At 34.0% G+C, this 129,032-nt stretch overlaps 5 protein-coding genes across 10 annotated transcripts; 2 read left to right on the top strand and 3 right to left on the bottom strand.

Moving 5' to 3' along the window:
- Positions 1-2,694: 2,694 nt before the first annotated feature.
- eIF2D (eukaryotic translation initiation factor 2D) lies at positions 2,695-31,089 on the bottom strand. 4 transcript variants are annotated; one of them, XR_012461460.1, is made up of 9 exons: positions 30,904-31,089; positions 14,518-14,605; positions 13,678-14,008; positions 10,752-11,467; positions 10,050-10,139; positions 9,756-9,957; positions 6,715-6,886; positions 3,664-3,765; positions 2,695-2,791 (listed from the first exon to the last, which is right to left on the bottom strand). XR_012461460.1 is itself a non-coding variant. In XM_074138384.1 (9 exons), exons 3-9 carry the CDS (start codon positions 14,571-14,573, stop codon positions 2,739-2,741), a joined length of 1,620 nt encoding a protein of 539 aa, XP_073994485.1. In that variant the 5' UTR covers positions 14,574-14,605; positions 28,275-28,506; positions 30,904-31,089; the 3' UTR covers positions 2,695-2,738. The 4 variants fall into 4 exon arrangements, 3 of the variants coding, with proteins under 3 accessions (XP_073994485.1, XP_073994484.1, XP_073994486.1); XM_074138384.1 differs by lacking the exon at positions 3,664-3,765 and adding an exon at positions 28,275-28,506; XM_074138383.1 differs by lacking the exon at positions 3,664-3,765.
- Positions 17,016-27,244, top strand: LOC141459368 (neuropeptides capa receptor-like). 2 transcript variants are annotated; one of them, XM_074138388.1, is made up of 6 exons: positions 17,016-17,100; positions 17,180-17,461; positions 19,959-20,049; positions 20,130-20,329; positions 21,439-21,675; positions 26,686-27,244. In XM_074138388.1, exons 2-6 carry the CDS (start codon positions 17,191-17,193, stop codon positions 27,042-27,044), a joined length of 1,158 nt encoding a protein of 385 aa, XP_073994489.1. In that variant the 5' UTR covers positions 17,016-17,100; positions 17,180-17,190; the 3' UTR covers positions 27,045-27,244. The 2 variants fall into 2 exon arrangements, with proteins under 2 accessions (XP_073994489.1, XP_073994487.1); XM_074138386.1 differs by having other exon boundaries at positions 17,034-17,461.
- Positions 31,090-31,182: 93 nt separating the features above from the next.
- RpS27 (ribosomal protein S27) lies at positions 31,183-38,120 on the top strand. Its single transcript, XM_074138389.1, has 4 exons — positions 31,183-31,339; positions 32,855-32,963; positions 35,766-35,876; positions 37,950-38,120. Exons 1-4 carry the CDS (start codon positions 31,334-31,336, stop codon positions 37,976-37,978), a joined length of 255 nt encoding a protein of 84 aa, XP_073994490.1. The 5' UTR covers positions 31,183-31,333; the 3' UTR covers positions 37,979-38,120.
- Positions 38,121-42,637: 4,517 nt separating this feature from the next.
- Positions 42,638-95,342, bottom strand: gpp (DOT1 like histone lysine methyltransferase grappa). 2 transcript variants are annotated; one of them, XM_074138382.1, is made up of 21 exons: positions 94,839-95,342; positions 92,413-92,453; positions 87,747-87,821; positions 77,654-77,717; positions 77,382-77,519; positions 75,747-75,932; positions 75,330-75,597; positions 74,941-75,047; positions 67,307-67,351; positions 63,867-64,194; positions 62,969-63,199; positions 55,809-56,035; positions 52,713-52,919; positions 52,292-52,510; positions 51,173-51,841; positions 49,680-49,847; positions 49,118-49,258; positions 48,919-49,040; positions 48,548-48,723; positions 45,199-45,567; positions 42,638-43,029 (listed from the first exon to the last, which is right to left on the bottom strand). In XM_074138382.1, the coding sequence occupies exons 1-21, from the start codon at positions 94,914-94,916 to the stop codon at positions 42,974-42,976; spliced, it is 3,915 nt and encodes a 1,304-aa protein (XP_073994483.1). In that variant the 5' UTR covers positions 94,917-95,342; the 3' UTR covers positions 42,638-42,973. The 2 variants fall into 2 exon arrangements, with proteins under 2 accessions (XP_073994483.1, XP_073994482.1); XM_074138381.1 differs by having other exon boundaries at positions 62,969-63,202.
- Positions 95,343-112,741: 17,399 nt separating this feature from the next.
- Positions 112,742-125,435, bottom strand: Ephrin (ephrin). The gene is made up of 6 exons (XM_074138625.1): positions 124,541-125,435; positions 120,585-120,726; positions 118,252-118,420; positions 116,112-116,222; positions 115,660-115,824; positions 112,742-112,974 (listed from the first exon to the last, which is right to left on the bottom strand). The coding sequence occupies exons 1-6, from the start codon at positions 124,729-124,731 to the stop codon at positions 112,838-112,840; spliced, it is 915 nt and encodes a 304-aa protein (XP_073994726.1). The 5' UTR covers positions 124,732-125,435; the 3' UTR covers positions 112,742-112,837.
- Positions 125,436-129,032: the final 3,597 nt, after the last annotated feature.

Here is a 129,032-nt window from a genome sequence, read left to right on the forward strand (position 1 = left end):
TACTTAATTAGTAGACAGTTTTTATTATATTCAGGTGCTAGTTTTGAAGAAATTGTACCTTGTAAGCAATGAACTCAACGTAATAATAGTTGTAATAATAAGCTGAAGATAGTGGTGTATTTCAAAATGAGTTGACGCTAATGATCAAAAAGGGGTTCAATTAAATTGGATTTTTGTATTTCGAAATTGGCTTATTTGTAGTATTGAGAAAATTATTGGCTTGGCATTTTGCTAAATCAATACGCTGATGCCTACTGTGACAAAACCATGTTTTGGTAATTTATTTGTTGGAACTTCTCTTCTGGTTGTTTGGTTCGACTGGCTTATTAACCGCCGTTAAATGTAAGCAAACTATTACTACCACTGAGTTTCAAGATCCCTCTGATAACTAAACTTATGCAGAGATGGTCGGGTAATTTAATGCGAATCCAGTCACTTTCCAAGTGAACTTAAGTGTCACGATTACCTATATTAAGTTAGCCCAAAAGTCAGTGACCACTTGCAATTTTTTCTAACTTATTGAATCCAATATTTTAGAAGTCAGATAGGAAAATATGAATACAAAATACTGTTATTGACTAGTGCATTTTCTGCAATTAGCGCTTATATTAACATAAAAAGTTGCATTGTTATAAAATAAGGGAAAGACAAAATTTAAAAATGATGCAAAAAAAAATCCAAAACCGTTCAAAATTTCACGGTTATATATATATAAAAACAGTGAAGTTGTATTACTTCCTTTTCCTCCTGATAATCTCTGATACAACACACCATTGAGTTCTCTCACAAGCGCTTTTACTCACTTCTGGTCCAGTTTAATTCCATTCCTTAACTATTTCTTAAGCTCTTTTTTGTTTCTAATTCTTCTTGCAATTACGGCCTACAAGTGAAGTATGGAAAGTATAGATCTATTGAAAAATAAATTAAGTCTAGAATCCAAGTTATCGGTCACTCACCATTTTATTTATCTCTTAAAATTATCAAGTGCACTTTCCATGTTAAATCAACAAAGACCTACCAACTAATATTCAAATTGTTTATTCATCCGAATAATAAAATGTTTTTTTTAAGGTGCTTTACAATCTTAATCAAATTTTCTGATTTTAATTTATCAATTATTTTTTCCAACACAAATCCATCCGTCAGATTCAAATAAATTCTGCGAAGGTTAGTCAAAACCCTATGCCATCACAATCCAGATGATCTACTGAAGCACCCACTAGTTAGAACAACCCTTCCCCCAGTCTGTAATTAGTCTTACGAATATAATGAAGGGCTTATGAGCAAAGAATGATTTTTCTTCCAAGAATCGAACTCTCAGCCATACAGCGCTTCGAAATTATGCAAATGTAAAACGCCATATCATCTTCTTCCTAACAGGGCCTTAACAGGATGTTCACTGTCAGGCCCATGCAATGCACGTATTTCTCAATCTACGATCAAACCGAATGGCCTCCCGGCCTTGCGTAATACTGCAGTGAGTTTGGGCGAGTGTCTGCAATATTCAGTTTTTTGATGGCCACACTGGCAAAGCAACTTGTGATGCCATAAAAGGGTTTGGTCCTTTGAAAACTGCACAAAACTCCTCTTCCTGGAACAAATGATCTGCCGCCTCATTGCTTCTATATCCCGAATGTCTGAAGACGCAGAAGAAAAAGACCGGCAACTAATTCTTTTTAGGAACTATAAGCAGTCCCATATAAGAACATAAGAATTCATGTAATTTAATGGTATGTAAGGCCGCCTGGCTATCCGAGAAGATAACGACTCTGGAAATAATTTCCCGTTTCGGCAGAAAATTCTCCGTTGTGTCTAGCTGCGCCAGCTTAACTAGGCTTATCGAAATACCAAATTTGAGTTTAGTTTCCTATATCACGGCTCTCACTCCTTCCTCTGTCAAGTAGTCGTCAGGGGACAACACAGAGTCGTCTGACACTGGCCATTCAAGTCTCCCTGACCTGTATAAGAACTTTGAAAGGCTTGCCAGAGCTGAATTTGGAACTTTCCTATCTGAGAGAACACCTAAAACCGAGCAATCCCAGACGGGCCAAGATGATCTACTTTGCCATTTGCTTAGGCTGAAGCTAAATTCAGAACAAGCTCTGTCCTGTAAGAAAGAACGATATTTTACCAATACCCAAGTACAGAATTGTAGGAAATTGGGTTTAGATTTGACGAACAATCTTGCTTCAAATTTGCTAAAATATATTGGTCTGCACGTAGACAAATAAAAGAAAGAATTGATTTTAAAACTACTTGTACAGATTTCCGATATTTATTAAAAACTTTTCAACTCACGGGGTTTTATACTTCCATTGTGAAAAGTAAAAAACAATGTCGTCTAGAATGTAATACTTTCACTTTAATTACTTTATTATTATTGTATTTAATTTACGGAACGTCAACAGATGAGGATACTGGCTCTCAGAACTTTTTTCAAGGCACCGCCGGCTTCCGGCCAGTGTTCTCTTCTTTAAGAAGAGTACATACATCCTTACCCCTTCGAAGAGAAGATCTAAGGGCAGATAGCTGGATTCGTACACGGGATTTCCGCATTAGTACACGAACTACTGAGATAACCCCACCCCTCAATATTATTGCAATATTTTTTATGAAATTAGAACTCAGGTACATGTGTATATCATGAAATATACCTCAGTACATGAAATTTTTTGATAAATGAACAATACTGAATGACTGTATTTAAAATGTATGTGCCATTTATTATTTACAATTATTCACTGTTTGAAATCGGTGTCGCTGATATATTTGACAGGAATGCAGTATTTTCCTGAAAAAAAAAATATATATAAATATAAATTATTGCAAAAAATATATATGACTGCAGGTTTTAAATTGTACTTACTGAATAAATAAAAGAAAATCATGCTCAAGTCCAAAACCATAAAAACTGGTTAATGTGCATTAGTTAGCTGAAAGTTATTTAGTGAACTCTGGAGTAAAGTAATATGGTCTCATGTTTTGTGGACTAGAATTGGCACATGTACATAATCTGGGACAACCTTAGTAATAAATAGTGTAGTCCAGTTCTGTTGAATGTGTTCCCCAAGAAGATCTTCTTTTCTGAGTAGATCACACTAATAATTTTGCCCTCCGGAGAGACGACGTGTAGCAATTTTTCTTTTTTTTTTTAATTGTAACAAGAGGAATCACTTTATTAGTCTGTCAGAAAAACGGAGGAAAATTATTGGCGTGATCTGGTCGCACAGTAAAATAATGTTTCTCCCTGAGGATAGTTCATAAATAAGTAATTGGCATACCCCAGAAAACCATATTAGCTGAATCAAGATGATGTCTCTTAAAAGAAAAAAACAACCTGCTTCTGGTACATAAATTAAAAATGGAATGATAAAAGATAATTATTAAATTGTATAAACGCTTTGGTTAAGACGTTTAATATAGCTGCTTAGAAGAGGGTCATTTTCCTAGTAGAATGGAATGTTAAGAGTTGCGGCTACTGGTAAAAGGTCAATTTACGACAAAAAATCATAAATCACCATCATAAATGGAAAGTTTCATGACCCAAAATTTTATTTAATACTTTATACTATATGAAAGTAAATGAGTGCCAGGCTAGCCTCTTCGCTACCACTTTAACACACTTGTTAACCTGTTAACTGTTAGAAGAGAGTTAGTACATACCCCGGGATGGCTACCGTCATATGTCCTCACCGAATAAGCCTCCGGCAAGCTCAGGAAGAGCAGATTAAGCAGTTACAGCCAGCCAATATTAAAGCACAGTATCTATTTACAATGATTGTACAAAAATATTTACAATAACGTATATACAGAAATATTTACAATAACAAATAATTCACAGAAAAGAATATGTACAAACATTAGGTCCTTAATAAAGCGAAAGCAAGAGTAATTCAGGATAGATGCAGGTAGTGAAACTAAGAAGAGAAAAACTATCCACAGTAAATCAAAGATAAAATAACAAAAAGGAAAGCGTTTAAGCTAAGAAGACAGGAATCATAAACAAAATTAAAATTTGAAGCACATGCTCTAGTTAAGAGAAAGCAGGTAATAATAGTTTTTGTCATGCTTCTTTAGAAGCGCTAGCAGTCCCTACCAGTTCTGCCAACCTACACGGTTATACTTCCCCTCCTTTGGAAGCGTGAGACCTCTCACGTTGATCTCGACAGCTTCAGCTGTCCTGGATGTCAGGTGCCGACGTCGTTGCTATCTCCGTCCTGTAGCTGGAAGGCGTTGCAGGTTTCCCGCAAGAAATCCTGAAGGTTCCCTCATATTTAGGTGCCGGTTTAGCCGCGAAGCCTCCTGCTTCTGAGGAGAGATGACATGCTCGTCTGAGCACTAAGTCGCCTTCCTTGAAATGAGGGGCTCTCCCACACAGGTTATAATAGTGGCCCTACTTGGTACTCGTCTTCCTCAGGTTCTTTTCTGCCATGTAACCGGAATTCTTTTAACTCTTCCAGGTAACCAGAACAGAAAGCGGTAGTCGAAGAGTTTAAACTACCGTCTTCCTATAATGAGTATTAGGGGCCTCTCATTCTCGTCCGAAATTTAAATAGGTGGTACATTCTAAAGAAGAGTGCCAGGAAGTATTGAAGGCAAACACAAATTCGGGTACATAACATTTTAAAACTAAAATATTTGCAGTTTCTGGTTGGTGAACACCAGAATATAATTTTCTATGAACTAAGAAAGCTTTTCTTTAATATCAGAAATGCTTTACTAAGATTACATTCAAAATTTACCTTCTTTTCTCTTTACCCAGTAAGTGCAGTCAAATTTAACCATGCACCAGTCGTTAAATGTTGCAATAAAAAAAACTTCTTGCATCTAGATAGCAAGCTTCCTGTAATATAATGCAAGCAAGCATTCATGCACCAATTATTTCGTAACAAGCCACAAATTCATGCCTGGCCTAAAACAGAGAGTGCATTAGAAGGCAAGAAAAAGTGAATCACTGTTCTTTTTAACGTACAGGCTATTTTCATATTCATATATTCATCAATGTACATGTAGATCAAATAAGTTTATCAAATAAAAAAATAATTAATAAACAAATAATAATAATACCAACATGTACATAATGTTCCAGCTTTCTCGCCAAGCTCTGCAAGATACAATTCCTGCTCGGACGGCCCGCTTGGTGCCAAACATGTCCCAAAATTTTATTTAATTCTTATCCTCCTCGCCAGCATTTAACACTTGTTAAATGTTAGAAGAGAAAGTCAGTACATGCTCCGGAATGGTTATCGTCGTATGTACTGGGTGCTCACCAAATAAGCTTAAGGCAAGCTCTGGTAAGAAGGACGGGCCCATGCAGTAACAGCCAGCCAATATTAAAGCATAGTGTCCATTTACAGTGATTATACAGAAATATTTATAATAACACATATTTAGAAAAGAATATGCACAAACATAGGCTTACAAGAAAGCAGAAGCAAGGGTAGAAATGCAGGAGAGATACAGTTGGTGAAACAAAAAAGTAAAAAACTATCCACGCAAATCAAATATTAACTAATAATAAAATAAAAAGTAAAGCGTTTAAGCTAGGAATAGGAATCATTTAAAAAAAAAATTAAGCACATGCTCTAGAGAAGAGAGAGAAGGTAATTATAGTTTTCGTCAGGGTATGCTTAGCAGTACCCACCGACTTCGCCAATCTACACGGTTCCAGTTAATTCCAAAAAAAGTGCATGCCATCCATGAAAGTATGTATCTATGCAGTATGCTGATACATAGATCATTCATCTGCCAAAGAAGCTATTCAGCTTTAATTGATTCAATCAAGGGTAATAAAAATATGTAGTGCTAGATTAGTAGACATGGACAGAGCATTTGATAACCTTTGACGGCACAACTTGTAAGTTATGTCAGCCATGGCAGATTTGAAGGTGAGATCAAACGAAAACGTTGTTTACGAAAATTAAAACATGTGGGGATGTCAACAGGGCTCGATTTCGGGTCTTCAGTTTCGAAAACTAGTCTTTGATGATTTACTTACGAATTATATGACTGGGGTGAGTATTAAAGTTGTCTAGGCGGATGATTTGGTCCGGTTAGGACGGCGGGTAGAAGTTCAGAATTGGAATCTAATTGTTCATGTGCTCTGGAGGGATTTGTAAGATGGTGTGCAGCAAATAATCTTTAAGTGCCACTAGATAAGGTCTTAACTATCATTTTCAAGAGAAAGCTTGCACAACACGTCAACCTTTTTGTTCTGGAAATATACCTCGTTTAGATTAAACGAGATTGATTTAGAAAGTTCAAACAGCTCTGAATTACAGTAATATGGTCACATGTTTTGAATTCAGGGAATGTTCCTTTAACTGTTTCGAGTTTATTTTAGTAAGCTCGCGCTATTCTGGGGTTATTTAATATCATGTTATGTTTTTTGTTAGAGAATTGAGGTACGTTCACAATTTACTACAGTTGTTGCCCTACTCTGGCAATTTTTCTCAATTGGATAGATTTTATTAGTTAGCTAAGATGTATTTAGTGAGCTCTCAGTTCTGAAGTAAAATAATAAGGTCCCATGTTGTGAGGGACAATTGACACACGTACACAAACTGTGGATATCTTAAAAATATATGCAGTCCTATTCACGTAATGTTCTTTAAGAGATTCCTTAAGAGAGTTTATAAGTTAGCTGAAATTTATTTAGTGAGCTACATGTTCTGGGCTGCAGTAGACACACGCTTGTTTGCTATTGAAGTTTACCTGTTAAAAGTTTTTTGATGTAGTCTACGTGACTTCCTTGTATTTGAAACTGAATGCCTTTTTTACTGGGAACTTGAAGTAGAGTTGTGCTAGTAGCAAGAGCGTGTTGGCACTCTCTAGAAATTTCTTGTAGATCAACACCGTAAATCTCAAGATTGTCAATTATGGTCACCTGGAATGGAGAAGAGAATTAATGTAGAGTTTAAAAAATATATATGGCAATTTTTCTAATCTGAAGGATCCATAAATTCGTACTAATAAACGAATGTCTTATGTTTTTGAATTGTCATTTTACTTTCTCTTATCGCCCCGTTTACAAAAAAAGAAAATAAATTAAAATAGAAAGGAAAATTACAAAAAAAAAAAAAAATAGACGATAATTATCATAAGGCCGAGAAGAATGTGATACGGCGGCGTCCAGAACTTTAGACGCCTTCTCTGACCAATATTATTAAAAGCTTTACTTACCAGTTACTGACTATTTAGATTACTTATGAAATGGCTGGGAAACTGACTAAGCAGTTTCCCTTGATCTTTCGACTAACTTTTTCCTGTCCTTATTACTAGTTATAATACAAGTGTTTATTATGAACTATGTACTATTAGGTTTACATTGAAAACCACAGAATTTAAAGAAAGGCAGAGCCAAATAAATTTTAATGCTTTGTTAACTACACCAAGCACTAGTACACAGTGAAAAAATCTAGGAACTTCGACTAAACTTCAATTTAAAAATAATTTCCTCTAGAAAAAAAAGAGAAAAAATAAGTAAATAAAAGTGATGCTAGTAAGAAAATGAACAAATTAAATAAATTACTATAAAGATGTTTCAACTTGTTTCACTATTGTAAGGTTGGTTCCTATTTTTATTGCCTTTTGTTTCTCACAACCATCGTGGATTTTATTATGACGTATTTTATTTTTTCCTCTATTAATGGGGCCTATTCACCACCACAGACACAAATAAGCCCACTAAGTTGGTGCTCCATTTTAAACTCACAATAAAACGACGGAATCCTCCTTAAAAGGTGCTATAATTTTTTTTTCTTTCTGAAGCTTTCCTTCCGCCTGGTGGTTTCCACTTCTATACTGGATCCTGCTTACAATCCCACGAACAGGTTTTAGTGTATTCCCTACCAAAACTGTTAACCTTCTCACATACCTCTAGAGCATCTATTTCCTAAACTTACTTATATTTTGTACATCAAAAATTAAAACTAATTTAAAATTAACGCTTAAATTAACCTATTTATTATTATTGTGGTGTAACCTATAGTCTAATCTAAACCTAGCCACAAACGCTCACACGTAACTGCTTGCTAATTCTCACCTCACTTAGCAGGCAGCAAACCAGCCCACTAAGAATTTACAGGGTGGGGCGCATAAAAATCTACATCTTTTCCTGTACCAAATATATATTTTTATAAAGTGGTCTTGGAGTTGGTATTACTAAAAGGCATCTATTTGAAGCTATTGGAAATGTTAAGAAGTCTAATCAACAAAGAAAGACAGATAAAACTTGCAATATACAGCGAAGATAGTGAAAATTTAACATGGAAAACAAATGTATGTTTTAAGCTAGATAGCTTAAATGTGATATTTTGCTTGAATCAAAGGTGCTTACTGGGAATGCCACAACAAGATTATGGCCATAAACGATCTCCGGAAGTGTTACTTAACTGAAGAAAACGGCTTCTACGATTTTTAATGTTTGTTGCACTGTATTGTACAAACGAATAATTTTTCTAGTTTCTCACAGTATCACCACCACAAATTGGTCCTCTTAACAAGAAATTGTCAACTCTTAATATTATTAAAATCATTAAAAACAATGAAAGAAGAGTGGGTTGGTGAGGCACCCTGCCCTTTTTTATACCAAACATTCAACAAAAACATTTAACAAGCCATTTTAATATTCTGGGGTGGCGTTCCTAGTGTGATTGTGTGAAATATTATCCTATTCTGGAGCCTTTCTGCCTATTCTGGTAGCACACATAAAAGTTCTTCCATGTTGAAAGGTTCATCCGTTTTAACATTTTGGACGAGTGGACTAGCGTACTGAATTCTGTCTATAGGAACTTGTACAAATTAAAACTCAAATTTTTGAAATGGAAGTTTTTTGTAAAGGAGGTAGAATATTATAGGATAAGACTTAATTAGTTTAAAATTAGTTTATGATGAGCGTGGTAAGTTCCCTTCCAATCAAGTTCGGATTTTACTGTTATTCTAGATACTTTCAACAGTCTAATTGGTGTGCTGTTAATAAAAGAATAATTAAAAATGTAAAGAAATACGTTTTAGAAGTTATACTCCGCAAAAAGTGTCACTTTCAAAATGAAAGCTGTTTGAACTGAACACACTATAAAATTGTGGAAAAACCAAAATGACGTTTGCCAATGTTTTATATTTTTTTTATGAAATTCCATGGGTTAGTTTCGGAATCTCTTATACTATCTCTCACAGATTTCCATGTAGAAACACCCCTAAAAATTCCATTAAGATGGGTTCAGAGTCTTAGAGCAGTAGTTGTATTGTGAAAGCCTTTTTTACAAATCTGCCTATATAAAAAATTTATTCCAGCAAAAATTGGAACGAAATTGTAGGGAACGTGAGCCTCCCATCGTAGGAACAGTGAGCACAAAATAAAATTAATTCATATAGCAATTTAAATTACGTAGTACATCAACGTTAAAATAATTTAACAATTATCCAACTTGCAAAAAATATAATTTAATCATACACATACATAGGCTGATTATGAACTTATTGGACCGAACCTCCAACAAAGTATGTGTAAACCAGAAGTATTCTTTACGAATACTAATCTTGTTTAGAATATTCATAAATCAAATAACTGTGGTTTAATAAAAAAGAAAATTCTCCAACAAATAATTAACGCCAGGCATATAAGGTAACGTCAAATGCCCTTAATAATGGGAGATATTTATTTCTAGTTTCCGCTGGCCTAGATTATGAATCAATCTAAAACTTCAAATCATTACTGGCTGAGGTAAGAAATCAATTTGAGAAAAGAACAATACCTTTTTATTGCTACTCCTAAGACGGGTGACTATATCTACACTTGGAATTCGTCCTCTTCCCGTACTAACTAAAATGTCACATTTCCGAACTTCATAATTATTGCCCATCAAGCTTAAAATTTTCTCAATAAGCGTCTTCCAGTTTAGTTTCTTAGTTTTAGACTGTGTGATCTTAGACAATACTGGATCTAACATCACCAACCTAGAAGGAAATAAATCACCATGTATACCCACAAAAAAAAACTATGTATGTACTTATATAAAGAACAGAAATATACAATCTGTGAAAGTTACTCTTTATTTGTCGAATCTTGGAGATTTTCAGATTTTACATATTCCTTAACCATCTTCCTAATCTCTTGAACTGTAAGGGTATCATTTTTTCTAAAATACAAATAAAAAAATTAAACAATTCAGTTTTGCAAACATTAAAGAAATAAAAATCAAATCAAGTCGTCTGGAGCAAGTTTGCATTAACAGGACACAATTCATCGCCGACATATTATGCAGGTTCTACTAGCGTTAATTGCCCACAATACACTAGTCAGATGCCCACAACATGATGTGTATCAATTGGTTAAGGTGATTAAAGGACAAGCTCTACTATGTTTATTGCAGATACAACACTAGATTTATATCCACAGCATAAACATTTATCATCTGGAAGTAAATGTAGGACACACCTCACTGCAATCTTAGTGTCGAGGCTGTAATTAATTGTGTTAGTGGTAGAGTGAATACTAAATTAATATCCACTTATCCAAGTTCAACCCGTGTTTTAGGCAGTACAACTATTCTCATGGATGAATATACTTAGACATATACTTTATCTTTCATAAGTCAGTACGCTACAATATTTAAGCTTCATCCTTACGGAAAGGTATGTGCGTGAGCTCATTCATTACTAAAGCACCCTTAATTGGTTACAAAATAAAAATAAATAAAAAAGCGATGAAATATTTGACTATCATTTAAATCTCCATTAAGCTTACTTACTTAAGTCCAAACTTGTTGAAAAATGTCAGCACCGCAAAATTGACAACATAATTTTCACAAACTTCTATACGCCCTATTGGTAACTCTTCTACAGTCGTATCTGCAACAGTTACTTTTTTAAATTTGCTCCTATATTCTTTTATTTTTTCATGTTCTGAATTTATTTCAATTAATGACTGCACATTCTGGACTGTTTGCAATTTGATGACATTATCTTTTTCCATTTGGGCGAGAAATGTGGATAATTTTTTATTTTTTGTCTTTTTAATATCGAATTCCATATTTGAAGGAAGATTATTCAACATGTAATTTTTGTAGAATAAGTTAGTTAATATTGGTAAAGTAGGTTTACTATGTGTCAATGCTGTCAAAAATAGATTCATCAAGATTTCATCTGGTGTCAGTTCTTGTTGGGATTCTTGAACTTGTTCAATTTCTCCGGTTGTATTCTTTATCTGATCACCTGGTTGTTCTGACAATTCCAATTCTTCTACACTATCGATAACTTTTTCTGATAGTTCATTAATTGATATCAAAGGGATCTGTAACTTTTCAGTAACCATTTTACAAATAAAATCCCCATAGATGTGTAGAATTTCTACGCCACGACCTCGACCATGTGTAGACATAAGTTGGCTGCTCATTAGACAATTTCCCACGGCAATTGCTGCTTTGTTGTCCAGTGGGTGTATGCTTGCCAATTCATTGCATTCTACCTGTAAAATAATAAAAAAAACTTCATGACTTGATACAATTACTTTATTTTCTCTAAATTTACAATTATTAGGGTGTAAAAAAAGTTTGTTCTTTTGTTATTTTATTTAGTCAAATGACCGTTAATATAAACAACGTTAAAATTTTACTTTCGAAACTTAATATTGATTACTCACAGAATTTTAACTGCATGAGTTTATTTTACCGTAGAAGAGGTGAAAGCAGGTGGTATAAAATTATTTGCCTCCAAAGAACCAAGGGTTCAGTAACACAAAGGTGAGTTGATGTGATTTAAAATAATGGATTAAGCTTTAAATAATAAACTGTAAATCTAAGATTTTTTATAGCTATTAAAAAAAAAGCATCTAAAAAACAGACTTTTGTTACACCCCAATATTAATAAAGTGACCAAGAGCAACGCTGTAAACCCCAAAAAAAACAAAAAAAAAATGTCTCCTAAGAGCCCCTCTCCAAACCCAGCCTATCTGCCAGCAATATCCTTCAGTTCCAAACTCTCAAAGTTTTCCATTGGGAATAAACCAAAGATCTAACCCACTATAGCTCTCCTGATCAAACTATGCCCAGTGTTAGCAAAAAAGGCACACTTGCCTAGATAGTAATGAACAGGTTATTCCAACTACCTCAACATAATTATAACTTACTTGCCTTCCTTTTTGTTCACATGGCTGACCACTCACCCGTAGGTGAAAGTGAATTAGCTAGTCCTTCTGATATGTAGAATGAATCTCAGGCTTACAAAGTAAACAACACTCAACAACACTGGTACAACAATAAGCTCACAGTGCTTGCAGCGTTGATGATGTGTGCAACTATTAGGCTTTTTTAAACTTGTTGCCTTGTGCAGATATGACAGTTGTTCCTTACTTGTCTCTCCTCATAAAGATAATCGTGAGAGTTATTGATCTTGGTACCTTTCAGATTTCCAGTTAGTTTTAGCATCTCCAACTTCGATAAGCAATTAACTTGACTAAACTAGGTCTTGATGCCTGCTTTGGCCCGATTTTTCTGATGAAATTTATATCATGCAAATCATCATTAGCGTTTAACGCATTCTGAAGGAAAATCATCACCTTATGTTATAAACAATAGTATCTGGAACGTTGTAGAGTATTAAATTATTAGCCTCATTTTCTCTCCGTAATCCTCAAAGACATGTTTTGAAGTATTTTGAATTCACTATTCATATTTTTATTTTCGGGTCTCCGTACATACCATCCATTATGTAGACAAACACTTTTATTTGCTCTGGAAAACACTGACTTTCAAATCTAAAGTATGTATTTGCTTATTCATATCATTCTTTATTTTCTCTAACATGTTTATAATATCTTTAAAACCTTCTGCCATTTTTAATTAAAAATATTATGAATTATTTTTTAAAAAGTTGGTTAGGTCCTCAGTGCTGGACAATATCTTTGATTTTATCTCTAGTAGTATGCATATTTATTGTGTCCCTACCGGTTTATAAAAAGTACTTTGTATTTTCTTATTATTATAGTAAACAATTATAAATAAAATTATCCCAATTACTTCTACAAAGATATTTTGGCCGTAGTCTAAAGGGAATGTCTGGGCAAGAGAGACAGAGATATATGTTTCCCACTTCCGCACAGATTGTGAGCGCACCTATTCTGTTGTACAGATGATGAATGAAAAATTATATATATGTTTACCAATTCTTTGTCACATAATCCCCTCCAGTTTGAAAATCTTGAGTAATTATTCTAACACAATTATCGTCAAAACTGTTCGAATAAAATCGACAAAATTTCACGATATGCAGAATTGCCCCTTAATAATAAAATAATAACCATCTACGACTTCTAAAACACATAAAAAAAAACCATTTTTATTTGTATAGAAAGGCAATCCTAAGCCATCCAAAAGTTTTCTAGAGCTTGTTAGGGGATCATATTCTGTAGCTTCTGTTAAAAAAATACGGAGTAAGTGAAATCGGATGAACAGTACTGCCTGCAAGGGTGGTATGAGAGGAATATAAAATTATGGCTCACAGATAGGCTCAAGTTATAGAAAATGATACACTATATTCCCTCCAGCTTAATAATGAAAAACCAACCATTTTTTCGTTGTAACACGTAAAATACATAAATTTTGTGTCACAATAGTACAATCCATGTTTATATGCGGTATACATATTAAGTAAATGTATTATTAATGCTAAAAAGATTACCTGACCATATGGAGCAGCACCACTATCATTCTTAAGTATGCCAGGGACCATCAGATCAGCACCTTGAGCCAACTTTTCGATCACAAAATATGATACCTTAAATCCATGGAGTAAATTTGGAAAGTACCAAAGAAAATAGATAGTAGGTACGATTCTGTTATTTACGTCTAAAATTAATGGTAATCCATTGCATAAATAGACATAAATACTTTCACCTTGAGTAGTGTGAATTTTGGCCTGATTTATTGACTCTTTGTGGGGTAATACAGTCTGTAATTCTGTGTCGCTTAGTTGGACGAATGATTTCAAAATCGTAGCATACAAGCGCTTTCTATAAAATGCAAAGAAAAATCCATTAATATAGTTGAATTTTTGAATATAGATATATAGTGAATGGCCACATTGCTCTAGCTACATATTTTGTGTGAAACCACATTCAGAGACGGTGACAGCCCTTTGAATTGTTTATTCATCTCATAAAATGTTCCTTAATGTGGTTTGAGTTTATCAGTTACTGGAGATTTAGTTTGTGGTTGTAGTCCAGTGTTCTGGACTACAATATATAATTATGATTTGTATGAAAACTGAAACAAAATTCACCAAGTCTGAGGCAACCCTTAAAAATGGTTATTAAAATAGGCTATTAAAATTTTCTACGAATTCGTTTGAGTTTATTTTTTAATGAGATTTAGTTTGAGGGTTCACAGTACTCTGGGGCTTACCGTATCACATGAACTTCATAAGTGGTAGCGTATCAGCGATAAATCGTATAATTTAATTAATAAAAATTAATAACGTTATCAATGTGACTGATGAGGCAAGCTCAAAACGACTACTTACCTGTCACTACTCTTCAGCTGGCAATTGCTTTTAATCTTAAATTCCCTTCGAAACATGGTTTATTCAGCAACAGCACTAATGCATAGGTCTAGAAAATACAATATTTCAATATTAGGCACAAAAAATATAATAACTAAGCACTATTATCCATTAACCCAAGACAATCTCAGGGTACGCATTGCAACAAGTACGCAATACACTCGCTACTATGTGTATTGCCCACTAAGTTTGTGCTATCTACCACCGTTATACACTTCAATACTAAGTGTATTATCCATTGCATTACCTCTACATACCATTAATAGAGCTAAGCCTGGACCGTCTTACATATGATTGTAGCGGGGTATTTCCTTATCCACTTCATAACGATACTTATTTTTGTTTTATCTACCGTTAATTTAACTTTTACTAAAGCCTGTTCCGGTGAGAAGGCCTTTTGGCTAATTAATGAAATTATAAGCTTGGTTTCTCTTAACATATATCAGTGACCATATGTGGCCTTGTCACAACTAACCAAGATACACTATTAGTGTGGCATTAGCTACAGAACTACAGGATACTTTTTCTGCATTCTTTACGTTTAACTGTTCTCTATTATCTTTACTCCTGGCTCTAGGTTTTCTTTCCAGTTATATTTTTATGTTACCATGCCTATCCAAACGCAGCGGATTCTGCTCAGCCACCAGATATGCGTTCAGCTGCGAAATAAGCAGGTATAGCTTGCCGAAACAAAGTTCTGGTCAGGGGAAGTGAATCTTTGGAACCTTGGTTGGCAGCCACTTAGGGGATTTGTAACCCTGTCATAAAACCTTGGCCCTCCAAATCAGAGGTTGGGATAGAGGCTAATCTTCTTACTCTTCAAAAACTTTCTGGTTACAAAACCTTTAATAAAAAAGAATAACCGAAATTGCTTCTTACAGCTCACTGTCCGGTGATAGTGTTATCTACAACGAGAGAACACTGCCAAAGGCCGGCAGTGCACTAAAAATAGCTGCGGGCGCCAATGACCTCAGATGTTGGAGCGCCTTCAATCATAAAATAAAATGAAAAATTACCAAAATGATTCAAATGGAAATAGACCAAGAAGCGGAATTCAGGAATTTTCATCCTGCCGCAAGTATGAATTTGGGGCAAGAATTATTACAGTACGAAACTGATTTTTTTAGTTTCGCAGAAATAAGATGGAGAAAAACTGAAATAGTTCTGTTAACCAATTATTCGGTTATTCAATAGTGACATTGCGGCAAATATACTTTCATATAAGCGAAAAAATTAAGACAGTATTACTAAGTTTTTTTCGGTAAATCTATCGGCAGAGTTATGGAGATGTTTGTCAATGGAACTACGGTAAGTTTTCTTGCGCCAAACGGAAGATGCAAACCCTATGTTCAAGAATATTTTAGGAAATTAGATTCTTTACAACAGAAGTTTTGGTAATACCCCAGAACGTTTAACTGATGCCGGTGACCATCGGTCTTAGGCAAGGTAATCCATTATTACCAGATATTTTCAATAAGATACTGGAATTTGCTGTTCGCTGCAAACCCTCATTCTCAAACCCTGTGGGTTACATATATAATCGCACTACCCAATGCTTTGTCTAGGTAGACGATTGCTGCAATTTATAAGTCAACACCTGCTGAAGAAAGTTAAATAAAATTAGAGCGGAAGCTGCCAGATACAGGTAACAGGTAAAAGCAGTAAAATACAAGTTCAAGGTCGAGGATGTGATTTGACTATCTTTTGGAGGAGAAGTACTATTATAAAGCGAAAGATAGGTTTAAATACTTAAGGTCGTTTATGGTAATGAGCAACGATGTCAGCGATAAAATTCGAAACAGGCTTGCGGCCGGAAATAGTTGTTACGTTGCCTTAAGACCAACGACCTCAGAAAGAAGAACATCTCTCGAGATACCAAATTAACCGCACATAAAACAAATCTCCAACCTGTAGTTATACATGGAGCAGAGATTTAGTTTCTCACTGTAGACATCTGAGCACCGTCTGAATTGTTGGGAGAGACGTGTACTAAATCATTGGTCAAATAGTGAAAAGAGAGGTGTACTGTGCAAAGAGATACTCGGAACTAAAAGAGCTCTTTGTAGAGGAGAATCTTGTGAAAAGATCTAAACTTTTTAGGTTAAGGTGGTTAGGACACTTGTACCTTATGGAGAGAGATCATGGTCCGAAGAAGGGCATCTAGGAAAATACCCCAAGCCCGACTGCGCCTTCTATGGCTCAAAGATTGGGGAAAGAGTTGGGACGAATAGAAAAGCAAAAGGGAATGAGAAAGACTTTAAACAACCAGTAAGAGCTTTCATTAAAGGAGGCCAAGGTCCGAAATATAATTGAAACTGCATGGACCGTAGCGTACAGAAAGAAAGATATGCTCTTTGTTATTAATTTTTCCCCTCATTTTTGAAAGTAAAGTTATCTTTTATATCTTAAAGTGGTTTTTAAGATAAGAAACAATATAATTTTTAATGTGCGTTTTGTGAATCCATCTCGGCAAATTTCGAGTCAATTCGCTGTCAGTAAGATAAGATACAGAAGGCAACAGTATATATATTTTGTACACAAAAAGTGAATGAAATATTTAAGATCCTAGACTAGTTTTGCAGTGTATTTATTTATTTTAATATTTTTTAATTTAACTTTACAGGACTGTTAATAATGAATAGCTTTGATATAATTGAAACTGTCACAAATAGCACACCAGTCAATGTATCTTTAGAAGAATATTTGATTATAGTGCGAGGTCCTAAGTTTCTGCCACTAAAAATTTTATTACCGATTACATTTACCTACGGTATATTATTCATTTCTGGACTATTTGGTAATTTAGCTGTATGCATTGTCATCGCATATAATAAATCTATGCATAATGCAACTAATTATTATCTATTTAGTCTAGCAATGTCAGATTTAGTGTTATTACTGTTAGGTAAGTCAATTTCATTATTTCTTGTTTTAATAATGGGATATAAGAAAAGCAAAAGCCGGAGTTTGTACTCAAACGACAATATTTCACTACTATTCTCCCTTGAGATACGAGTAGAACCTTTTCTATCTCATATATTTTTCAAACTAGATATGTTAATTAATGTTAATTGGTTTCAATATACACACGAAGTTTCAATTTAAGGACACAGTGCTCTGAAAGGAAGCGAGTCGTTTCCAGCTTCACAGAATATCCCTTAAAATCTATTTTCATGAAAATAATGTTTAAAAAAGTTAAGTTTTTCAGTAGAGGTATACTGAAAAATTAAAAAAAAATCTGGCATGATCACTTATATAACTTTCTTTCACTAATAAAGTATGACAAAAGTCTGCGTTTCTTCATTCATTTAGTTGAATAAAATTTTGATATAAAGACAGCGTTGATATAGTAATATGTGCGTATTATGTTTGAAACTGATTATTTCACATTCATTCTTCAGGGTGAAACAGTATTAAGTCATAATTTTTTTACCCTATAAATTAATTTATTATAAAGTAAGTGAAATAGATTTTTGAATTGGGGCGATTTTATAACATTATTAAAAATGTTTTACACAATAACAGCAGCTCAAGTAATTTTAAAGTTATATAAAGTTGAGGGGGCCAATGCTTTGTAAATTCGTGCCGACCGTTACGGTTAACTAATTTCAGAGAAATATAAGCTTTGAAAGAGAGGCAATATCGGACGTCTACAGCCCTTTACCCAAGTTTTAAGAGAAGCTTGAACAAGCACTACAAATCTTGCAGGGCGTCTCGCTCTACTACAAATAGGCACTTTTATGACATTTCTTACCTCCAAAAAGAAGGGAAAAATCTGCCTCAATTACTGCAACTTCTAGGAACACGTATAGTACCAAAAAAAAGGCAGATTGACTTAAAAAAAAATAAATATGTTTTTAATAAAAAAATGCTTTTATTATAAGGGAGTTTGTGTATCGGAACTGGAAAGTAGAAAACTTAAAGACTGAAATTACAAGTTATGTTTTCTGTACAAAGTTCATAACAAATATCGTTGATTAAATCCGTCGTAGCGCGCACGTTTCTTATTTCTGACCGGATTCGGATTACCATCCACCATCAGAGATTTGATTCATAAGTTAGAATTTGACTTCTACTATGTTTCTGTCATACACTAAACTTGCTAATTGAACGAGAGAGGTAACATGGTGTGTATGGGTGTTACTTTAAATGTTAATTAATAAACAGTGAAAAACAGAAAAGTAAAAAAAATCCATTGACATCACTAAATTTTTACATAGGAGTGGTGTATTTCGAGATGTTTACTGTTGGGCGAACCTTTTGCACGTGAACACATAAACTCTTCAGTACAATGGATAAAGGTCCATGATTTTCTGGCCGAAAATTATTCCTCTTCAGTCATCATAAAAACATTCTTTTACAGCGTAATAATGCAATACCTCACTTCACCTGAAAAATTAATGAGCTCGAATTTGAACTTCATCCTCACTCGGCTCAGCCCCACCACCCCTTCGGACTACTACTTTTTCCGATCCATGGCCCACTTTACTAAACATTTTACTAAAGTAAAAGCAGACTGTATTGAATTCTTTATCTACAAAGAACCTTCGTGGTACCAAAGAGATATTGAATTACTGGCACTAAGATAGTTGAAGTAATTAATATTTACAATTACTCAATGGATTATATATAGTTTATATCCTACAATATATCTTATACTTCGCAGAATAATTCTAGTAATTCTTATTTTTTTTAATACTTCAAGTAAAAAAGTCAAAAACGCCGAGTCAAAAAGTAAGGCCCACAAATTCAAGCGGGCTTTATCTTTAACTTTCAATAAGCTGGAGTGAAAGGAGACGAATTTCATACTTTACGACAATTTTCATGTACTACTAAATATAATTATAGGCTGAAACCGGGAATCAAATCCAGCACCACAATACATAATAGCTTTGAGATCTTCGCCTCAAATCGCTTGGCTATTATGGCACCTTAGTATTTAACTCAATTAAAATGCAAATCAAGACAAATCGGAATCCATTTTATTTGACATAGTTATCTGTGAACAATGTATGCTCAAATTTGGAACGCGTAACCATATCGGGCTCTCTCACACCTCTGTATTCTAAAACAGTAAAGGTACATCCATAATAAAACATACAATAAGAACACTAGACACAATCCTTATCTCAACTAAGTATGAAATCCGCAATTTCGAATAAACCTCAACTATCAACGCTGCAAATGTGATGAAATTAATTTAATTTTATTTTTTTAAATTATAAAGTAATTTGTATATCAATCTGAGCTACACTTCTTACGTTACTGCTTTGACCCAATAGCTAGCGGAAAATCCCTTACAACGGCTAATAACCATCGATTACACTTCTGATATTAATATCAAAAAATATATAAAAAGATAAGCAATTTATCTCATGTGAGATTTTATTCCTACATTACAGGATTGCCGAATGATTTGAGCGTTTTCTGGCAACAATACCCATGGATTCTGGGCTTACTAGTTTGTAAACTTAGGGCTCTAGTCTCAGAAATGTAAGTATTCTGAAAAAAAGTGGGCAAGGTGGCCGTAATGAATAGGTTTTTAAAACATTCATGTACTTGATGTGTTGTAGGTCATCCTACGTCTCTGTGTTGACAATTGTTGCATTTTCCGTCGAAAGGTATACAGCTATATGTTATCCATTGAAATCTTACACTACTGATAAATTGAATCGTGTGATAAAAGTGATAGGCACACTTTGGTTGATATCATTAGGTTTTGCAGCACCATTCGCAATTTATACTACTATTGACTATGTGGACTTTCCACCAGGTGAGTGAGTGTTATGTGTGTGCTCTATAATTTTGAGAGCTTTGTAATTAAGCAGAGCAGAGGAAGTCAAAAACAAATTATTGCCTTAACACTGAAGAGGGACCCAAATTCTCAGCGCATTCTACAATAGGTTTACCTAACCTATCATTGCAGTGCCTAATAAAAGACATAATGCCATTTTTCTGTACTAAATCTGATCCTTTTTTTTTATATATATAAACGTTTTGGAAACTATTGCGAAGTTATAAGATTTCATATTATACAGTCATAGGTAACAAGCAATTGAATTCTCCACCATTCCATGCGATACGACCACTTGTGTTTAGGTCAGTGAGACTGAAAATCTTTGATTCAATTCCACATCAGTATTTTAATTTTTGACAACCTCGTCTGAAACACTCGGTTTCAATTCATGTTAGACGATGGAAGGGGCATTTAATACAGGATATAAAAAGTTTTATTGCTATAGTTTCTATGAGCTAAGTGTACATGCGGCTCATAGATGCAAAAACAAAACTCATTCCTTTATTCTCAGCAGCAAGCGATACATGTTATAAAAATGACATAACCTTTATCACCTTTATGAATTTGATTATACATAAAATACCTCAAAATTAAAAACTGGCCTTATGGAATGTTAAAAGTTCGTACCAATCAGAAACATACAATCGATAAATAAAACGAAAGGGCGAAGACAATTCTCAAAGAAATTCTTTTATAGATGCCCGCTGATTCTCTACAAATGTGAAGACCGCGAATTACTAAAATAATGTCTAGGTTAACCAAACGTTCTGGATCCACAACAAACAGACTAACACAAAAAAAAAAGTATTTCTTTTTTGTGACTATCAATAATTAAATTTTATTGATTACTAGAAGCGGTAAAATCATAGCTCAATTTTTTTGCCTAACTTTCAACTAATGTGTTATTTACTTCAGAGCTGGATTTGTATATATGTATTATGTTAGTATAACATTACAACAGCCATTAAATAAATATTACGACATTCATTTTTTAAGGATTAATATCACACCATGCAATTAATTAATAACTAGACATCAGTATTTACTAACTAAAAATGTCAACATAAAAATTTTCTATTTTACAGGATCTGGTAAAGCTGTAATCGAATCAGCATTTTGCGCCATGTTGAAGCAGAATGTGCCCGCAGATGTACCACTGTACGAACTATCCTGTACACTGTTCTTTATTTGCCCAGCAGTAATTTTGATTTTTTTATACGTGCGAATTGGGCTTACCATTAAGAATAATACGAAATTGCGTGGAAACGTACATGGAGAGCTCCAAAGTATTCAGTCAAAAAAGTCCATCGTTTCAATGTTAAGTAAGAGAAATAGTTTACCTATCCACATTACCTATCTTTCGGAATTTGCGTTGTGGATTGTTCATTATTGTAATTAATTAATTAGAAGGTGCCACGATAGCCGAGCGATTAATTGACTGCATAGCTAAGCTGTGTTATAGATAACTAGACTAAGCTGGGTTATAATCGCGGTCTTGGTTTTGGATTTTATTTAATAGTTTGAAAAAACGAAAAATTTGCAGCAATGTATGTTAGCCATCCGCTTCCATTATCAGCACTGATAGGTAGTTTGACGTAAAGCCCACCTGAAATAATAGGCATTACTTTACTTATATTTAATTGGGAAGAAGAAAGAAATGCGACCACTTGTGACTCCAGAATTTCCTTGATGAGAACTTTTTTGGCGAAAAATCTACATCTCCCAAATCGTTGGGCCAATGGAGCCCGTCAAACGTAAAAAATGGAGGGGATATGTAGTTGATTAATTCTATGTGCATACGCTATGATGAAAAAAACAGCATGACTTTATGCATCAATCTGACTGTTACTATTTTCTGTTCAATATAAAAAACATGTTACTTTACATACATTCTCATTTGGCTTCTAACACTACTTTCATTCTCCTTGGTACCGAAGATTAGATTAGATGGGATTAGACTCAGGGCAAGTTCAGTTTTCCAGGCACTGCAGCCAAAAGATGACATCAGCAAAGAAACACTTCCTTTTTATAAGGTCTCGTGTATTCACAACAATAATTTTTGCGTATTTTTTCCTCTGGATTGGTTACCATGGGTCAGAGATGTCATGGCCACTCAATCTGATGGGATATAAGAGAAACTTTTATTTTAACCCGTCTCAGTTTGTGCAGGAGAGCTGGACCTCCCGCTGAGAGACACCTTGTAGAGATGTCTGTTGAGCTCAACTTCCTAAAATCTTAGCAAAAGATTTTCGCAGAGAGATGAAAAAGTATGGTTCCATTTAACTCCCTTTCTCTCAGAGATTGTTAAGAATTGACGATTCTTCAACGAAACCAGCTCCTGATTGTTTAAAATGTGCAATCAGTGCTTCAAATTTGTTTACAGCAGGTGAAACTATTACTAATAAACCTTGCTAGTGTGAAGTGTTAAAAGCCTTAGGGATATAGTAGTTTTCTGTTACAGGAAACATACAAAAAAATAATTAAATAAAAATATATTATATATACTGAAGATTCAAACAAAATCAATGACTATACAAAATCAAATGAGACCAAATATATAAGCACATAATCAAATCCAATCAACAGGTCGAGATTGTTTTACCTGTCTGTAGTCTCGATAGAGAACCACAGCTTAGTTTATTAGTTATACTATCTAGTTGAGGCTGCTAGAACGTCAAGTTGCTGAAACACCCAGCGTATCAATCAGTCGGAATGATACTGATAGAATATAAGTAAATAATGTATAAAGGGAAGAAAGAATATTGCCAATTCTAGTCACAATTTTTTATTTTTGGCCAAGCTTTCAATTTAGGGATCCTCCTAAGGGGGAAGAAGATCGGTTCCACCAAAAAGGGGAAGCAACGCAGGCAATCTAAAATGCCCATTGTTCCCCGCCCACCCCTCATCTCATGAGAGATACCGGGGCTTTAAAACAACAAATCTGGCTAAAGTTTGCCAGATGCCAATACAATAAACTAATAAAGTAGTAACGGGACACTAGGGAGCATGGCAACTCAATCGCCCAGTGAACAGAATAAACCTAGAAAGTTCGTTAAGATTACCAGATGCTACAATCACCAAGAGGGAAACATTGAACCTCTCGAAGACAAGGAATCTAGTTTTAGAATAAACGGGACACTCCTTTACAAAGTGCCGTGCAGTCTCATTCGCCTCACCACAGTCAGTACAAACTGGGGACTGGGCAAGGCCACATTTAAAAAGATGATACGTTAAATTCGCATGTCCACTCAACAACTGAACCAACTGGCGGATTCAGGACCTGCTGAAGTCAACAACACCCGTCTTAGACAGGCCAATAATTTCCTTAGCCTGTCGGCAATCAGATCGGGATCTCCACCGTTTCCGGTGTTCCTTCAAAATCCACTGCTCCACCTCCGTTCGACAACGGCGATAGGATACAGGGATAATAGGCTGAGGACTTGTAATCAACGCAGCTCCTTCCTTAGCTGTTTCATCAGCAAGTTCGTTACTCGGAATCCCAGAGTGACCGGGGGCCCAAGCAACCGAAACAGTGTTAAAAGCTCCCAGTAAATTGAGAGCAATATGGCAAGAATGAACCGAAATTTGGTTCTTACTAGGCGAGGCCAGAGCTTTAATGCAGCAGACTTTTAGCAGCAGCCTGGCCATCCGTGAAGAACCCAATATCAGTACCGACGAATCCCTTCCAGCGAAGTAAGGTAGCTGGCCAACTCCGCTTGAAAAACAGATGCATAATTACTAATATCAAGGCTGGTGCGTTCCCATCTGAACCCGAACAAGGGTCCCCAGATGCAGAGGCCAGCACCAGCCCTATCCATCAACCAAACATCCGAAAAAACAGAAATGCCTTTTATTAACTCGACCGAATTGCAAGCTTCCTCCCTTGCTTGTATCCTAACCCCGTAATTCCAACGAAAGTCCAGAGTCGCAGGGAAGAAGTCCCTCGGCATGGAGAGCATCGCAATATGTTTTTTATTTTCCCGGACCAGGTCAAAATGATTAGAATGCCTGCCTTTCCGACCGAGAAAGTTCTTAAATGCCCACGAGCCATCAGAGCCTCCCCCAAAGAAAAATATCCAAAGGGAGGAAGCCGTAAAATAAATTCCAGGGTGGCAGTAGGAGTACTCTGCAATCCCTGGTAATCAATAAACCGTTGGAAGCGTAGTAAAACATTTCAAAACGTCTTTTGCCGAGTAGCATTCAACCACACAATACAACCATAGGCTAAAAAAGGGCGCACTACGGCCGTATACATCCAATACATAAGTTTAGGGGAAATTCCCCATCTCTTGCCAACCACCCTACGACACTGCATAAGGGCCTTATCCGCACGTTCCTTGATATGCGGAGTCCAAGATAAACTAGAATTCAGGAATTTCTCAAGATATTTTACTCTTGAGCAAAACTGGGTTTCCTCTCCATAAAGCGTAAGACGCTGCGGTCGTTTTCTGTTCCAGGTGAATAATACCACCTGAATCTTAGACACACTGAATCTCAGCCTATCGCTCCGCAAAGTAAGATATCCGCATACGCTCGAGCATATCCCGGACGACTGGCTAGACCGCTGAGAAGGCCATTCATTACAAGATTCCATAAAAAGGGGGATAAAATCCCACCTTGAGGACACTCTCTTGAACAACCTTCGTTCTTGGACCACACCAAGGCACTTGACAGTCATCAACCTACCGAACACCATATGGCATATCCAGTTCACCGCCGCAGCTGTAGCGCCAGAATTAAGCAAAGCATCTCTGTTGGACACCAATGATACATTATCAAATGATCCCTCTCTATCCAAAAAGAGAGCATATTCACCAATAATGACGGTCTTTTCTAGCCTGGTCAACAAATCATTTCTAGCACTTTCCTTTTTTGTGCGTTTGTCTCTGATTTCAGTATTTTTTATTTGGGAAATAGAAAGTGTGATGCATTTTCTGAGCTATGTAAGGAAAGTGCTGTGGTGTTCTTTTTTAGTTTCGTGTCATACGAGTGTCAGTAGTCTTTTTTAAATACTGGGATGTTTCAATAAATTTTTTTTACAGTCTGCATTCTGTTTCGTAATTAGATTTGTTTGCCCTATACATATAGTAAAAAAAATATTAAAATGTAATGTAATATTAAAAAAATTATAATTGGTTATAACTTAAGATAAATAATTTTTTGAACTTTTTTTAAATATTAAATTGATATACATAAATTTGAATTAATTAAATTTATATTTATATTAAATTAATGTACGTTACAATATAAAATACGTTCCACAGCTCTGAAGATGACCTAGTCTCTAGAACAGAAGCTTGGCAAAAAATAAAAAAATTATGACTGGAATTGGCAATATTCTATTTTCTTTCTTCCTTTAGGACTAATAAATCATTTACCAATAACGATGAACAATACTCAACAATAAATAAATATATACATGTATGTTTAATCGAAGATAATAAGATGCTTTAACGTAGCGTAAACAAGTTGTCTCATTACAGTTATTAGCACAGCTTTAAAGTGGATGGAACTAGGGACGTATAATCAGCCATGTAAGAGGCTAACGATCCTCAGTGAGTCTTCAATTATGGCCTCCGCAAATATGACCTAGTTTTTCGTGTCAATAACCATTTCACAGAAGAAAGCTATAACCATTCTTGGAATGGTACCCGTATAACCAAATCAAGACTTCCACCTAAAACTCCCTCCTCCTAAACTGCTCCTGGAATTCCTCCTGGTACAAGGAATACATTTATTACATGTAGATTTCGAAGTGTAGTTTTGAGGCTTGGTAATTTCATATTAGGGTAGGGTCGACTATCAGCGCTCCCTTGGATCCCTTTTCAACTACTCAATTGCTTCTACTGAACAACATTCGTACCCTCAACCGTTTAGAAGCTCTATCAGATTTTACTTAACACAATGATAACGCCAAGGAATGAAGATCCTGTTATTTGGACAATTTCCGTGCACAAGAGCTGGTGTTTCAAACTCTTTGTTTATTTAATTTTTTTTTTTTTTTTATCTTACCTGGACATCTTTCAGAACTGCATCTGTAAGTCGTGTAGGAATACAGCTCGGCAGGCCTTTGACACACCCTCTCTGACTACTTTGAAACGATATTTGATGCCTCAGTTAGCTGTCCAAAACCTTTTTAATAATTAGCCTAAGTTTGGAATATATTGAGATGGGCCTCATGATGTGTTATCCAAAATGCTCCTTTGCCTTTGTATATAAGGCTACCTCTAGACATTGCCAAACATCCGGATCATATCAAAACAATTCCAGAATGTAATCACAATGCTCCTACTTGCGACTCCTCGCATGTAATTTGGTTTGTCTTTTTTCAGTGGCTGTGGTAGTCGCATTCTTCATATGCTGGGCTCCGTTCCACATGCAACGCCTTATCTATGTCTATATGAGTGATTACCCTTGGTATGGCATAGTGAACGTCTGGTTGTATTACATCTCAGGAATATTCTACTATTTTTCAGCCACAATTAATCCAATACTCTATAACCTAATGTCATTAAAATATAGAAAAGCTTTTAAACAAACACTATGGTGTAGAAAATATAATAGGATTATTAAAACTCCTGGTCTCCGTGAAACTAATTCAACAAGTGGACAAGTGAATAAAAGTATCAAATCAATGAACATGCAACATAACCAATCATTATTAGCTAATAACATAGAAGATATTACCTAAACTTTTTTTTTCTATTTTATAAACTTTTATTGTACGCTTTAAAATGACCAGATTTTCTGAACTTAAATCCGGAACGCTGTTGGACCTAAGAAAACTTTGTTAGATCAAGTGGTACTATCACCTCCTCTGTACGGAAGTAATATAACGACATACGTTCATTTAGTTTATAAGAATTAAATAGAAAACTCTGGTGTGTAAGCTAACATGACTTTCTTTTACTATTTCCAATTCTACGTATACATGATCCTTAAAGTTCTAATTATATTTTTTCATTTATTTTATTTATCATAGGAGCATGTTTTTTCATACAGTCACTTTTCGAACGTTCATTCTTCATCAGATGTTCATTTATCAGTATTGACAAATCAATCTCCTTAAAAAAAACTTACAGTTCAAAAAGTTAAGTATAAGGGTTGATTAAACGACGAAAGGTATACAAATCAGCAACCCAACATTTCATTCACACTCTTAATTTCAGCCTGTTAGAAACGTTCGGAAAAGGTTGTGTTGTAATTAAATTTGTCTTCAATTATCCCCATTATTTTTCACTTCTTTCTTTTACTACTTTTGGGGCTTTCTAGCTTCGCCTTTTAACAATTTTTACAGAAGATATTACAGAAACATAAAATGTACTTTTTGGGAATTTTATAACAATTTAAGTAATTTTACTGCATTAAATTTTCACTCATAGTTTTGGAACTTATTAGGTGTCACGACACCTAATATTGCATGACTTTTGTTAAAATAATAATAAAATGTATTCATCTTCATTAACAGTAATAAAAAAGCGTTTTATTTCAACTCTTTTCCGAATTAATCTTTTGATTTATCTTTTTATTCTTAATTATCATAACACAACCGCAAATTTAAATAGAAAAAGAGAAAGTTAGAGCTGGTCTATCAATATCGTAAATTGAATCACGGAGTTAAAACGAAATTTCAGACATGATTTCGTTTTATAGAAGAATACGATAGCTCAATTACACACAGTTAATAAAAAATATATTACTACCTGTAATAATAATTCATTCCTAAATTATTATCAAATGCTATAATAAAAATATGTATATCTTTATCTATTTTATAATACACACATACATTATTGTGGGGAGAAGAAATAAAGGAAACATGCAAGGAAAGCATTAAGGATAAAATGAACGATAATATCCAACACTTCGGACCCAACCACATTTTCAATACATATATTTTGTTCGCAAGTAGTCTACATACCGACCAAATAGATACATTAAGCCTCAAAATGGGGTGAGATCACTCTCACCAGCTCCCCAGATGATGACACGACTCACCCACGTACTCTAGGGAAGTTTTTGGAAAGCGTGGGAAGCCGGTAGATAAGGATAACCACTCCCCTGTTGCCAAACAAAGAAAACCCTCTCTTAGATGTCTTCCCAACATATTCTGAGGAAGACTATCTCCAAATGTGAACCTGTTCTTCTGCTACCTAAAAAATCGATCCGGAAATCTTAATACTCAAGAAGCGAATTTTACGTCGAAATATTACTCCAGAGAGAGAGAGAGAAACTTTTATTTTGTCCTGGGACAATATCCCTTAAGGACAACAAACAAAATTTAAATTACAAAATTAATCACAATAAGTTCTCTATAAGTAAAAGCAATATAAAAGTAAAATTATTATAACAAAAATTACATTGAAGTACACTTAATTAATAGATATAAAACTAAATAATAAACTCTCTAATGAGAAGCGTCTTCTATGAAAGACCGCATTAAGAAATCATACAATGCATTTTTAAATGAAGCTATTGTACTTTTATGAATTAATGTAAGAGGTAAAGAATTCCAGAAAAGAGAAGATTGTACAAGAAATGAATTTTTATAGGTAACTGTTCGATATGGAGAAATATAAAATTTGGAATTAGCAGTTCTGGTATTTTTTAAATCTAATTGGGCCTTCCTAATAAACAGATTAAATAAATATTCAGGACGTTTATTTTTTAGAAGCATAAACAGAAACCTTCCCAATAAGTACTTCCTTCTATACTTGACATTCAGCCAATTAAGAAAAATAAAATGAGGAGTAATATGCTCATCTCTTCTTACATTTAGAATAAAACGAACACAGGAATTTATTGACCTTTGTAATTTTATGTTCAATTCAGTTGTTAAATCATTGTACACTAGCGAACAGTAATCTAAATGCGGAAATATAAGTGTAGTAATCAGCTGTTTTCTTAGCGAAATAGGCAGAATATTCCTATTGTATTTAAGCTGACACAAAGTTTTAGAAATTTTGTTAGATATGTCACCAACATGATTATTCCATGATAGAGTACTAGTAATAGTGACACCCAAACATTTAGCAGAATCGACATAAGGAATAGAAGCCTGATCTATTGTTATTTTTGTAATAAAATTCATATCAATATCGTTGATATATCTGGCACTTCCAACAATCATGGCTTTGGTTTTGGAAACATTAAACTCAACACAATTTTGTTTCACCCATTCATTAATTGAATAAACATCGGAATTGACTTGGGCTATACCCTGTTCTAATTCAGACAATGGGCAATGAAGGTATATCTGTAAATCATCTGCATATAGACTATATTTGCAATGCTTGATAGATGATGAGATATCGTTGATATACAGAGAGAACAGAAGAGGACCTAGAACAGAACCTTGGGGTACACCCGAATAAACTGGTTCCCATGATGAATAATCTCCATGCCCAGAGACAACGGACTGTTTTCTATTACACAAATATGATTGAAACCATCTAAGAGTTGCATCAGAAAATTCCAATAATTTTAATTTTTTTAGAAGAAGAGTGTGACTAACTGATTCAAAAGCCTTTGTAAAATCAAACATCGTCTGAAACTTTTAGTAACACACTCTGTGTACTGTAACACTCACGATAACCGGATTGTAACGGATCCATGAGATTATTATTTTCCAAGTATTCCTTAAGCTGATGGCATACCATTCTTTCCAAAGGCTTAGAAACAGCAGACAGCAATGAAATAGGACGCAGATCTTTTAGTGAGGATGGATGTTTAGTTTTAGGGAAGGCTCGGATCAAGGAATGTTTCCATAAACATTGTGAGAGAGAGAGCGCTTACCGTGTATGGCTAGTATATGCAAGTTAACAGAAAAATAATTTTGGTGCACTATTACGCCAAGCTACTTGGAGAGTTTGGAAAACTGAGCAGACGCCACAAATACAGAACAGACCTTCCTTTTGAAGTTTTTCTTCAAATTACTCCAAATTACTAATTACTAATCGCGAAAGGTTCTCTGTGTGTCTATCAAATGCCTGCTTTCCATTACTCGACTGATTGAATCTCAGGTTCCGTGGGGACTAATATAATTTTACTTAATTTTCTTCTATCTATTATTTAAGTCTTTAGAAACAGAATACGGAGAAGCGTATTAAAATTAACTTATGAGCGCAAATTAAAGGTTTTTTTTTGTGTTGTTCACTTCAAAATATATTTTTTTTTTTTTAAATTTGTAATGTTCAGTTTGTAGGGAGCAATCGTTCTTTTTCAATGAAGGCCTGCTCTTTCTCTCTTCGAAGACTTGAAACAGGAGTTGAGGGCTATTAGCCACGATAAGGAAAAAAATATCAAATATGAATATCTCTGTGGGACACCTAGTCTTAAGCAACTGACAAGCCTCAAGGACTAAACAATTTTTAAGGGCTGCCACTGATTTAGTAAATGTGGCAAACCATGTACCACAATACTGAGTAGGGTGAATTCACTAAATCTCCACTGACCAAATTAGCACACGAGTTTCTTTCAATTGATCATTCCTTTGAGTAATCCTTTTAGAATGTAAGCGAATATAAGATATGGTTCAAAAACAAACTTACCAACAAATATCTTTAGATAAACTTTTTATAGTCTTCTTTCGAAAAATTGAACACTAAAATAATTTCTCTATAAAATCAATTTGAAACTTAGTTGCAATCAATTTAGTTAAAAGTCAAACATAGTTTTTAACAAAGTACATAATTACATTTAAAATATCAAGACAAATATAACCTAAATATAGCCTACCATAAATAGTTTTGATTACAAATGTTGCTTCAAGGAAAAATATTTTATAATTAATTTAATCATTGTTATTTAATTTAAATTAATTTATTTCAGCAATAAATAAATTTAAAAAAAAATAAAATAAAATTATAACTTACCATATACACATGGCATTTGTGGTACATGCAGTCCATTACAATTGAGGTTCTCTTTTAAGCACGGAATAAAACTTCGTGTATCTGTTAGAAACTGATTGTTGTCATCATGCCTGTAAGTTAATTTTGAATTTAAAAATAATTTTTCAGAATTATCAGGGTGATTGATTTTACATTTCTTTTTATTTTTATAATATTTTGCATTAGTTATTTTAAAGTAGAAACTGTCGGTTTTCTTTTAACCCTACAATACTTTGAAGTCACATGTTGCACTGTGATGTTACTAGGGAAAAAATTATTATATAATATTTTGTTTTAGATTTATTACATTATTCATGTTTTTAAGAGTGATTGTATTCTGCGGAGCTAAAAATTAATTAAATTGGCAGATAATGTTATTGAGTAGGTATTTATTTGGCAGATCAAAATGTACGATTCGGGAACTAAGAAATTATTATTTGATAACCGGGTTTTAAACATTCAAATATTTTTCTTAACATATAATTTATGTGGGGATCACCCTTATTTATTATTATGAACTAAGATTTTTCGTACCAAAGAAAGTTCATGATGCTTTAAAACCTATACACCTGATGTTTACATAAACCATCTTCAGACTTTTAAAATGTTTCTGTTCACATTACTTCTGAATTCAAATTGTAAGCAGTGTACAGCTGGTGGAGCTTCACTATTCTTTATGTTAAATTCAAAGGTTAAGGTCTCTCTCTTGCCCAGTGTACTTCCACAAATTGGTTTTATAAACATTTGATTGTAGCAATAGGATTTTAGAAAGAAAGACAGGTTTATAGCAGCCTGTCATGTGCTTTGTTCAGGTTTTTTTTTTTCGTATCAAATGCTAAGTATTTGTGGTGTACTTGCTGCAGAACTGACATTGTGAGGAATGGTGAGATGGGCATCACAATGCTCAGGGAAAGGTAAAAAGGTGATGTAAAATAGTGGCGCGGGAACTAAACCTCAACAAGCTGCTACTACGAATGTATGAATTTCAGGGAAAGAGATGTGAGTATTCTCGTACTATGCATACCTGCCAACTTCTCTTAAATTTTAGCATAGGTTGAAATAAAGTTGCTACAGAACTGGCAATGTCTTAAGTTGCCCTAGATGAGCGACTAATTGTTCGAGAAATGTCTTAATGTGTAGGGTTGTAACAATTGTCTGTGCATTTTTGCCGGTTTCACTTTTTAAGGGTATTGAACAGTAACCGTGCGAGTACATATGCATGGTTATATGTATGGTATCCGTTTGCAAGTGCTTTTTCGAAATTCATTCTCTCTCTCTTAAAACAGTTATGTCAAGGAACCTAAGACTCCCGACTTTATCTTACCTCAAGGCTCACATCTCTTTCCCTGAAATTCTGACACAAATACTTTGTAGCAAGGAATTGGTATAGCACTATTCTCAGATGACAGTTTGTTTCTTGCTGTCAGCCGATGGGACACTGATTTGTCCGGATCAGCAGGATTATCCCACTACTCCATTTTCCTTCCTACATCTGCAACTTCCAAAGCTGATTTCTTTATGAAAGAAAATTAAAGTAGATAGGCTTACACTAAGTTCTTTTATAGTCTTCTGTACTCCAGGTTTAAAATATATCCCATTTATGTTTCAGTTGGCTAAAGATTTGCTGCATCCTTCTCCATTAGAAGAAAAGAGGAAGCACAAGTTAAAGCGCTTAGTACAACATCCCAATTCATACTTTATGGATGTAAAGTGCCCGGGTAAAGTTGCAATCAACAATTGATTTTTGAAGTCTAATAATCTTTAGTTGTAAAACTTTCTAAATATTTAGTTGTTTTCGATATTGCACATTTTTTCATTTTGACAAAATGCTTAAGTCCTTTAAATATTACTGAGTTCACATCTGTAAGGGAACTCGTGTTCTAAAATACTTAGTTGATCTTAATGCTTAATTGCTTTCAATATTCCAAGGTTCTCTTCTTCACAGCAACAGTCGGATGGACAATATTTAGTTCCTTCAAGATTATAAAATTCACCTCAATACAGCAAATTCGTTGCTGGAACAATGGAACACTCAGTTCCATTAAATATATTGCAAGGTTCACTTTATATTGTCCCTTGTTTTGATAGGGTATTGAGTAAATCTAAACGCTTATTTTTTTTAATGCATAGGCTTAGAATATTAGTTGCTTCAATATTGCGTATTTTGCTTTAATACAGCGGTACTTGATTTGACAAAATCTTATTTGCTTTAAGTAGACCCGTCTGTGCCTACAGTAAGAAAACTAGTGAAGTGACACTTCAGTAATGTTAAGAAATATTAGGAGCAAATTCAATTGTTAACTTCATGTACGCGTAGTGTTATAGAATGACGGTTAGAGAATTGGCCGTATCACCATTCTCCCAGAGCTCTCATAAAATGGCTTTTCCGAAGAATTTTTTTAAAATACGGTGATTGCTTATAGTTAATGTAGTGTCATAACAAATGGTTATTTTGAGCAGATTGCATCCGGCTTAGCGAATGGTTCGTAAGTAGTTGTTATACGACTAGGGGAAATCATCTGTCATTGTGCTTTCTAGACAGATTTTATTTAAGCTTAATTATCCCATATATATCTTACATTCTGCCTTATTTCCAAATGTCCAGGTCAGATCATCTATTTAAATACAAACTGCAGTAGTTGGTTGGGGCCAAAAACAATTTTTTTAACGTTTCGAACACCATGTGTTAAAAGAAGAAAGGCTGATTAAAGATTATAGCAGGTCTGAGATGAGCCTAGTTAAACTTTTAACCGCTTTTGGTGGTTAACCACCCAACCTCTTATCTGCAACATTCTTTATATTTGGTGACCAGTGCACCCTAATTCTTGTAACTTCTTTACCAACTGGAACCTCCAACTCACACTGCCACTTTTCAACTTTTTTGGATCACTTGTGGACTTGAATATTATCAAGATTTCCTTCTAGAAGGGAGTGTCGCAGTAGTTGTAATTATCGTGTAAATTTATTGGGAAATACATGTATTTTAGAATCCCTGAATTCGAAATATTTTTTTAATAGCAAGGTCCGAATGTGTGTGTGAAATGTTAAAAACGAATTTGTGCGGAAAGCCTTAACTTCCGATTTGTTGCTGTACGCGCATCTGATACTTGGGTTTCGGCCGAAACATTTGCGATTTTTCAGTTTTTCTCGATTTACGTTAAACTTCGTGTACTATTTCTTTTTTTAAATGGTTATCACTTGTATCTTTAACATTTTTGCCCAGGAATATTGTCCTTAGTTGGAGACATGTTATTTTCCTTTAAAGTGCCTCTTTAAAACCAGTTACTGTTAAGTGAATTTCGTTGTATCACGTAAAGTAATGCCTATTTTTACAGATGGCTTTACGTCCAGTTTCTGATTAGGTACCAAGTAATAGTAGCATTACTCGAATTTCGAATTAGAGGAAAAATTAATTGGCCGGTAGTGCGATTTCGCAGTATATTTTCATAAGTTCTTTGGACTTTTCTCGAAATTGTATTCTCGTATGGTGCACTTATTAACTGCTTGTAATCAGAATGTCACTTTCATTATACATCCCCTCTTTCCCCGTAAAAATTGTTACGAGTATAGTTCTGAGAGGGAAATTAATTACTCCTAAAAAAAGTAAAAACAACACACAAGCTGAGTCTAAGACAAAAGTCTAGACCTGGATTTGAGCCGACTAAAAAGTATATCTTTTTCCACAAATCAAACAACTTCCTTATGGAGAAACAGCCTAAGCTCTTTCTCCGTCAACTTTTCGACTAAAGTTCATGAATCTAACCGAATTCACACCTAATCAATCCCCATAAGATAAATGAGTGGAAGTTTCTTTCTCTACCTTACAACCTCCTACTTTTTTTGTGGTTTGATCTGCGTTTTGTAGAGAGGACTCTTTAAACCACATTGCTAAGAGTAGTTGTAGCTAAGTAGCAGCTAAGTCTGACCCTACTACAATATCTCCTTACAATATCAGCCCTGGACGGACTTAGAAGCAACATCTTAGTTTGTAGGCTATCCTCCGAGTTCATTTATAAAGATGAGTGGTATGCGAGGCTGTCTACGCCTGAAAGCTCGACATACATATGCCAAACGACACGCTAACAATTGTCTTTTAGGACCGATAAAGGTGATTTGGGCCGATTTTGCCAGTTCGTCCATTTTCTCGTTCCTTGAGTTCTCCATATGACCTGTCTCTCAGTTACAAGAACAACCTTAATTGAAAGATCGCTCTTCCAGTGTCACATTGTGACATTTCAGTACTAATTTGAGTTAAAAGAACAACAATTTGGTCCTGACTGTCTTGACTGATACAAATCCCTATTTGAGGAGATGAGAGACCTCACATTCGAAATTCAACGAATAGATAAACTTATGAAATAAATTTCAGCCTGGAACTTAGGTTAAGAAGAGAGTAATGCATTTAAATCCATCAAAGTTCATGGTTAAATGAAAGCTTTGCCAGTTAAATTAATATTGTATTTGTTAGTGGAAACTGGGTGTGTTCGCACCAAATCATTAACCGTATTTTTCTCTCACAGGATGCTACAAAATTACCACAGTTTTTTCCCACGCCCAGAGTGTGGTGGTGTGCGCTGGTTGCTCCACGATACTGTGTCAACCCACAGGTGGCCGCGCGAGGTTAACGGAAGGTATATATTTTCCTTATCTATTATGTTTTTTTTTCAGGCGAGCTTATAACGTACAACTTCAATTTAGGCCTCCTTAAGTCCTGCCAAATGTTTTGCCACATGCTTCACTGAAAATAATGCCCCTTATTTGCTATTAATGACGCCTTACTAATCCAGTGGATTTACTTCTTTAAAGCTTTCTAGTGGTGGATCACCTAGATCATAAATTCTATTAAAAATGTCCCAAAAAAAAGTGTCAAAAAACATAAACATTCCGGGACTTTTTTTAAAAATTAGTAGAGTATCCGATCTTTTCCCGACATCTTAAATTTTTTCATTTCCTTAAAATACTATTTCCAATTCACGCACACTAAAAGGCATCCAGTTTTAGTTCAGTTTAGTTGTTTTAGTAAACTTTTTTTATCTGTATTCATTCAATTTTGTTGCCCTGTAAATTTGTAGATGTATTGACTTACAGTCATTGTATTTTGACAGCTTTTAAACAATCTTTTTGGAAATTTTGCTCTTTTTACCAATTTTATTCTAACTAATGTTATTAGTAATAAATCGTCACATTTGTGGCGTACTCCACGACTCCAGTCCTTTAATGGTCCTTTACTAGCATAAATAGAATTATTGCTCTTTATAAAAAAGAAGGCAGTAAAAATTACTGACTGATAATAAAAATTATCATTTATCGTCATTATTTAAATTTTTTACAAAAGTCATTAAAAACTTGAGTAAAAACAATATTGGATTGAAAGACATTATTTGGATTTGGTACTAGATATGTAATAACCATTCAGTTAAATAGGCCTAAGCAATCCGTCTTCAGGAATGTAGGCACACCTTTAGATTAGGTCTTTGAATCACTCTTTGACCGTAGGCGTCAAGCGATTGAAAGTAAACTGAATGATTCCAGTTTTCTTGATTTCTCCAAGTCGTTTGACACTACATCACTGATCTGTTAATTAATAACTTATTCTCCAATGTAGAAAAAAACTTGCTCTGAAATTATTTAAATCACTCCTCACTAGAGTGAGTCAAAAAATTATTGTTATCGGCCAAAAACTCAATAAAATGTAAGCAACAAATGGAGTTCCGCAAACTTGACTATGGGCCTCTGCTTTTCGTGATCCATGTAACTGACGTACCTTGCATCGATAATTTAGAGATAGTAAAATGTGCATGCCTTGGCGAGAATCTTCTGTAGTAAAAAAAGTACTAAGAATTCGTCATTAAACCCAGGTAGTCGAATGTAGTAATGACATCGTTTAAAATGAACGAGTTTGAAAAACAGGACTTGTTTTCTCTCTAAAAGAAGTTATGTTCTTTTAGATATCTATATGACTGGATACTAAATTAAAATTAATTATTAATTGAAAACATAAAAATCAAGAAATTAAGTAGACAGTTATTTGAGAGAGAACTTAAGACAACCTACTTCACACTTCCTTTCAGTCATAACCTACGGTCTGACGTGGGGAGTAAATGCGCAACAAGCTAGGTGGCGTATTCAAGTCACAGGATAAGATGGAAGAATAACATGAGAAAGAATACAAAATCCCGCAACTTTTTTCCGTAGTTTCTCGCACTACACTGCTGTAACGTTTATTAATGCGCCGCATTTGTGCAAGAAAATCCCCATACGTTTAGGTGTAGAAAAAGAGATATCTGTGCGCTGCACTTACAATCAAATTAGAAAGAAACCTTTTCAAATCTAATCAGAAATCTATAAGTGTTTACCTGAAACTTTGCTTAACTTAGGCCCAACCCAAAAAGTTAAAATTTTAGTTTAATTTTTGCTGGCCAAAAATTACTGATCCGTAGAAAAGTACTTTACGATAAAATGATAATAGCTTTTAATATAATCTGAACCAGGTGCTTATGATTAAAGTTCTTAGTATCTGTCTAACCTATCATTATTGTTCCTAACTTATCAGTTTTGTTTAATTTTTAACCTTCAATTTAAAGGACTGTTTTAACGTTTACTTTTTTGGATTTAAAAAATATTCTGTTTTTCAAAAATAAAGTGATGCACAAAGTGATTTGTGATCCAGTATTTAATTCTTAAATATTTCTGATTTGTTACAGGATGTTCGTTTAGAAGAAAACAGCAGTGACGAGTTAAATACGCACGACCTTCTTCAACAATGAATGTCAAAATACAAAAAAAAAACATAAAAAAATAAATAATACATTTGTAATAAAGAAATTATACTAAAAAAAAAATCAATAAAAAAATTTTAAAATTTTTTTAAAATATATTCTTTAATTTAATATATTTCTTGTAAATCTTCTTAAAAATTTCAATTAATTTTATTTTTCCAGCATCCGGAGGAAGATTGAGCTGGAGAATAACTTATGCTTAAAAATGGTATCAATTTTTAGAAAATTCATCTGTCTTTCTAACCGTTTCATCAGAATCGAATTCGGACTAAAACTTTCTGATTAATATCATTTTTATTGGAAAAAAGTAATGATTTTAGAAAAAAAAAATTAAAGTGACTTCACTCAAGAACAGTGGAAAATATGAAGTTGGCCAATACGTCATTGAACTCCACTTTAGATGTATACAACACACAGTAGGTCTATGGACGGACATTACTTACTGGTTCACCCTGCATATACAATATTGTAAGAAGAACTTCTAGAATAAGAATGTCGTTGAAGCATACTATATTATTTAATATTAACTAAGGTGAATTATTACCTATTATTTTTAATGCTTGACCACTACATTAAGTAAAGTAACAATCAATTTAATCGAAGAATGAACCTAAACCGACTATTTCATTTAAAAAATAAAATTAATTAAAAGAAGAAAATCATTGTTGGTGTAAGCATTTTTTTAAAAAGTTAATCTATTTTTTAGACTTATAATTTTTTATAACGTATTTTTTTTAACCTGTGATTAATAGTTTGATTATTATAGATTATTAGATATTACAGTCAATCTAAGTTAAAAGCGTGCTTCTTGAACAAATATTTTGTCGATGAAAATGGCCCGCAAAGGGTCTTGACATCTAGTAAATTAAAAAAAAAAATTAATGAAAAGTTAATGCAGTAAAATTACTTAAATGATATCAATGAAGAATAATGAAATAATGGGTACTAGCTGATTTGTGTACCTTTTGGCTTCTAATCAACCCTTATACTTGACTTTTTTTTTTTAGGCGCACGCTAGCCGAACGGTTAGAGGCGAGACCTGCGAAACTAATATTTATTGTGGTACTGGGTTCGATTCCCGGTCTTAGGCTTGGATTTTATTTAATGGTTAATAAAAGAAATTTACAGTAAAACATGTTTGCTAGTCGCCTTCGTCCAGGACACCTAATTGGTAGTTGGACGTAAAGCCTGCCTGAAAAAAATAGGCAATTACTTAACTACTTACTTATACTTAACTTTTTTAACTGTAAGTTTTTGTTAAGGAGATTTTTGTACCTTTTGAATAATTTTTATTTTGTTTGTTCTGCAAAGTTACATATCTGCTTTACCGATATTCTTAACATTTCAAATAAGCAATACTTCCGTTATAACCTGATATGGTATTCAGTTGGAACCGTAACGTACCACTGGAGAGGTCTTTTAAAAGGATGCTTAGAGTTCGGTCTCCAAAGAATTCACAAAAAAAATTACTTGGGAAATCGTTTTGAATAAAATAAGAAGATATTTGTACTGTAAATAACAAAATTAAACTGCTATTACAGTACTTCCTTTTAAGAGGAGTAAGAAAAATTAAGGGACGTTTACAGTACTTCTCCATAAAATGCAAATATAAATTAAACTTCAAGTACGCACGATTGCAATACTTCTCTTTAGTAGCTGTAAGAATAGGATGGCACTTTATTGCCGCACAGTAAATCTGGAACCACTACTTCCTGCCAAATTTTAACAAAATTCGTCGAAGGTTATGATCATTAAAAGGGGCCTAACCTAATGTGGGGCGAACTCCGATTCTAATATTGTAGATGTCGAGATCCAAAAAAGCTATATCCGCATAAAATTTCGAATCGAATGACAATTCATTGACGTTCAGGCATCGATAATTTGAACGATTGCAGTACTTCCTCTTAGTAGATGTAAGAGCATAATATCACTTTAAAATCTCGAAGGAGTGCTTTAACCACTTCTTCGAGCTAAATTTTTTAAAATTGGACTAAGCGTTATAGAAATATTAGTAATAGTAGTTTTAGAGAGGGCTTACTTGCGTAGGGCAGACTCCCCTCCTTAAGTTCCAATGCTGTAAAACCCATGTATTCATTCTGATATTTATTAATAGCGTTTGTATCTTACTTGGGGTGTCTCTATCAACTTTAAATTGTCAGTCTTGACGTGGAGCGTCATTAGAAAGAAAACAACCTTGACTGCGTCTAAATCCGTTGCATCAAGAATCCAAGGGACAAGTACTTGTCGTCAATAGTAGATCTAAAAACAAGATTTGCTGGCCACCTCCAGAATTTTGGAAAGGTGATGTATGATAGTGGCGCATGATCTTAAATCTCATAGGTCTCCACTGCAATGCATACTTGCCAACTTGTCTTAGGCACCGTTCCAAGCAGTAAAAGGATTAAATAGAGATAGGGCTGACCTATATGTTAAATCTAATTGATTAGCTTTTTTCATTTACATTTTTTTTTAAGTTATTCGAATTTTTGCTAGGATTTACCTTACAGTTCTGCTGTGTGAATTTTGCATTGCAGCCTACTCTAAAAAGATAATTGGTGAAAATTATGGGATAGGCAAGTATAGTATTAGTATTTGACGGAGCGTTGTGTTTTGTCGGTCCTGTGAGAAAGAGAGATAGGGTAGTCAGTGACTTTTCTTTACCTATTTTCTGTTGAATTTTGGTAGTTTGTGATGGCTCTACTGTCAAGGAAATTTAATCAGTGCACCTGCAGTATTTACTAACTTTAGAACTTGCTGATCTATGTGTTGTTTCATCTACTTTTCGAATACTATACGCTCCAAAATAAGTTTATCCCCAACATCAAATCTGAATGAGTTAGTTTTATCTTCCTTAACACCTTCAAAAATGTGCCTTTTACAATCGATTTTATCGAACCCTGATATTCATCAACTACAACCCTGTTCTAACTATAATAAGCTGTAAAGACACTTATTTTCATAATATGCATTTCTGATCTCTCCAATGAAATTGATACCCTTAAGTCTGACAGTACAAAGATGAAGCAAGCTACTGACGTTAAGTCACTCAGATTTGTTATTGAGGATGAACTTCTTTTGGAGCGAATAGAATTAGAAAATAAGATTACGTATTTAAGAAAGAAATAATCTACAGTTAAACGAGATAAAAATTTACGCCAGATTTCTTGCTGATTCCGTAGGCCCATCAGATTTCACCCGGCAGAATAAACATAAAAGTCTCAACTTGATGTATCAAGAACAACGCTTAATAGTGGGCCCGATTTATGTTTTTAGCTCTTGAGAAAATTTACGTATGTAATACATTAAAAAAACTGATTTTTGAGAATGGAAGTAATACTTTCAAAAGCATTATCGAATTTGTTTGTATTTAGTCAAATGATGAGTAAAATTATTCGGTGTTTTACGGTTTATTTTTAGAATTTAATGGTTTTAATTTAAACGCTTTGACTGTAATACTCTTCCTAATTTATTTCAGAGATTTCATTCTTTGTAATAATTGTGCTCTTAACGAATATCTTTAAATCAGTTGAATCTTTAATAAAATGATGTGTGTTGAAAGGGTGTTTTATTTCTTAAAATTTCATAGATTTAATTGAAATTTCGTTTCTTTGGTCAATAATTATCGTACTCTTTCTCTTTCCTTAATTTTGTAGATTATTTTTACCATGATAAATTAGATAGCTCTTTTATTTCAACTTTTATACTTCATTTATTTTTGAGTTCGAACTGAACATCTAACTGTACCAGACTCATAACAAACAAGTGGCAGTAAAGTATATGTCTAATTACAGCCAATACTTATTGCATCAAGAACGTCAAGTTGTTAAAAAATTGTAATTGTAATTTTTAATACTGTGCAACACGAAGTCGTGAAGCATTGTTCTCAACTTTAAAATGTTCTCGATCTTTAGTTATTTTTTAAAATGCTTCAATACCACCCGAATTCAAAAAATGTTTTCAATTTTTTATATCAACTCTTATGGTCAAAACTCGACGAAATACTGTCATAAAAATGTGATAATTCAGTTAAATTAAAGAGGTAAACGCGGTCTTTTGTTACACCCCACGATGTGAGGCTTCTGCCACTTAACTAATTTAGTTACACTTGGTAGTGTAACTGTGTAGTGGAAGTAGGACAAGTTGCTAGGTTTATGTTTAACTAACAGCTGTGTTTATTTTTGAAATGATTATTTATTTATTATTTTGTCATTAGAGTTGGCACTTGCTGGAGTTCAGACTAAGTTTGACAGTTTTTAGAAAAACCTAGTTTTCCTCGCACTGACCTGCGAGTTTTCTTGTCCGCCCATGCGGCGTATGTATGTTTGTTCATATATTCAATAATTTATTAAGTAAATGTATTCAGATTAATTGTAGATTAAAAAGCGTTACTGTAGCTTCATTCAAATAGTTTATTGTCCTCTGTGAGTGTGTATATATACATGAATTCATTATGTTCATTTCTACAAGTACTTACTTCTCTCTGTAGAAGTGGTAAGAATTTGGAAGATTCGGCGGCTGGCCCACATTAGCCATGACTAAATTTGGGCTAAAACAGGAATGTGATGGAGAAGTGGGAAATGGTTTAAAATATTTTTTTTAATTTAATAAAAAGATGCAAATCATGTTTATTTTAATTATTTCTTACTGTAAAGAGATAAGTTTCTTCCCACATCCCAAATATAATGCTTACATTTAAAATAAATTAAAACATTCTTACACAAATAAGTTTATCAAGTGTTACTGTATTTTTTTTATCAATAGAGAAACACCCTTTACACACATTATATCTAATAACAGAAAACATCTTCATATTTTTATAATAAATTCTTGATATGGAATCTATTCAAAAATCTCCATAAGTTTTTTTTTTTTTTTTTTTTTTTAAGATTATTAATATACAAATCCTTGAGTGATTGTGAAGATATTGACGGGGATAAAACATTGTCTGGTCACAGCCTTGTCCAAATTGTCACCTCCTTCCTAGCAGAGTAGCAAGGCTCCGGCTCTATCGAGCAAATGCACGGGTCAGCAAAACAACAACAAATGAAACATAAAAACATCTTTATACTTTTTCCACAGAGTATTGAAAAGTAAAAAAAATGTAGGACCAACTTCGTGGCTTCAAAAGTTGGACGTCAATAGGACTTATACATACGACTTCCTCATACGGCAGTTTAGATATTTTCTTTAATCTTACGATTTCAACTAACATATAGTTATTCAATAAATATAACATTGATTTGGATATCATATAATTTTGGTAAGTTTATTATGGCATGCGAAAATATTGGACTAACATTATTTTTGGACGATTCATCTCAACGATCTTTTTAAAGAGGAAAGAACTCTTCTTCGGCTTTTTGTGTTTTTATCCATACCTGCGTTTTTTGCTGCTTTCTCCATCTAAGCATATAGCAGTAATGATAAATCGGACTTTAAATTTTTTTGAACATTTATTTTAGGCCATTAAAACGGCCATTAAAAATTAAAGTGACGGTACCACGAGCTGATTGTCTAGTATGTATCCCTCCTGAACCTAGTGTTAGTAAAACTGGCACACTGGCCTAAGTAGTGATACACCATTTTCACAACTCTCTCATCACAACATTCTGGCGAGCCAAGCGCGGACACAGCAAATCCACATCGAAACTTTGTACTGCGAAAGTAGAAACTTTGTTCTCTCGGCAAACTTCCTTTTGATAAATGCGAGTTACCGTTCCATATACCTTATCGCTTCTTTAAATCTCTAATCTTTAATTTCCCTGTTTCTTGACATCAACCACAGGCTCAAGCTCCGCTGAACGATGTTAAGGACCCATCGCCAACTGGTCCGCACTCTAACTACCTCTATCCCGGCATGTCCGAGTCACCCTACAGAGCTTCAAGTTACTCTTATGAGCAAGGTTACTGAATTATATTAAGCTGGTAAATTTCCCGGTGATTGATAACTTAAAAATTAGAGTAAACTGCCTAATCAAGGATAATATAATGCTGCCAGGAAGAATGACGCAATATTAGTTCAAGGATGACAGATGTTACTATCTCATATAGTCCCATCATATCTCACAATTACCATACAATAATTATCTTTGACAAATTAACTTAACCTTCACATTAATATTTTTTAAACATAGTTTAAGATGTCTTTGTACTGGACAATCAAAAAGAAAACTTTTTTTTATACAAATAAGAATATTTCATTTTATACTTTTTTTAAGTTAACCGTTTTAGTTTTTTGTATTTAATATTTGGCAGTGTAATACATGTAAAATTTCATAATATTTACAAAAATAATTATAATAAATGAAAAAATAAAATAAAATTTATCGTTAAGACTAAATGCAGTAGTTGGTAACTTGCACAGACACCTTTAAGTATTTAGAAATGTCTTGCCAATTTAGTTAATTTGCAATATACACACAAAAATTATTTATCAGATAATCTAATTAAATAAAATATTATTATTATTATTATTATATCTGGCGTGAAACACTCGCGAAATACCCACTTGCTGCGGTTGTTCTAGGAGCTAACAACAGGCATAGCATATGATCACTAGTGTTAAATAATTGTGACCACAGTCACATAATCAAACAGCTCATAAAAGAGTTTTATTCTAGCTTTCACAATGTTTTCTAACCGAGCTGAAGAAGTTAGTGGAAATTAGATTAGCGAGCAAACGTAGCTCTGGAAGTGAATTGAGTCTGTGACTGCTTTTAAAACTGGAGTCCAGCTCAGGCAATGTGGCTCAAACTGGTTGGTTTTATTTATTGCGCTACATTTAGTAAATGAACTCAAACCTGGCTGCAGGAAGAGTAACTCCGTATGAGTGTCTCACTTACTAATACCAGATATTTTTTTAATTTCTTTTGAGAACACATTGTAGACAGCACTAGAGTCTATTTGGCAGTTCTGTGTTTACGTCTAAGTGATTTTTACAACCTAAAATAAAGTGTGTGTGTGTGTGTGAGTATGAAATCAATTGAAATACTCTGATAGAAGCAATTGTTTAAGTATTAGCATTTTGTAAAGTTGTCGTAAGCTAAAACGTTTAAGATGCAGTAGCTTTGAACTTTGAGAAATGAATCAGTTTAGTTTAGATAAAAAGCAAAGTCGCTCCTGCGTGGTTGAAAATAAGTTCAGGACCATGACTGTGGCCAACCAAAATGTTTACCTTTAGGTCGATATTTGGCCTTGTGGTGGAAAAATTTCTTCTTGAAATGGTGATGTGTGGGTGGCGATGTTGCCGGTGGGTAAGGTCCGTCCAACGGAAGTAAAGGTGGCGGAGGTGAACAACTTGGCGAAGGGGTTCTTGGCGGGCCGGCCAACACAGGTGGTGATTCACTTCCGGTGCCCCAGACACAAACCGGTGACATACTACCGGTAGCCTTTTTCCGTTCGCAATGCCCAATACCAGAATCAGGACTCGTATTGCATGATACACCTCCGTCTGTGCTACGCCGCCTTTTGTCCAACTCTGTCGAGGCAAACGCCACCAACCTATCAAATCCTGAGCTGATCTTGTCCTGCCATTTTTCTAAGCCTGTCAAGAAATAAATGACATTATTATTTTTATTATTTTGAAAGTGGAGCAAAAAAAAAACTGTTTTGGAAAACAAACAAAATCCAAACCAAGCAAAACACAGGTATCCCTCATCTTATGACGTTCAAGATCCATTACGTCCGTTTGACTAAGAACATAAATAAATAATTAAGTACGATAGCCTTTTCCAAAATTTAGAAGCGAGAATATAAAACCAATAAAAACTAAGGAAATCACATAGAAATAACATAACGATCCTTAAAAATAAATAAAAACTTGCCGCACTCACATTATTTGCGCTTATCGCAATTCATGTAATGACTTTTCAATAAATTTAAATTTTCATGTAAAAGTATTTAACATATTATTACCGATAATGAAGCAGTAAATTACACTAGAATGCCACTTTAGAAAGAAGTTCAACCCCATCCCCCCCATCGCTGTCCTAAAAAGTATTTTTCTGAGGGTGATGTACGATAAATAAAATTTACCGCTCAACATGAGTGCAAGAAGGGTGAGAAGTTAAATAGATATCTAACAAACCTTTGTCAAGTAAATCTCAAATACTGAAAAATCTTATTAGTGGGGTGATATAATAATACTTGGTAGTTCTTTCAGTAGTTCACAACCCAGCGGCACGGGGTTACAATATCCAATTTAATCGTACCGAGAGTTTCCTTTTATGTCGAACACATACACAAACAAATACACAACTGACTAATTTGTAAAATCGACATTCCGTAATTAAGTCGAAAATCAGTACGATACAATATCTACAGGGATAAAGAAAAAGTAAAAATTAATTTAGTAATTCATATGTATACACACATAAAACTACACTAGCATTTTTTTGAAACTTTGAATTAGTGCTCAAAATAAATTTGGAAGTTGAAAAATGTAATGTCACACTCGACCAAATCCACACATTACTCTTTGAAAAAAAAGTTTCGCATCAAGCAGATTGAAAGACCAAACAAACCCAAAGGAAAGATAGCCGGCAACTAAGAAGATTTACAGAGACACAAATCGACTATCGACTAGAGACAAAAATTGTGTTCTTTTTTAGAAACAATGCAGGCAGAAAATAAATAAGAGCAAAAGGTTAAGGACAAAATAAAATGTATACTTCAAATTATCTTTGTTTTAAATTATATGCGTACAAGCTCAACTGTTGATTGGGTAATTAAAACTTAGATGTTTTAATTTTTGATTTTGTTTTTTGCTGAATTCGCATTTAAGGACGGAACTCCATTTATTTTCTTTTAAATAATTTTTTAATTTCTCTTTTTTAGACTCTTACTTTTAACCCTATACCTTATATTTTCTGTTGGCGAACATGTCAGCGGATAATGGAGAACCTGGGCCCCCGCCTGCAAATACTAATGCAGATAAGTTGTATGGTGATGGAAATATCAATCGTAGCAATCATGGAGATACCAGATTGTAGCACCTGGCCACAAAATGAGGGCTAATTACTGGTCCAATTTAATGAGAACTCTCAAATCTTCAATGTTACCCTTACCATAAGAGCTTCAAATGTTCCTACGACAACGTTGAAGGCCTTAATTTGGTACATGCCATTAATATAGAGAACCTTTATATACTAAAAGACGGAACTCCAACATTAAAACATGACAGGCGTTCTTCTGCGGTTGGATTTATCTGTTTGCTCTTATGAATTGTTGCTAGGATTGATTTGGAGATATGGATGAACTGTTTGGATCGGATCACAAAGGCATCCTAATCTTTGTGGATGAACAGACTCAGTCTGCTCAGAATCGTCCTTATTGCATTAAAAAATGTAACCTAAAAATAGCCCAATGGACAGGTTATAACCACTTATCAAATCAGTAGCTTTCCGAACGATCTAATCTTCAAGATCCGTACAATAATTATCTACACTTCGTGCAGTTATTGACGCTACCGAAGATGCCATTCCTCAGTACAAGCCACATCTAGAGCATAAGCCCGTTTATCCCCCTAAACCTTGGGAGGTTGAGGACTGCCACAGGGCCAGAAAACGCAATATAGAGATGTTTAAAAAATTCAAATTACCTCCCAATTTATCTAATTTTATAAATTGTAAACGAGCCTCTGCTGCAAGTGAAAGAATATATAGAAAAAAAGGAGAAAAAAATGGACCCAGTTTTGCAACTCATTCAATAGAAAATAATATAAAAAAAAAATATGGAGAGGGATAAATGGCTCTCAGACATGGGCCCGTGGCCGCAGAAGCTGCACTGACACCTGAATCCTGAAGTCCTAAATTCCTAAACCACGGTAATAGACCCAAATAATTCCCGATACATCCCATTCCCCAACAAGTTAAATGATCCATTTTCCTTTTAAAAAAAACTCCTGTTCGCTCTCAACACTGATTCGAATACACTCCTGGTGAAGACGATATCCACTATCTTATGCTTACTAATCTCTCAGATTATGGAACAAATATGTTAAATAAAGGAGGGTTTAGCACAAAAAAGGAAGAAACCATTGATCTAGAATATTCTGACGAGAACGTAGAGGCTAAAACAGCCTAGTCAGCCTAGTCTAGGTTGTTAAGTTCTTAACGAGCAATAGAGAACTAAAGAACTGTTGTGAAGTAATTGTAGTGTGATTAACGTATTATTTTTTTCTTTTTTGTTTACATATTAATTTAATGCTGAAAACTGCCTTTTAATCATTTAAACCAGCAAGCACACTGAAACTGACCGAAGATCGGTCTGAAGAGAAATATTTCCATCTTTCTAATCCCTTAAAAACAATATTAGATCTATATCTGCAAATGACTTGAAGGAGTTAAAGGCAATTTTACAGCTCCTCTTCAATATTATAAAGGCAATAGATATGTAAATCGAACTAACTTTAAGCAGTCCAAAACATTATTGAAGTTCCCTTTAATATAACATAGGATGTAGACCTATACACTATAATGAATAAGATTGAGATGACTAAAGAGTTCTTTAACCCCTAAGCTTACCTGGATCATGCTGTGGCGATGGAAACGCCTGTGGGTCCATGTGAGGTTTTTTGCCTTGCACCACACTCTGCGGACTGGTCCGCTTTACACCCTGGCCGGGCTCTGTCTTCACTTCAGGTTCCTCTGTTTTCACCTCATCACCGGATAGGATTCGGGCGTGCAATGTTGCAGCCAAACTGTACAACCAGTAAAATAATTGTGTTTAAATTAGGGAGGACAACTGTCTGAGCTCATTTAGTGGAAGTGTCTTCAAAACTATTCCCAGATATGTTCTTATCAAGTGTGTTAACCTTATGAAGCACTTGTTCCTAAAGTACAGTGTATGTATATTTGACCCTTAACAGTTTGAGAAGAATATTCTTCAGTCTTACCCTTCTACAGGTTCTTCTCTAGAGTACTGTTTGACGTCAGCGAAAAATGACTCGTGGTAGGGTTTCAGCTCGGCTCTAGGCAGTTGAACTGGGCCATATCGACAACCGTTGGAGCCGGATATCTGGAACAGAAAATTTAGCTGAATTCTGGAAAGATTATTGTGAGAGCCCTAAAAACCGCGTTATTCAAGACACTTACTGGCACAGAGGACGGAGAAGGATGTGGATGCCTGTAAGTGGGTCCGGCCGAAGGAGATACTCTGTCCGACCTTGCAGGCTGGTGCATGTTCAGCACTGTACCGGAAGTTGTGCTCATGTCTACGGCAGCGTTGATGATGCTCTGCAAAAAATGTAGTGTCATGACTTTCTATAATTATAACTTCAAGGTTAGGTCTAGAGGAACACCTATAAAGTGGTGAATTACTAAAAAAAAAAATTTTAAAAATATTTTCACAGATTATTGACTTGGCGCAGGGGGGGGCTTTTTTAAACGCGTTAAAAAAGACAAATCGCATCCGTTAACTTTCTCTTCCAGATGTTGGATTTCAGTCAAAATTTAGGAATGTATGTGAAAATAATACCAAAACTTGGCAGTATCAAATTTTAGTTTTGGAGATTTTTCTTGTTTTCGAGAAATTCTTTTCTTGTCCTTAAGTTTTCTTACACAAGGATCTCAAAAAGCATAAAAACTAAATTTCGAAAATTTGACCTGATTCAAAATGTCCACTTTTTAAAGTAAGGAAGATTAAAAAAGTATTTACCTGGTTCGAGATCTCTAAGGTCCTTTCAATCTCACCGCTAACCAAATCGCCAATCGTGCGAGTGCCTACAATTCCTCCGCTGATAATGGCAGATCCAATACCTTGTTGGGTAGCAGCAAGCTTCTCCTGAGATAAATGCCTTCGTAAAGCTAATTTCGCTGGTGATACCTGAAAAAGAACACAATATTTTTTTTTATGCCATTCGTAAGTCATTATATACAAGGAATTTTTTCTGGAAAAAATTTCCCGAATAATATAAATGATAGACCAACCCTCTGTGTACATATGTGTACCTGTGCTCCTCACTTAACCTAGTGCTGATGATTCGATAAAACTTATGTAGCAATCGAATCCATTTACAACTGACACCAAAGTTACAATTTTTGCCGCAACCAATTGTGATCATTGGTATCAAATGTTTTGGTAAAAATCAATGAAACATGAGATAATTAATAAACACAAAAGTCACATACACACATGACATTTTATAAAAATATTTCTTCTATGATTCAGGCTACCTCAAAACGGATATTTCGAAAATTAGAAATGATCGTAATACTTCCTTTACCAAGCAACATAAAGTAAAGACTATTATGTTTGTGAGTATTTAAAATGCTTCCGCCGATCAAAAATAGCGCCGACTTGAAATACGCGCTGTAATTTTCTTAGAGGTAAGATCTGAAAGCGGCTAAATTCATCGTGAGATCAGTGAAGTTTATAAAGAAAACATTATGAGCAGTGGAATGGAACGGAAATGGGTTAGAGCTTTTAAAGATGGCAGCACAAATGTTCATCATGAACAGATTGGGCCCACCTTCAGTCATTATTAAGAAAGCGTTAACTGAATCAGAGTGTATAGAATATTTAAGTGGTCGTGACTGGGATAAGTTATATAATTATTATATTAGAGCATGGAAGTACAGAAGCTTAAAAGGTATTTATTAGAATATAACTGAAATTATGCGATAAGTTCTGGCTGCCATTGTAAATTGTAAATTTTTAAATTGAATTTGAATAGGTCAAGCAGATGGACTGCTGTCCATGCTTTGTATAAATATGATTTTCTGGTTAAAAGATTATGTATATATTAATTAAAAATAAAACACTTAATTATTATTGTTATTCAATCAGTATTGAAGATGTGGTGCGGAAAGTTACGAAAAAGAAAAAAAGAACAGACTATCCAATGAGTTTCCTCAAGTGTCAAGTGTTCTCTATGAAACTGATTGGACGCTTAAATTATCAAAAGTTGTGTTCACGCTGGCTCCGAAAATGTTAACTGAGGTGCACAAAAACTAACGTTTAAAGGCGATGATTGTTTAAGCCAAATTGTCACAGGCGTCGAAACATGGATGGCATATGTTACACCGGAATCGAAGCAGTAATCTATGGGACGGTGACATTCAACATCATGAATTTCAAACTAACAATACGTTAGAAAGTTTGTTTGAGATATTTGACCTGTTTTGAGATATTCAGAAAGGCTGACTTACCTGAGTATAGTCAGGCTGATGCATACTTGGTGCATGATTCGCCGCATGTAGTGGTGGTGGTGGTGGTGGTGGGGGCGGTCCTAGTGGAGCCATTAGCTGCTGCAACTGCGCATGATGACGTCTGCTCGACTGCGCATGACCGCCAAGATGCTGTTGTCCGTAATGCTGTAGCTGATTGTTCTGCTGCATATTAGCTTTGTACTGGGTCCTAGCATGTTGGTCCTCATTCAGTACAGTCGTTATAATACTTTTCAAGCGATCTTCAAAATTGGCGATCCTCGGCGGTTCTTGTGCACGATTTGACGAAAAACTAGTAACATTAGAGCAGCGCTCTAAACCATTGTTGCCAGGACGGGAACCAGTTCTGGAATTGATACTGACAGCTGCTTGTTGAGCTTGTAGTCTACTAGAAATATCCTTCCGAGCCGTTTCTCTCATCTTGCCAGCTTCAATCTGTCGTCCAGTCTCCAATATTTTCTGGGCCAATATTTCTGGATTCACTTCCTCAATTTTACCCACATCAGGTATATCTGGCCAGTCTTGAGATCTCAGCCGATGGTCGCGTGCTTTACGAGAAGATTTCACAGATTTCTCAGTCATTTCTGACAGAACACCGTTCCCGTTCACTGCAGTCCCATTCACTGCGCCTGAAGATTGTTTTGTCATTCCCTGAAATTATAAAAATAATAAAAATCTGATGTAACATATTCACACAAGTTCTCTTAATGCAATATTAAAGAAATCTGCATTTTTTCGTGGCATGATGGTAAAGTAACTTACCTATAATTCGTCCCCCCACACATTCACCACTTTATCATACAAACAAATTTGTAAAACCACTTTTTTACAGTAAAAACCTCAAAACAAGTACTTCTGGTGAAAACTTAAATTCGAAAATCTGTACGATCACAGCAATTGCTCTTACGGGAGGTTGAGAGAAAATTTTTAAAAAATGATAAAACGATGGCAATAAGACAACTTTTACAACCACCTAAGACTAAACTCTATCCAACGGTAATTGGTTACTTTAGGGCAAGTTATATTTTTTTAAAAAATTTAATAACCAATTAATCTTGAAATCCCAAGTGCATCAGTTTTATTTTACTTTTTGTCTCTCACCTGTTGATGTGCAATCTTCTGCTGCAACACGCTTACTTCTGATTCCAGTCGGCTCACATGGGAATGTAATTTCTTGCGATGGCTCATCGTGGCCATTATCTCCTGCAGCAGGTGTTCCTGGGTAAGGGGAGTACTGATGCCGATTTGTCTAGCTGCAACAGCCATTTCGGCTTGTCGTTCCATCACCAGCCGACTTTGTTCCTCTTCCATACAAGCAACCTACACAAAAAGTAGCTATATGAACATCAGTAGCCATCCAATTAGTGGAGCCTTTGCTTAGTGAGCTCACAATGCTTTGGTGAACATAATATTGTCATAGTTTTGTGAGAAAACTGATACCACATTCAGTCAGGGAGACCCCAGTAATAATTGTTTAATTTAGCATCTTATTGTTTCTCAGCTAGCTTTGCTTTTCCCTTACCGTGTGCTGAAGTTTAGTAGCCTGAGCTTGAAGTTCCTTGTGTCTCATAACTATCTCTTTGGCTTTGGATAATAGATCTGATGGGCACGAAGCGTTAATGCCCAATTCGTTCATGCGTGCTTTCAGCAAAGCCACGCTGTCATCAATCAGTACTTTTATCTGCTTTTCAAGCTGTGCAGCTCGACACATCAATTTCTGATTGCGTTCCTGTAATGCAGTAAAATAATTGAATTTCAATACAAATAATAAAATAGTAAAATCTAACATTAAATATAATCAAGAGTAGATAACCTCCTACATTTGTATTCACATCGAATACAACATAGACTATATTATAATATTTTATTTAATTCAATATCTACTTTCATTAATAATAATAATTCGTTTTTTTTTTGTTTTTTTTAGACTAATTACACATGCAATTTAACGATATATTTTTTAATTTTTATTAAATTTGCTTTTGGTAGTAATGATAAGTTTTGCATTGTAGATGGAAAACTTGACCAGTGGTGGGATTAAAAGATGCACTTTTAAACCAGAAAAAAGACGCAGTCAATTGCATTTTGGATGCTCTAGAAACAGAGGGAGAATTAAGTTTTCTATATAGATTGTCTTAGTACAGGACAGAGAGCAACAATCTGCCTACTTTAGGGCCACGGTTAACACAAACTTAAAACCTTGTAGTTACTGCGTATTTATTATTTACGATTTTTTAAATTTATATCAATAAAAGTTTAAAACTTGATTGATTAACTACATTAACATTTGTTTAAAGTAATTTACATTTCTCGACCAATTTTGATACTTTTCTTTTGACACTTTTTCGGAGATTTTGAGTATGTAACGTGTGACATCAAAATTGTTGAATTTAGAACAAAGACAGCGGCGAATGGAAGTTGCTCAGGAGTCGCTAAATCAAATCAATAACAATGCAAAACTTCTAAAACGTGTCATTTAAGGTGACGAAACATGACTTTACGGATATGACGTCGAAGCTAAGGCTCAATTGTCAAAAAAATTATTTTGTAGATGAAAAAAGGCCAGCATGAGGCTCTGTGACATTAATAAATCATAAAAAGTATTATCGAAAAGTTAATGGAGTAAAATTACTTAAATGATATTAATAAAGAATGAATGAAATGTTGGGTACCTGCTGATTTGTGTACTTTTTGTCATTTAATCAACTCTTATGCTTAACTTTTTAAACTGTACGATTTTGATAAGGAGATTTTTGTATCTTTTGGATAGAATTTTCTTTTTGTTTATTGGTTAGTACAAGTTTATATAGGTAGTGATTTTTTTAATATTCGGATATCGACAACAATTATGCTGATTTACGCTAGATATGGAGGTTAAGTTTTCATTAATGCCTAGTCTAATCCTACACACATTTGATATCAATTTAATAGATAAATACTTAATATTTATGTAATATATAAATATTTCTTTGACTATCTTAATAACTTCAAAAATAATGGATAATACCACTTTCCAAAATATTCCTTTAAATACCTTTAAAAGTCTATACTGTAAAGTTTCTTTTCTGGTTTGTAGGTTTCTTAACATTTGTGATAAGCAATACTTTTATACTTCGTATTTTATTATTAGATACCAAGTTAGTGGAAGGTAGTTGTAGAATGAAAAACTGTCAGGTCAGTGAGAAGATGAAGACTGAAAGAAAAGTTAGGAGGGAGTGTTACCAAGTGGTGGAAAGGAGATTCAGAATGTGAGAAACGTTATGGGGGACTGGTAACAAGTTAGTAGGGAAGAAGATGGAGAGCGAGAGGAATGTGGGAAAAGTGATGAATAATTACATCCCATTAAAAGGAATAATTGAAAGATAAGATAGAATAGGATGACATTACTTCCTCTAATGGATTGTAAGAGAAATTAAGCTGTGATCACAACTTTTTCTAAAGAGAGGAAAGAAAAATGATCTGCAATTACAGTTCTCACTAAAGGAGCAAAGATAATTTAAGCTGTGAATATGGCATGATTGCAATATTTCCCCTGAGTAGGTTGAGAGCAGGATGGCACTTAAATGTGACGCACTCAATTCTTTTTTTTTTGCCAATTTTTTTTTCTAAATCGGGCGAAGATTTAGTGTTATTAATAATAGTTTAATAGGGGGCGTTATTTACGTGGGGCAAACTCCCGTCCTTAAGTATATTAAACGTCGAGACCCTCAAAAATCATTCCTAAATTAAATTTCGAATGGAATGACACGCCATTCATAAAAATCAGTCCGCGCGTTAAGGTGCTACGTTGTTTACAAAAAAGGTAAGAAGACGAAGAAGATCACCAACAAGAACGTTCTCGAAATCTATCAAATCTGGGTTGTTGCAAAAAATTACAGTTATGAAGGAGGATTTGCTCTATATTATTAAGAAAAATTAGAAATTTTATCTTTAATATAAAAAAAAAAAATTGTCAAATTTAGGTGTTTTTCAACGTTACGCTTTCCGAGCACTTTTTGATGATCAATTCTTATACAACTTTCCTACCAGACAGTTTTAATACAGCTAGACCGCAAAGGTGTCAGTCTCCCACGAAATTTCGCAACCAGTGACTATTTCCGTGTAATTATAATTATAGTGCATTTTGTATATTTTTAAATTTAATTTACTTTAAATAATGTAATTTATTATATTTGGGTAAAAAAATAAAATTTTTAAAAAACGATTTTTCTTTACACGAAACTTAGTAACTGGCTCTGGGGGTTAAATTAAAGTGTCCTCGATTAATAAGCTGTCACTGTATTGTGCTCTACTTCCCACAACAAGATAAAAAAAAGGAGAGAAATAGCTAATCTTTTGTTTGAACTTTTACCTACATTGTTATGCCGCGCGGTCTGTCCCACAACCACTCTGATTTGTAAAATAAAAAAAAAGAAGATATTTAGGGTATAATGTTCTACATGTTATTCGCCTTCCAGGAGTTGATTTTGAAAAACCCTTATAAACGTTCCAACATTTTTTCATATTTTCCAGACCGCTACAATTACACTAAGGTGGGCTTTGGGACATTGGCGATGAAGCTGCTACGTGAAAGGCCTTTTATGTCATTTTTCTACAGGTAGCGGGGACACCAGCTAACCTTCTCGAAAGCGATCTGGGCATTGACGTTGCTCTTGTAATGTGGGTTCTTGAAAGCATCCAGAGCGGCCATCATCTGATCCCGGTAAAGGTCAAGCAACACCTGTAGCGCATAGGGAGTATGTGCAGGCGCGGGCGGAATATCCAGCTCCTCGTGCACTGGTCTGGTCAAGGAGGTTAACTGTTGATCCACGCAACCGGGAGCCGGAGGCAATTTCTTTCCAATAGCTGCAAAAAAAAAATATATATACACTAATTAATGAGGGAAATTACACAGACATTAAAACACACATAGGTCTGATGTTTGTCAACACTACACCATTTCCAACAGCATAGAGATGCATTATGAGAATCTGGTGTTACACTTACTAGAATGCACATCGTGTCTCTGTGTATTTATTAGTTTGGTGGTTTAATTTTTTTTTTAAGCAGATTTTGAGATAATGGTGTCTGTGATAATAAACAAAGTTTGAACAATTTCTATCGCGCGATTTCAGAGGTATTAATCAAAAACATTTTTCATCAATAATTGCAAGTTTGGTGCATGTTCAGTTCTGCTTGATGACGATTTAGAAATTTAGAAACGTAGACGTAGCAGTCGGGGAGTGGGGAATTCTGTATTACATCACAGTGACGTCAGGAAATTATCTCAATCTAACTGATAACTGTTTGTCCTGTTTATCCTAACCGTACGAGCTGGGATTAGGATTTCACAAAACTCTTTTAGTTTTTGAAAAATGTGCTGGTTGGAGATTTCAACGCTCGAATCGGAAACTTGCAAATAGTTTCAAAACATTGTTTAGACTTAAACAGCCGGTGTTCTGTCATGTCATCTGCAGTGATATGTCATGGTGTTAGTAATGAATGTATTAAATTTATCGATCACAAATCTTTTCTGATCTCATGTTATCAATTATTTCTTATGTAGTTCGTGAATGTTTTTATTTTAAATTTAACATTCTGCCCCTACTGCCAAAACTGGATTGATCCAAACAGAATGTTCTTGAGTAAAAAAATAAATAAATAAATAAAATAAACTTTTCTTTTAAAATTTGTAGCTTGTGAAACCAATGGCATGGAGGGAGTAATTTATCTGAGTGATATAATTAATAGTTCGGCTGTAGGTAACGAAATTTTTAGATCCCAACGATTTGGAGAAAACCTTAGTTTGATAAAGACTGTAATAAGATGAGAATTGATTGTTTTATACAGTTCAGGTTATTCAGGAAATCAAACAATGATGGTGATAAAATGTTGTATTTAGAATTTAATAATAAATATAAGAGCTTATGTATGAGAAAGAAAAAAGAATACTATATAAACTGGGCGAAAAACTTATGCCGCACAAAACATAGTAAAGAATTTTGGAGATTGGTAAAGGTGCTTGAGGGTAGTAAATCCTGGGCTGGGGGCAATATTACTTCTCAGGATTGGTTTGAGTATTTTAAAAATTTACGTAACTCTTGCCACATTTTTTCAAGGATGTTGCAGTACCGTACTATATTAATGATTCTCTAGACAGACTCTTCAATTTGAAGAAATTACAAACTGTTTTAAATAACTAAAGATAACAAAGCTCCTGGAGGGGATATATATATATATATTTTTTTTTTTTAAAAGAAAAGCTATAGGGCATTTCGTTTATTAATTCTTTTAATAATTGCTTTTATTTACACCATTAAACTCCATCTTATACTCAATAGGAGTTCGAGTGGAGCTGTGTTGGAGTAAACATCTCAGAGTAGTATATGTTTAAAATAATAAGAAAAGTGTGGTTACTGTAGGTTTTTTTCAAATAAAATTAAGTGCGATTTCAGTGCAAAATTTTAAGTTTAAGTTGGCGAAGTTTGACAAAAAACTATTGAATAATTATTGAGAAATTTAAGGAAGAAATTATTCAATTTTAATAAAATTAACGCAGCGATCAGCGGGATTATAGGCGTGACAGGAGTGGGGTTTAAGTTACAGTACTCCACCTACCTACCTCTTCTGAGTATCAAGGTCAGTCCATCAGAATACTATCGTTTATTTACGTTAGAAACACTAGCGTAGGTCAAACTACATTTAACTGTAACATTCATTCTGATTGAAAATGAATATTATATTATGGATGAATCAAGATTACTGCAATTATTAACAGAATTTAAAGATGAAATTAAGAAAGAATTAGAAGTTAAGATAGATCAAATTAAAGATAAATTAAAAGAAAATTGGAATAAAACTATTGAAAAAATTGAAACCTGTGAAAGTAAAAATGTAGTTTAGGAGAGAGAAATCAGGAGGAATAATTTAGTAGTGCATGTTCTTGAGGAAGTAAAGAATGATACTTACTTCGAATTAGAAAAATAGATTTTAAACTTAGTGAAAGAAGAAGTTAAGGTGGACATAAAGGAAGAGGAAATAGATTTTGTAAGGAGAATAGGAAAAAGAGCTGAGGGCAAAATAAGGCTGATTTTATTCGCTCTAACGACATATAGAAAAAGGTTATTATTTTAAAAAATTAAAACAAGTTGAAAGTTAAAGACTTTTATATTTCAGATTATCCTAAAGAGATTATTGAAAAGAGAAAAGAGTTAAAAGAGCAGATGTTGGAGGAAAGGAAGAAGGGAAATTTGCTATTAATGTGTATGATAAACTAATAGTAAGAGAGTATGGCGGAAAGAAAAAGAGACGAGCTTCAAGTGGTACACCTCAAAAAGAGAGGGGAGGAAAACAGAGTGCAGAAAAAATTAAAGTAAAGAGAGTGAAAGACAAGGAGGCTAGAGATTCAAATGATTTAGGATTTTTTTTTCAGAGATCGTACGAATTTGGAAAGCAGTTCAAGTTCTGTTTATTCCTCTAAAAATACGAAAACAGAAACTAAATAGGAAATAGAAGGAATTCGGCTCCCACGACTTCTCGACATTGGCAATATAGGACATGAATCGAACGAAACTTTATTAACAACCTCCCACAAAAGGTTTGTCACCGAGGGAGAGTCAGACCATATCCTCCCAAAAATGTAAGTACAAATCACATGTTAAATCATCTATTAATAATTAAATTATTAACATTTAATGTTAGGACTTTGCTTGCAGAGGATCGTTTAGTTGAGTATACATTATTGAAAACAGATCTAGACATTCTTGGTATATCAGAAATAAGAAGAAATGAAGAAAATATTATTATTAGAGAATGTGGATACATTTTTTATCATTATGGCACTAAGAAGGGCATAAATGGAGTTGGTTTCCTAATTAAGGCAAATTTAAAGAAAAATATTAAATATTTTAAACCAATCTCGAATAGAAAAGCAGTTCTGGGAATGAATTTAGGCAGCAGGAAATTACTAAACATAATCCAGGTTTACGCACCAACATCCACTGAACAGGAAGATGAAGTAGAACTTTTCTACAACGAGTTAGAAGAAACTATTAGGAATATTAAAAAGAAATCACAACGTAGATTATTAGTAATAGGAAACCTTAATAGCCAAATAGGTATGGGTAAGAAAGAGGAAAATCAGGTAGCAGGGATTTATGGTCTAGGGAGACGAAATAAAAGAGGTCAACAACACCAGTTGAGAATAGTAAATACTTTTTTTAAGAAAAGGAGAGGAAGAAGATAGACGTGGCAGTCGCCAGACTGTCAATATAAGAACGAAATCGACTTTATCCTCACAAACAGTTAAGATACTATGAAAAATTACGAGGTTTTGACTAATTTTGAGATTACCGGAGATCTGGTAATCTCAACGAACTTTCTAGGTTTATTCAGTGCACTGGGCGATAGAGTCGCCATGTCCCTAGTGTCCTGTTATTACTTCATTAGTTTATTGTATTGGCATCTGGCAAACTTTGGCCGGATTTGTTGTTTTAAAGCCCCGGTATCTCTGATGAGATGAGAGATGGGCAGGGAACAATGGCCCTTTTAATAAAATCTACAAATCTTATCCTCACAAACAGTAAAGATATTGTGAAAAATTACGAGGTTTGGACTAATTTTGAGTTCTACTCGAACCATAGACCAGTTGTCTGCAAGATAGAATTAGATAAAATTATACCAGTACCTATAAAAAATACTCTACAAATTCAAAAAACTCTTGAAGAAGTAAACTTTAATTTAAATTTAGCGAACTGTTTCGATCAGAAAGATTTTATTGCGGATGTGGATTTATTATATGATGAAATAGAAAATGGAATCAAATTAACAATTAATAATCAACCTGAAACCAAGAAGGTGAAGATTACAAAGCTCTCCGATGAAACAAAAGAATTAATTAGAAGAAGACAACAAATGAGAAACAATAAGAATAAAAATAAAAAAGAGAAAATTGAGACTAATCAACTTTGTAAATTAACAAGAGTTCATATAAGACAGGATATTCAGAAGTGGAATAATGCTATGGTACAGAGGATTTTAGAAAGCTACAATTCAATCAAAAAAGTTAATAAGGTCCTATTTACAGATAAAAATGGATAACAAGTTTAAAAAATAAAAACGAAAATACTTTACAAGAAAGAAATGATATAATAAATGAAGCTATTTCTTTCTTTAGGGAAGTATATTCTGAAAAAGAACCTAATGCAACATCGGAAAATTGGACCTTCCTTGAAGAGGATGAAATGGTGGTGGACAAATTTTTGGAAGAAGAAATTCGGTTCTGTATCCGGAAGCTGAAGAAAGATAAGACCCCAGGAAAAGATAGTATAACTAATGAAGTAATTCAATTAAGTGCACCGATTCTTCTTAAACTTTTGACACTATTATTTAATAGAAATAATGGAAACGGAAATGACACCAAAACAATGGGACAAATCAAACATTATATTGATTGCAAAGAAGGGAAATACGCAAGATTTAAATAATTTCAGACCAATAAGTTTGCTTTGAAATTTTTATAAATTATTTATGATGGCTTTGAAAAACAGGATAATAGTGTTGTTAAATGAAAACCAATCGATAGAGCAAGCTGGTTTTCGTAGCGGGTTCTCTACTATAGATCATTTGCAAGCAATAAACCAGATACTGGAAAAAGTGAGAGAATAAAGAATTATAATATGTATGGCATTAATAGATTTTCAAAAAGCTTTGACAGTGTACGTCACACTGGATTAGAATTCGAAATGGGAAGAGAAGTAAGGCAAGGGGATCCCTTATCTCCCAATATTTTTAATGCAGTACTAGAACAAGTATTTAGAGAGCTAAATTGGGAGAATTTAGGTGTAAAAATCAATGGCAGAAAACTGAATAATCTACTGTTTGCAGACGATGTAGTTCTGTTTGCTGCTTCTACAGAGGAATCATCAAATATGATCGAGGACCTCCTTAAGCAGGCGTCAAAGCAGGTTTAGGTATAAATGCCCAAAAAAATAACCTACTGAAAAACAGACCAGAATCGGCCATAACAATAAATGGAGAAGAAATCAAGTGGGTGTCCGAAAATATATACTTAGGACAAACTATTTCATTTAAAAATAGAACCACGCAATTAATCTTGTTATTTAAATTTATAACAGTGAAATTTTTGTATGTAATTGGTTTATTTATTTTGGAATTAATAAGGCTATTTTTATTTTTTTATTATTTATTTATTTATACTTAATATTTTTTAAACTCAAAATTCTCGAGATTATAGATATCCAAAAATCTTGGTCAGGGAAATAAAAGAAATTTAATCTGGTTTAAAGAAATTAAAAAATACGCAGCAATGTTAGATTTAAATGTAAATCTGAACTTAGTTAACTCTAATGATACTGATCTACGGAGAAATATTTTTATTATGCTAATTAACGAGCTTAGAAAATATTTTAAAGAGCATGCTTTGCAAAAATCTATAGAGATACGTATGTTCTCTCCGCTTTACAATGAACTCCTGGTCGATTTGGGCAACAATCCTTACTTGAAAATGAACTTCAGCTTTATCAGGGAAGAGGATTTTTAAAGCAAGGTCAGATGTTATACTGCTCAAATATAAACATTTTAAGAATTCCGATACGATTGTTTGTTGTGTAACCGAGACGTAGTTGTAAGAGCAATAATAATGGTCTTCACCAATCTCTATTATGCGCACTAAATTCAGTCTTTATCAATAACTGTTTTTATTTTTCAATCGTTATAAATTCAAATGTCTGAATAGAAACCATTTTAAATGAGTATATATTTTTCCATTTTTCTTTATATTTTCTAAGTATTAATAAGAATCTTGCACAGATTCCACATTGACTCATGGACCAACCATGTGTTTTATCTAATCATGTCATACTGGTATTTTTTGGAAAGATTGTGGGAAAGAAATGTGGGGACTCAGTCTTGTTCAACCTCTCTATCCAGAACGTTTACTATTCATCACAAGTTACAATTCTCTTCAAACATAGTTAGGCCCGTTTCAAAAATGCGATGACTCTGATGACTAGGCTTCTAAAACAAAATCATTCGCAGCTTCCTTTCAACGTTGTACATATTACGTTATATTATTCTATTTGTACAAGAAAATTTTAATGAATTTTATAAATTTTAAAAAAAGATAAAAAACAAAAAGTTAATGTGTTATGAGAATATGGCATAATATTTTGGTAATAAAAACTTTTCTTCTTTTTCTTATAGAGATGCACTGTTGTTCCTCGGCCTACCTACAGGACAGTTTTAAGTCAATTAAGCGCCCAAGACCATCTCTTTCTTGGGTGTTCCTATGTTTCACAGGTACATACGGTCAAAAATATATATATTTATATGTTATGTACATAAATATATTTATAAATGGAAATACTATAAGTATTATATATATGATAGAAAGAGGTTTAGATAAGACTGGAAAAGAAGAAGGGCACTGTAAACCAGACACTGCGCCTGAAAGACACTTATTGTGTTGTTCCACCATATCATCTCCTCTGACTTTAGGGCTACAAATCGCGAACTATTGATTGTTCTCAATCAAAAGGGAACCGTCTCTTTCACTTCAGGCTATCTGTAAAGGGGATCTAACTTGATTTATGTCACCCGGGGGAGATGTTTTCTGAACTACTCACCTTTTAAAAAATGAAATAGCAAGATCGGCTCAGCAATAGCACTCTCCGCTTAATCAGAGATCCGGGCCGAGATTAGCGACCAGCTACAAGGGAACCACTGGGAAAATTTAATAACTGCAGCGTGGTCTCAGCTACATCTTATTAGTTAACTTACCCTGTGGAGATGTGCTGAGCAGTGTTTGGTCGTGCAAGAGATCCAGTCCAGTGATTTTGAGCACTTTCTTGGGTTTTCCCTTCTTAGTGCGCGCCTTACTTCGTTTCGGGCCATTAACTGGCCGCTGCGCGGACACTGAATCTGAACAGCTCACAGTACCATTTGGCTTGCCAGTTCTAGGCAACTTCCGGCGTAACTTCTTCTTGCTTCCTTTACTGTTCCTTCCTTTTTCTGCTAAAATAAATGGATTACATTTAGCCCCTAGGAATAAATGTCTCCAAAACTGAGGAAATCTCAGAGTTAATCACAAATAAACCATTAACAGAACACTTGCATATTCGCGCCGAGTTGTGTCGTGATTACCTAAATCAGGCATTACACTATGTAATGACTATGAACGTGTGTTTTTTATACCATTAACACAACTATATGCTCGGAACACTCATCTTTTTCAGAATGGTTGTAATCAATAAACCGTGATTAATCAGGCAACATACTTCATTATTCTACGTGTTATCCATAAACTAAACTATAAGCTGGGAACACTCTTGTCTGAGTCTGGATGGTAATCAGGCTAAGCACTTCATGGGTGTTGGCCAGTGCATCCCCCCAAAATAATAACAGAACTACAGCCTGTACACTTATATGACTGTAACGAGATGTAAGCTATCTCAGGCAGATCAATGTAAGCAACACAAGCTGTCCAGGCAGGTGTAGTCTTTATTCTGGGACCTATACCGTCCTAAGCAGTCCGAGCTCATTAGATATTAAACTAATTACTTAAACCGTCCGTGGCACAACAAAGCTAACAAAATAAAGTTTAGAGATCTAAGCGCATATTGGAACCCTTAAAGTTATTACTGTACTGGAGGAAGTATTTCGACTACCTATTACTTACTGTTATTATTGTCATCATCACTTTGTGAAGAACGACCCTTAGTACAGTAGTCGGACCAGGCTCGCCGCGTTGTGACCCGGGGAGCAGTCTCACTAGAATCAGTGGTATTCTCGCCATCGGAACTCCAGTCTAGACCATGTCTCGGACCAACCACTCCAGCGTTCAGTGAGCTCAAAGCACCAATCTTCTCACGACGACTTCGCCTCGTCTGCGTCTTAGATTGTTGATTGTTCGGCACGGTGTTCTGACCATCCGAGCTGCCTTCGGCAGACTCCGAGCCACCACACGACGACGTCACACCACCGGAAGTATTATTCCCGTTGATGCACTAAAAATTACCAAGTTTTGTAAAACGTCAGTAAAAAAAGTTAATTAATGCATTTTTTCAGGCAGGCTTCACGTCCAACTAACAATAAAAGTGACGTGGACGGAGGTGACTAGAAATCGTACTTTACTATAAATTTCTCATATTAACCATTGAATAAAAACCAAGGCCAAGAACAGGAATCAAACCTCCTACTACAATACATTCTAACATTGCGGGCCTCGCATCTAACCGTCCAGCTGGTAAAAAATAAATTAATTAATTTTAGCAAAGAACTCTACATGTGTAATCTTTTTTCGTATACCAACACTCACCCCACTATTTCTGAAAAGAGCCATGTTTTTAAACCCAACCTACTGTGGAATGCACTAGGAGTAAGAGCTCATATTAAATTGTAACCCAAAATTCTAATTTAGGTTAAAACTTCTTTAAACGAAAAGCTCAATGTGGCATAAAAAATAAATGTTATAAACGTGAAAGTAGTTACAAGTTCCTAAGTCTGAGGCTTATAACTGGGTGCTACAGTGTTTAAGGTAACGGCTTTTCCCCAATTTTATGTTAATTTGTTTATCAAATCAACAATCTAAAGAGAGTTTAAATTAAAATCAACCATCCAAACGTGCGAAACTAACCAATTAACCATATAAACTATGTAACCAACTAACCTCACCAATAAATTCCCCTATTCAAAATAATCTAATCAACCATTCAAAACAACTAACTTGCCACTCTTATGTTCAACTTATAGCTATTCACTTTTTATTCACTTTATTTTAACGATAGAAAACCTTAGGTACAGAGTTTTCATCGATCAAATCATTTTACAGTTTGCCACTGGTTACCTCTTTAATTAAGAAGTCGGCAGAGAATTCCTGAAACAGCGTAATTTTATCAAAGCACTTACAGTGTCTTTCATCTAGCACGGTTATCCCCCTCTCACATTGCATTCTTTCAAATATTTCAGTCTTTCCCAATCTTTAACATGCACACATCGCTAAAGGTTAAGTTGAATGTTCGTAATCATGTCATACTGGTATTTTTTGGAAAGATTGTGGGAAAGAAATGTGGGGACTCAGTCTTGTTCAACCTCTCTATCCAGAACGTTTACTATTGTCGTAATCCCTTACAAAGTGGGTCCCCCCACTTTTCATCACAAGTTACAATTCTATTCAAACATAGTTAGGCCTGTTTCAAAAATGCGGTGACTCTGATGACTAGGCTTCTAAAACAAAATTATTCGCAGCTTTCTTTTAATGTACCCTTTTTATATGCTTCCGAGATATGTGCTCCGCCTCATATGGATTAACTTGTTCAGGCTCATCTAACTTTTTTAAAATCCATTTTTCCAAAATACTTCAAATTATTTAATCAGATTTGTAACTACACAAGTATATGTTAAATATAAAATCTTTAAAAGGATGCAACATATCAATTATTTGCAACTATCAAAAATGGGCTCCCAGAGATTCTAAATCTCTTATCTGAGACAAAGGGAACTACTGGATGAGAACTGGCCATGATACTGGACATGCCTTATACGTGCCTACTGTTCGAGTTTATCTGTCATGCTAAGACTTGAGGATATCTGGGACTCAAATAGCTAGAAGAACATAGTGAGAAAAACCTCTAATTTGCGAAGAAGTGGAGATACTGAAGAGATATTCAGAACCTTCAATACAATCTACAGAAACTACAGTGGTTAGGCTTCATACAATATACGTATTTAAAAAACAAACAAAATGTATTTCCTGAAAAAGATGTAAAAAAAAATTAATTAAATTCTTAAATAAGTCATTTACGAAGAACCTTATAAATAAATTAAAATAGTATCCCACATACACCTGGCAAATCCACAAGCCGTTTCAACAATTTACCTATATGATTGACAGTGTTTATGTAAGTAATAAAGTAATTATACATGTCTTTTACATAATTTACAATTAAAATCAATTAAAAATCGTATAAAAAAGGTTTTTCATGGATAGTAGAGATGCCCTTATAAAATAAGTTAAAAAATATTGACTTAACTTACCTCTTCCTATTATCCAAGTTTGCAAAATATAAACATTTAAATATAAATTTTAGATTATTAAAAAGAAAAATCTAATATGAACTGTCACACGACTTTCTCTTACAATTTTCAAGGTTTTAACTTATAGGTTTTCTTATAACTCCGATTTTCAAAACATATAATTGTTAGTAAAAATTATACCAGCTATCATAAATTTCACTAAAATGACACTTTGGAGTGAATTCTACTCTTATCCCTCCTCAAATCCCCTTAAAAAATTATGGCAAAAGTTAAACATATACTCATATTTGTCTAAGTATGCTGAGTTTAAAGAAACCTTTAGGAATCTCAAAAAAGTGGAAAGCACAAATAGTAATGTGGTTCTTATTTATTAATTAAAACTGTCCGGTAAGGTCAGTTGTATAGGGATTGATCGTCAAAAACTGCACGAAAAAGCGTAACTTAGGAAAAATAACCTAACTTTGACAATTTTGTTTCTCTTTTCCTATATCAGATAAAAGATAAGAATGAGGGAAGAAGTATCTACGAAGGATTCATCCTGCAGCCTCTTTACTTACCTCTCCGCCACACTCTGGTCAGCCAGAACCTTCTTGTAATTCATCGACAATACTATTCTAGAAGTCCTTACAAGTGATCAAACTTTTACATGTATTTAGATACTTTTGGTGACATTCTTCCAATTCAGTAAATACATACTTTCGCGAATTTAATATGGCTTTTGCTAGGATTAACAGAGATTATCTGTTTTTTATAGCTGCAATTTTATCACTGCCTTATCAGTTAGCACTGAGCTTCCTCATGCTTTTTGATTTGCCCAGTGAATTCATATTGAACTTGCATAGTTTAAAGGAATATTCATTTAAGAATAATCTACTACAATTACTTTTTTTATACCACAATAGAAACTTTCTATTTTTTTATTTAATTTCGAGACGGAGAGTGTAGTTAACCCCTGACACCCTCCTAGGTGGTGAACCATTGTCCCTGACCCAGCTTACATCCCATTCATAAGACTCCACCTTGTTACACCCTAACAAAATTTTAAATTCAAATTTTAAAAAATAATAAATTTAACCCACTTACCTTGGCAGCATTTGGATTTTTAAGCCGTTGGAAGTACCTCTCCAGCTGAAAGTTTGAAATAGACATTTAATTAGTCAAGTAAATTCTTATTGTTTTTTTTTTTCATTGTTCCTTTTTTAGCGAAATATCTCTTCAAATTCAATAAAAAGAGAAATTTAAGACTATTCGGTTAGTTAATAGTGTGGCAGTGAACTCCAATGTTTTTCGAGCTTTATTCCTAAGATCGATAACCGTGCTCCTGATGGTCAGCAAGCAATATTTGTGAGCTAGCCCTTATTAAACTAAATAATCTTGTGTAATTAGTTTAATTTCTACTGTGTTAAAATTTTTAATGTTAGCGTATCAGATGTTTGTAACGCTGTAAACTGCTCGAATAGTAAAAAGAAAAAGTCTAAAAAGCGGCGTAAAATCTCAATGTATAATATTTATTTTGATATTATTGCTTGACTATTGCCACTTGATTACTATGGCTCAGGTATTTCTTTTTTTTCTGCCTTCTAGGATGACCTATTTGGGCGGTGTCTATTAATCACGGGCAAGCTACATCTCTTCTTAATCCATATATTATCTAGGACTTCTTTCAGAAGCAGCCTCGAAATGATTCCATATTGTAACAGGAAAAAATATAATCTTGCAATTCTACCGATGAAGGGTGATAACATGTTCAGTTATTAATGTCATTTAGGCTTTCGTATGCCAGCCGGACAGGGTTTGTTTATGAAATTCATCTTATAGTTACTTGCTTTCTTCTCCTATTTATTATTACGCAACTGTTTTACATTAAATTTATTGATGTGTTTTTAGTTATTTTATTTTTTCGTTTATACTTCAAAATTAAAATTATTTACATTAATAATTATTTAAGTTGTAAAAAAAAATCTCTTTAACAATGGAAAAAATGGATACTTCCCAATTAGTGTCTCTAATAAAAGAAGCCATGTCCGGTCTGTTGGATGATAAATTGGCCCCTCTCGCTACTAAGGTCGAATTTTCGGCTCTTAGAGACGATATAATTTCACTTAAAGAGGAATACGCTCAGTTAAAAGCTGAATTGGAGGCCATTAAATCAATGAATATTTTAACAGAATCTCGTGTTGAAGGAGTTGAAATTGCATCTCGTCGTAATAATTTGATTTTCAAAGGAATTAAATACTCTTCGGCAGACGATTTGAGTGTGATAATCTCTGACTTCTGTCATGAAGTACTAAAGTTGGATATTTCTGTTGAGCATCTTTATGTGTTTCCTCTAGGCTCCAAAGACAAAGTGAATAACCCTATTTTAGGGTACGTTCACAACGGAGCTGTGAGCATAGATGATAGCGGAGATGATAACTGATAGAGTAAAATATAATCGCTGATTAGTGTGCACAACGGAGCTGTGATACATGCAACATGTCGAGTAGTGAAGAAGAGTTTTTATTGTTCACCAGCAACGAAATGGTATATTTAAAAAAAAAAAGATGTAGAAAATATCATGTACATACCATAAATAAAAAAACGAAGTACTTTGGGCGAATTTCACTATTTATATAAGGAACTTAGAAATTATCCGGATCGTTTTTTTGAATATGTGAGGATGGGTCCAACCACATTTGACTAAATTTTAGAAAAAATAAGGTCAAAATTAAGAAAACATAGGAAAAATTGTCATGGAAATCCTATAACTATAGAAGAAAAACTAGTGATAACTCTGAGGTAAGGTTATATTGAGGAAAAACAAATAAATACACATAAAAATAAATGTAAGCACGATTTAAAAAACAAAATATTGTTTAAAAGTAAATAATAAAATAATAACCAAAAATAATGAGTAAAGACAGCACTAATTAATTTTTCTACCTCCATTTTGAAGCTCCGATACTGGAGTTCAGCTAGCAGAAAAATGAAAAATTCAATTCTATCATCTATGCTCGTTTATACCAGCGAGTATGAGTCACTAGTCGAAGCTTCGTTGTGCACGCTCACATAAGAATGTACTAGGTTATTCTATAAGCGCTGATGCATCACTGCTATCATCTCAGCTATCATCTATGCTCACAGCTCCGTTGTGAACGTACCCTTAGTGTCATTCTCTTGTATCCAACATAAGTTAATGGTTCTTAATTCTGCAAAGATTCTAAGAGGTACAGGCTTTGTTATTCATGAGGATCTCCCGGAAGTATCTAGGAAGAAGAAAACTAAATTGTTGTTACTCAGGAGAGAAATTCTGCGATTGAATAGAGACATCAAAGTGAAGGTGCGCTCTGACTGTCTGATGGTGGAGGGATGTAAGTTCGTGTGGTCCTCTCGGGACGGCCTGTGTTGTGCTGGCCAGGATGGAGTCCGGAAGCTCAATGAATTAATTGGAGGAAATCTTTCTGATTTTGTGTCTGCTCTCCGATCTGATAGCTTATCGAAGGACTACTTCGCTCGTGTTGCTCATCAGGCCAGTAAGGTAACCCCGGATCTATCTTCGTCAGTTCGTCGCGGGACGTCTTGAGATTTTCCGGCTGTCTGTCAGAGGAATGCATCCATTGTTGTTACGTCTATTTCCTTAATATGTTACAACATTTCTGGTTTGCGGTCTAAAATTGTAAATTTTTCAGCTTCTTTTTTATGTTTATTGAGAAAATATGATATTTTTTTTTCTTTTGGAAACTTTTGTTTTAGAGGATTCTTATAATTTTTTTAACAATTATTTTCCAGATCATAATTTAATGTGGGTTTCAGCTAGGAGAACCTCCAAGCATGGGCGGGCTAGTGGTGGAATGCTATGTAGAATAAAACGTTCTAAGAATAACTTTTACTACTCTACATTGGGAGGACGTACTGTGGTTTGTATCAGGCAAAAAGGTGAACTGATATTTGTAATTCCGGTATACCTAAACTGTAATGACTGGGATAATGACTTCACTAACCTTTGTGAGTCTATAGAGTTGTGTCCATCTGGAAAATTAATCTTGCTGGGTGATTTTAACGTTAGGATTGGATTGTCCCAGACTCTCCCAGACGACTTACTTCTCAACAATCCTAAATGTTCTCCTGTCAGGTCATCTAAAGATACTGTTTTAAATAAGGTCGGTTCACGATTTCCAGTGTTTTGTGATAATAATGATCTGATAATTCTGAATGGCCGTTTTGAAAATGATAGGGAGGGTGCATTCACTTTCATTGGTTCTATGGGCTGCTCGGTGAATGACTAAGGCTGTGTATCATTCGACTGTCTACCGTTTATTGATCATTTTGCCGTTCTTAGTGAAACTTACTTGGACCACTTGCCTTTATCGCTCTCTATACGTTTAGAACAGGTAATAAGCAATGATACGTTGCCACTTCTTCCTCAGCTTATCTGGAGAGGAAAAGATAGAGATATTTATAGGCAGAATTTAGATAATGAAATAAATGAAGTTTCTCATTTTCCTGCTGCTCCTCAACAATATGCCGACATTTTGACGGTCTGCATCAAGCACTCATGTCCTTCTCCTGCTTCTTTATCCTCATATCTTAATTCCTACCAGAAGAATCCTTGGTTTGACTATAGTTGCCTCCAAGCAAGAAAAAGGGCCTTGAGGCTCTTGAACCTATTTCGGAAAACTAACTCTATCTTAGTGAAAAACGTTTATCGTGAAGAAAATAAAAAGTATTGTAACGAAGTTGACCTGGGCAGAGAAGAAAGGCCTAGATTGTTCTAGGGGTTGAGCGACCAAAGTCGGTAACAGGCCACCACTGTGTGAACAAAAGGGCGGTCTCTACCTGAGGAGAAAAGAAAGGCCTAGATTGTTCTAGGGGTTAAGCGACCAAAGCCGGTAACAGGCCACCACTGTGTAGACAAAAGGGCCGGTCTCTACCTGAACTAGAAAGGAAAGGGCTAGATTGTTCAAGGAGTTAGTGACCTGTGTAAAAGCCAGCCAAGAGAAAGGCCTCAGTTGGGGTGGTGGCATATGTGTTTCCCAGCCAGTGACTGACAGGTGAGAGTGAGACAGACGGAGTTGGAGAGAGACAGAGAATGGGAGGAGGCGGCTCACAGCTGAGGTGGTGGCAGTATGTTTTCTCCAGCCAATGAACGTCAGGAGGGCGTGGAAACTTATGCTCAGAGAGAGGAGGGCAGTCCCAGTTGGAGGGAGGCACGCAATTAAAAGGAGGCAGACACAGCTGGAGAAGTCAGTTTTTAAGGAGTTCTTAATGAGTTGTTAATCAGTTTTAATCAGTTAGTTTTGAGTGAGTCTTGGAGAGACGTTAGTTTGGAGAGACACTTTGGAAGTGACAGTTTGAGAGAGTCAGTGTTGCGGAGTGCTTCAGTGGTAGCTAGTCAGGCGGTTAGTCAGTTAGTGAGTAGAGCTTTGTTTGTGTAGCAGAGACTAGTGCAATTCGGTGCAGTGCGGACCAGTGGTCAGTCGGGGAACAGTTTTGTGGCGTTACGTAGTGAGTAAGTAACAGAAAACTGTTGTGACTGTTGTAAATGGTAACTTTAATGAATAGCGTTAGTTGCTAGTAAATGTTAATGTGAGTAAAGGTAATGTGTTAATAAATCAGGTTATTACTTACAACTTTAGCGAGTTTTATTATTTATCAAACCCACATATTATTCAATAACTAGTGGCAGGCATTAGTTGTGTAAGTAAAGTTCTTTCTTAGTAAAAGGACAAGAAAAACTTTACAGTATCTTTTGCTCTGTACCAGCCTTAAAAGAAAATATTACTCCTCCTTATGCGATAAACTTAAAGCTGCTTTCGACTCTAAACAGTTTTGGTATTTAGTGAATAGTTTCCGTCGAAAGCATTTTATCTGTAGTAACAATATCTCTATGGACACTCTCGTGTCTCATTTTAAAACTTTACTCAATCCTCCTTTAGTTTCCTCAATTTCTTATGCAGATCCATTTATTGTTTCGCATGAACTGGATTCTCCTTTTTCACTTGATGAGCTTCTTCATGTTCTCTCTCTCCTTAAAAACAATAAAGCACCAGGGCCTGATGGCATAACTTATGAATTTTACAAAAATGCAACTTCTACCTTTATTGACATCTCTTAGCCTTTTTTAATTACATTTATGAAAGCGGCAATCCTCCTTTATCATTTAGTAAATCTATATTTCCTCTCTATAAACAAGGAAATATCAATGAGGTTTCCAACTACAGGGGCATTTCATGTTTAAACTCTCTAGCTAAAATATTTACATCTTTGTTGCTCCGTAGGTTGGAACATTTTGTGTTACAAAATAATTTGTTGAGCGAATGCCAGGCCGGGTTTAGGCGCGGTTATTCCGCTGTCGATAATATTTTCATTTTAACTGGTTTAATAAACCTTAAACTTTCTGAAAGAGGCAAGAAAGTTTATTGTTTCTTTGTAGATTTGAAGTCGGCCTTCGATACCGTAGATCATTCTTCTCTTTTTTTAAAATTGTTCAACCTGGGTATTTCCTCTAAATTTCTGATCTGTTTAAAGAAATTATATTTCTCAGCCTTATCCTCAGTCCGTGGTAGAGATGGAATCTCTGAATATTTCCGGGTGGGTTCAGGAGTTAGACAGGGATGTCTTTTAAGCCCTATTCTCTTTTCTCTGTTTGTAGACGACCTTCCGTCTATCCTAGAAGGTGGCGTTATAATAGGAGGCACTAAGATCAAAATATTGCTTTACGCGGATGATCTTGTTCTCATATCCGATAACCCAGTCAGTCTCCAAAGAAATATTAATATTTTAGCAAATTATTGTGACCAATGGAATTTACAAGTAAATCTTAAGAAGTCAAAGATAATGATTTTTCGTAAGGGAGGCAGATTTGCGGCCTCTGAGAAGTGGTTTTACAAAGGCGAAAGAATTGAGATTGTAAACCGGTACAAGTACCTGGGTGTAACGTTAACTCCCCGCCTTTCCTTTATCCCCCATCTTGAAGAGAGAGTCTCCTCGGCTAAACTTGGTCTAAACAGGGTCTGGTCCAAATTTATTACAAATAACAACATCCCATTAAATGCTAAAATACAAGTTTTTAAGAGTGTCTCACGCGCAGTAGTCTGCTATGGTTCCCAAGTTTGGGGTTTTCAATCTTATGAAATCTTAGAAAAATTTCAAAGATTTTTTATAAAGAAGTTGTATATGGTTTACCATTAGTAGCACCTTCATACATGTTAGCCATAGAGACTGAGTTGCCTCCTTTTGAATCCCATATCCTTCATTTGCACATAAAATATTTAATTAAAGTTCTTTCTTTGCCTGATCACCGCCTATCTAAAATTGTTGCCCTCCAGATTATTAATAATAAAGTCTATTGGTTTAAACATTGGCTCACTCTCTCCAGGTGTTACCAATATGATTTTCATTGCTCTTTGGTTGACCCTTCTGATTGTCCTAAACAACTTCTGCAACTTCCAGATGCTATTAATAAGTCTCGTCTGGTGGAGTCTGTAAATCGTGCAGTAGCATCCGACCGGTTTTTTTTGTATAGAGTCTTGATTTCGGACCATCGGGAAAAGGTTACGGTCTCCTTCTCCGAGAATCTAAGCCACTCTGAACTTCGCTGGCTATTTAAGCTGAGGGGAGAGTTACTATATTTAAATGGTAGACCTTGGCTTGAGAGAGATTCCGACCTTGAAATGTGTTCTCTTTGTAACTTCAATACCCGCGAAGAGATATATCATTTTCTAGGTGTGTGTCCTCTATTGGCGGAATTTCGAGTTCTTTATTTCAATAAGCAAACTCTTGCAAGGGATGAAATTATTGCTTATTTATCCGGCCAAGTAAATCCTCGCCCATTGATCCGCTATGCTCGTCATGCTTGGAGAGTTCGGTATATCTGGATTGTGGATTCTTATTAGAATTTATTTTCATATACATTTCATTTATTTTTTTGTATTATTTATTTTGAACTTTTTTCGTTTTTGTACTTTCTTATTTAATTTGTTATAAAAGTTGTTTTCTTCTTTTTGTTTTGTAGCAGTTCACTATTATTATTTTATGTTTATACTTTTTATTTATTTATTTATTTTATTCATTTTTATTTTTAATCTTTTTAGGTCTAGCTTTCTTTGTTTTATTGAGAAAGAATTTTTTTTTTCATTTAAACAATAGTAAACTCTGGCAGACGGCTGCATGTAGCCATGCCTATTATACTTTTGTACCAAAAATTTAATGTACTTAAATACTTTTAAAAATAAAGTATTATTATTATTATTAATGTCATTTACTTCATTAAACTGGCGAGACAATTGGCAAGAAGGTTTCGCTACAAAAATTCAAATGCCTTGCGCAATATATAGCAGAAGATACAAAAGGACCCTACATAAAAGAGAGACAGTGCAAAATTACCAGAAACTCATTAAGAGCAGGAATAATCTTTATTCTGTACATAAGATACCAGCAGTGATTAAAAATATTTTCCAAAAACAGAGATAAAAGTGCTCTGATTGAGGATATATTTTTTCATGCACTCTAATTATTTCATGTTCAGATCTTTCATGGAAGCATATAATTTAGCATTAGATTATCTGTATATTCAGTAAATTAAAGATAAAAAACAATTGCTCTTCTAACAGACATAATAACCATCAGAGTATACGTCTGCCGCAATATGTGTATATTGTATTTTTGTTTTTTAAATGATGACAAAGATGATCATTATAATTAGATTCTAACTAGCTACTTTAAACTATGTAATTTACCTTAGTTCTGTCTATGACATGAAGGTAATATGAAACTGGCTTCCCAGTCCACGATACGGACCCACGCAGAGGCTGCATCTCCGAAACATGCATTATTGTACCAATGTCTGAAGAAAAGAAAACAACAAACATATAGCACATGTAATAAAAGTACAGAAAGACGACAGCTTTGACTAACTTAGAGGTTTATCTTAGCAAAAATCTGGAGTGGCCAGCTGAAGAAGCTGAGTGCTCTGTTTGCGTACAGTTGAAGCAGACTGCGACACATACTTCTCTAACTTTCATCAATATTCAACAGATTAAGTAGCCCAGGGCAAATTACTAGAGCACTAGATATCCTGCATAGAAGCTTACATCCTAGCATTACCTAGTGGAAAGAAAGCACTTACCAGACAGATTTCTGTCGGTAATCCTAAAATTGAGCGGACAGAATGACTTCGAAGACACAATCCTTGCACCATCTTTCAGATCAGCAAATCGTTCCTTTAACATGTGATCAACTGTGGGACCGAAGGCAAAATTATTGACGAATACAATCGTAGAGGAAACGATCTTCTCGCGATGTTCCTCCGTCAGGAAATCGCCCTTGATGAGCTGATATTCTCCGTATCTCTTACCATACCATCCCATCCATTTCCTGAAGTTGATGTTCATTCCCTGCAGAAAGTCAGAAAAACAGGGGTGTAATAACAATTTTTAGGTTTACTTGGGTTACAAAATCGGTTCTCAGTGCATTGACAGTGTGCTCTACTACACCAGTCGGCTGTAAAGGCATAATCTAAGACCAAAATAAACATTCAGCCTACCTCTGCATACTTCGAAGGAACCTCAGCTTTTTCAACACCTAAACAAATTTTACAGGGAGTCGCCGCGGCCATCTGTAGAACTACCTGTCCAACACCAGAACCAAGATCAACAAAGATGTCATCCTTAGTGATATTGATTTGGTCGATCATTTGGCATACTAGATCGAATGATGTTTCCCCATAAACCTGCAATATTTAACTAGCTTTAGTATAATTAAAGTAGTCTGGTCATATAAAATATAAACGTTTATGTTATCACCTACTGCAGTCATAAAAACTAACACAAACTTCAGTCAATGCTGAGTAGGGTTTATTGGATGTGGGGTATTAGTTAATGCAAATCAAATTGATAAAATCAAACAGATCTGGTCTATAAATTGTGGTCACATGATTTGTTTGAGAATTGAGATCACAACCCACACCCGAATCGTTTTTTTCTGGGTGTTCAAAGGAAATTTTAAATTTCAAATCGTGGACGGGAGGTGGAAGCACATAATTTGCTATTTAAACTGCCCGGTTAGACAGTTGTAAAAGGGTTGATCGTCAAAAAGTGTACGAAACAGCGTAACGTTGAAAAACTCCCAACTTTGACAATTAATGGTTTCAATTTTTTCTCTTTTTCTATAAAAGATAAAATTCCCAAATTTTCTTTAAATTACAGGGCAAATCCTCCTTTGTATCTACAATTTTTTTTTTTTTTTTTAGCAATCCAAATCTAATAGATTTCGAGAAAAAAGTTGATGAAAATGAAAAACGGCATTTTCAAAAATTGTTACTTTTTTTGTAAACAACGTAGCGCCTAAATGCGCGGACTGATTTTCATGAATGAGGTGTTATTCGATTCGGAATTTTGAATTTTAGTCGTGCCCCTGAAGGAGGAAAGTTTGCCCCACGCCAGTAAGGCCTTCTCTAAAACTATTACTCCTAATATTTCTATAATGGTTAGTCCAATTTTGATAACTTTAACAAGAAGAAGAAGAAGAAGTTTAAGCTTCCCTACGTGACTTTAAAGTGATATCATGCTCTTACATCTACTAAGAGGAAGTATTGCAAGCGTTCAAATTATTGACGCGTGAACCGATTCACGTCATTAAATTGTCATTCGATTCGAAATTTCATGTGGATACAGCTTTTGTGGATCTCGACGCAACAACCTTAGACACGGATTTTGCCCCTTTTAAATAAGGCCCCTCTTATAATTAATTTTTGCTTGAAGAAGTGGTTCGAGTTTTACTGCGTGACATTAAAGTGACATCCTACTCTTACAGCTACGGAAGGGAAGTATTCCAATCGTGCGTATTTGATGTGCGCATTTTAGTGAACAATTCTGGAAGGAAGTACTGTAATTGCTATTTACGTACGAATACCTTTTTATTTTATTCAAAACGTTTTCTCAAGTGTTCATAAGAATCAGGTCCAAACACATTGTACTGAAATGGTACTCTAGAAGAAAGCCTTTAATGTGTGAACACTAAGTGTGTGTGCCAGCCTTTTATACGAGCAGATGTGTAGTTCAGCTCAATTTCACGAATTAGAAACGTTTTTTAGTTAGCATAAAACTAGAAAGTTTACTACTTAAGACCACAATTAACGAACATTTTTCTTGATAAACTTACTAAACCATTTTATACTCACTTCTGGAGAGAAAGGTTCATACTGATTGAGTTTCTCAGGATCATTGACCGCCTGATTGTAGACCTGTTGCAGGATGTGCCTCAGAAGACCTCTAGACGGATTTTTGCTCATGCGTTGGCTTAACGAAGTGCCTTTGCTCTGGAAAAGATATTCAAATTTTGAATGCAAAATTCAAATCTCTAAAAAATTGATACATTTGTGATACATCCACTCATCGAAGTAATTAATATGTTTTATTGCAGATAAAAATATTATAATTATTTATGACTCACCAGCGCCACCATGCTGTCGATGGCTCTATTAAATCGATCACATAAGCACTTCATGCTCTCGTAACTGTAAAAATAAAATAAGGAGTGAAACTCTCACACGAATTTCTCTTACTGTAATTATTATAACAGTAAGTTAAGAGCGTCTGGAAAAATTCTGCTAGGTATAGAAACACAGGAAGTTTATAAATACCAGCCCATTAAGCCAATAAGATCCAGACACCCTACGAGCATAAACTTCACGGCACAAAATGTCATGTGCAAATAATAATATATTCGCCTTGCTGCAGCTGATACAGAAGAATAGCTGCAGGAACAAGAATTTAATGCATACAGCTTGTTAAAATTTGTAAAAGGCATAACGCACAGTTCAAATACAGAAAACTAAAAAGGAAGAAATACTTCATTGTACTTCGTCTGCGCCTTTTTAATTTTACCAGTATCATTGCGGGTCTTTACTGGAACTTAAATCAGAAAGAATCAGAGCAGTGATCCCCAACATGAATAGTAGTGAACTATTTTTAAATTACCTACTAACTTTGTATTTATTACTCACAAAAATACATTTTAACTTTCAAAAAACATTTTTTAAAAACAATTTACAGCGTTTCAAGAGTATACTTAAGACTTAAACGAGTTCAAGAAATTTACGAGAAACTTACCATTCACCTTCCTCTGTAGTTGTTTAAATTTTGAATAAAAAATTTATGACTCCGATCTGAACAAAATTTTCATCTGTGAGTGTATTGGCGTATGCAATATTTTTTTTTAACCGCAATCTTCTTTACAGCATAAATAAATATAAAACTTATTGTCGCAAGTAAAAGCTGGAATAACATCGGCAGTGATACAATACACATCATGTTTGTACTCTCAGATATGATATATTTTTTTTAATTTTAAAAATTATCTTTTCCATCTTTTAAATGGTTCTTTAAGTGGAATAATTTTATTAAGATTTTCTTTCACAGTACAGCCGTAAAATATCGTTTTTACAAATATTTCAAACCGTGATGTACCAAATTGGTGGATTCATCAAGCTGCAGTGAAAAATATCTTTTTTTTCAAAAATCACCTTTAAACTGGTAATAAAAACCAATAAACATTATTTCAATTCTGCTCTTAACAATACTGGTTGTAGGGATTATTTAATTGCAGATAATATTGTTTTTGACATTATATTTAATGCATCTGTAGTTCCTAAAAAGCTTCTATCATTTTTCATTTTTTCCTACTACATAAGAAATGTTTCTTTTTACCAATGTATCTGAGTAACATGGCACCATACAAAAGTGATAACCCTACTTTTATCAGACCTTTCTTAAGAAACATTAAATCGTAACATATTTTTTAATCCCTAACCTTCTTTTCTACAACGCTATATGGATAACGACTTTTTCTCGGAAACTAAGATAGCTAGAAAAAAACTAAAAAATACGTGTTCCCTTAGTTTTTTGTTAGGAATCTAAATTTACTTTGTAAATTTTTTTCGGTGCTTCCAGAAGCGAGATACAGGCACCAACTTCATTTTCAAATGGGAAGGTACGGTTTTTATTTCAGAAATAGATTCCTCTATTTTTTTTTAAAAAAAATTTACTTGAACGGTTTTTTTCTGTGAGCGATATTTTAGAAGTTATGAATGAAAACATGATTCTTATAAGAAATGCCAAAACGATAATATTATAACGGTTTTTTGATTGAATAAGAAGATAAGTACTATTTTATCATAAATTTTACTCCTCATTAATATTGCAGATCATGCTCGAAATGGCCTCCACCATTAGAGATGCATAGACATGCACTTTCCTGCCAATTGCCCCTTACTGCCAAAGAAGTACATTCGGCTTTAACCGAGTTACAGGCATCTATTATTCTCTGCTTTAGTTCATCTACAGATGCAATCCCGGCTTGATTCTGATACACCTAGATTTAGAAATGCTTTTAGATAAGCAGAAATAAGGAAAGAAAGAAAAAAGTTATGAATAATCACCTTGTTTTTCAGGTATCCCCAAAGGAAATAGTCCATAGGTGTCAAATCCGGTGAACGAGGTGGCCACTGAATAGCCCCCGTGATGGATATAACACCATCAGGCATGTAAAGAGATATCTCGATAGGCAATTTGATGGGCGTGTTATATCGACACGGGGGGAATTCAGTGACACCTCGTTCTGAATTTGACACCTATGGACTATTTCCTCTGGGGATACCTGAAAAACAAGGTGATTATTCATAACTTTTTTCTTTCTTTTCTTATTCCTGCTTATCTAAAAGCATTTCTAAATCTAGGTGTATCAGAATCAAGCCGGAATTGCATCTGTAGATGAACTAAAGCAGAGAATAATAGATCCCCAAAGGGATTGCCTGTAAGTCGGTTAAAGCTGAATCTATTTCTTTGGCAGTAAGGGGCAATTGGCGGGAAAGAGCATGTCTATGCATCTCTAATGGTGGAGGCCATTTCGAGCATGATCTATAATATTAATGAGGAGTAAAATTTTAATAAAATAGTACTTTTCTTCTTATTCTATCAAAAAACCGTTATAATATTATCATTTTGAAATTTCTTATAAGAATCATGTTTTCATTCATAACTTCTAAAATATCGCTCACAGAAAAAAAACGTTCAAGTAAATTTTTCTTTAAAAAAATAGAGGAATCTGTTTCTGAAATAAAAACCGCACCTTCCCATTTGGAAAAATGAAGTTGGTTCCTGTATCTCGCTTCTGGAAGCACCGAAAAAAATTTACAAAGTAAATTTGGATTCCTAACAAAAAACTAAGGGACACGTATTTTTTAGTTTTTTTCTAGCTATCTTAGTTTCCGAGAAAAAGTCGTTATCCATATAGCTTGGGACACCCTGTATATATTGCTTATTATGTATATATATTTATTTAATATATATTTGGTGTACTTGCAAATAAAGAATTTCAGTTTTTGTTAGTAAAAGAATTTGTATTAGCTTTTAGTGACCGTAAAATATTGATATTAAAGATTCAATTTAGCGTGGAATCAGTCCAGAACAAAAAACGCAAAAACGCCAACGCAAAAAACGGAGTTGTTTTTTGTTCTGGACCGATTTTTCGCTAAATTGAATCCTTACTATGTTAGGAAAAAAAATAGTTTTATTTCTAACTGAGGAAGTAAACTTGTAATAAAATATATTAAAATTGGAGTTAACTACCTCAGTTAGGTACAAAAAAAAATATTTCTTTTACTCACAGAAACTAAAATTAGTAAATTCGTATTATTTTTAATCAATATACGTATGTCCATTATCAATGTAGCCAATTATTAGCCAACAATGTAAGCTTAACACAAAGTATTTAAATTTAAGCAATATGTTAATTTGTTACATATCCAGCGAAACCACTGGGATGAAATTACCCTACCAGGAGGTAAAGGGATGAGAAGGATTCAAAGTTGTTAATAAGAAACAATGATGTATGGAACATCTTTTCCCAAAGAAAATTCTAAACCTAACCATAAATTAATCGCAAATAAATAGATTAATAAAGAAATATTTATCGATCAGAATAATGTAACTACGAGTATTACGTTTTAAAATATTATATTGAAATTCTACAAAAAGAATAAACTTTAGGCTTAATATTAATTAACCCATTGGCTGAAGCTGACTTATCTTATTATCTACATACTACGACACTTTAATTCCCGCATAGGCCTTCTTAATAGTACGGAGGATGATGTATTTGCAAATCTACACATAAAAGGATATAGAAGCTCTCAGGATGGATGTTTGACGAAAAGAGGCTCTCTTCTGGTTGATCTTATGGAAAATTCTGGGATGTTTGTTTGTAATGGCCGAGTAAATGGGGATGAATGTGGAAAATTTACCTATGTGGGTACTCAAGGCTGTAGCGTTATTGATCTTGTTTGGGCTAATATTGGTCTAACTCCCTTTATTCAAAATTTTACTGTAATGAATAATTCTTTGTTTACTGATCATAATCTTTGTGTTTTAACTATAATCTCACCCTTATCCAGTATAAAAAGTTCAAAAAATCTCGATTCTGTTTGTCAAATTACTTGTATTAATAGAAACAATGCTATCTTGGATGAATTTAAGTCATTGCTTAATGACGCCAATATTTCTGATAATTGCTTTGAAGATATAAATTTAAGTTACGACCAATTCAAATTAAACATGCATGAATTTATGTTAAAATCCGGTATTCTGTCCAGTAAGAAATTTAATTGTAATCAATCTAAAAAAGGCATAGATCGTAAACCATGGTTTAATCGTGAATGTTTACTTGCAAAAAAGTCTGTTAAATCTCAACTGAAAAAATGCAAAAGAAGTAATTTTAGTGAGACTACACTGTTACAATACAGCGAACTTAAAAAAAATTATCGTGCAATAATTAGTATTAGTAAAAAAATGTATTTTGATAATCTGAGATTGTGCCTTCGTAATGTTAATAATCCTACAGAATTCTGGTCTGCTATCAATAAATCTAGATTTAAACCCCCTGAACCTAAACAAATTAGTTGTCGAGATTGGGAACAGTTTTACAACTCAATTTTGCCACCTAAATTTAATAATGATTTTAAATTTTTTGGACCATTTGACCTATCTTTGGATGTAGATATAACTTTAGATGAGGTGTTGTTAAGTATCAACAATAGCAAACTTAATAAAGCTACAGGAGTGGACTTCATACCTAATGAAGTGTTCAAATGTCTTAATTCATCTTGGTTGGAATATTTGTTGCGCTTATTTAATCAGATTTTGCGTGCTGAAATTACACCTAGAGCCTGGTCACTAATAAGAATGAAGTTAATTCACAAAAAGGGTGATATATCTGACCCATATAACTATAGAGGCATTGCCATTTTTAATAGTATTGTTAAAATTTTTACAAATATTCTTTATAATAGATTATATAATTGGGTTGAATCTAGGGAATTAATTCCAGAGGAACAAATGGGGTTCCGGAAAGGGCGAGGATGTCGTGACTGTGTTTTTACGGTGGCTGCAGCTATAAATATCTCTCTCAGATTAAAAAGACGTAAAGTTTTTGCCGTTTTCGTCGATTACAAAAGAGCCTTTGACTCTATTAATCATAATAAATTATGGTTTAAATTATATAATTTGGGTTTGAGTAAAAATTTTTTACATTTACTAATGCATTTGTATGGTAATGCTGCAATGGTAATTTCTGATGGTTTAATCACAAGTAATGAGATTTCTATAACTGAGGGAGTTTTACTAGGAGAAATTTTGAGTCCCCTCCTCTTCTCTTTGTACGTGTCTGATATTGTGGAATTCTTTACTAGCCGCAATTCTATCGGCCTCGCTATAACTGATGTAAAGATCTACATATGATATTGTATGCAGACGATATGGTGCTACTCTCACCTACCTGGATAGGGGCCCAAAGAAATCTTAATATACTTCACGATTATTGTACTGAAAATAGCTTAACCGTGAACATAAATAAAACTTTTGCAATGATGTTTACTAAAGGAGGTAATTCTTCTAACATTAAACGTTTAATGTATAACCTACAACCAATTGAATTTTGTAGTCAGTTCACCTACTTAGATGTCCCGTTTTTTCGTTCTGCTAAATTTATTAGAGCAAGTGAACACTTTCTAGCTAGAAATAGTACTGCTACAGCTGTAGTTCGATCCTTGTTGCAATCATCTAAATGTGATGATTGGATAGCCAGAATCCATCTGTATGACGCCATCTCTGAGAGCGTGTTATTATATCTGTCGGAAATTTGGGGTCCTTGTTATTCTCATGTTTTGGAGAGAGGCCAATTAAGATTTTTAAAATTATTATTACACCTTTCAAGATCCACTCCTGACTCATATGTAACGGGGCACTGGAACTAGTTGCTATGCTTATGGTTACAGCTGGGTATTTTATTTGAAAAAAAAAGGATTTTATTTATTTTTGATTCATTCTGAGTTGGGACTTGCTGGAAGTAAGACAAGGACAAAACTGTTTGGAAAACCCTGTGTTACCTCTTGTTGACCTGCGAGTCTTCTCGTCTACGGCCCTGCCGTAATTGATGTTATTAAATAATTTATCAAAGAATTTATCCTGTGAATCTATTCTGCTCAATGGTAAGATTGGCTATCGTTACTTTAGCTTATGTCAAATAGTTTATTGGTCATATCTCTCTGTGAGTGTGTGTGCGTAAGTGTGTGTGAATGTGTGTGTGTGTGTGTGTGTGTGTGTGTGCGCATAGAATCATTGCTCAAGTAAGTGAGAATAAGGAAGAGTCAGCGGCTGGCCTACATTGGTGTCAGGTGTGGGGTATCGTTGGAAACCCGTACCGAGCTGTTTGCGGTAGCAATAATAGCGTCGCGTACTCTTATTAATAGTACCTCTGAAGTATGGGTGACGTAAAGGCTCTAAAGGAGGAGGTAGACCTGCTGAAAGAGGAAGTTCGCAGGATGAGCTCCCAAAAGGAAGCAGCAAGCTTATCCTCCGATGAAGGGGGGGTTAAACGAGACCTTTCCCTACAATCGCTAATCATGCCTTGGGGTGGGGACATATCAGATAGGCCTATTGATCAGTTTTTGCAGAATTTTGCATTAGTGGCCGAAAGAGGCGGGTGGTCAGAGGCGGATAAACTTATGGTATGTCGCCTTAAACTAAAAGGGGCTGCAGCGGATTGTGTGGCTTGTCGACCGGAGTTATTGCTGCCCACGGCGACGTTTACTGACCTGGTTGAGGTGATTAGAACTCGCTTTGCGAGAGAGGCCACGCCTGAGCAAAGGCTATTGGAACTTAACTCTCTTGAACAGCTGTCGGGGGAAGATGCGCGTCAGTTTGCAGATAGGTGTCGGCATGTTGGTGGAAAAACATTGCCTGTCAAGGCGTCAGTGGAGGAAGCGGGTTGGGCTAGAGCTCAGCTCGAAAGAATCCTTATGGCTGCCTATATAAAAGGGCTAAAAGGGGAGCCAAGTCGGCAGCTACAATACGACCCCCCGAAAACGTTTCAGGAAGCGGTGGCTCGGGCTTCGCGTATTGAGCAAGTGAAAGTGCCGTCAATTTCTCCAGGGGAAATGACCGGGTCATTTTGCGAAATCATGTGGTCGGAGAGGAAGAAGAAGCTTTGGGTGGAGTAATCCACGCATTGAGGCTGGGCCCTCAAAAAAGGAGACCGTCTGTTTTGTCTGTGGCCAATTCGGACACTACGCACGGGATTGTGCTCGACGAGCTACCTTAACAAAAGGCAGAACTTGTTCTACGGAGGAAAACTGGCACCCAAAAGCGGAGGGCTCGACCGATGGCCCAACGTCGAACGCCCGTTAGAAACAAGGGCCCCTGTCCTGGTGCCAAGTGTGGCAACGGGGAAGTCTAAGGGAGTAACAATACCTGTGTTCACAGGAAAGCGCCGGTTGGAATTACTTGTTGACAGCGGTTCAGAAATTTCCATTTTAAAACAAGCGATTCCGGAATTGGTAGTCAAGCAGTCCCGTATAATGTAGGCCAGCCGCTGACTCTTCCTTATTCTCACTTACTTGAGCAATGATTCTATGCGCACACACACACACACACACACATTCACACACACTTACGCACACACACTCACAGAGAGATATGACCAATAAACTATTTGACATAAGCTAAAGTAACGATAGCCAATCTTACCATTAAGCAGAATAGATTCACAGGATAAATTCTTTGATAAATTATTTAATAACATCAATTACGGCAGGGCCGTAGACGAGAAGACTCGCAGGTCAACAAGAGGTAACACAGGGTTTTCCAAACAGTTTTGTCCTTGTCTTACTTCCAGCAAGTCCCAACTCAGAATGAATCAAAAATAAATAAAATCCTTTTTTTTTCAAATAAAATACCCAGCTGTAACCATAAGCATAGCAACTAGTTCCAGTGCCCCGTTACATTATCCCCCCCTTTGAAGAAAAGTGGACTCCACTTTTCAAGCCTCGGGGAGGTTGTCGACTCTGCCGCTCCTACCGCGTGCCGGTCCACTCCTGATTCCACTCCGCATGGCAGTACGTTAGACTGGAAACTGGTAGATGTCACACACAGTTTAAAATTTTTAAACGCATGTTAAATTGGTGGCAATCTTTACTTGCTATGCCAAATTCTCGATTGCCTAAAATATGCTATTCTAGACTGCTAGAACTGTGTAATTTCACCGTGCCATATAATTGGGCGGCAGAAATGAGAAGATATTTAATTTCTATAGGATCAGATAATATTTGGCAGTCTCAAGATTTCCAATTAGTTCATGATAACTACAATAATTTGTTAGTCTCCTTCAAAAATAATTTGTTCAGTAAAGATATAGATCTTGTTTTAAACAGTCGTTATAGTACCATTTACAGATTTTTTTGTAACTTCTCTTACTCTTGCGAACTCTATCTTACTTTCAATACTCACATTAACAAATTGAGGCTAATCGCACAACTACATTTATCTCATAAAAAATGTTTTAATATTTATATAAATAAAGAGAAATTTCGCTTTGATACCACTCAATTCTGTATATTTTGTAATCTGAACCAGCCTGATGATTTAGTACATAACTTTATAGTCTGTCCAGCTTTTGATTCTATAAGAAACAAATTTATAATTAAACATTTTCTGCCTTCCATTAGTAATGAGCAACAATTAATAAATTTATTGACCTTTTTGGAGCCAGGGCATTTGTCTAAATTAAATGACATTTTCTTCTTTTTTATTAACTTATTAAAATATAGAAAACTGCTTATTTAGTTTAATTAATCACTACGATATTACTGACAAGTTATTATTTTTGTTTGTACATATATTTGCACATTTATTTTATTGACTTTTTTTCCCCTTTGTACAATGATTATTAATATTAATTTTTTGGTTAGTAGATTATGTTTATTTGTAAACTGCTCTATGATCTGTTATTGTCAGTATTTCTATTATTTTTCTTTTCTTATACATTTTGTATTATAATTTTTATTTTTATTATTATTTTTCTGTATCTTTATTATTTTTATTTCTTTGAAGTGTTCACTTTTAATTTAGAAAATTTTCTATTTACTTGATATAGGTAAGCTAATTTGTAAATATTATGTCTGATTCTTATTTGATGGATAATTATTTTTATTTAATATTATTACTCCTTAGTTTACTTTTTATTTACTTTCTTTTCATTGTAACTCTTTTAGGATACTTTATGTTTATATCATTTACAAATTTTTTTTATAACACATTTATAATTTTTAACTGGGCCAACCCCTTCTGTATGTCTGACTGTAACGGAATAAAATAAATAAATAAATAAATAATACATACTACAACACTTGCAAAGTAAAAGTAATAGGGATGGCGACTGGCCACATAGATCTTGACTGTTTACTGTGAGACCTAGTATTAAGGAGAAACCGGGAAAATAAGTGGCCAAATTTTCCGTTCCATGGAACGATACAGCTAGATTACCCTGATCTAATTACTGTTTTTGTGTGTACATGCACAGCTCGGAAACCTGCGGCCTTCTCCGTTTGGTGTTTTTGAAGAACGGTTTTTCGCAGACTTTCTAGTGAGCAATAATGTGTTTTTGGAAAGCATACCAAACGGCTCGGGTTTATAGTAGAGTGGGACCCGCCCAATTCATTTAAACTTTTTCATCTAAGCGCTGGTGCTGGTGCTCCTTAAGAGGACCCGCTTCTACAGTTGGGGGTCAGAAGTGCTGAATCTAGGCTACGTAAAAGTTTACTTTACCCATTCATATCAATCGCTTTATGCACATTGTACCAGATCTAAGTGACTAGATCTGGAAACTTTCTGGAAGAGGCTCTCTCATTAATTCATTCAGTTTTGAAGCTAAGTTTGCGTTTTTTTAACAGGAACCATCAAACCGCCCGAATTTCTAGATTCAATTACGATTTTTTTTCATCTTTAATATATGATAGAAGCATGTCCTAAAAATAAACAGCGATCGCTCTTATGATACTTATGTATTGAATTTCTGCCGAAATCTTCTAGAAAATTTGGAGGTAAGATAGCGACAATTTCTCTTTACTTGAAGTAAGAGAAAGTAAAACCTATCTCAAACGTTTCTAGACGTGTGGCAATTCTATACCTCGTTCTGTACACTAATGCATCCATACCTTTTTGTGTCGAAGTCACTCAAGATGTTATTCTCTAAAGGCAGTTTTAGTTCAGGGAAATCTTCACAGACCCATCTGGAAACAAGAAAAAAACAGAAATGTATTAGATGTGAAACAAATTATAATTATGGAGTCGCGAATTAAACAATGAGGCTTTTATGTATATATATGGCCGTTGTTTGTTTTTCAGACACATATCCCCTCCCTTCGCACAATCAGTTCCAATAAGATTTTTTTTTTTGTATAGAAAACATTATTGTGACTTAAAAGGCACACTCTGGGGCCCACATAGCCTGACGAATTATGATAAAGCTATAACTTACTTTAAATTTCTTGTTTGTTGTATTTAGCACCAACGAAGAAAGCACCTACCTCCACAAACTCTAGGTTTCTTTTGTTTTGTTATGGAAATGAGGGAAAAGAAACATGAGACAATAAACTCTTACAAGTTGAATCCGTCCCCGTAGAGAACTGTTTACATGTCTCATGCAAAGCTTTTCTAGGAAATCTCTGTGGATTTCCACAAGGAGATCCCGGGGTCGGGTCCAGTTGACACAAATCCGCACCAATTCACCTTAATTTGTTATGATTTTTGTATTTTATATATTTATTTTTTAGTGACTATGTTTAGTCTCCATTTTTATTAATTGGAAAAATTCGAGTTCTCATTTTAAATATATATAATTGGTAAAACAGTACAATGTATCATTTATCCGGTAGGGATGATTACATAATTTTCGCATTTAGTTTCTTTCAATACGATATCTTTCCTAATTTAGAATTTTTCCATAATTCGAAAAATTATTTTCTACTTTTTTTCTCTGCTATAATTATTTTATTGTTATAAATTTATATAATTGTAATGCTCTTGTACAAGGCACGCCTCTGAAAAACAATCAACGGAGTTCACAGAAGGGTTAAGGAAGCTGTGTTTGCTTGTACAAGGAGAAGTGTCCTACTATCAGACCTCTGAGATCTCCTCATTAAGCACTGAACCAAGCGACTAAACTTGCCTATTAGGCTAGAGCAATAAAGGATTTTGATAAAATGAAATAGTATTTTTCAGTGCAGAATGAGAAGTATAGCCCCAATAAGTTCTCCTTGAATATTCTCACAGCTTTCTTCAAATCTTCTTCTATAGTCTATTTCTCACCTAACTCCATAAACCTCACAAAGGAGTTGGGAGTATCTTATAGCAATTAAAAAGCGGCCTCCAAGCTTCTTCAGCTCATAACAATCTTGATTGTCGTTCGTTATTCTCCCCACTATGCGTGATCCATGATTCTGCTGCTACTTTCTGTCTTCCTATAGCGATGCAAAATCATCAGTACCGTCCTGGGGCTGCAAAGTGACAAGCTCCCCATTATTCTACATTTAGAGAAAATTCTGCCACATTATTTTTCGCCAAAGAAAACAATAAGCCAAGAAATAAACTAGATCATGTCTGATGTAAATACGTTTTCTACTGGGGATGAATTCAAATTGTAAGAGTTTATTTCCTCAGTTTACTCGATTAGACAAAATTTTTATTAATCAGGGTGACATTCTTTTGTTATACCAGGACAAAGCGTGCCTTTAAAATATGTCTGTTAGGTATGCCAGACTCTTCTTACGCAAAAACAAAAATCAGTGAAATACCAATGCTGATTCACGAAAAACAAGATATTCAACCTGAGAATGATCCTGGAAAGGGCAGAGATTACCTACCTATGACAGCATTATCAGGGCCTAATTGTATTAGGCCCCTTAAACTAAGTGATTAGTGAAAGATTCGAGTGTTCCACACGCTTTCAAAAGGGTAGACACTATCCTCAATCTTACCTCAACAAGGGTCTAAGTCAGAGACTCACTTATCAAGTTCACGCTCTTAACTTAGACCTCGAAAAAGTGTTGTGGAACTCGAATATTGAGTCAGAAGTGTAGTGCTAGACAGAAACATAAGTGAAGTCAAAATCTCTACGCCACACGGATTAATCATCCTCTGATGATGGATGAAAGTTCAAAAAAGGTCAGAGATCCAATAAACTTGTGTGCAATGACGGATAAAATAAAAATATGGGATACTTTCTTTTAAAACATGCCTACAAAATTCTACAGTTGTTTAGTTTGCATAAACATCTCTTGTTGCATAAGGCTATCATGAGAACAGTTATATTGTTCTTAGAAACTTTGCCCGTCAAGCTCTTTTCAAATTTCATGCTTCAGTCAATTTTCTCTTGCCCTTAACTTCCGTTCAGTGGACGGAGCCTAACCACTTGACTTTACAACTCTTGAGTTTGCAGAGGAGCTGAGGGTTTAAATAATAATTTTTAAAGGATGTGGACGGTATTTTCAATCGAACATTCAGAAAAGAATTATTTTAGACAAATGAAAATTTAATGATTTAATAAAAAATTAGGACAAGAATTTAGGTCATATTCATGGAGAAGATGCACAGAAAAGGCTCAATCTTGAGAAGACGGACATACCAAGAGCGGCAGAATTGTAAAAATAAATAAAACCTTACATCGTTAACTTATTAAACTGGGTATTCTGGAATAAAGGACTCATCGCCGGAGGCGAAGATGAGGTAGTTCTTCCATAAGTAACATTTACAATCTCCTTTACTTTCTTTAAAACCCTTTACCTCTACTTTTCAATTCATATTTGTGTATCTATCAAGAAAAGGTGTACACAATAACAGTTATGTTTGGAATAATGACATATTATTAAAGTTTTTATTAGAAACATTAAAAAAAAATTTCTATAAAGCGATAAATTTCCAAATCACATTATTATGAATTAATAATTATTATTAATTACATTATTACATTTATTTAAAAACTATCAAGATCTTTGAAGAACAGAATTCCATTGGGAATATGTATCAATATATACGAGGTGTGGCTATTAAATAACGGTACTATTTCTGTAAAACATTTTATTTTAAATTTATACATATTTAGTTATTATCACCTTCAATATACACCCGTCCCCTAACCCATCAACGATCCATGCGAATTTACCATTGTTCGAAACAGTGCTGGAAGTCTTTTTCTGTGCCGCTTTTTCTTTCACAGCTTCAACGGACTGAAATCGTGTCCTTGTAATGCAGGTTTGACTTTGGGGAACAGATAAAAGGCACATTGGGCCAAATCAGGCGAATAAGGCGGATGGCCTAAAACTGGGATGTTGTGCTTGGCTAGAAACGTCTTGACAACAATGCAGGGTGACCCGGCGCGTTGTCTTGATGGAGAACCCATGACTTGTTCTTCCACCAATCGGGTCATTTTTTCCTTACTCTTTCACGGAGTTGAGCAAGCACCTCACGGTAGTATTGTTCATTAATTATAATAGATATTTTCATCTGTTTTGGACGTGGAAGGGCGACCCGGCCGGTCATCATCTCCGACGTCTTCTCGGCCATCTTGGAAACGCCTGAACCACTCAAAAACTCGCGCATTTGATAAAAATTAATCGCCATAAACTTCTATTAATAAAAGATAAGCTTTAGTAGCGGTTTTACCAAGTTTCATGTGAAATTTCACGACAATTCGTTACTCTACTACAACACTTATCATGTTTTCGACAAAAGGAAACAAACACTCCTTACACAAACGACGGTTCCGGTCAGATCGAATGAGAAGGCTTTACGCTGCACAGCTGTCAGCCGTTAGGATTTGGCGCATGCATAGTTCTTCTGCAGCAGCATCAGTCTCGTTATTTAATAGCCACACCTTGTATATGTAAAGCTCTTGTGAACTGGCCAATATTTGATTTATATAGTATAAAACATGATTTTTGTCAAAAGTTATAAATCATTCTTGAGATTTAATCTGTGTCTTTAGCGATGTAAAAAGTTTTCAGTTATTGTTTAGATATTCTTTTTAGAGAAAATGGTCAAGGTGGTTAGAAACTTGAAGAAAAAAATGTTTTAAATGAAATATATGAGACGGTGAAAGTTTTTTATTAAAGAAGCGCCTCATCAAGCTGGATAAAATCGGCAGGATGCATTGTTAAAATGGATGAGAACGGGTTCCCTAATAGAAGTGATGGCCCGAGTCCGTACAGTGGGCTCGCCCTAGGCTGTGTTAGGCTAATGGTGTAATCGAGGACGATTTACTCTTGGCATCATGAAAAAAAGTCCACCATATTAAATGAAAAGACTGCAGGAAAAGCAAAGGAAGGCCAGGAGCCAATTAAGGAGATGCGGAACTAAGAAAGAAAGGCAACTTCAGGGCGGCGGACTTGTATAACGAAGATGAGTGCTATAAACGAAAGCTGAGAAATAATTATTTGAATAACGATTATTTTTAATACATCCCATTGGCTAGATATAAAAATTTCCTTAGTAAATTTTAATTAGCTATGACTGAATTAGGAAGACAGCACCGCGAAAGTGCTTTAGTATTGAATTCAGTCACACGATCTTGGACTTATGCTTAGTTAGCAAGCAGTCCACTAAAACTCACTGAGAGATCAGTATTCTCAGCAATGAGAGAACATTGTCCGCAAAGCCATGCGCTAAGCAGAAGCCATCATGCGCCAAAAAAATACACCACGTTACATCACATTAACCTTAATGCACCTTAATGAAAAATAAAACAGTTTCAGTTAACTCTACAAACTAATTCTTACACTGGTAAGAAATTATGTATGGTTGATGAACGATAAAAAAGGTACACACCTTATGGTCTCCACTATCTCCAGCGCACTGTCATGTTTGTCCTGCAAAATAGATAATAGATTTTATATCTATAATTTAAAGTAGGTCAAAGTGAGAATGGAAGATATTATCCAGCACTGCGGACCTAACCGCATTTAGAAAAACATATATTTTAATACAAAATCAAGATTTTTTTTTGTTAACAATCGAGGAAAAAATACATTCTATTCAGTTACTTAATTACCTCAAATGATAGAGATGTAGACGTATTTATCACAAAAAGCACTTAAATTTCTTTTTTTAGTATTTCTCTTATCAACATTTATATCTTATAATAAACTAGTGGTGTACAAATATATAGTGATAAATGTAAAGATTTTGCAATGGGTACCTTCATACCCTTAAAAATATGCAATTGATTATAAGGCACACAGGAAAGAGTAGCAATTACTCAAATAACAGAAATTAATTTGAAAAAGTAATTTTACCTTTTTTTTTTAGCCAGTCAACAATCAATAACCATAAACTTGATTAATGGATATTTCTAGAACTTTGCCAAACCTGATTTTTTCCGTATAGTGAAGAGTTCATTATATGCTGCTCAAGATCCTCTTTTTCAGCCCATAATATAATCAAGTACAACTTGCGGATGCGTGATTAGTATACAACCTACATATAGTTCTCCATATATTTTTTCTTGATTTCATCGTTAGTAGATTATTCTATCATTTTGGGATTAATCATTTTATAGAGCCCTCCACTGATGCGTTCACACACTTGTCCTGACATTACATCATCACAGTACTCTTAAGTAGGCAAGAATATCTGAAGGCGTAACATCCCGCCAAAGGTTCTCCTTCCTCGGCAACTCTTTTTGCGATCGAAGAAATCTGGCATCAAGTTTTGCAAGAACTCAATTTCCAAATTCAATTGGTGTTCACCAAAGAAATGACATACCTTCGACTATTTTTAAAGGCCAAAAGATCTCAACCCACACTTCTTTTTTATTCTATTAAGTTAATGTCTGCGGTACATAGTACATGCCAACCTCTTTTTTTTCTAAAGTATCTCTTTTCAATCGACATTACACCAGAAATTATTAAATTTCTTATTTCCGCCTGCTTTTTAAGCTCAGGGGTGCTTAATTTGAAGGTAACTGGAGTTGGGATGCTAGGTTGTTTTTTAGTGGTAGGTTGTGCACATTTTACAGATTCCTCTAGATTTTTAAATATTTAATTAGCTTCCGTAGAAATACAAATCAATTCCAGAGTTTCAGTTTCCGTCCATTAGGACATCAATGTAAAGGTGTACGCGAACGTATCGGACCCTCTAGTTACTCCCAGCAAGCCGCACGCGTGCTTACAATGGAGAAGTGGATTTCATTTTGGACAATAAGAGCAAAACAGTGGATTAGATAAGACAAAGTATAGGCTGAATCTATCCCCAAAAAATAGAAAAAATGGGAGTTTTCTCAATATGTAATGCAGGGCATTTGATGGGGACTACAAAAACCGTCATTCATTTTGTACTGGTTGCTCTGATAATCTACTCCACTGAACTACGAACGCCTACAGAGGCATTCATGTCTTAGAAAAAGTAACTTTGGTTTTATAGCAAAAAAAAAAAAAGAAAGTGTATTCTCCATTCTATGATCTCAGGAATTGTTGGCTCATCACAGATGGTTCAGAAGATGTAGAAAAAGGATGGCCTAAATTTCTGAGACGTGTGTAAGCAATAAAAATTTAAAAAAAGGTTTTCTTTGTACGCCGAAAAACTCCGTCTTGTTTCTACCTGATAATAAACTGGCCAATTAAAAAAAAAAAAAAAAAGATTTTAAATTTATGTATATATATCTGTAAATAACAAGCTATTTCTGGGAAAAAAATTGAATGAAAGCTCAATTAGAGGGCATTTATATTTTTAAAAACAAATTAATTTAATACTTTTTAGCAAAATAATTGAAATATTTAATACAGAGATTATCAGAAATATAGATAGATGCTAGGAAATTTTCAAGTGTAAGATTTGTATATATTTTGGGGTTAGGTTTTTAAGAGTTCATTGATCGTACGTAATGTAAAGTTAAAAGCACTCACTCTCAACTCTAACAGTTTTGTTTTATTTTTTAATAACACAGGTTTTAACCCGATTATTTTTAAAATATCAATTATTACCAATTGAGTTTATTATTAAAATGGTTCACTTTTAAATAAACTCCACTTAGGTCTATAATTTATTCCTCTAACAAGCAAAGTTTATTTAAGGAAAATATTTTAAAGCCTACGACTCCTTAATTTTTTTAAATGGATAGCATTCTAAGGGAGCTTGGCAATAATTCATAAAAAAACTGTAATTCTTGTTTGATATATATATGTTATATATATATATATATATATATATTACTGAATGCCTAATTATTTACAAAAAAAAAAAATTATAATACTTACTGAACCTCTTCCCGATGTTAGTGGCCAGTGATAGACTACATCTTCCGCACCAACTGGACTGTGCAATCTCAATTCCATAATTATTAAATTTATACGCACAAAACACTAAACACATAACAAATTTTCAAAAAATAAAAATGAAATAAATAGATATATTTAACTCCTCCTTCGCGAAATTCAAATAAAATTTTATTAAATATTCAACACCCACTTATTGAAAAAGAAAATAATTGTTGCATAGGCTATAACTGCATTTTAAAGTCGATTTTTCTTTGATACACATATCACATACACTTTTTTGGTTATACATACTACGTGTAAATCTAAGTGAAAATATTAATAAGTTATGGCAGTATTAAAAAGAGAAATGTTAAAGTATAGAAAAAATAAATAAATAAATAATGTTTGAAGGAACTGTTAGGAGTGGATATATAGCCCCAGCAACGTTATTGTAGCTCCTACCTGACAAGAGGCGGGCTGTACACTGAGAAACTCTATATTATTACTACTGGCATGCATTCTAGTGGTGCAGTTTGTATACTAAATATACTAAATATGTAGTGAGTGTGCTTGAGTTAGGGATGGATTTACGCTAAGATTATTTAGCTTGGAAAGCCCTTACACACACTATTCTACATTCCTTCATCTTTTGTTAAAAAGAGTATTGCTATAGAACAGATTTGTCATTTTGAGATTTCACCGTTAATATCCATTATAAGCAATCAAAAACTTAAAAAGCGGTTTGTTTTTACATGGTCTATGGGTGTGTGGTGTCAGTATCACTTACAGAATTAACATCGTTGACAGCATCTTTTTTTTTTCAATTCGTTCATGATTCACTACAAAACCAGCAATTAGTTTTCAACAAAATCAGCAAAATAGATTTGCCACTTTACTGAAACGATTTTTTTTTATACATTCCGGAATACCGGCTTCAACGATTTTCTTTAAACTAGATATACTTATGGCATAGCTCTTCTTAAATTACATTAGATTAGACTAGGGCGGCCTCAAGTCCTACGCCACTGCGATCCCTTTGGATCTATTGCGGCTCCGATCAATTTAAAGCTCACCCTCCAGACCTGTCCTTTTAATCAGACTCTTAATGCTGGAGAGTGATGACCAAAAGGTTTATCTTCAATATCTCACGAACTATTATCACTAAAACAATACCAATTATATCGCGTATAAAGCTAACTTTTGTCTACATTTCAGTAAAGAAATAATTAATATTTAACCAACACAAAAAGAGTAAATCGTTTAAAATTTGAATCAATTTGAAAAACACAAAAATTTATCCTTCAATATCTCGTTAACTAATATCTCCAGAACATTGCAATTGGTACTATTCATACATCTATATTTTCTCTACATTACGGTAAAGAAATCTTAGAATTCTGATAAATATAAAAAAAGATATTAAGGTTTAAAATTTTACCGAATTCGAAACGAGGATGAAAACGAAAAAAAATAATATCTTGAATATCTCAGGTACTATTATCACTAAAACATTGACATTTATAGCACGTATAAAGCTAACTTTTCTCTACATTTCAATGAAGAAAACATTAAATTTTAACCAACACAATAAGAGTTATAAACGTTGGAATTTTGAATGAATTTGAAAACCTAAAAAATTTATCCTTCAATATCGTGTTAACTAATATCTCCAGAACATTGCAATTTGTACTATTCATACATCTATCTTTTCTCTACATTTCGGTAAAGAAACATAGAATTCTGATAAATATGAAACGAGATATAAACGTTTAAAATTTCACTGAATTCGAAACGAAACTGAAAACGACAAAAAACTATATCATGAATATCTCACGAACTATTATCACTAAAACATTGCCATTTATACAGCGTATAAAGCTAACTTTTGTCTACATTTCAGTAAAGAAAAAATTAAAATTTAACCAACACAAAAAGAGTAAATATCGTTTAAAATTTGAATCAATTTGAAAAGCTCAAAAATTTATCCTTCAATATCTCGTTAACTAATATCTCCAGAATATTGCAATTGGTACTATTCATACATCTATATTTTCTCTACATTACGGTAAAGAAATCTTAGAATTCTGATAAATATTAAGAAAGATATTAAGGTTTAAAATTTCACCGAATTCGAAACGAGGCTGAAAACGACCAAAAGGTTTATCTTGAAAATCTCACGAACTATTATCACTAAAACAATACCAATTATACCACGTATAAAGCTAACTTTTCCCTACATTTCAGAGAAGAAATCATTAAACTTTAACCAACACAATAAGAGTTATAAACGTTTGAATTTTGAATGAATTTGAAAACCTCAAAAATTTATCCTTTCATATCTCGTTAACTAATATCTCTAGAACATTGCAATTTGTACTATTCATACATCTATCTTTTCTCTACATTTCGGTAAAGAAATCATACAATTCTGATAACTATGAATAGAGACATAAACGTTCAAATTTTTACCGAATTCGAAACGAAGCTGAAAACGAAAAAAAATAATATCTTCAATATCTCACGAACTATTATCACTAAAACATTGGCATTTATACCACTTATAAAGCTAATTCTTCTCTACATTTCGGAAAAGAAATCAATAATATTTAACCAACACAAAAAGAGTAAATATCGTTTAAAATTTGAATCAATTTGAAAACCTAAAATATTTATCCTTTAATATCGCGTTAACTAATATCTCCAGAACATTGCGATTTGTACTATTCATACATTTATCTTTTCTCTACATTTCGGTAAAGAAACATAGAATTCTGATAAATATGAAACGTGATATAAACGTTTAAAATTTCACTGAATTCGAAACGAAACTGAAAACGAAAAAAAATAATATCTTTAATATCTCACGAACTATTATCACTAAAACATTGGCATTTATACCACTTATAAAGCTAACTTTTGTCTACATTTCAGTAAAGAAAAAATTAAAATTTAACTAACACAAAAAGAGTAAATATCGTTTAAAATTTGAATCAATTTGAAAAGCTCAAAAATTTATCCTTCAATATCTCGTTAACTAATATCTCCAGAATATTGCAATTGGTACTATTCATACATCTATATTTTCTCTACATTACGGTAAAGAAATCTTAGAATTCTGATAAATATTAAAAAAGATATTAAGATTTAAAATTTCACCGAATTCGAAACGAGGCTGAAAACGACCAAAAGGTTTATCTTGAATATCTCACGAACTATTATCACTAAAACAATACCAATTATACCACGTATAAAGCTAATTCTTCTCTACATTTCAGAGAAGAAATCATTAAACTTTAACCAACACAATAAGAGTTATAAACGTTTGAATTTTGAATGAATTTGAAAACCTCAAAAATTTACCCTTTCATATCTCGTTAACTAATATCTCTAGAACATTGCAATTTGTACTATTCATACATCTATCTTTTCTCTACATTTGGGTAAAGAAACATAGTGTTCTGATAAATATAAATAGAAATATAAATCTTTAAAATTTCACTGAATTCGAAACGAGGCTGAAAACGAAAAAAAAAATCTTGAATATCTCCCGAACTTATCACTAAAGCATTCGCATTTATACCACGTATAAAGCTAATTCTTCTCTACATTTCGGAAAAGAAATCATTAAAATCTAACCAACACAATAAGAGTTATATACGTTTGAAATTTGAATGAATTGGGAATCCTCAAAAATGTATCCTCCAATATCTCATTAACTAATATCGCCAGAACATTGCAATTTGTACTATTTATACATATAACTTTTCTCTACATTTCGGTAAAGAAACATAGAGTTCTGATAAATATAAAAAGAAATAGAAAGTTTTAAAATTTCACTGAAATCGAAACGATGCTGAATACAAGAAAAAAAAATTATCTTGAATATCTCACGAACTATTGTCACTAAAACATTGGCTTTTATACCACGTATAAAGCTAACTTTTCTCTACATTTCAATGAAAAAATCATTATTTTTTAGACAACACAATTAGAGCTACAAACGTTTGAATTTTGAATGAATTTGAAAACCACAAAAATTTATCCTTCAATATCTCGATAACTAATATATCCAGAACATTGCAATTTGTACTATTTATACATATAACTTTTCTCTACATTTCGGTAAAGAAACATAGAAATCTGATAAATATAAAAAGAAATATAAATCTTTAAAATTTCACTGAATTCGAAACGAGGCTGAAAACGATCAAAAAAATTTATCTTGTATATCTCACGAACTGTTCTCACTAAAACATTGGCATTTATACCACGTATAAAGGTAACTTTTCTCTACATTTCAATAAAGAAATCATTAAATTTATCATTAAATTTTAAGCAACACAATAAGAGTTATAAACGTTGGAATTTTTAATGAATTTGAAAACCTCAAAAATTTATCCTTCCATATCTCGTTAACTAATATCTCCAGAACATTGCAATTTGTACTATTCATACATCTATCTTTTCTCTACATTTCGGTAAAGAAATCACGGAATTCTGATAACTATGAAAAGAGATATAAACGTTTAAATTTTTACCGAATTCGAAACGAGACTGAAAATGAAATAAATTAATATCTTGAATATCTCACGAACTTATCACTAAAACATTGGCATTTATTCCTCGCATAAAGCTAATTCTTCTCTACATTTCGGAAAAGATATCATTAAAATATAACCAACACAATAAGAGTTATAAAGGTTTGAATTTTGAATGAATTTGAAAACCACAAAAATTTATCCTTCAATATCTCGATAACTAATATATCCAGAACATTGCAATTTGTACTATTTATACATATAACTTTTCTCTACATTTCGGTAAAGAAACATAGAAATCTGATAAATATAAAAAGAAATATAAATCTTTTAAATTTCACTGAATTCGAAACGAGGCTGAAAACGACAAAAAGGTTTATCTTGAATATTTCACGAACTATTATCACTAAAACAATACCAATTATACCACGTATAAAGCTATCTTTTCTCTACATTTCAGAGATGAAATCATTAAACTTTAACCAACACAATAAGAGTTATAAACGTTGAATTTTGAATGAATCTGAAAACCTCAAAAATTTATCTTCCCATATCTCGTTAACTAATATCTCCAGAACATTGCAATTCGTACTATTCATACATCTATCTTTTCTCTACATTTCGGTTAAGAAATCATACAATTCTGATAACTATGAAAAGAGACATAAACGTTTAAAATTTCATCCAATTCCAAACGAGGCTGAAAACGGAAAAATAAAAAATCTTGAATATCTCACGAACTATTATCACTAAAACATTGGCATTTATACCACGTATAAAGCTAACTTTTCTCTACATTTCAATGAAGAAATCATTAAATTTTAACCAACACAATAAAAGTTATAAACGTTTGAATTTTGAATAAATTTGAAACCCACAAAAATTTATCCTTCAATATCTCGTTAAATAATATATCCAGAACATTGCAATTTGTACTATTCATACATCTATTTTTTCTCTACATTACCGTAGAGAAATCTTAGAATTCTGATAAATATAAAAAAAGATATTAAGGTTTAAATTTTCTCGGAATTCCAAACGAGGCTGAAAACGATCAAAAAGTTTATCTTGAATATTTCACGAACTATTATCACTAAAACAATACCAAATATACCACGTATAAAGCTAACTTTTCTCTACATTTCAATGAAGAAATCATTAAATTTTAACCAACACAATAAGAGTAATATACGTTTGAATTTTGAATGAATTTAAAAACCTCAAAAATTTAACCTTCAATATTTCGTTAACTAATATCTCCAGAATATTGCAATTTCTACTATTCATACATCTATCTTTTCTCTACATTTCGGTGAAGAAATCTTTGAATTCTGATAAATATGAAACGAGATATAAACATGGTTAAATCAATAAATTGAACGATTTCAGTAAATTCCTTAGTTGAATTATCGCTAAAAGGTACATAACTGAGCAAGTACCTAACATTTCAATAATACTTCATTGATATCATTTAATGTAATTTTACTGTATTAAATTTTCATCAATATTTTGTAGAATTTGTTACATTCACAGACCCTAATGCTGGCTATTTTGATATACAATAGATTTGTTCAAGTAGCACAACATTTAACTATAGTTAGTTAAATTTAAAGGTAATAATGCCCATTGTTGTCTCATTGCAATGGTAGAGTCTAGTTACCGCAAGAATTAAGGCACAATAATAAGTCTCTTGTGGTTGCGGTGCCGTGGGATATAAGTCCCGTCCCTTTTCTAATTCTAATTCTGCCTCAAGTAATTGCGGAAATGGTAGCTTTCGGCGTGGACGTAGGAAATAAGAGCGTATACCTACAACCGTAAACTTTTCGTTTGGACTCTTACCTTAAGCACATCAGCATCAGAATGGTTAAACCTCTCCCTAGATTCATTTGTCGGCATTGACGAACTTCCGGTTGATTATTTCCAAAAAAACGTTCACTTCCAGAACGACGGTGCTTTACGCCTTCCTCAGGCGAAAACCTCCATATTCGAAGCGTAGAACAATAGTTTCGGACCGAACGATGCAGGAGATTTTTGTTTTTTGCAAACCGACAATTCTTCCCGTTTCAAAATCGTTCACTACAAAGACATTTTGCAAATTCTTGGCATAACGGAATTTCAATAAGCTCTACTTTCTCATAAGATTCTAAAGTATGTAAAGATTTATTTTTTATTGAATAAAATCTTTACAAAAAATTTGATTTTTTTCCGATTCGTCGTCATGACAAACTTTTTACAATTATTTCCCTATTTTACATCATTTACTACTTTTAGGTTAATATATATATACTTTGAAAGTTTCATGGATTAAAATTAAAAATGAATTAGGAAATTTAGTTCATTAGTTAGCATTTTAGTTTAACAATTTTTTTTCACACTGGGTTCAAAGTGTATTTTCAGACACATAAATTGAATCGTGAATTCCAGCAGTCAACTGCCTTTACTTCCTTCCAAATTAAACTATTTTAAAAACTTTTTGTGTTTTTTTATTTCCTTTTTGTCAATATTATTTGTCAAACGCTCTAGAGGGGCATCTGCCCCCACTGAGGACGCCCATCGTCTCATTTGTTCTATATGCGGCTCTAAACTATCCTGATAAATGGGTACGGCGGAATACACACAAAATTACGCATTACAATACAATTATTTATTTTATATATACTTTATTCATTTTTTTGTACAAAAATCAGTTACAAAATTAACGTTCTTAAAGAAGGTCATATTGTAGCAATAGAATCTTAGTTTATCCACACCTAAATTGGGCTAGAATCTTCTTTAGAATTTCCTTCTTTTTTTATTTTAAATAGAATTTTATTTTTTTGGAGTACACCAATTGTCTACTTATATATTTTTTTAAAATTTAATTTAAAAGTGTTCTTTCTAATGTGAACATAAAATGTTTTTGTACAGTGGGTTTATTTCATTTAATTTTAGAAAATAAGTACAGAGGCAGTTGCAGTGTTTGCTATCCACCTTCAAGTTACCTTGTTCTGGACTTTTTCCTTTGCTTAAATAATATTATCTTAAAAAATATAAAACAATATATACGAAAAATATATGTACAATATATATTTTTAAAAAACGATTCTTACCTTTTGGGGAATATTAATGTACAAACTAAATAAAATGTCTATATATATGTATAGTTATGTTCCTATTTAAATGTGATGGAACTTACACTCAATGTGCACAAATAAGAACGAAATTCCTTGGTTACTTGAGATATTTTAGTAATAACTTCTACGTATTTGTTAAACTTGATTTTGGACGTACAATGTATTTGTCAATAACTCATATATCTACTTCACGTTTTGTCGTCAATATTAAACCAAGCTTGTCAGTGAAATGGGAGAATGCCTGGACATGCAATATGCAAACTGTAGCAGTCATTCTGATGAATGCGAAGTGACAGTATGACAAGTGCATACAGTGATATACAATCGAGCAAGGGATTTGAAGCAGAGATTCACAGAGAGGGAGATTTTTTACGAAAGAAGAAAATAAAGAAGTATCACCAAATGAAGTTTGATCCCGGATCTGGTGATGTCAAAAAAAAATAAAACCTCAGACAGGAATTTGAAAGCCATTTAGCTCTAGAAACAAGCAATGAGAGATACTCAGCTATTAAACGTTTCCTTTCGAATTACTGATTAACTCCGCCTTTTTTTAATAGATTAGCGAACGGATGACGCTCTGATGGCGATGCAGATTTCTTAGAAGAGTTTAAATTATCGAAACCATTGGGTAAAAACAGCCTCTAATTCCGACGGGGCAATTTCTTTGGCATTAAGGGTTGACGCAGTAGAGTATTGAAAAAAGGTAATGGTAAAAAGGTAATTCTGTTAATCTCATATTCAGTTACTGCCATTATTCTAGACCAAAAGAACCGAAACGCTTATCTTAAGAGTGACTGCAAGAACTGCCTAAAGGAGAGTAGAAGAAGGTGGAAAATATATATAATCCTTCAATTGATCCCTGCCCACTGCGAACTAGCTAGGAATGAAGCCGCGGACCTTCTTGCTAAAAGAGCAGCTAACTGAACCAACCAAATCCTTCGGTACCAATATGTACAACAAGCTTTTAGATCAATGCTGGAAGCAAAAGTAAAGTTTTGGGAAAGTGGGTCAAAAAATCAATTGCAAATGATCCCCGTCCAGGAAAATCTGATGAAGCATCTTCAGAGGTAAAGTAGAAGCTATGAGATGATCTCTCAGATGGTACAGTTCCCACCATTATTCATAATTTTTTGATGATGGTTAAAGATTAAACGCTTAAATTGCCGCGATGCCAGTGATGTCATCCGATCACGAAGGGAAGAAGTGAAATACATGCGATGAAGTTATAAGGGATAGCATTGAAAAGTATCAAGTTCAATTTTCTGAGAAATTATTTTCTAATTTAGGTGTGTTTAGTATACCACATTTGAAATTACAGTTTTTTGTTTTTTTTATGATACAAGCCCCTTATATATTATATATCAATGTATAAAATTCATACCGGGACCTTGATAGTTATGATTGTGTTTTTTGTTTTAAATAAAATTAGTTCAATATAAAATTTATTATTGGAGCATCAACAAAGTTGTTATAAGACTATTTCTTGAATTAGTTACGAAAAAGAGATAATATCCTTAATGCCCGGCATTATATTCAAAAATTTAGTACTGGTAAAAACGGACCTTATAAGAGAAGTCTGCTCCTGGACTATCCTATCGAGATGAGACTTAAAGCTGTCCAAGTTAAAATCTAAACTCAAGAACTGCTGCTCTCTCTAAAAGAACTAGCAGAATGTAAATGATACAGACATGCCGATTCTGGAATATGGAAAAGGCAAAGAGAAGGGCCCACTACTCCTCAACAGACCGCCACAATAGTACCAATTTCTTTTTTAAAAAATCCAGCGAAGATCCGCTTCCAGGAAAAAATACACATGTGATGCGAAGTACATTTATTAACCGTAATCCTAAGACAGGTGGTCATTGACTGAATGTAGGTGTAATCTCCAGCTGGTCATGAAGGACAATGAGAGAAAAAGTCAATGTTAACCGCTTTTTTAAAAAATGAAAGAGTAATTAATTAGGAACTGTTCAGGTTGGACTTGCGTGAATTCCAGAATGGCTGACATTCACTTTGTTTAAACATTTTTAATTTAAAAATAGTCCAGCATGCTTCACCTTTTGTGAATCCTAAACAAGTTTTTCAGCAAAATAACGCTCGGCCACAAACTTCCTGTCAGACTACAAATGAACTGAAGAAGTTGATGACACTTTACTAGTTTTACAGCCACCAATCCATAGAATGGCTGCCGCAGAGAGTCTGAGTAATTACCAGAGTTCGAGGAGTGTATACCTCTCTAGATTACACCCAACTTCTTAATTTGGGAGTCATTTTAGAATATTAGGGATGACGTTACAGGGGAACCAGTTAGAGGACGCACAATTGCGATATAAAACCCAAGTAGAAACAAAATTATGATAGAGTTAAATAATACCATAAGCTGTGACAAATTAGTGAGGTCAGAACTTTTAAAAGAAAATCTTCTTAACCCTCTATTTCTAAAAACGTAACGAACGTTTTTCTAACTAAAGCCCGGCTGTAAAACCCACGCACACTCCTCTGACTTTTACAAACATTTCTTTATATTAATCTTTAGTTTCTAGTACAGAGATTCTCTACTTTTTATCTCCGCCAAACGGAAAAATTGCATAAAGATTTTCGTGTAGCCGTCTGTAAATATTAATAGAGATTTTTTTAAAGAAATTCATTGAATAGGAAAAAAAACACTAGAAGATAATTTAAATCATCGGTTTCATTTTAGTCAATGCATTTCAAAACCGTTTTTACGATGGGAGTTATCTCCCAATTACCAAGGGTAACAAGAAAAATATTATATTTTTGTTTTACACAGTCATACACTCAATACGTCTCGTTTGAATAAAGAGTGTCTTAAATTTTAGGATATAATGAATCGTTAGATGCAAATATTGACGTTCTTGCAACAAATCGAGTTCTATTTTAAATAACAACAGCATGGATAACACCGTGTATATTTTGTACTAAAAAAGACATTATTAAGAATCGGTCATGGGGTGGATTATGTTCACCAGGTAGCAGACTAAAGTCTTACTTGTCCCCCTTTGTAGGAAGAGAAAGAGAAATAAGAGCCTACGATCTTCCCACAGGACGTTTTTGCGCTATCACCTCCACTGGAGGGCAGGTTTGTTGCTAATTGTTACCTATTGTTAGTCAGATTTCATCTCGCCTTTAAATTTACAGGGCAATTTGATTTTTCTTTCTTACTTTTTTAACATTGTATTGTATTTTTTTGCAACTTCAAATTTTTAATTATAGAAATACATATAATTAATGTATGTGTGCACGTGTATTATATATACAACTTCCACAATTGGAGTATTTTTATAAATAAAATATAATTATAATTTTTTCAATTATTTTTCTTTATACTCTATAAATAAATCTGTTGCATAATTTTTCTTTTCAGCCTTAAATTCAATTAAAGTTGATGAAAAAAATATGACTGAATTTGGAAATAATTTGACTTCCCTTTTAGATGATAAAATCAGTCACAAAATAACAATAATAAAAAAATAAATTCTGTAATAAAGTTTTCTGTCGTAGAGCATTAATAAAGAGTTTTTTTAGGAAAAAGAGAAAGCCTGGCTATTGCTAAACATGCTTTATCTTAAAAAGAATAAAGCGTGTCACGAAAATTCTGTCGAAGAGTGATTATTTTTTTTTTAGCTACAGCGATTTTTTATAAATCGACTTGCTTTTAATTTTGTTTAATGTCTTCGGCCAATCATTTACAATAGATTTCATTATAAAAATATACCTCTCCTTACAGCGTTTCAAATTCTGTTAAACCCGTAATTTTTCTAAATGCATAAAGGAAAAATAAATAGTCAATAAACCCTACTTTCAACAACATTAATAGTGATAAAAAACTCCTTTAGAAATCACTGTGAAATATACTTGCTTATGCCTATTTTTTCAGGCGGGCTTTACGTCCAACTACGGAGGCGGATTGCAAACATACTTTGCATAAAAGTTCTTATATTAACCAATAAATAAAATCCAAGGCCTATACCGGGAATCGAACCCAGTACCACTATACATATTTGCTTTGCGGGCTTAGCCTCTATTCGCTCGGCTACTGTGGCACCTTAACTGTGAAATATATTAACATTTACAACAAAAAATCGGGTAACTAGTGCAAATATTTTAGGCAGAAAATTATTTATGTAATGTACTTAAATATGGAAGAGATTTAAATTATTTTCCTCTTACTATACATGCATAACACTACAACAGTATAAATTTGCAATATTTGCGGTTTATAAGAAAATGGATGAAAATCGACTTCCTTTTGTAAGGTGAGGTATACCTATATGTATTGTGTATCTGACCCCGGTTAATGTTGATATTAATAACAATTGAATCAGTCCTCAAACTATCTAACTTGAAGAAAAATAGCTGTTTAAACATGCCACAATATTGCACTGCATTTTTAAATTTCTGCGCTTTCTCGCTTAATACACTAACCGATGCCTTTAAAACTTCGCTAAATTTTTTTTTTATCAATTATTTTTGGGAGTCAGATTGGAATGTTGGGGTGTAATGATTATGTAAAAAAGGGTCGATTATCACTCACAATGAGCTTATCACCACTGTGAACCTGTCAATACTGAAAAAAAAGTTACTTTTTGTAATAATCATAAATGTAAAGGAAATCTGACTTTATAAGTTGAGATAAGAGAAAGTCGTTCGAATTATCAACCAATTTTTGTTTACTTTCTCTTTAAAAGTAGTAAGGGGAAGAATTGCCATCAAGATTTTACCTTTTTACTTTTCAACGAAATACACGTTTTCAGACACTCTTAGTAAGACTCCCTTTATAATTTATCTGAGTGGTCATCATAACTCAAAGACGGAAAATCAGAAATTTCTAATCTGATATATGATTTTGGCACAATCAGGTGAGATCAAGCAATAAATTGGACCCAATTGTAAAAGTAGATACACTCATACTTCGTTCAACTTGCGAATACGCAGTCCTATTACTTTCATTTCAAATTTTCCCAGAAGTAATTTTTGCGGGCTTCTAGGGGAAAAAAGAGGATTTTAGGCCACTTCTCTTAAGTTTCATTTCAATATGACTACATGCATCTAACATCTGTATAATGTTGATGTCAACTCCGAGTTTGAAGAAAGTCAGCTATTAAAGTGCAAGTTTTTATTAAATTGTCTGCGCTAAAAACACCAAGTCTCTTTATTTGTGCATTAATATTCTTACTTCTTTTCTGACTTTTTTTGTTTAAAAAAAAATGATTTTATGGAATGTCAAGATAGCTGATACTTCGCGATATTGGAAACAAAATATATATTTATTTATAGATTGCAGAATCCGTGCAATATTGAAAGCAACTATCGGGTCCGCCAGTAATGTGAAGATCCGCATACACAACGAACTGGAAAATCAAATTTGAGGTAATTCAAATTTGATATTTGGTTTTGATACCACCATAGCCGTGGTACCTGAACAATAAGCTTTTGGTCCAAATTTATCATATTTATATATTTTTTTGTTTCATTTTACTATGAATGAAAAGAATACATTTTATGTATACCTAACAGAACAAAAAATAAATAAAAAATATATATATAAAATACATGTTTAACTTGGCAAAGTTAAAAAGAAAAATTGGAACATAAATTTTCACAAAAATAATAATAAATTATAATACATAAGCTACCCTTAAATTTTCTTTAGATGTCATGCTTTCAACCGACTTAATACGAATATAAGATTCCGAACATTGGGACTTTCTAAAAAATATTTTATACTATATATATAAATAAGACGTGTCTGTGAGTGTGTGTGTGTGTTTGGGGGGAGGCAGATGTTCAAGACACCTCTGGGGCAGATTCCTGGACCAAAAACAAAAAAGATATATCAGGTGCCCAGAAAGTTATATCGCTATTTGCAATTAAAATAAAAACTCTTTTATTATAGTATATAACATATAATATTTAATATTACAATGTAATATTTATTCTTTCCCAACAAGCTTGTAATTTTAAAATAATTTCTTATCAAATTCAACTGTTTAAAAACTGAGAAAGTTACGTTTCTCTAAATACAAATTCCATCGCATATTTGTACAAAGAGAAAAACAAATTTACCAAAAATTTTTTCCAGGCATTTCCCGAAGGGGAATTAGAATAGTCACTTAAGATTTTGGCTAATCGTATGCGAGATAAAAACTTTAATAAAGAAACAGTTTAAAAAACTTTCTTCGTTTTTCGGAAGTTAAACTGTTGAATTTCTTCACTTAAGGGAAAGAGTGTTAAAATTTAATGGGAGATATTTTTACCAATAAGGCTTATTGTAAATAAAAATAAATGCATTTTGTATTTTGAAAGCAAATAGCGACTACATGTTCTTCATTACCTTAACTTGGCGAATAGTTTCTCCAACTTAGGATGTAGTTTTTGCAATTAAATCCGGTGTTGTATGTGCACATGACTTTCTCCATCTAGGTGGATTGGGATTTTCCATAAATTACATTTGTAAATTAGTCAATAAGACTAATGTTTCCGCGCCTTCAAAACCCTTAGCAAAGAATTATTATAAAATTAATAATTAATTATTATTATAAAATAATTATTCTACATTCAAGAATTTTATAAAATTAATCGGTACCCAGGAGCGTCCAAAAAATTATTTTATTCGTGGGAAACGTTCTTTCTTGCATAAGTTGCTACTTTCCGGTTAAGCTTAGATTAGAATTCAGGATTGTTTTTCATGCATCTTTAGGTGATGAAGCCGTAAAAGCATTTAAAGCAAGCACTTACTAACAAACACTGTTTCTTGGGAACTTCTCAAAAAATAGGGCAAGTTTATTGGGTTTCTTCTAAGGATTTATAAATTTAAATAATTAACATGCGAATTTAAAAAGAGCATCATTGGCCGCCACTTTTCAGAGTTTTTTTTTTTTTTTAATTTCCTCACTAAAGGCCGCAAAACATATTTTTTGACTTGGTGCACTGTTAATTTGTTTAATTTTTTTCTTCTGCCAATAGCAATGTTTTTTTAATCGTGATCTGTCAAAACAAAAGTCTGTTTATAAGGGTGATTTTATATAGACAAAAAAAAAATGTTCAAATAATTTTGGTTTAGATGCGACGAGGTGAAACCCGTAAATATAAGATTTTGGAAAAAATCACGACAACCGTTGTTGCTTGCCACTTTACTGATTCCATATTTTACTTCTTCCTCTTTTTTTATTTTGTTTTTATTTTATTTTTTTTTTATTCTCATTTTACCGTTAAAGGCTAGAAAGGTACGGTATTTGCCACATTTCTCCTGGCAACATTTACTTTTGGGGATTCTGGGAACATAAGAAAAAAGATCATTTAAATTATTCCACCCTTCTTTAAGTGTCATTGAAATGACAGAAACAACTCATTAATGTATATGTTAACAAATAGAAGGTTCTTAAGTTCCAAGCTTAATGAAAATCAATTACTAAACTTTTTCGTTTTCCCCATTTTTCTGTGATATTCTCGCTAAAATTTTGAAATTGTGTACTCTTGATCCTGTTGAAACTTTTTTTTTCAATAAAGATGTTTTACTTGTGATTCTGTCAGAGAAACAGTCGAATTATAGGGGGCAAACTTGTGCCATGTTTAAAACAACTGAACAAGCTCAAATTTAAAATTTAATGCAAATTCGAATTCGTATTCGAGAAAGTTGTATTTAAAGTAACTTAACACTTAGTACAATTTCTAAATTAGAAGGAATTTTCTGTGCATATGTTACGGCAGGAGAAAGTCGAAGGAGTGTTCACACAACATTTTATTTTTATCTTCAAGAGCAACATAGCTCCTTCATACTAGAAAACTACACTGGTCGGAAAAATTCTCCACTTTAGCTTAAAATAAAGAAGCTATTTCTTAAAATGAATACTTATCTCAAAATTAATTTTCAAAGGATCTGCCGTACATGCTTTTTTAACAATGCCTGCATTTTTTTAGTCCCATTTATTTAATTTGTTTTTACTTATAAAAGACCTTTAATTTTTTTAACCAGTTTTAAAATGGTTAGGCCTTAAATTATAAGAAGAAAGTTCTTTTTTTTTAACAATGGCCAGAGTGAAAGTTTTTCTTTTATTAAATAAAAAAATCTCTTACTCAGCTCAAGTTTCAGACTAATCTGTCCATTGCTGCTCCCCTTGTTCTAAAAATGCTTCTAAAGAGTAGTTCGGCATGCTTCCCTAAAGCATTCAACATCAACTTACGCCTACCCTCACAAGGTAAAACACTTTAAAACTTAGAAGCTTTAACTTTCATTAAAAGTTAGAAATCACACGCACTCCCTCTTGCGTAGGATTTTAAAAGAACTCTTGCTTAAAAGAACCTATAAAAAGCAGTATTTTATTTTCTACCAAACTGGATTGGAAAATCACTTCAAATTCATAAACTAAATTAAACAGCTTTTTTTTTAACGCATACATAATGTGAGATTAAAGGGAATTTGAACGAATAGGCCGAGAGAAGTGTACAAAAATATTGACAGTAAACTTGAAGGAAACAGACTCTGGTAGTCTCTCAACTGGCAAAAAAGAAATACTATAAAAAAGTAGAGAAGACTTCTACTTCTTCTACGTCTCGTGCAGTCTCAATGAGCGCTAATGGAAAAAATTAATGAATGGGTTTAGAATTTGCTGGAAGAATATTTTGACTGCAGTTACTCAGGCAAAAATGAGGGCTTCAAAATCACGGAGATGGCAACCTATGATTGTTTTAATTTTTGTTTATAGGTGCCTCGTCTTAGCGTTTAATAGAAAATGAAAAGAGCGAATTGCAAGCTCTTAATTTTGTGGAAAAAATAAAAGTGAGACCGAGTCCGAACATCATTATACGAAGCAGCTTAAAGTACGAATCCCTTACTGACAAAACGGCAGTGAGACAACTAAGTGGTTCCGGGGACCCACGTACCCACGTCTACCTGCAAGATGGAGTATTGATCCTTCGTGAAGCGTTATAATTAAAGATAACGGTAAGTGTCCTTGACAATGGGGAATACTGGGAAGACAACATCACGAAAACGCTCTTCAGCAGAAGCACTATCGGTAATTCCAACTCTTAGATGTTCGGATAATTACTTCTGTAATGTTTTGCGTTTTCCCTACACACATTTTCATTTGGCTTTAAAATGAAACTGAAAGACTTAAATTATTACGACGGCGCTCGTCTAGCTTATAAACGCTATTCACCTTCTCCATACATCATTTTAATAAATAACAATAAGTATGATAATTTCCATTGATTTTATCCGTCTTAGCACGCACGTTTATTGTATTCCTAACCGGTTTCGAACTTTCATCTACCATCAGAGGTAGATTAATTAGTCAGGAGTAGAGAATTTTATTTACTTTCAAATCCTAAATGATTATCAACCTTTGCTTATGAATGAAAATCCGAAACTGGCCAGGGATACAAAAAACATGCGAGCTACGACGAATAAAATGTGTGATATTTCACAGCTGTGCGGACCTAACCATACTTTGAAAAATTATATACACACAACGCAAAGCCGGTTTCCCTTGTAACTTACGTAATTTGGTAAATACCTCCAATGAACGGACCGATTTTCTATTTCTCGTTGTACTGGCCTTGTTTAATTTTCTCCTGAACTCGAAGAAATAAAGGTGGCTACATTTCTTGCATCTAAAAACGTTTCCCTCTGGCCATTACCGGAAAAAAGAGTAAACTTCTCTTTATTGTTTTCTTTGTTTTCAAAAAATAAGAACTTTTTGTCACATGAAAAAAGATGTACTTTCACACTTTATAAACAATTTTCAAGCATCAACCAACCTGCATTTTTTTTAGCCAAAGATGAATGATTACAAAAAAGAAGGTATTTTCTCCCTGGGGACTATTTTATATATATATATATATATATATATATATATATATAAAATGTCGATAAAGAAAATGATGGAAACGATGATAAAGAATATGTCGCAATATTAAATTAATTAAAACAAAAAGTACAGGAATTTATAAAAAATGATAATTTACAATTAGTAAAAATTTACATTATATACAAGAAATTTTATATAAAATAATATATAAATCAAAAAATAAAAAAATCTTTTTTAAAACACAGATTTTGACTTTCAAAAAATTTTTGAATTTAAAAAAATATCACGAAAAAATAAGCTTCCAAAAAAGTGAATTTCAGGATACTTAAACATTGTGTTTTATTTTGTGTGGTGAATATTTCATTTTTCCAAAGAAATCATTTAAAATAAAATTCTTCATATTTTCTCTTCTTGACCACTATAGTTTTTAATTAAATCGTAATCCAAGATTTTTGTTTCATTTCTTTTAGCTCGACTTTTTTCTTTGAAACAAAAATATAAACAAAACAGGTAACCTAAAAATAGTGAAATAGTGATGATGACAGCCAACTTGTTGCGAATATTATCCAGAGAAAGCTTGCCAGTGTTGGGGCAGTACTATAAGTTAGTTCCTCATTCTTTACCACCTCATTTGGATGCTTTTCATATACTTCTGCAAAAATAAATTTTTAATAATAAACAAAAAAAAGAAAAAGATGTACAAAATAAAGGGAGTTAGTACAATTAATGCTGCTCCAGTCTCTACAGAATGTGCGTTATACATGTATATTTCTTAGCCAAAAATGAATGATTACAAAAAAGAAGGTATTTCTCCCTGGGGATTATATATACTATATGATGATCATTAACAACTGTGACAGCCCTTAAAAAAATGTTAAGTCCCAGAGCATGGCACTTCCCTCAAATTGTGATCGCGACGACAAATGAATCCAAAAGCACCCGGAGTCTTTTTTTTTTTGTGCACTGCCAACAAGTGCTAACGTTTAGAGAGTTGTACAGACTACAAGGAACTAAGGGCAGCTTGAACTGCAACGGGTACATATTTATCACCCGGAGAAATACCATCACGTTTCATACGCCGTATACAACATACGTGTCCACTATAAGAAGTGTCCTCTCACGTAATAGGCAGATAATTATGTCGTAACTTTTTTTTTATCTCTTACTTAATGAAAAACCTAATGCTATTTTTTTTTTTTTCGGAAATATGCCTCCATTAGATATAATTGTTCTAAATATATATATCTCAATTCACAAAAGTCTTTGCCGTCATAAAAGAAATAACAAATAAAATTAAGTGCAAAAACAATCACACCGAAAGCAGTACTTCGACTAACAGCTACTATTATATTTTAATGATAAACTACAGAGGTTTTTAACTGTAGTAAAATTTAACTACACGGCACATTCACTCTCTGGAATATTAGTAGTTAAGAGTTTGTTCGGTCGTAAGAAGAAGGAACAACAACCGCCTTCCTGTAAATTACATATTTATCTCTTCAGCATCAGTTTTTTTTCATCTTCAATAGTATTTTCTTCACCTGCAAATCTGCTTTAGGGTTGGTCCTCGGTGTTCTTATTTTTACCCCCTTTACGGCCCTGGCCCTTCCGGCCTTGACCCCACTTGGTGTCCAACCTTGTCGAGGTGGTGGGGCTTACGCACTAAGGACATAGAGACTAACCATCTCTAAAATTCTCGCGTCTTTGCATCTGGGTGTAAGCACCTTCGCGCGCCCACAGAGTTATTAATTGAACTCACACTGCTGCGGCTACAAGTTATGTGGTGTGATCAAAAAGTTCCAGCACTGAACCTCACTTTTACTTCCGGCTATTCACATTAACTTCTTTGCACTTCTGTTTCCCACATTTTATCCGCTGTTATGACCACAGACGAAGTTTTCATTTTCTGAAGCAAGATGTTTGCGTTCAGAACACACTCTACTCGTTGTTACGTTGATTAGTTGGTACCTCTGAACAATCAATTTAATGCAAATTAAATTGATATTACAATTTTCTCTTTTACCTAAGTTACGGTAGAAGAAAGTTGTATTTAAAGTAACTTAACACTTAGTACAATTTCTAAATTAGAAGGAAATTTCTGTGCATATGTTACGGCAGCAGAAAGTCGAAGGGGTGTTCACACCACATTTTATTCTTATCTTCAAGAGCAACATGGCTCCTTCATAATAGAAAATTACACTGGTCGGAAAAATTCTCTACCATAACTTAAAATAAGGAAGCTATTTCTTAAATGAATACCTCCGATTCCTAATCCTCTCCCACAATGCGTTGTCATGTTCAATAGCTCAATGCAAAATCAACAGTAATGTAAGACAACGATCTTCAATAATTCGATTATTATCAATCGAATTATTATCAATAATTATCTTCAATAATTATCGAGAATTATATTCAATAATTTTCTTAGTTACAGCGATAGTTTTTGGCTTGAAGGCATCGAAGGTCTGCCTGTTCGTTCGTCGCCCCCAAGCTCGGTCTGCTTCCAAACGGGCGTTCATTACGAAAACTACATATGGTTGAATTTATGTTCCATAAGTTGTTTGAATCGTTTCATTAGTTTCAATCGCTTTTTTTAAAAAAACACAATTTATTGCAAGCATGTTGTTCCAATATTTCATTCATCCAATTAGAACACCATTTTATATATAAAAAAAAAATGGCATTTTTGTACTTAAAGGGACGTTTACAGTGGAATATTCTGTTATTTTTTTAATAATTATTTTTGTAAAATCACATAATCTTGGTTTGAAGTAAGTACTCGAACGGGAGGGATCAGCTGTGGAGGGTGATATTGCAGACAAACTGCCCACTTTCGACCAACTTACACACAGTACTAACTTACCCAAGCATTTACACACACTTATATGACTACATAAAGACAATACAATCAAAGTATAATCAACTTTCACGCATCCATAATGAAAATTATCGTAAAAGTGCGTATTAAAGATAGACCAGCCACTATTTAAAGAAAGACCAATAAAAGTTGGCTAATTTGTAGAAAACATAACGCTAATAAAGAAAGAAAAAATAAAAAAATAATAACAATAAATATAAATTCATAATGTAAGAATGTCTATTTTTTTTTTTAATACAGAATTATGAGAAAAGCAGATATCCGGAACATAACTGAATCGAATTAAATTGAAATAAAAAAAGTTATGAAACAAAAAAAAAAAAGGTTGTTAAAAACAGCTTTATTATCGTTTAGTGGGCAATGTGATACCTCGCATTGCTTCGACTTGATACTATACTCACATGTCATGTGAGAAAATTAAGATCACACTTTACAACCTGTACATCCTAACATACTTACTCGTTTTCTTCGGTGTAGATCGGATGATGGTTGGTTGTGTAGGCGTGGTGTGCACTGCCGGCGGCGCGAAGGTCTGGACGGGCGAATGTCCAGGAGCCCGTGTGACGATTCCAGACAAGGTGCCCGGCACCACGGTGCTTTCCTCCGAGCTAACGCTCTTACTACCTGCAATCACAACTAGAATAAGATGGTGTGACTTGGAACAGTTCTGTGAGACCAAAGTACATCTTAAAACTGTAACTCGGTATCGTCGGCCAGTATTACACGGACATAATATGGAGCACTGTAGGCCTGAGCATCAAAACTCCAACTTTACTATATCAGTTTTTCTTGCTCCACAGAGTGCACCTTTTTTCACGGCGTTATTCCACACACGATACCACCAAGTAGAAGTTAAAAAAGCTTCAGCAACATACGAGTACAGATATAGTAGTAGAACTTAAATGACTTACTATTTGGATGCGAGTCTTCAGGTCGACAGCATACTTTAAATACGACTTTCATATTGTTCGTGGTACATCGACCTCCAATTCTTCGATGTAGATCATCTTTTGAGGACGTTGCTATAAAGAAACAAAAGTAAAATAGAATTATTTAGAAAAATTAGAAATTTCATACATTTCCACATGACATTCTCTTACTCTCAGAGACACTTTATTGAATAAAAAAACAAATCTCAAGCTGCTCAACTTTTTACGTGAGCAAAATCACAGCTTTCCGATCAATCGTTAACGATAACGATACAAAATGTAGTAATTACAATATTATTAATATTAATGAAACTAGTTTTGTAAGGTCGAGGGGGTCGAGGGATACCCAAGAGCATTTACCGTGCAAGTTTCTGGACTATGCTCACTATTCTTGAATTTAATAGGCAATTTGGCAATACGTCAGTAAAAACCCATTGACTCGGGTGAGATATCAACTGCGGCTTTAGTTCCGAATCCAAACCTTCTCTACTACACTCTTACGATGGAGAATAGATATTAGTCTCCAAGACAATATTTCAAGTGTAAACCCATTCTTTTATATCCAAGTAGTGTACTAATTAGCCTGTCGAGAAGATTTACAAAACATGAGCAATTCTAAGAAGTACTTCAGTAATAGTTTTTATATGTACCAAGAGCACACTATTACAGTTCTAAATAAGAGCCTATCTGGTCCAGGAGATATAACCAAATATTAATTTTATCGCCCTCTGCTAAGTTTCCCAGCTAACTGTTCACTAAGTTAGGGCCATGGAGAAACTAAATAATTCCAATGAATGGCAAATTTGTCAGTTATTGTTGGCCACTGATCTAATAATTTCTAGAAAATTGTAGGCTACCGGCCTTGGAGTGGGGTAACTACCACAAAAACCTAATTTTGCCTTGTGTTTATGTTTTTCCTAACGTTTCAACAACCCGACAAAAATAATTCTTTCTACATTGTTTACGAACAAAAAAGAACACGAAAAAAAAGTCTTCAAATTCTGTTTTTCCCAATTTTGACGTTTTTCTGAAAATCTATTTGATTTTCGTCGTTGTGGAAAATTACACCATGCAAAAGGTATTTTCGTCATTCGAAAGAGAATTTTACATTAAAAAAAAGACAAAATTTCCGTAGTTGGGTGATTTTCAAAGTATAACGTTTCGTGTAGTTTTTGACAATAACTTTACACAACTGTTTTACCGAATAATTTTGCGGCAAGCGGCAAAACTGAACAGCAAGAAATACTTAATTATTGTCAATACCCTTAAAGCTATCTAAAAACAATTTGAATAATTCAAATTTTATTAACTACCGAAATTTTATTCGAACTTTTTAAATTCATATGCTAAAGACAGATATTATTTGAATGTGTAGCGAAAGCCTAAGCTAAGAGAATACATATAAAAAATAAATAAAGAACTGTTAAATTCCTCTGCTTAACAAATTTGATGTTGTACCAACAGTTATCTTTTATGCTTCTGCCATCAATACATTCTTAACTCTTCCTCTCTCACCATATTTTTAATAAAACTAAAGAGCTTTTTTTGACCATTGCTGGTCTTAATTTCGTCACGTTAGTCAGCCCGCTGCTTAAAGATCCATTCCGATTGCTTACTGAGTAATTACTGACGGTACACATGCCTGGTACACACAAAAATGGGCGGGCCACTTAGTTTAGATGTCGGATGAAGAAGTGCCCAAAACTATCATGAAAGAAGAAGTATACCGGGTTAGGTGATTTGGAAGACACAATTAGGATGCCAATTATTATTATTACGAATGTCTGGTTAATTACTACCTTTCTTAAAAAACCCTTAAGTGAATTACGTTGCATCAATACGAATTATTTCTTTGCAGAAATAGAAACGGAAGAAAAACTTTATGCTGAGCGTGTGTAACTACAGTTTTAAATTGGTTGTTAACTCGATTGTAGTCAATAGAAAGCGAGCATTATTTGGGCTTGACAAATATTCCACTTTGATTAAGTGCATCCTTACAGTAAAGGAATTTCGACCACGACTTAGTATTACATGCATTTGAAATTTCGAGTTTCAAGCAGCATACTTACGCACGCAGGCACATACACACAAATACTCAAGTAATGTTAAGTATGGAACTTACATATAAAGTAATAGTCTTGTCCTGGTTGGAATTCTAGTCCACCAGGTTGTGGTGTGAATGATCTAAAAGTAATTGTAAAATACATCAACTTATATGGCTTGTCGCATATGGCAATTATTCGTGGGTTTGGGTTCGTGATTCTGCACGTGTCATACTCTTCTTTTGACACCTAGAACAAGAAACACAAAATCTGATGAGAAACTAGCACGACTTTTCCTTTTCACAAATTATAAAGTCAAATTCTATTAACATAGCATGTTCACTTCGCAGAAAACAGTTCAATTGGCATTTCCGATCAACTGGCTTTATTTAATGCTGGAAATAGACTGACATATTCAGTGGAAATCAGGTGTGAATCTTGAGACACCTATGGTTTTATTCTTTGAAAGAGGTGGGGGGTTTGCTTTTTTAGAGCGTTTATTTTACAGAGGTGTACCGAGAAGGTTGTGAAACGCAAATATCTTTAAGACAAGTTGACCCCTCAGGGCCGACAGAAAAATACACTATCCAGGCCGCTCAATGCTTTACTTTACTTTGTAGTTTTCATTTAAATAAAATCTTTACTTTATTCTCTTATTCGCTTATTTTTATTAATTCTTTAGTTACTAATATTGACCACTAAGAAGTCTATGCCAAGTACATGTCAAATTACTTTAAAAAGAAAAAGAAAGAAAAAGCTATAGCTAAAAGCTATAGGAGCTTAGCTATAGTTAAAATACTAACTGCAATGTTTGGCTGGGGCCATAAAAGAATAAATTTTCTTAAAAGGTTGACGTTTCTGAAGTCAACTTAGATAAACCAAATTCCTGAATAAGGGTTCGAAACGTCGAATATTTGAGAAAATATATTATTTTTTACCAATACAAATCCAATTTGTTTTTAGTTAATTTATTAGCTATTAGTCAAAATAAAATTTAGAAATGCTAAAGAAATTTAATTTGTTTTCTTCTTCACCAGTGCAGAGTTTCATTCATGAACAACTGGTTATCGGCCCATGTTATTCGTTTATTTCCAAAACCATTCACTAGATTGTTGGAGTTCGATGAAGGTGCGGGCGCGTGCTGTTGAATGCGTCTGAGCTATAAGTGACTTGTAGTTGCAAGACCATTCGACGAAAAGCAGCATTACTTAATTGCTCGGCGTAATCGTAACTGCTCGAGCAGTTCGTCCAGTATTTAGCTAAGGTTTAGGTACCTAAGCTCTTTTTGTAGCATAAGCGTAAATCGTAGGAACACATTTAACTGTCTTCAAAGTCAAAATTATACAAGAGTCATGACACTTTAAAGGATATCCTTTAGCGTCACTTCTCGGAACCGCTTGAACTTCTAGCAAAAATGATTCAGATAATTCACCCCTATATTTGACTTTTGAACGAATGGAGATATCATTTTTTTAAATATGAAATATGAATTTAGGGGAGTCTTGGGCAAACTTGATTTTTTCCTGGACATCAAAATTAAAATTTCAAGTGGAACAAAATAATTATAAGCGTTACCTTAATTGTAATTTTCAATTTATTAATAATTACAATAAATTTTCCAAATTAGATTCTTTCTCTTGCATCTCGTAAGTAAATTGTAAATCAACTCGTAGTAGAAGGGTAAATTGTATTTCTAAAAGTATGCTTCCCAACAAGCTTTGAAATTCTGCTTCTACTCAACGATTTTATGCATTTAATTCCCGCAAGTCGTTCAATATTTAGAAATCAAAGAGACATTACTGGCAACTTAAAGGCCTATATGCCCTTTTAATTTTACTGGTTTATATGTCCTTTTTACCTTACGCCATGAATTTCAATCAAATATTGTTATGGTCTATTATGAGAAATACACCTATCCTCTTGAAATACTTTTCCTGTCTAGTGCTATGCGGTAAATTTTACAGAAGCAATGTACGTATTTTCTAAAAGTGTGACGTACCAGCCATTTTTAAATTGCGATAAAAAAAAAAATTAAACTATCATTTAAAGGCCGCACCAAACATCCACTCCCTTCACAACATCTGATCGGTAGTTGGACGTAAAGCTGGAAATAAAAGGCATTACTTTACTTTTTTTTACCAAACATTCACTCCCCACTGTCTCTAATGTCCTCTTTCAAATGTACATTGCAGATTATTCCATTGTTGCCCGGGAATTGAACTTCTACAGATTACAACACTTGTAACCGTCACTTTTTATCACTCACACCATCAATGTGTACAAGTTATAGTTGATAAGCGCAACTATTTAGTTTAGTGAACCCACAGGCAAACTTTAGCTCTGTCGAATCGTGCTATAACATCATAATGAGTTTTAAAAGTGTGACCAATTTTAAATGCATAAAGTTACTCACATTGTAAATAATATATTTCTCTGCATCCTCCTCGTGCGTGCCAGGCGTGTACGTGGGGCAGATGATGTTCACTTGGTCATACTCGAAGGGGATGTTGCCCTTGTTTACATCAATTATGTGATCTGTGTTGTCTATCCTAAATCTGTGGGTAATACAAAATCGTGTCAGAGAAAAACACTAAAAAAATTAATTTAAAAATGAATACAGCGCATAAATATAATAAATATTGTAGTCATGTGTTTAACCCAAGCGGTGAATCTGAAACGGTGGAAACCACTCTCAAAGAAGATGAATATTGCACTCATGATTATGAGAAGGAACCACCAGAAAAAAAAACATACTAGAAATTAAAAAGTCTCTAAAAAATAAGAAAGTCCCGGGCCTTGATGGAATCCAGGCAGATCTTCTTAAGTACAGTGGTGAGGTAGTAATAGAACATGTCTACGAGCTTATTTGGAAGATCTGGCAGAATGAAAGGATGCCGGACGAATCAAGCATGGCAATCTTGAGTCCAGTTCACAAGAAAGGAGAACTATAGAGGAATAGCGCTGCTTTCGGTAATTTATAAGGTATTATATATATCCATCAACAGACATTTAACAGCATGGGCGGAAGAAATACTGGGTGAATACCAGTGTGGATTCAGACAGGGATGATCTACTATTGACCACATATTCTCATACAGACAGATACTAGAGAAGAACATAATGTCTATCTGCATCATTTATTTGTGGATTAAAAACAAGCGTACGACAGTATTCAGAAAAATAAAGGCGCTAGAATATCTGAGAGCACTCGGAATTCCAGGAAAACTTGTGCGCCTTATTGGTATGACGTGGCATAACACGAGCTACCAAATTAAGATAAATAACTCACTGTCAGAAAGCTTCAATGTAGAGGCAAGTCTGAGATCCTCTTTCGAGTGTGGTTTTCAACCTCTGTCTGGAGCAAGCTATACGAACAATTAAAACGAACCCTGGTGGCACCATTAACAGCAGGCTAACACAGCATCTGCGGAAGATGTTTTGAACAAAGCAAGATCTAAAGCGGCCTTAGGAAAAGCCTTTTAGGAGCTGGAGGTGAAATGTGGACTGGAAATCAACGAGGAAAAAACAAAATATATGAAAACCTCCAGAAACCAGACTGAAAGTAATGCCCAGATACAAATAAGACATCACAATTTCCCAGTTTGCGCAAGCTTCAAGTACCCAGGATCACTAGTAACGGATAAAAATGAGCAAATATCAATTCAAGAATAGTGGCAGGCAATAGATGTCTATTCGCGTTACAAAAGGTAATCGCTTAAAACAATTATCAACGAACGTTAAATTATTAGTCTATAAGACTAGGATCAGACCGACAACCACTTACGCCAGCGAAACCTGGGTGCCGACAAAGGGAAAACATCTTCGGGATCTGGGAAAGGACAATTTTAAGAAAAATTTTTGGCCCGAGATGTGAAAACGGGGAATGGCGGACCAGAAGCAACTCAGAATTAAAAGAAATGTTCTATGAGCCGGACATAGTTGCCCATACAAAGAAAGGAAGAATGAGATGGCTAGGACATGTGGACGAAGCCCAGTGAAAGGCTGCCAAAGAATACGTTATATGGTAGTCCAGGAGGCGAGGACGTCCACGGCTGAGATGGCTGAACGATGTCGAGGAGGACCTCGTGAATTAGGTAACAGAAGATGGCGCCTCAAGGCCCAGGATCATGAGGAGTGGAGCATACTTGTTGGGGAGGCCTAGGTTCAGTAATGGACTGTTGAGCCGTTAAGTAATTAAGCAATTGTAGTTACAAGTTCTCTAAGAGATCTATGACTGGTGTAAAAGACTGCCAGGCAATGCCTCAAACTCATCTCTCTAATACCTTCCTTAAAAAGAAATCATGCTTCCTGAACAAAAAGTCACTGACCAAAATAAGTAAAAATATGTTTGCGAAAAATCAAAGAAAAAGTATAAACAGAGGAATTTACACGAACGATTGGAAGAAAAAGTTCTTGAAGAAGAGAGCTCCTACCGGAATAGAAGAATGTCCTTAAGGATTAAGGGAACATTATAAAAAGAATGATCTAGTAACAAAAGAAAGAAAAAAAAATAGCAAAGCGAGCAATCGCGAGTCATTTAGGCTGAAACCACTCTGCTGTGCTCCGAGTATTAATCTGAGGAAACCATCCTACACCGTCAATCTGAAAGTAGGGCCCGTAGGATAGTAATCAGAGCGATGATCGTCCCTTTCGATATATAAATTTAATGAGGAATATCGCCGTTCAGCTATTACTCCCATTATTTTTATGGTCGAGTCCCGTTTTTGAAACTGACGAAGTGATCGAAGAATAACAGAAAGAAGACGTCGAACTTGTTAACCATGATGACAACACATTATTAAACTTTCACTTCTATCAAAAATTGGAAGAACCGTAAAACTGCTTCAGTAAAGATGCAAATCATTCGAAACCTTATTGCCAGAAGCGACACTAACTATATAGCTCTTTAAATCCCAAAAATGTTCCTAATTAAGGAACCAATGTTAGTAACCAGATACGTAGAGCAACTATTTAAATGCCTCATGAAATCCGCGATAGTACATTCAACGATGAGAAGAATCTTAAGAATTTTATTGATGAATCTTCTGAAGCAAAACCAACACGGATTTTAGTAGAAAGAGAGACAATCGTTTCTTTAAGTAGTAAACAATAAAAGGAGTACACAATTAATTAATTCTGTGTCCTTTTCAGATAATTAATTATTGTCCTGTGTAAAAAAATAAAATAAAAAACGAATTTATCAACCCTATTTTACATTTACATATACTGAAAATATTTTTTCCTCTATTAATGAGAATGCTGTTTGAAATATGTAAAGTTTCTAAAAAGTATCTGAACACTGCCAACTTTTTCTTATTTATTAAAATTGAAATAAGGCAAAATAAAAAGTATATAAAATAAAAATTTGGGTATATAAAATAACTAAGCCAAAAATGTCTTCACATAGTTCAAAATTTTACCGTTTTAACAACAAAAACATCTTATAGAAGGTTGTATTGCTTCCTTTTCCTTCAATTATCTTAGATACCATTCTCTTAGAGTCCTTTAGTTTTTTATTAACTACCAGTTCTGCTGATTTCCATTTCTTAATTATGAGCTATGGCTTCTGTTTATTGGAAAGTTTATGGTTTCTTCTTCTGCGAACTTAATCGCTCGGATGTAATACACCTCCTAAATCAAACCTTAACCTCACTCAACACTAGAGACGAAATTGGAAAAAAGCCAAAAACAAAAAAAAATCGAAAACGAGCCAAAGAGCACATTATAATAAAATCGAATTCAATCGAACTTTAGATAGTACACTGGTAAAGGGAGTGAAAAATCTATTCCAGAGAGAAAGGGTCGTAAGTAATAGTTAGCCAATGGGTTTCCTAAATGCTAACAGCTGCGACCTTCTCCTCGGGCCCTACTAATATTGTGAAAATGTAGAAGTAGGAGATCAAGGTTTAGTTATAGGAAGCAACTAAACTTGAGGCCTCAAAGAAGATACATAACTGAGATAATGAGAAAAGAAGGAAGCAATACAACTTACTAAAAGATATTTTATGCTGTCAAAACAATGAAATAACAAACAGTATTGAGTTTTTTTTGTGAAAAGCCTTCTCATTTCTCTGCAAATTATCATCCCATTTTATTAGTTCTACTTAATACAGTAAAAAGACCCTGGTATTATGGTGTAGTTTGTATTCATATTTTTTTATCAAATATTTTAAAACTGTAACAAGTGTGAAGAAATTCGGTCGAACTAACTACGTTTGTAACCTTCTAGAATCTAACAAATTCATAAAGCGTTTTTAAAAAACTGCTATCCTGAAAAGTAGTTAAATTAGACTGAGCCAGTTATTCAAGTTGCTCCGGTGGATATACATATATATAAATATAATTTACGTACAATTCTTAAATACTCACATTGGATTCGTGGTGTTCCAGTGTACGTAGAATGATTTCGTGCAATCACTAACGGTTGACAATAATACAGTTTCAAAACATATTAATAAAATTAGTGTTAAACACGAAGTTATCTTAGCACATGGAATTTGTAATGTATGCCTGACGGCATTTAAAACCATTTCTGGCATAAACATTAGATTTGAAATCATTTTAAAAACATTCTCTTAATTTTTTTTTAGAGAAAGAAGATTATCACTTTTTCTTTTAGAGTCTCTGAGATTGTTCACCTTTGGGAGGAAAGTGGTATTTTGTTTATTGCACTGTTCCGTTTAATGTTTCTTTAGGAGGAGCAGGGGTGAAATTATTTTGAAAATAATAATCTTGGTGTTTTCTTTTATTCTTAATTTATATTGAGTAATTTTTCTTTTTTATGAATAAACGCTTCTCGCTTTCTTGTATGTTTCAGATATGGACAGATAGTTTGTTAGGCCCAAGGCCTGTGATAATTTTCAGTTGCATGACTTTTCTTGGCCGTTGTTTGGAAGTATATATTTTAAAAAACCATGAACTTTTTAAATTAAAAATCTTAAAATTATCACGTAAACTCACCACATCATAACACAGACATTACTTTAAAAGATTATCCTATTTTGGGGGAAAAAATACCAGGGTTCCGTCCAACTTAAAAAAATTCCTACAAAAGGAACCGTAAATCAAAAAATTAAAAAAAAAAATTAAATTAAAAAAATCATTTAAATTCCATTTAGGAAAAAAATCTAAAAACTATGAAATTCGCATATTCACTACTTTAAAATGTTTTTATCCGTCATCACAATACTTGCACTTGTGAAGTCTTCTTTAGCTCTTTCTGCCTTCCTTTAGGAACAAAAAGGCTAAAAACACAAACTCCCGTAAACTTGAAACTGTTTTAACTTAATAATCACAACAATAACTAGTTATAACGTTAATTGTTAAAAAATACGATAAGTTATTTACTGTTTTAGTCTTTATAATTTGGCTACGTAATTCTTATTTCCTTTAATAAATATTAGAACTGTGCTATACACTAGCCTATAAAGACACAACTATGGAAGTGAACTATAGATTTTAACAGTGTTGCCTTAGAAAACTTTTTTTTTTTCCTTTTCAAATTTCATTTCATAATTTAAATACAATCCTAATTGGACTATGGTTAAAAAAAAGTATTTTAAATTCCATTACATTAAACAGCTTAAAAAATATCTTGAAATAGATATAAGTAAAATTTTAAAACATATCAGGATGGGGAACTCCTAGCTAAGACAATAAGAGAGTGAACGTAGGCGGATCAGCGATAAGCCCCCAAATATACAATGATAATATTTATTATTCAAATTTCATTTTTGTTCTCTCATTAGTATAATATATAAATATTATATGCAACGAAAATGTCGTTAGATAATCCAAATTTAATGAAAATGAAACCCAAACTTCACACAGTTCTGGTTATGTGATCAGCGATGTTAAATACTGTTCGCCACTTGGTGTCATTACCCCTCACGGCTGGCCCTAAGCATTTGCAGGGGCCGGGGCAAAATAAAATGCGGCAAGTACCCCTTTGTTTTGCGAATGTTTTTGATGTCTGTTTATCTTTTCTTATTGTTTTTGCATTGGCTAAAAACTTGACAGCCATATTCGTAAACGCCAATCCATTGCATCCTAGGTCATCAGCAAACACTCAAGTGGAAATAGCCTTCTCTTCCAAATATTAATTTTCATTTCAATAATGAAATTTATAATAATTCTACCTAACCTATTTTCAGGCGGACTTAACGTTCAACTACCAATTAGGTGTCGTGGACTGGGGCGGAAGCCATTCTTCACTTTAAACAATTTTTTCTGACAAAAAGTGTAGTCATACGAGGGATTCGAACTGGGAGTCTCCCACTTATAAAGCCACGCTCTTGACCACTAGACCAACACCTGTCCCTCTACATTACCATATTCCCTCAAGAGAGCTCGGAACCTACTAATTTATTTTACTTTTGCAGGGTGAGCCTTAAAGATTTCCTTGCTCTGTACTTGAGATTCTATATTTCATTTTTACATACCCAGGTCCAAAAGTTTGACTTTTTTAACTCATTTAATAGAAGCCCAAGAAATCTCTACCAACTTTCAAAAAGTTATTTTTCTTATAGAATTGCATCTTAAGCCTCAAGTTTGTCATGAAAGAAGTAAGGGGAAGGGGATTTGTCTGCAGGGTTCCTGTTGCGGTTCAAGATTTTAGATCCTGAGTATGATGAACTTTTGAGACTTCCGTTTCTTGGAGGATCTTAGAAGAAAGCTCTATTGTGACCTGCATATACTGTCAATCCAAGAGAAGAGATGGAAGTTCGTCAACATTCGTTCAAGGGCAACAATTGGGTACTTGCAAGCAAAAAGCTAGATGTCATTTATATGGGGCTTTTCTTCCTTAATTACCTTTGCAATCTCTTTAGCAACATTGAAGGCTTTGAGTTGTTAGAGGCAAATTCTTAATGGAGAGAAAGAAAGGATGTTAAGACCTATTATCTGCTGATTGAATTGATTAGGCAAAGATTATTCTCTCTTCAGTGACGTTGTATTATTCTGTCCTCGTGCGATAATAGCACAAATCGGAATGGTCGGAATTAAAGAGCAGATAAAATGGCTATGTTAGCTTCCAAAGACTCAGAATTGCCAGTTAGCTACACAAACTATTCGAAAGCGGCTCTTAAGATGAGGGCTTATAAAAGCAGAGCGGAGACTTGGCAATAACTAAAGAGTGTATCATTTACTGGAGCAATAAATCTTTCCTTGTTTTCATCTCCTACGTCTTAAGAGACCAATGGAGCCTATGGACCCTCCTTCACTGTTATTAGTTCAACCTTTAACAGGAAACGCTGTTCTAATGGTACCATTTAATGTCACTCTTAGTTCTTATTTCTATATTTAATTAATAAACTACAATATAAAATAGTAAGAGATTAGGAAAGAACGAGAGACACTACTTCGTAAAATATACTTTTTTAAACTCTAAAGACCACAAAACGGACACTACCAGTGAAAACTTAAAATCTAAATTATGCTAGATTGCTATTGTTTTCTCTTACAAAGAGTAAGAGAAAGTAAATACTAACAATCAGGCACTGAATATTCCAAACGGAGGGCGTTAAAAGAACACGACTTTCAGAAACAACCATAAAGTATTGCCAGCACAAGCATAAATTTATGAAAATACCGAAATCTATATTCTCAACTCATTGCAAGCACTTCTGATTGCTATCCAAGAACTATCAACTTACGTTAAGTAATAATAATAATAATAATAATAATAATGTGTTTATTAAATAATTATACAAAATAATACAAAACATAATGAACAGAAAACTATGAAAAACAACACAATGGATGACATTACGTCCGTCTGCAGACTTATGTTAAGTATAAGAACAAAAATAAAACTGACAACACTTTCCTGCTGAAAAAAAAAAAAAAAAAATTCAGTTAGAAAATAGTAGCAAGAATTATGTTTATAATATATTTCTATTTATTAGAAATATCAAAGTATTTACTAGAAATATCAAAAATAAACTTCTGCATTCTAGTTTCAAAATTCAGTGAAATAATTACTGGACAGTGTTATTTTGCTGGAAAGAAGCTTGTTTGGAGTCGAACTAAATTGCATGACGTTGACCCCTTTTTGCGTACATTCTATTTGGGTGTGGACAGTAAAGTTTCGGATCTCATAAAAAAAAGTATCATCTACGAATACGTAACAAATTACTGCTTCACAATTGAAAACTGCATCTTTTTTTGTATTATAGTCGTTTGACAGTGCTCAAACCATTGTCCACTTGTTTCAGGATTGCAAACAATTCCACCTCCCTGTTATTTTATAAAAAAAAACCCTTAACAGATATTTTATTAATGAAAGACGAAGTTCTTTACTATCCCACATGCTTACCTTTACCTCTAGTATGAAGATAACTTTTATGGGAGGAAATAACTCAGCCATATTCCCAGGAATTCTGATGTGTCCGGGGCATCCCAGCCTAAAAAGTAAAAATAACAAATAATACCGACAACAAGGGAAGGTATTAGCAAATCGGTTAGCGTACTGGACTCCCTTAGATTTTCTCTTCCTAGGAGCTTCTTACGGCTCACTGTCCGGTGATGGACAGTGTTGTCTGTAACGAGAGAACTCTGTCCGGAGGCCGGCAGTGCACTGAAAAAAGTTCCGGGCGCCAATAACCTTAGATGCTGACGCGCCTTAAATCATAAAAAAAAATACCGACAACACCCCTCATGCGTTCACATTACATAGAACTTGTAGGGGTAGTATACATGAGCAACTATTTGGGATTAGCGATCCACAGGCAAACTCAAGCTCAGCCTAATCTGTCATGCGACCAGTGGCCGGACAATTATCTCCCTCAGAATACCTTTTCGTGACTAACGCACTGAGGAGTGCATCGTTCGTGACTTCCCCAGAAAGCCTATATAGTTACCA

This window comes from Rhodnius prolixus, unplaced genomic scaffold (assembly GCF_049639745.1).
Source record: "Rhodnius prolixus isolate KJV_2025 unplaced genomic scaffold, Rpr scaffold_11, whole genome shotgun sequence".
NCBI classification, from domain to species: Eukaryota; Metazoa; Arthropoda; class Insecta; order Hemiptera; family Reduviidae; genus Rhodnius; species Rhodnius prolixus.

Coding starts and splice junctions, on each gene's coding strand:
- LOC141459368 (XM_074138388.1), top strand. CDS start 17,191: ATGAATAGCTTTGATATAATTGAAACTGTCACAAATAGCACACCAGTC. Junction 20,050..20,129: donor AGGGCTCTAGTCTCAGAAAT/GTAAGTATTCTG, acceptor GATGTGTTGTAG/GTCATCCTACGTCTCTGTGT. Junction 20,330..21,438: donor CTATGTGGACTTTCCACCAG/GTGAGTGAGTGT, acceptor TCTATTTTACAG/GATCTGGTAAAGCTGTAATC.
- gpp (XM_074138381.1), bottom strand. CDS start 94,916: ATGGAATTGAGATTGCACAGTCCAGTTGGTGCGGAAGATGTAGTCTAT. Junction 67,352..74,940: donor ATGTCATAGACAGAACTAAG/GTAAATTACATA, acceptor TCAAACTTTCAG/CTGGAGAGGTACTTCCAACG. Junction 49,041..49,117: donor CTTCTCCGTCCTCTGTGCCA/GTAAGTGTCTTG, acceptor TTTCTGTTCCAG/ATATCCGGCTCCAACGGTTG.
- RpS27 (XM_074138389.1), top strand. Junction 32,964..35,765: donor TATGGATGTAAAGTGCCCGG/GTAAAGTTGCAA, acceptor TTTCTCTCACAG/GATGCTACAAAATTACCACA. Junction 35,877..37,949: donor CCGCGCGAGGTTAACGGAAG/GTATATATTTTC, acceptor GATTTGTTACAG/GATGTTCGTTTAGAAGAAAA.
- eIF2D (XM_074138383.1), bottom strand. CDS start 14,573: ATGTTTCGAAGGGAATTTAAGATTAAAAGCAATTGCCAGCTGAAGAGT. Junction 11,468..13,677: donor GTGCTGCTCCATATGGTCAG/GTAATCTTTTTA, acceptor ATTATTTTACAG/GTAGAATGCAATGAATTGGC. Junction 2,792..6,714: donor CATCAAAAAACTTTTAACAG/GTAAACTTCAAT, acceptor TTTTTTTTTCAG/GAAAATACTGCATTCCTGTC.
- Ephrin (XM_074138625.1), bottom strand. CDS start 124,731: ATGATTTCAAATCTAATGTTTATGCCAGAAATGGTTTTAAATGCCGTC. Junction 118,421..120,584: donor AGAAATATATTATTTACAAT/GTGAGTAACTTT, acceptor TTCTTGTTCTAG/GTGTCAAAAGAAGAGTATGA. Junction 115,825..116,111: donor TGAAGACTCGCATCCAAATA/GTAAGTCATTTA, acceptor TTGTGATTGCAG/GTAGTAAGAGCGTTAGCTCG.